Source organism: Ascidiella aspersa, chromosome 2, assembly GCF_963924565.1.
Source record: "Ascidiella aspersa chromosome 2, kaAscAspe10.2, whole genome shotgun sequence".
Lineage (NCBI taxonomy): Eukaryota > Metazoa > Chordata > Ascidiacea > Phlebobranchia > Ascidiidae > Ascidiella > Ascidiella aspersa.
In genome coordinates, this window is record NC_139448.1 from 36,419,151 (window position 1) to 36,563,329 (window position 144,179).

The following is a 144,179-nucleotide window of genomic DNA, read 5'->3' on the forward strand; positions in this document are numbered from 1 at the left end:
ATAAATTATCCACTCTTAGCTGAATATACAAGCATTTCAGTTCAAACCCATTTACATCGTAGAAAAAAAATGCAAATACTCAAATGGTTTTTGATAAAATACCAACTGATAAGCCACAGACAGGGTTTATGGGAATGATGCCACTATAAATATTTGCCAAAGCAATACACTTGACAAATATTATATCCTTTATTGCCCAATAGTTGAATTTGTCCAACACTGTCAGTATGATTTTAAACCAAAGTAACTCAGCTGTTTCTGATGTATCATTTTACCAACACTTTCTAAATTACACTTACATTGTAACTGCCCTTACCAATAAAACTTTGTTTGTTCAAAACTCCCGCCCTTTAAAACGGATTTTTCTGCGCCAATTTATTAATATCATATCATGTTCATTGAAGCGTATGAAAAATTTAGGCAACTTAAACAATAGAAAGGCGTTTTTTTCGCTTTGTGTGAATCAATAACAATTTTTGTAATAAAGCTTTTGTATTGAAATGTACATCATTTATACAACCTAAAATTTACCAAATGATCGACCTTTGTAGTGTTCTAAAGATTACTTTTTATGGCGTCAGCTTAAGATTAATTCGTGACGTCACGTTATGACGCAACTTTGTCACGTCATCTATGATTTATTTCCACGTCCCCACAAAAAAAATCCTGGATCCGCGCCTGATTAAGGACCATAACGTATTACAAGTAATAATGCATTTCGTACAAAGGCGGCGTCATATAAGCAGGTGAAAACCCAATCTAATCGTACCAAGCGTATTACGTTTATAAGGTTTGAATCGCAGCACATGAAGCATAGTATCGCAGTACATCAACCACATTTTCCCTATTTTGCTTTGTTTTAGGTCAGGGGTCGGCAACCTGCGGGACGGATCGGCCCGCCGATGTAATTCATCCTGCCCGCCACCTCTTTGACAAAATAGACAGAGTCCATTTCACATACGTTGACTATTTTTACCGTCATTCTACGTCCGGTTTGTTTACGTTTTAATGCTTTGTTTTCACTAAGATCAGCGCTTCTCTACCGTTGCGCCGTGAGGGCCGCTAACTGCGTTACGGCAACACGGAAAACGTATTAAAAAATGTTGACCTATAATTCAACATTTTTTATTTTCGCCATTGTAATAAAGACTTATGCCGGAATACCCCCAAAAAATCGCGCTTGCTTCACTCGCCAGGTGGGCCTTGACTTAAAAAGGTTAACACTGAGCTAGATTAGCTTTAAATGTTATCGCGTTTCCTCAAAGTAGTTTTATTATAATTTTCTTTATTTACAAATTTTACAGGTTTTTATTACAAATTTTACAGGTTTTTCCAGTTATGGTTTCAAGGCAGCATATCAAAATGTATGGCTTATTTGCGAAAATTAACTCTCCTTTGATAGCCTTTTTTAAAATGCCGAAAAAACATTTGTTCAAAAATATAGCCTAGTTCGGCCACGTTCAAATGGCGGATCGCGATCCGGTTCCGGATCATTTCCAAAGTTTTGTGCGGATCTTCTAATGTAGTCTTAAAAAAAACACTTTCTACAGTGTTTTCATGTGAATACCAATTGTCAGTGTTAATGAATTTTGTAAAAAGTCCAGCATAGAACGACGCTCCCAAATGCTAATCTTTGTGAGCGTTTGAGGATATTAGTCAGCGACAGAAAGCCCCAATTCCATGCTATTGTAAGACCTAAAGTCTAAAACAGGGGTTGGCAACCAACGACCCGCGGGCCGGATGCGCCCCGCCAATGTAATTCATTCGGCCCGCCGCCTCTTTGACAAACTAGATACGTGTCCATTTCAAATACTTTTGGACTATTTTAACCACATAAGAGCGAAAAATTTTTCCGCTTCGCGCGAATCATCTTTCTACGTCCGGCTTGTTTACGTTTTGATGCGTTATTTTGACCTAAATCAGCGCTTCGATTTTTTTTTTTTTTTTTTTCATTTTGTATTTTCGGCAATGTAATAAAAACTTGCAAGAAATTAAAAAAAAATGCCGATATACCTAGAAAAATCGCTCTCGCTTCGCTCGCCACGTGCGCCCTGACTTAGAAACTGACATAGAAAGGTTAACAAACACTAAACAAGATTATCGAAGCTGCTTTTTGACCAACGATTACGGCTTACGTATAATTAGTACACCGAAAGCCATCGCAGACTCACCGAATCTGTTGATCTATGATGCAAGCAGGGCAGACTAGAAAAACAACTAGGTCAAGCCGGGCCCGTCGCTCTACCAACTGAGCTATGCAGGCTCAGAAGGGAACGAGTCGAGAAACAACCATACGCCAATACTTGCTCAATTTGTTAGTACAAGCAACCTCATTGAAGGGGATCCATAGTACCATATCATTTATTCAATGAAACATTCACACATATGTGTGTTAATAGCTGAGGTCTAGCCCTTCGAAGCTGCTTTTTGACCAACGACTACGGCTTACGTATAATTAGTACACCGAAAGCCATGGCAGACTCACCAAATCTGTTGATCTGTGATGCAAGCAAAGCAGACTAGAAAATCAACTATGCCTGCAGTGAGGTTCGCACTCACGACCTCCGGTCAAGCCGGGACCGTCGCTCTACCAACTGACCTATGCAGGCTCAAAAGGGAACGAGTCAAAATGCTTTTTTCAAATCTTTTTTCAAAGCATTCCCTGTGTTTTGCAAACCAATCCGGCTAGTGTTTTAGGCAAAGACTTACGAAAGTGTAGCAGATAAGTCCATATAATGGTTGCTGGTATACCGGGATGAACCCATTGGTTCAGCAACTGTGTCTACAAAAAATCCATTTACAAATGGCATTTTGCAATAGACACCTAATAATGTGCTTTTAAAGTAAATCCGTTGGTTGTGATGTTTTACAATTAGGAAAAAAAACGCCGAACTTTACAGATTTGCGATTCTTTCTTTATATCTGACCCCGATGTACCAAAAGCTGCTTGTGTGTTAGAGTGTAATCATTTGTTTGCTTTTCGATGAGATTTATATTTATCTATACTAAATTTATGCGTTTTATAATCGCTCTATACCCCCGCAAAAAAATGGCCTTACAAATTAGGGTGAACAATTATCACGGTTCAGTTCTCACGCAAACGTTTACCAGTGAATGGAAATTTTGCCGTTTAATGTATGAATTAAAACATTTAATTACTGTTTAACAACCATTTTTTAGTTACGCTACAATACCTATAAACATGTTACAAAACTTTGCAGCCGCGATGAACGCAAAACCTTGATGACGGTGCTGTATGTTGCAACAGCGTATTTGCATAAACAGGAACTACTCAGCTGTTTCACCTGTCGACAATCGATTTGGGAGTCGTTAACCTTTATTGCAACTTTATTTATGCAAATGAATGTTGCGTCAATACAAGAACAAGCGAAGGGCGGTACACACACAAACATTACTGTATATGTGATTTATATGTATACGACTATACGTGCCTTGCTTTTATGTACGTTAACGGGAACTTAGTTTTGGCCGCAACTTTTTACCAACGTTTGACTAAAAAGGTGGTTTCCGAAACTTTGTCAGTTTTTGGCATACTAAGAAACTAAATGGCTTAATAGCCCATGTAAACGAACAAAGCAATATGTAAAACATGATTGTCAAATAGATGATGTGCAGTGTGCACTCATGTTTCGCTTTTCGGCCTTCGTGCCTTTTTGCAACACAAACAGGTTAGTTTGCAAAAATTATAAAAAAGTTTTGAAGTACATTTTTTAAGACACAATTAAAAACGATGTAACGCAGAACACCACAATTGTGAGGACCCGTCGTGTTAAATCAAATGTATTGATTTGAAAAGCCTAAAAATCTAGTAAAATACCAGGCTATAACAATAAGAGAAATTTAAAAATGCCTAAACCTTTTTTGTTATTCTACTCCGTGATCACCCAGAAAAACAACTGATTCTTGTGTCGCATAACTGGGCAAAAAGTGTTTACTGAAAAATTGGAGTCATTCAAATTTCAAACAAACTTCAGTCCCTGTTTTAAGCATAATGGTTGAATGTATATTAAGACGTATGACATATCAAAGCCCCTACATAAGTATACAGCATTTTTTACGTTTCTAATATCTTATAGTACGTTTTAAGTTGTATCTTTCTGTGGTCTTGAAAATCGTTCTGGTGTGGTTCGAACCTTTATGTGATCTTTTGTCATTTGTCGTAAAGGCTGCGGGTGTAGTTTCCAAGAACGTATTTTTTTTTTCTGGCAATAAAACTAACTAACGTTACATATCGCTTTTCGACGCAATTTCAGCATTAAAATTATAGATCTAATATAGATCCAACCGAACGAGTATTGGTGTACAAGAATATAACAATACCATTATAAGAAGTTTGTCAACTTTATTATTATTAGTGTGGGGTTTGTGTAAAAGGTAGATACGATATGTATGTTTTGTTACGTTGTAAAGTTGCATGTATACTGCAGAATTAACGTAATTAAACAGGTTGACTTGTATTAAAGCTAGTCTTTATATCGCAGTTTATTGAACTCCTTGACCTTCCCGTTATGTAAATTGCGTATACTGGAAACTTGCGACAATGCTAAAGTCTCAACAGCGAACTAACGATCTATATATACCTGGAGATCCTTCCTGCTAAAGGACATTGCGATCGTTGAACTGTGGAAGAGAAGATTTCAGGTGACACCGTCATTGTGTGGCGTATAAAAGCACCCGTCAAATCCAAGTACATTCACTAGCTAGCAACCTTGTCACCCAAACGCTTAATACTGTTAGTTTTAAAAGGAATCTAAAAGCGATAACCATATGCTGTGTAGCTCTGGTCAAATATAAATATGCAGCGAGTATATAGAGAACATAACTTTAATGAAATTTAAAATTAGTTAGATTTAAAAAAAGTGTAACCTAGCTAACTACGTCAAATAGCACTAAATTGTTGCAGTTGTTGTTTTGTATGTTTTGTTACGTAATCGTGTTAAAGCTAACGTCGTCACATGTACTAAACTATAAACAGTTAGTGTTGACAGATCGGCAACCGAAGTGTCATAAACATGTTTTTGAAGTTTATGTATTGCATGTTGGCTTTGCTTGCGTTCAGCGTTGAAAGCAGTGAAAGATGCAAACCAGAAGAGCGAATGTGCAACGATGGTACGCAGTGCGTCGTTGCTATTAATTGGTGCCAAGGAGTGCGAAGTTGCAACGATGGAAGCGACCAGAACAACTGTAGCAGTTGTGGAAGCGACGCAGTACATTGCAGCGACAGGCTACAGTGTGTTGGCGACCAGTATATATGTGACGGCAGTGCCCATTGCTTGGACGGTAGCGACGAGTGGTTTTGCAGAGCTTGCCAGCAACAAGTGGCTGACGGTAGGATCCAGTGCGTCGGACGAAAGGAGCCTTGTGATGATCGGAGTGTAGAGGTTAAAGATAAGTGGGTTGAGGTGACGCATTGTATAAATGAAAAAGACAAAAACGATTTCCAGGCCATCCACAACAACAAGACTTGCCGCCAACTTATGGGACCGTGTGAAGGGCGGATAGACAAGATTTGTAATGGACAGTGGGTTTGTGAGGAGGGAACTCACACCAGTTTGTTACGATGCAGTAACGGTAACTTAATTTCTTCTCATGAATATTGCAACAGTGACAAAAAAAAGCATTGCAATGATGGTAAAACAAAGTCCGGCATGGGTTTTAAATGCTCGGGACCAAGCAGAAAGGGAATTTGCGTTCTGCCGCAGATAAACATCTACGACGATGAACCTCAATGCGCGGATAAGTCAGATATTTGCTTTATCGATGGTGAATTCAAATGCTTTTTATGTTTGGACAAGAGACTAGTAATATCCCAACAGCAGGTTTGTGACGGGGTGGCAGACTGTTACGATCTTTCTGATGAATGTTTGTGTGAAAATCAAACTGTGTGTAGAGCCATCTTAGGTGACTCCAGAAACATTTGTCCCTCCGGTAAAATGCTTTGCTACAACGCAGGAAAATGCTTAGACATTGACAAAGTACTTTGCGAACAAGCAGTCAGCTGTGTTGGAGAATCGAACACGAAATATTGTGGAATAACTCAGGAAGTCGAGAAAAAAGATAGAATGTACTGCTTACACAATCTTAGATACGGTTCACTTCCTGCATTAGCCGCAAAATGCGATGGCCAACCGGAATGTGGAAAAATGGAGGATGAATGCAAAGGTTGTGAGACACTACAGTATTTCTGCAACGTGTCATGTTTCTTGAATGAAAGAGCCAGGGAGGGAAAGGCATGCAAGGGTACAAAAGACGAATCATGCGACGAAAGCGGTTTATGTCCCAAGCGTCACGATTGCGCCAACGGACAACTAACCAGCATCGATGTCAACAACCTCTGTGATGGAATAATAGACTGCGACGACGGATCCGACGAGGATACGACGCGTTGCAGCACAACGAGGTTCTACTGTCGCAATGGAAAGCCCTTGTCGGTCGACATCAACTTGGTTGAAGATGGATTTCCTCAATGTTCAGACGGAAGTGACGAATGCCCGCCCAAAAGTAAGCGAAGTTCCACTTTTTCAAATTTTAAAGAAATGATCGCCAACCCTGTATATAAAGTTATTTTCTGGGTAATGGGGTTGGTGGCTGCTATGGGTAACTTTGCTGTCTTTGTCATTACTATGAAAGATATTTTAAACAAAAGAAACACCGAAAAAATTACTAAAGGTAACTACATATTTTTACTAAGTTTATCATGTGCGGATTTTATGATGGGGGTTTATCTTATTGTAATAAGCATAAAGGGTTTACAGTTTTCAGGGGATTATTGCTCTTTTGACGCACTGTGGCGCACAAGTAGCACCTGCATCAGTCTTGGGGTGTTGTGTGTTGTAGCTACCATGGCATCTTCGGGTACTATGGCTGTCATGACAGCGTTTAGACTTATCATGGTATGCAAACCCCATATGGCAAGAATGTTTAAGTTAAAGTGGATTTACATTTCATGTGCATGTATTTGGTTGCTTTCATTTATTTTTGCACTCCTGCCTTTATTTGATTACAGTTCAGGATATTTTGTTTCTCATGTTTGGTTTCCAAACAGATTTTTCAAAACTAACCAAGTTAAGAAGCAAGGCATAGAGTTTTTGGCCAATAATATAAAGCCGTATAACATGACGTCACTTTCTTGGCATGACGTCACCCTACTTATCGCTAAAACCTTCCCGAATCAACCAATTAAAGGAATATTCGGTTATTATGGAGAAACTAGTGTTTGTATGCCCAGACTGTTCGCCTCTACAAATGACGCTTCTTGGCAATATTCAATATTTCTTATCACACTTAACTTTTTGCTTTTTATTTTTATGCTTGTGGCTTACATAATTATTTACATGAAAAGTAACAAAATGGCTCATGCAAGAAACAGAGGTTCTGACACCAATTTACAAAAACGTATTTCTCGCTTGCTTATTACTGACTTCTGTTGCTGGATCCCAATGTGTGTGCTTGCTTACTTGGCTGTTTCTGGAGTTCCACTTCCCAATGATGTTTATATTATCAGTGCTGGTATTTTGCTTCCCATTAACAGTGCTATGAACCCCTTGCTTTACTCCACCCTAATAGAGAAATGCTGTGTTCGTTTTAAAAAATGTAAAACTTTTGTCTCTCACAGAAATGATGATGGTGTAGATATTGCTATGAACCAAATTTAACATCCAAATAAGTTTATGCGTTAATGTATATTTTTCTGTGTTTTTTGTGTAACTCCAAATACGAAAAGTTTACTTCTCTTTGCTTTATTTGTTTTATAGCAAGTAAAAGTTTAAAAAGTGACAGTTTTGTAAAAATCTAAATTCATTTCAATAAACCGCTTCATGCGATTTATACTGGTGTGGTATTTTCTCTTAAACTTTCTCAGCCATTAAAATTGAGAACAATACAAAAAAAATTGCAGAAAGTTTAACACTTTATATGCTCGTACAAGGTCGGTATTCTATACTAGTGTTAGGAACAACCAAATATCATTTTCACCACCCTCCAAAATGCCAGAAAATTAAATTCTGTTGGAAAATCATAGGTCTTTGGACACTGGAATCAAAGTTAAACTTTAAATTAAAGTCAAAAACAATGAGTTTAATGTAAAAGTGGCCGATTTAAAGTTTTAAACACAGAATGAAATGAGAGCCATTTACTTATGGCTATTGTTTATAGTTCAGTGGAATTTGTGTCAATATAAACCTCTTAATGGCTATCTGTGCTATGTGTTATTGCTGAATTTGTCAAATAGGAGGTAAGAAAATTAGGTTCTCGTATATTCGAATAAGGACAGCAATACAAAAAGTAAATGTACGAAGAAATTAAAAAAAAGAAAAATTATACAGAGCTTTGCAGTTGTTTACGAAATATTGTGCAAGTCTAGGTCACTTGATTGAGCTGATTGTGACGTCATTTGGTTGGTGTGATATCATGTGATTTAGATTAATTTCATTTCATTCAGATAAATTTTTAAAAGAGTTACCGGTAAATTTAAAAATATATTTTGGAAAACTAAATTTGTAGGGGGGAATTAAACAGAACAAAAAGGCTGGGAACCACTGGTTTAATTATTTAACTGTCTGTTTAATAAACTCACAATGCCGCTTCAGTAACTAAATTATTGTTTTTATTGTTTCTAATTCTAAGCATTTGACGAAACCAACATATCTTTTATTGGGTAAGTTCTCTCAACCGTATTTCACCATTTTTTGCAAGCCTAGAAAAAGTCTCATTAATAATAACGCTGGCAGGCAGTGGCGTAGCCAGCCGAAAAATTTTGGGGAAGGGCCAAAATTGGACGTAAACTAGTAAGAATTAACTTAGCAAATAAATGTATACTTTATTGTTTAACTATTGCCATTGTATTAACTATCGTATCAATCACAAATAAAATGCTAGCAAACCGTTTCGAGCAGCAACTGGTTGAGTTTTAACGCAAATATATTAAAAAAACATTTAAAGAGCTGTAGAACTCAGAACGGCTGAGCTGCAGGCTAAGTCTCACAAAAGGGTTGTAATTGTAAGTAAATTAAACTTACCATACTGTGAGTAAATCAAAGTAAATTAAACTTACGTATTATTTTTGCGACGCAGGTCTATCCAACTTACATTCACTTTTACAGTATGCTTATTTGTCTAAGTTACGCTGAACGGAAACTCCAACAAATGGATACTTAGCAAAGTACAGCACAGCTTACTTATCAACCTTATTTAGTAAATGAACGGCAAACACAGCAATTGAGGAAACAAAGCCAATTCCAAACCACTGTTATATCGGGCTGTTGATGCGTAGGCTCACTAGGCAAGTAAACAACAACGTTGGTATAACGTGAACGTGAAAATAGAACAGAACAAAAACAAATGACAGAGAAAAAATGAGCAGTTGTAAACCTATAATAGTAACTATACCAAACGTAATAATAACCACATCGTTTGTGACGTAACAGTGCATGACAATTGAAGGTGTGGCATACCTGTGATCGAGGGTTGTGACACTGTCACTGCTCAGTGATCATAAATGCTACAAAACAAATTATTATGAGTACAACACTTGTGGGCATGGCGCCTGTGGTACCTGGCTACGCCTATGCTGTCAGAAACAAAAACAAATTTATTTTGGAAAAACACATATATTTATGGAACCATGGAAGAAAACGTATTTGTTTTATTTTTTAACGGAAGATGAACAGTGATGTGTTGCCCCAAAGATGTTAGGCTGATTTTTATTTTTGAAGCAAAGGGTATTTAAGAAAGTAATTTTCTTTAAAATATAGAATAAAATGGCAAAAAATAAACGGTAAAGGAAGACCAATGTAGCAATTAGCCACCCCCATTCCACAAACCCTTCTACTTCTACCGCTTAAGGTTTCCGAGAGACATTTGAGAATCTGTAAGAATCTGATTTGTGCTCAACTCTTACTTTTTGGGTAAGATAAAATAATAAATCCAAGTAGGCCTATAGCTTCTTACGTTGTGCAGAGTTGATGTTTGTTGTGACAGTTCCGTTTATTGTGACATTCTAGTGATTTACCTCCCAAAAAATCCTGTAGGGTTGCGGCAATCTATTTATTTTTCTGAGGGGTGCCGCTAGCCATAAAAGGCTCAGAAACACTGGGTTAGGGTGATTCTTTATGTTAAGGGGGACTATTATAATCTCCCTGAAACTCCTTATATTGGATTTCTATCAGAGATTGCTAAAATCGACCCAACATTATTTGAATTATCAGGCCGGCTTATTAGCACCTAAAGGCCGCACCTCTTAGCGCAGCTAACTTAATTTTAGTTGTTTATATTTTAATTAGTCTGCGATACACAAGAGAGAGAAGGAAGAAATACAATTAATATTATTACGTACCGTAGCTGAGAAAGGTAAAAAGGGCACAATGGCGGATTCACGATCGCGGGAATATGCAAATTTATTTAGAATACCTTGCTACACCATTAACCATTGTGTTTAACTTTTGTTCTCTCTGTACGATGTGGCGCGGTAACAGACCGCTTTTTGTTATTTTTTTGGAAATTTTTCCTCTTTTTGCGTTAGTTTGATATCTTCTTAACATAACACTCATAACACTTTTGAACAAAACGAAAAAAGCTCAAAAAAGCCAAATTTCATTTGGATTTTTTTTTGAAAAATAAAATCCAAACAGGTTCAAATAAAGCCTAAATTTTCAAATTTGTCTTTAAAAAATCTTAACTGGCAACCCTGCGCGGATGTCTGCAAGCCTTGCTGAAAAAGTAATACTCTTACTGCGCGTTTGAGTTTGTGTGTGTGAGCACGCTTCTGACCTCTACAATTACGTTGCGGGCAAGCGGGAAACTAATCAACACAATCCGAATTGTTCGCTGTTTAAAAACGTTGCCTGCTGTTGACAAACTTTTAGAATGTAAAACTGCAAAGTGGCTGTTGCTGGCAAAAACTGTGGAAACATAAAAAATGCGTAGTTTTGGAGGAAAATATACGTGGAAACCTAAACATAGCGCGATATAAATCTTGGTTCATAAGAAATATTTAAAAAAAAATTGGTAGAAGTGTTGGAAAACATTCTGAGACTGCAATTTTAGACTAAAGGTGGGCTTTAAATTATCATATTTCCTAATCATTTATTTATAGAAAATTCAACCATAAATATATTTATAAAAAAATTATGCTAGTGTTGTTTTTTAATTATATTAAGTAGTTTATTCTACAAAAATAACGAAAGTGGTCGCTAGTCGCTAACGAAAGTTTTAATTTCTCCATTTTGTATCCAGGTCCTTGCTGTTGCTGTTGTCAATTATTGGCGGCAAATATCATTATCGTTTTTTATGCAACGCTTTGCTTTGCCTTATTTCCATCTCGCCTTTCCTTTAGTAACGCCAAAACCGTTTCTGCCAGGTAATCGCGTTACGTCACTCCCCACGATTGTGACGAGTCACTGTTGCTGAGCAACGTTTTATGTTTTGCTGTGTCAAATGTTATTATTGTGCTGTAGTACATTTTTACTGATTTATTTTTACTTACTGATTATTAAACGGACTCCAGCCATAAGCTGAAATAATAATAACATCAACGTCGGAACAAAACACGGTTTGAAATAAGACAAAAATACTACTAACGCAGTATTATGTCCTAAAGCCTTTGAAATAAAACTTAAATTGTTAAAATACAACCTTTTACCTGACCCCAAACTACACCCCTAAGCACATGACTAACCCCCTAACAAATTTACCCCCAACCCAATTTCTAACCCCTAACATTAACATCCAATAACCCCAAACAAGGACAAAGAGTACACAACTGCGCCGGCCAAACGTTCAAACGTCGACACCAAAACGGCCTTTGCCCATAACCCCCGATCGTCCCATACCCTCTCCATGCAGTTTTATTGGTTATTATAGTAATTAAGCCTTATTGCGATAAATTGATGACTTCGTCTGGTCAGGTATTTTAAAAACATTTAGATATTATTATGTCGTGGATATTAGTATGTATTAGACTTTTTTTATTAATGTAATGAAAACAAGCAAGCAATGTTTTTAACAGGAAGTTTAGATACAAATTAGTGATAAAATTTAGAAACAAAAAGATATGTAAATGCAATGTGTCCTTTTTGTTTAAGGTCGAGTCTTCTCAAACCCACTTCAATCCTACACACAATAGTTAGTCTGAACTCTAGCGGTTAAACCTCTTTCTACCTCTTGTTAACCCCCATGTCCCCTAGTTCAAGAATCACTGATCGAGTCGCATGATTGATTACCAATGTATTTGCATGAGGCGCCTAAAGCCAGCGACCGACTGAGCTGAAAAGCCAAGAATCGCCCTTTAGTGCTCCACAGCGCCACCGCGTGCTTAAGGTCACTTGTCAAATTCATTTTTATAAATCGATAGTTAGTAGTTTGACATGAATTCCCCTAACCAGGAATGATGTTATAAGTTAATCGGAATTGATGATTACAAACAGTTGGAAGATATTAGGACAATTTATCCTTGGCAATAAACAAAGTAAGATAAATTGCAGCGCATCTCTACGAACAGGTTTGTAAATATTCCGAAATTCTATCAGAGGAAACCCATGACGTTAATTAAATATAATTGTAATTAAAAATGGGAAACCGTAAAATGTGATCGTTACAGAGAAGCCGGTGGATTTGGGCCGATTACTGCTGATAGCAATGGAAATGGATTGTTATGACAAAGTTGAACAAGCGCTATATTTGCAGAAAGCCGTAGTTACGTCATTGTAAATTGCCGTGGAGGCAATTTTGTGTGAGCTTACGACTTAAAATTACCAAACAGTCACGTAAATTTATCGATGTGTTTGGTGCTTTCGTGTTTGGTTTAGTCAGATTTTAAATAACGATGGATTGCTGGCAGCGTTTGTAGTTAACACATGGAAATATGCTTTGGGTTAAAAAAAATAAAATACCTCTTCTGCTTGATTGAGATTCAAACTCGCCCCGAAAAAACTTGGGTTAAGTTGATGTTTCGCCAAATCCAAATGTAGCCTATCAACGTTTCAAAGCACAAATAAGGGACAGTAGGCTAATTTGTCATCTACACCATAATACTGAAGCAGAACTACACTTTTTTCATCTTAAAAAATGCCTTCATAACGTGCATGACGTCATCCTATAGACAACATAGTTAAAAAGTTTTTATTCTTTTATTGTTTATTTGTATATAAAAACTCTTTGGTATAGTAAACCTTCTGTGCTTTTTCGTAAGAATGCGTAGTTCAAGTTGTGTCTGATGTATTTCGTTTGCAACTTGCCAGGCTCGAGTCCATCTTTGCCCGGTATCGCATTTTATTAAAAGTTTTAATTTTTGAGAGTTGTTTGGACTGTAAAAAATATAAAACTAAAACGTATTACACTTCAATTTATAAAAATACCATTCGTGACATTTTTATATTTATTTAACAAGCGCTTCATAAAAGTATAAACTAGAGTGATAAACTTTCGATGTAGCTTTGCGTGACATATTAAACATCCACAACTGTGTTAAAAGAGCATGTAGCGGAACAAAACTTATTATGGAATAAAAATCCCAATAAAAATAAAAACGGTTGCTCAATTTTAAGTCATTACTGTTCTTTATTTGGGGGACTTAAACTAGGGAAATTACCCTTAGGGAAATCCCAAAGTTGACAATTTCAATTTGTTTTGTTTTTATTAAACAAATTATCAAATGTAAATAAAGCTTGTAGGAATCGAACTATTTTAATTAAATAGCTCAACAAATAACCGAACGTTTATTGTCTACGTATCAGTTGTAAAGAGGAATGCATTAAAAAATATTTATTTAACAGTAATGCTTGATAAAAATGTTTCCAAAACTTTTACTTAAAATCAATTTTAATTTCCTTGGCTAACTAAAAAAATACTTATATGGTTTAATTTTAGGAAACAATTTACAACAAAAATGTTTATGCTCCCGTTTTGCAACCATTTTTCTGTCAATTTGCAATTACAAATGTTATGCTAGTTAGGTGACCTATTAGTGTAAAACAAGAGATGTGTGTTTTTTAAACTATTCAATATAAAACAGGGAAAACAAGTAAAGGAATTCAATATCTGTTTAACTTATAGCCTTTTTTAATGTCAAAAACAATTGCGGATTTTATTTCCCAAACTCCTGCTGGCTGTAATTGTGAACTGTGTGGCACCATGAGCCATTTTAATATAGTTTTTTCAATATTCATAAAATTTTGGTTAAATTTTGTAGCCACATTTATAGATTACACTGGAACTCTTTGTTTCTCTGTTCCGGTTATAAATTTCACAAAATCCTGAAATGTTGTTGATTATTTTTGTTTTTACAGGTGCTTGCATTACAACAACAAACCTTGTGAGACAAACAAGTGGAAATGGCCACACTTGGGCTACAAACTATGTGGGGCGTCTTTATAGTGGCTCCTTTCAAGATACAGCCACCAATAAAGTTGTGGGTTGGGTGATTTACTTCAATTCTGGTTATTTAATCGCACGAATCGCAATTCGTGCCAATGAATGTGGGGCGCCCTCAAGTGACAACCAGTCAAAGTTTAGTGCGAGTTGTTCGATAAGTGGAAATTGGGTTTCACTTTCCATCAGTGCAACTTCTCCACTGACAACTGAAATCGTTAAACTTGAAGTTATTGCGCCTGGAACATCGTGCGTCGATCTAACTACGTTGTCTCTGTGCAAGGTAGAGGTTTTGTTTTATGTTGCATGTTTCTACGTTGACAATTATTGTGACAAAGTTTAGTTGTAAATAAAACAATTAAAATATATAGTTAAACTGATTTTAAAATAAAAAGATTAATTTACACAACAAAAATATCAAAGGCCTTGGATTATTTATTTGCACCATTTTGATAATTTCTGTTTTTAAGAATATTCCAAACTTTGATAAACTTGATAATAAATGTCAAAATGGGTCAAGTAAATCAACATCATCCTAATCAAGACATTTTGATGTACACTTATGTTTCATTCAGTTAATTAGATCAATTTAAACTTCACTTATGCAAGGTGAAGCATTCCTTATTATCCGCTGTTTGTTTAGATTGTGGAATGTGGGAGTCCAGGTCTTACTGGTGTGGAACCACCGCCAGCAAATAGTGTTTTCGGCGACTCACACTCTTTTAGCTGCAAACCACAGCAGTGAAGCTGTGAATGCTACTTTCAAAGCTGATGCAACATGGAGTTTAACAAACGTCACTTTATGCTCGCTGAAAGGTTAGATTTACAAAAATAGATTTATTTTTTTTGTTCTGGTTTACTTTTGTTCAGATAAAGGCGTGTAAGAAATATTTTGACCAAAATTTCAGATATTGGCAAACTAATAACAAGTGGGTCTTCAATTTTAAGAACTCATTTATCATTTAATTTTGATCATTTAAACACATTGACCAGCTTGTCACATTTCAAAAACTTTTCGGTCTAATATTTACATAAAAAAGGGTAAGGGATCAACTTGGAGTTCATCAAACGTTACTTTGTGCTCAGTGAAAGGTTTGATTTGTAAAAACAATAATTTACAAGTCAAAGGCTAAATCCTACCCGCCAGTTTGTATATTATAAAGCTGTGGTGTGCCAAATCATCATTATAATGCAATTTTAATTTGTAAAAATGATAGATTGTAGGTCAATGTGTTTCCATGCGAATAATATTGTAATATTGCAAATTCTTAAACCCCACTTTGTTGCTCTTTTTATGTTGTATTTGTGATGTTGTTGTTTGTCACCATTATATATTGTTGATTTTTCCTGACACTTTTATATTTTAGAGGATTAATGGGATATACATGTAATAAAATGAATATTTTTTAGTTAAAGGATTCTGAATCTATCCAAATCCCACCCAAGTTGTTGGTGGACTAGTGCACTTTGACATTGATTTTTCAAAGACCAACTTCCAAATCTACTTTACAATCGATGGAGATGTAAGTTTTAACAACTTTATTAAATGATTCTCTTATTAAAAGGTTACAATTTCGGTTAAATGTATTCCACTTATTGAAGAAAGGTTGGTTTCTGATTTAAACAGCTATTTTTTTTATTTTGTCCTAATTTGTTTCAAAACATTCTGATACCCTTGTCAGGACATTGTTAGAGCTACAAAAATATATTTTGTTATGACTATTTTGGTATTGAAACATGTGCTTGCATTCTGATTCAGTAAATGTAAGACCCTGATATTTTCAGTTCAAATCTAACTTCTAATATTGAACATTTGCAAAATCAGAGTACAATGTTTATATAGTTGAGTCCGACGTTGCAGCGTAGTGTTTCATATTTTTATTACTTTTAATGCACGTGCAGTTCCATAATGTGCAATCTACCTAGCGTTGCTGGCGCTAAGCTACCTTCTAAAACTCTCCTTATTGACAATGAACTTAGGGTGATTCTAATCAGACTCAAGTTGTTTCTTAACACCAGGACTGCGAGTCAATTAAACAAAAACAGAGTCTGACTCTTCAGCCTGAGATTCACCTCTACAGCCTGATAAAACTACTTCTGTAACTAAAATAAGGTGGATGCTGTATATACAACAATCCTTTCATGGGGCTGTCATATAACTCACTCGCTAAAATATGTGATTTGAAAATATTCTTCACAGTTTGTGTCCTTATTAGTTCTGAATTTACATTGTATGTACACGTCCGACTCAGAACTCAGGTAGTCTTATTTGAATTCAAAGCCCGTCCCTAGCAAAATAAGCATACTAAAATAAATTGTAGCATATTTGTGTAAAAAATGGGTAATTGGCTTTTTCAAATAACCGTAAAATAAACAAAATGCAATCCTTGCTGAATCCCTTTTTGTAGTCAGCGTTGATTCTACACTTAAACTTTTAGATTGCTATCACATGTCTCTACAATGTTTCCTCCACATGTGAATGCACTCAACAGATTGGAAGCATTTACAACAACAGAACATATAGGTTGGTTTGGTTTGACGGTATCCATGAAATTGCAGCATAGTGTTTTAATTTCCCACATTTTTACTAAAATAAAATCTAGATGAATTAAAAAAAAATATGGATTTGTTATATTCACTCATAAGATAAACAATTAAACTTAATTGACAGAACTCAGTTGAACTTATGTAAATTAGTTTACCCAACCGACGGAGACAACCTGGTCCACAAAAGAATAAATGTTCTTTCATTTTTCAGCGCTTGTTTGATTGGTAGCTACTTCGTACGCAATTACATTAGATTGGAGCCGCTCATTTTAAAGGATAAAAATATTTCTGTCACAACGACTGATGGTTTAGGCCTTAAAATTTCAATTATGATGTACGATGTAAGTTTTTTTTTCTTTATTTAACATTTTATAGCCTTTGTGGATTAAAAAAATACAACTGAGTATTTATAACAACTTATAAACCACATTGATAAGATATTTATGTATTATACAGCTATACCAACATATGGATTATACAGCTATACCAACACAAATATATTCCTAAAAAAATAAATTCGTCCATAAATCTACTCTCAAGTTTTTTTATGTACTTCTTGATTTTTTGTTTTTTAGTTGTTCAGCTGATTAAAAAAGGATCAATAATAAAATAAAATTACGATTTTAGTTAAGTGCTATCATGTCATTTGAAAGATGGGTGACTGTTTTTGACTGTGGCAAAAAATCCAATCTTTTAATTCAGATATGTGACATTGGATGGAGTTATCCAGGATGTTCCAGCCAACAAGGGACATGGGAGCAGTCACAAATTTACATGCAAAAGTGGATATACTGGCATGAACCTACAGCCATACTGCGATTATGATGCTCAGTGGTGGCGAACACCTTTGTGTATATTTGGTAAGAAAATAATTCCTCCTTGTTTAAACAGCTTTTTTATAAACAAACACAGAATGTTGTTAGCATAAAATGTAACTAAGTGACTTTTTATTATTGGTTCTTGTGGAGCCATAAGCAGCTAGATTAGGGTGATGCATACACTAAGTGACTAAGAGTGTTTGAAGTAGATTTGACCTTATTCAGTCACACATTTTATTAATATTAAACTGGAAAGTCTTGGATTGTTGCTTTTGTTGCATTATATTTTATTTACAACAATTCTCCCTAAAGTGTAGTTGTAGGTGAATGACACTTTATTTATTTTCAGTTAAAATCCCCCTAACTCTTGAAACTTCACCAAATGGATTCTTACCAGAAAGCAACATAACTGCATCAATATCACTTGTGAGTTGTGACCAATTCTACAGCTTTCCGCTTCAAATGGTTTATTTCCAAACATGTAAGCATGATTCATGCGTCTTTGTATTTTAATTTTCTTCTTTAATATTATTATTTTAATTATGTTTACTTTTCGCCACTGTTTTAACATAATCTTACTTTTTTTATACTTTACTTTGTCTTTTAATTGTGCAATAATAATAGAAAATAAGTTTACTGTTTGAACTTTATTATTTTTAATTTCATGCTACAAATTTGAATATTTTAATTTGAAGCATTGTGAGAAACGTTAGCTCAGTTGATTTATCGATGAGATTCCAAACCAACGTACTTCTGCTTCGTACAACATTAGTCTTCAAGATTATTATGATTCATCTGCGTCTGGGCTATTTGGAATTTTCAACTGCAAGTGCGATATTTGTTCATATGTTTTTTTACAGAGTAATTATTTATCTTAGTTATCTGTTTAACACGAACTTACAGTTCTTGATTTGTCCTAAATTTATTTACAATTATTTCCATATTTAAGGTCCTAATGATGCTCTAAATCAAAAAAATAAGTACATCACTGCCCAAATTCTTGTTTGTTAAAATAGACTAAACATAAGTAATATTCTCAATGTTGTTTCCAATCTATTTAGTTTCAAATGATTTGCAGAACTCAAAACTAGGCCATTTACCGCATTTAGATAACCCTACAGAATAATTTTACATAAATGCTTTGCATTGTATGTACAATGTACACGCAAGCCACTTGAGTTTTGAAAGGTCCACATTGTGTACAAAGGAATCAAATCCCTTTTTCACAAAGTATCAATCTTGTTGTGTGTTATAAGGATGTGGAAATCTGAGCCAAGCTGGTGTGTCAGCAGCCCCAGCAAACAGTGGGTTTGGAGCGAGCCACACATTCACCTGCACCACTGGCTACACAGGGACAGCTACCGGGCTCTCAACCTGCCAAGCTGATGGTACTTGGAGCTTGGAGGGAATACCGAGCTGTGTTACAACATAAGGTGGGCTGAACATTACACGCTAAACAATATTGCTTTATTTCGGAACTACAAAATGTTTTTTTCACTTTACTTACACCAGCGGCACCAAAAAAGTCTAATGTCACCTATACTATGCATTAAGCTATTTTATGTGTGCGTCTTTGTGTTGCGATTTATTTGCTGGATTTTTTTAGAAATCTTTTATCTCTTTAATGCTACCTTTTCCGGTTTATTGCTTTGCTTCCTTTTGTTGGTTATGGCACAAATGTTCATAGTAACATGTATGAATACTATACGATACACATACCTAGTCTTTATTAAAAAAGTACATTTACAATATTCAACCGTAATACCGGAAAATATCTATCACACAGATCAAGAGTTTGTTGTTAATACGTTTTTTGTCATTCTATAAGTTTGCACAATCTCTACTAGGTCTTTATAATAGAGTTAGCATTTTCGAACTGGTAAAATCCCAGGATTCATCCATGACTTTTTGAATAACTTTCTAATTGTCCACTAAACTGAATTGGTAAAAGTTGAAATTTTTTCACATGCTTGTCTCTAAAATTCTTGACATTTTTGGAAAATCCGTACGTATGGCGGCTCTTGTTTAAAATAGTAACAATCAATTAAAACCAGGCCAACATCCCCTTTTAAGTAAGCACGTTCATCCAATTCAACGGCAGAAGTTAAGCGAAATAAAGCAAGGAAAGCGAATATATTGAAATTCATCTTTTTCAACGTGTTTTACTTTCAACTCTAAAATCAAATTTGTTTTTCTTCTTGTTTTATGACATTTGTTTAACCTTTATGGCCGCCTGAAGATATAAAAGTAAGTAAAAAAAGTAATAAAAGCAAAAAAAAATAGTTTTAAAATCAACTTTAAACTGTTTTAACGGCCTTTGTGAGCGGCACAATATTTTCTGCAGTATTTTGTTAATGCTTGTTTGTTCGATATTCTTGAGTTCAGATATTTTTATTTGTCTTAACGACCTTGTTTGTACTTTGTTGAGGCTTATTATTTGACTTTTGACTTTACCGCTTGAAATATCGTTCACATTATGTATTCGACGTTTTTATATTGCGATTGTGTTTGATTTCGATTACACCGTTATATGGTGGTACTATTTAAATGTTTGAAACTTCGTTGTATTAAAATTGAAGTAATAAATGTATTTACGTCATCAAAGCAACGTTGAGGCAATTTTGTCTGCTCAATAACAACACATTCCTGTAAATTTGTTCTTAACTGTTGCAGTCTCCGTAGTAAAGCAAATTGATACATAAAACCAAGCAACAGTGCTACGGTTGGGTTAGGGTTAGGGCATTGTTCACCGCTGCTTGGATTTATGACACTTTGCGAGTTGCAACGATAATAGCTCACTTACACAGTACACCATCGAAACAATAAGCTCTATGCATTCGACCACTAACGCAAGCATGTGTTTATACGGTTAACTAACATCTATCATTGACTAGCTTATCAACAACTGAAACATACAACCGCAGAGCCAAACGGATTGCTTTGACTTGTCGTAATCGTGAAGTTGACTCTTTACCCTTCGATCGACCTGACTTCATTTGTTAAGGTTTTGTCTTTTGATTATTAGCTACCGCAAACATATCTGTGTTTGTGGAATAACAACAGAACTGCAAACCATACGGGAATAGCGTAGGATCCAGGGTCCCGTACTAACAGCCAGCATTAATTCAGTGAGTCACATTTTGTTAGTTGTTGGTTCCCAATTCATTTCAACACACAACTTAGGGTCAAGCGTTTTTAGATGACATTTTTACATTTCTGTACAATTTAACCTTATGCTTATTGACTTTTTATTTTGTCAGCGTTTCTCAAAGCAAGCCGCCTTTGCTCGATAGAGGCGACAAAGATCTGGCGTAGTTTAAATTTTTGGTTTCTGAAAAAAAAAATCCGAAAAAACAAAAAAGGATTTGGCCACAAGGGTATGAAAGAAACGCCGTATAAAAATTGTTCATTTAACATGATCAAAAATTACCTGTGTTGTGGAAAACAATTTAAGGAATTAAAGTTTAAAAATTAGTAAAAGTGCTTAAGATTTTTTAAAATGAATTATTTTTGATATCACAGTTCCATAAGCTTAAAATGGTCTGGTTTTAGTTCCGAAAAATTCATCCTTTTGAGGTTCAACACCCTGAAAAAGGTCACATTTGAACGTAATAATTAAACCAAATGTGCCCGTTTGATTATACTTATGACGTTGGTTGAGGATTGCGTATTTATTATTCAACATACGGGTTATCGGAGTAAAATACAAAGTGTCGAGTGTTGTTATCCAAAATTCAAAAAAGAGACGCATGCGAACATTTTTTGCATAATGTGCGCAAAAACTGTGCGCACATTGTAAAATGCCTTCAAAATGTGCGAACATTTGTAAGTTAAAGTTTAAAGTTAGAGTTGCATTACCTATCTCAAAAAACTGCGCACATTCGGAAATCCCTAACACTAACTCTTTTAACTCTACTTTAACTCTCGAAACTCTAACTCTAAACTTTAACCTCTAACTCTAAAAATGTGAAAAAATGTGCGCACATTTTTAAAAAACAGTGCGCACATTTTTACGTACATTGTGCAAAACAACGTCCCGTTCCCTGTTGCGCACAAAGTACGTTCTCTTAAATACTAGCTTTGCCGCAGGAATTCTTAGTTTGTTGTATTGAATTCGATCTTAATCGTACAGACACGTTATATTAACGGTGTACAAGGATAAAATTTAACACGGAATGGAATGCAAGTCGTTCCAGTAATGCTTTGTTTTGTGGAAAATTCTGTTACGAGAAAAACAAAACATTTTGAAACTTATAACTATACCGCAACTGGTTAAACGCAAACCTGAGGTTAAGTTTTCAGGAAACCGGAGCTTATGGTTTGACGTCGTGCGTAGAGATCTTGGTATAAGAGCGTTCAAGGAGGTTGCGACACGTTTACAGCGAACTTATATTTTTCCAGTATGATTTTCAGGCTTACTATCACCACTGGTTTGAAGCAGTTAACATAAAACACGATAGACGATAACTATTAGAAAGTTTGGTGAAACAATAATGCAAAATCCTCTAAACACAAAAGAAAGCTGAATTGGTTCCTCGTAATTAAGCGGTAGTTATTTTGCGCTTTTTGTGTATTTGGCGATACGTATATAGTCTTCGATTAATATATTTCGTTGGAAAACAGTGAATGGGTCGATTCAAAGACCAATATCATTCAGATGAGAGGTGTTTAAACTTGCATTTCTGCCATTTTCAGCTCTTTTTGCAACACGTATAATATAATGGAAAAAAATGACTTTTGTGGTAAACAGATGTAAACAAATATGAAAAATACCAAGAAAGCGCAGTTTCACTGAATCATTTCGATATGCAATAAAATCTAGCGACCTGAGAATGCACTTTGAAATGCTGGTACATGTGTTTAGTTTTTATAAACCGTCGTTTTAAACTAGACAAATACCGACAACGGCTTAGCAAGCCATTTATTTCATAAATAGCTACGGCCATCCTGATAATTGCGATAATTGAACGATATTTTGTCTCTGATATCTCGCCGAAGGTGCACTTTTGCGCAGCCCTGCTTCAAACTTCGCAGTCTGTTAATAATTTTGAAAGACTGTATAAGTGACTTTAGCTGTAAATATTTTGCAACAAAAGGTAATTATTAAAAGTAAGTTGTTTTTGTGACTTAAAAGTTCTAAAATAATAAAAACCTAACGTTGGGAGCCTAACACTTTTTCAGATTTTAACATTATCAGCTAAGTCTTAATGTTCCGACAGCGCTAACGTCATGCTTATAAGCTCGCCAAGTTGTCAGCCTCTGTGAAACAAGCCGCCGTTGTTCGCTAGAGGCGACAGAGAGTTGAATGTGATTTGAAGTTCCTCGTAATTGTTGCGCTGCAGCTTTTCAGACAGCGCTAAAACTGCTCGCCAAGTTGTCAGCCTCTCGTTAAGCAAGCCGCCGTTGTTCGCTAGAGGCGACAGAGAGTTGAATGAGATTTGAAGTTCCTCGTAATTGTTGCGCTGCAGCTTTTCAGACAGCGCTAAAACTGCTCGCCAAGTTGTCAGCTTCTGTGAAGCAAGCCGCCGTTGTTCGCTAGAGGCGACAAAGAGTTGAATGAGATTTGAAGTTCCTCGTAATTGTTGCGCTGCAGCTTTTCAGACAGCGCTAAAACTGCTCGCCAAGTTGTCAGCCTCTGTGAAACAAGCCGCCGTTGTTCGCTAGAGGCGACAGAGAGTTGAATGTGATTTGAAGTTCCTCGTAATTGTTGCGCTGCAGCTTTTCACACAGCGCTAAAACTGCTCGCCAAGTTGTCAGCCTCTCGTTAAGCAAGCCGCCGTTGTTCGCTAGAGGCGACAGAGAGTTGAATGTGATTTGAAGTTCCTCGTAATGGTTGCGCTGCAGCTTTTCAGACAGCGCTAAAACTGCTCGCCTAGTTGTCAGCCTCTCGTTAAGCAAGCCGCCGTTGTTCGCTAGAGGCGACAGAGAGTTGAATGTGATTTAAAGTTCCTCGTAATTGTTGCGCTGCAGCTTTTCAGACAGCGCTAAAACGGCTCGCCAAGTTGTCAGCCTCTCGTAAAGCAAGCCGCCGTCAAAGTTTCCGAAGCTACATACTTGGCCACAAGAGGCGCAACTGAGCGTAATTGTGGTTCGCGAATTTAAAAACTGCCCGAAATATCAGCAGCTTTATGGTTTTGCTGTTTGTTGCTTTTTGTATTCTATGGTAAATGTGCCATGCGCAAATTCCCTTTGTTTTCATGCAAGCGTTGTTCTTTGCTGTAGTGGCCAAAAATTTCTGTTGTATTACTGAATTTTAATTTGTTTTCAAATTTTTGTCCAAGTCTTAACTGTGTGCCTTCAAATGTATTCTAATGATATTGCGATGAGGGAGCTGACTTTGATGACCTAACGGTCTTTCGCCGCTTCCTGGGAATCTATTACCGTAACAATAAACATATCTATTTACCTGGGTTAGAATCTCCCTGCTTTTTAAATTTCGTATTAAAGTGCCTTTTTTAATGTTTTGATAAATAGGGTTTCAAAGTGGGCGCAAAGGTTTCTCAATCACGTACAACTCTTGCAAAAAATACCCAATAACCACATATTTTGACAAAAACGTGGCAATGTAATATTCCCAACAACAAATTTAAGCGATTACTGTTTGTTTACCAAGTGCTATAATTTAACTTTTCAATGAACTTGTAAAAAAACAGGAATAGGGAGAAAATTAAAACGAATTCAAAACAAATACGGTCAGTAATGTTTTGCCACATAAGGTGTAGGCTTATCTTTTATTGCAGTAAAATAGTGCCATGGTTACGATCAAACCTATTTATAGGGATTTTTTGCAGGTTATTTCATATTGAAAGTTTATTTTGGGTTCAATTATAAGTTGGAACTCTCATTGCGATGACGAGCGTTCCGGTCTGCTGGTCGAAGCGCTGGTCTGCGCAGACCGCTAGTACGCAGATGACGATCCCGCTATGTTAAATAAAATTCCCCTGAAATTTATTTTCTTAAGATGTGTTCTATATCCGTAGGCCTACACTTAAAAAAAATTACCCATTAGAACAGACAAGCTTTAATCTATTATATCTACCTCGTTATTTATTTAAATTTGTTCAATATACCAAAAAAACTGCTTTTTTGAATACAAAACTATCTTTTGGAACTTTAAAAAGTCCCTCAAATGAAAAATAATTATCCCAGATTGAGAACCTATACCTCGTATAGTAGTAGGCCTTTCAGTGATGGGCAAATGTACAGTGAACAGTACTTTTGTTTGCTTCTTTCACAGAGCACAGAAAAATACGTTATATCTTTATCATTACCAAAATATTATTTATCGCAATTGTACACACCTTTGTATGAATATTTCAAAATATTGTCTAATTATAATAATTAGGTTTTGTGAAGTATGCTACGAGGTAACTCTCCGCATCACCAATAGGCCTACTGAATAATATAAACTCAATAGGGACGGCTGTTTTGTTGTTTGGCGACTCAGACTTGGTCTAAACGAACTTTCACCCTAACATTTTGGAACACACAAAAAGACCTATAAAGCAACAATACATAAAGCAGAAAATCTATAAAACCATGGAATTTACACCAACGACATAATAAAGAAAAATACGCAATAATATCACAGAATAAGATCGAAATCGTCTGAATAAGTATTAAACCTGTCGAAATACTTCCTAAATTAATCAGAATAAGGCCTAAATGGCCAAAGCAAAACAACGCATGAAACTGTACTTAGAGGGTATGGGATAATTGGGGGCCGTTGGTCTGGCATCGGCCGTTTTGGTTTCGATATTGGGACGCCCTAGTTGGACCGGCGCTTTTCGGGCGCTGCTGTTTTGGCACCGGTTTGGGGGCCTGTTTGTGGTTATAGGCAGGGCTGGGGAGCCGGAGCTGGAGCCCGGAGCTAAGCATTTTCTCTGGAGCCATAACCGGAGTCGTTGTTATTATTTTTGTGAAGCTGGAGCCGGAGCCGGAGCCACTTTTATTATTTTTGTGGAGCTGGAGCCATTTTTCAATTTGTGTTGCTAAAGCTAAGAATTTATATTTTGTTCCATCTCCAACGTTAGTTAGCCAAAAGCAATTTTTAAAACTTGCCATTAAATAAGTGACTGATGGCACCGGAGCTGGAGCCGGAGCCAAAGGATATGAGTTTTACTACTCTGGAGCCGCAGAGCTGGAGCCGGAGCTAATGCTGTTTTACGGTGGCTCCCCAGCCCTGGTTATTGGTGGGTAAAGGGTGGGGTTATAAAGTGGGTTTCGGTTGAGGACATTAGGGGAGTTAGTGATGTACTTAGGGGTGAGATTTGGGGTTAGTTAAAGTGTTGTTTAGGCCTGATTCTGGCCATTTTGGAATAATTCTTTAAAGCCCATACAAAAGTACGGTGTATTTTATAAACGTTCCAAATTAATCTTAATATATCTTCTGGAGGTCGTATTGGACGTACAATGAATATATCAAGCCTATACAGAAGTACGTAGCATCTCGTGATCCTGTTTGGAATAATTCATTTGATCGTTTTCCACATCATTAGTTGTTACCTTACTTGCGAAACTTTCCGATTAAAATGAAAAAACAAATTTGTTTTGATTTTCGCCGCAAGTCCCAAGAAAAGTTAATTTGAGACTTTTCATGATGCGTTAACTTTCACCAATGAAATTACCATGTAACTTTTCTGTTAATTCTAAACCAAACTAATTAAAAAAGAATTCAAAAACCTAAACCGAGATTGTCAAAGAAAGTCTCAACCAATTTCGATTTGTTTTCGATGTTATTGCGAGCTTAACAATCGACATAATCGGGAGTTTCGCGAAATATAAACAAAGGCGGTTCGTATGGTTTACCCGGAAAGTCACCAAGACCATGTCCAGCTAGTTTTGCCCAAGCTAGTTTTGTATTATAACTGGATTGTACGCTATGGCGTGTGGATGGATATGGATGGCTGCACTTGGCGGCTGACTTACTAGGAAACGCTGCGAAGGTTTTTTAGCCGGAGACTGCGCAAACCAACCGTCGTCGTTAACACACTGTTCGATAGCACTTACAACAGCAGGATCGAGTCACAAACTAGTCTGCGACAATAGATCAACAGCTCATGTTACCTTTTTGAAAAAAATGAGATATAAAAGGTTACTCAATCCACTCTAATTATGCACACTAGACCTGTACACAGTAACGAATTCTATTATGGTTCTCACAATGTTAATACACGATTGGTGTATTTTGATTTACCAACACATCACCCTGAATATTAATACTTTAACACTTAACACTTGGATAGAAAAAGTTACTATCTCCGCCTTTTTTCGTGCGACTTTCTAAACTTGGTGATTTTGTAAACCGGTATCACTTTAAAACATCGCCATTCTCTCACTCTTAACATTTGTAAAACCATGGCATTTTTTTATTCCGGTTCCTCTGAACAGTTTTTGTTGACGAAAAACTTTGATTGTGTGTGTGTGTGCCTGTGGCATAATTGTCCAGTTACTTAAACGCCCTGTCCACTTTGCTGCCTTTAATAAATACTGCACAGCAGTTTGCCTCTACATAATCAATAAAACAAGTTGTTTGACTTTTGTTACTGTGATGTGTTTTTATGTCTACTGTCTTGTCAAACAAGAATAGGCTTGCAATTGTAAAGTGAGTTTTAACCAATGAAAACGAATTTAAAACAAACTACGGTCAGTAATGATTGACATTAACTTGGTGTTTCGCCAAACTCACATGTTAAACTTTGGTTTATTTTAATGAAGTGAAAAGCAAAATATGTGAATAAAGATAGTTAAACGGTTACAGTATGGTAACAGTATACGTACAAATAAAGAAGGTGAATGTGGCGATCATTATAACAAGGAAGGTGAATACATATGCTGTTTCTACAAGGCATAGTATATTAAAAATAAGTTCTTCTGGTATATATTTGTTAAACCAACGTTTCGGCTTACTATTCGGTAAGCCTTCTTCAGGGAATGACAAACAAGGCCAACAGGACGGGTTTACCAATAGTGTAAGATGTTTTCCTTTCGCTATAGTTCCATGTTTCGTTTTTTCGCGCGCATAATGGCGCCACGCATCGCATAGGCACAATCACTTGAGCGCGGTAGTGCGCGCCTTTCACGTAAAGAATGTATTTCAGATCAGGCGTCACGCATCACATAGGCACAATCACTTAAGCGCGGTAGTGCGCGCCTTTCACGTAAAGAATGTATTTCAGATCCGGTTGTTCAGTCATCAGATGCGATGGAAAGAGAATTTTAGGATATTTGAGATAAGCTTGTGTCAGGTTGTGTAGTCTGTCTTTTATAAAGTAATAGAAAAAGTGAACAGCCAGCGTGTTATTTTGCAAAAGACGTCCAGTCTATTTTTAGTTTTTACAAGGGAAGTGTAAATGTTTCAGATAGTAACGAGTATGGCGTGAATGTTATATTTTTAAATAGGGTGGCTTTCACGGAATTTTGTTTAACTGGAATTACACGCATTACAAAATATCCATATGACGAATCTCAAATCTATTTTTTAAACTGTTATTTTGCTAACTTGGCATGACGCGATAACTTGGCATGACGCCAGACAAAAAAATTGTTTGCCAAATAAATAGGAAACTTGGTTAATTATCAGGAAAAACTACATACTATTTTCGTAAAAAATATACACCGAAATTTGGGTCAAAATTTACCGATACCGATATATCTTTTTTTTAATATCGAAGTTTTTTTTATTTATTTTGTCACACCAAGAGCCACCACTATCTAACCTCTGAAGTATTAGCGAATGTCAACCCTTGACATCAACAAATTTATAAACACACGTTTACAACCTTAAAAGTAAAAACTAATATTTTTAAGAAGGGTCTAAGTTCATAAAGCCTCATGATTGAATTTATGTCATACGTGACGCAGTTCGTTACTGGACCAAGCCTTGTTTATTTTATATAACCCTCTAGCGTCACAATTTGAAAACGTGCTCCAGTTCGCTCACTTACGCCGTCTAACGGCAAACATTTTGTGTGTTTTATTAAAATCGGTAAACAAACGCCAATTTAACAACTGGACATATAAGATTGTCCAAACGTACTAAACTGCTCTACACTACTATTTTTTTTTAAACACAAATCAAATGGAGTTTATAAATAGAATAAATGTTATCAAAACAAGATAGGAAAACCCCGAACTATCTTAATGCCCTTAAGACTACCGATTTTTCAAAACCCCGACAAAATGCACAAGTCAGGGGTGAATAATTTCTGTCAGAATTTGTGTGACGCCCTTAATAAGTTGAATCGACACATTCAGTTTAAATTACTCAATTAGTTTGAAGTGCCAGTTTGTTATGTAAATAAAAAAAAATAAAAAAAAAGCACAGAACACAATTAATTGCTTACTCCAATTGATCACAACGGCTCAATGTATCTTCTCGGAGATATTGCCGCTCTTATAACATCAACGCCCATAAGTCAGGGCGATTGCCGGCCCGAACAACGCCTAAAATGTCGCGACTGAAAAAAAGCGTCCCTTGATTGTCGCGGGACGTAACAGGTTTCAAGGATAAGTGACAAATGTGTAGTTATAATACGTTCTTGCTTACTCGATCCTGGGCAATTTGGCCGCCGCCGTCGCGAAGCAGCGCAGAGGATTGCGATGATTTTGTTTTTTGCTAAGATTTAATTTTATCTGAAATCGGTGTAATGGGGATTTCTCCACACCACGAGGTTTAAAGAACAGGTGATTAAAAGAGTGAATCAAGCGACTTGCGCGAGACAACAATGGAGACTGTTCACAACCTCGATTGGATTAACAAACGCCAGTGTTGTAAACCAGTCATTTTGATATGACTTAAGTCACAGTAAAGTCATTTACAAAAAAAATAAGTCCGAGTCAAGTCATTTAAAAAAAATGACAATTCAAGTCATTTTGAATAAATGACAAGTCAAGTCGTATTTAGAGCAAGTGAATTTTCAAGTCAATTTCAACTTAAATAACTAGATATTATAATGAGAAATGCTGAATGAAACACTTTATTTAAACTAAAGTCAGTTTCCAAAATACTTAAGTCAAGTCATTGGTAACGATGGCCCTAAGATTTAATTTTATCCGAAAACTTCTAAGTTTGTTTTCCACAGTAAAGTCGTAGTTAATTTGGTAAAGTTTGTCCCAAGGGATTCGGTTTGGTAAAACTTGCAAGATCTGTTCCCACTTGATTTGCTGTTTGACTGGTGGGGACAAGCCAGCATCTTTAATATGTGAATAAATTTCTTTAACTGTATCAAGTTTTAAGAGAAATTTGGTACAAGTCTGCAACTTGTTGTCAATCATGGATATGTTACTTGGTTTATTCAAGTCCTATTGTCCAGGGATAGCCGAAATTAGTTTTAGATGTTCTAAATAATCCTTATTGTTGGTGGAAAAGCTGTAATATTGGGCGAGGTTATCGTAAGACATGTAATGATCTGTATTGTTGATAAGATGCGCGTAATCCAAAATGCCAGCATTAATCATAGTCTTTATAAAAAAGGTTTGTTTACGGTATCGAACCTGGTCGTTAATCCACAACGGTCTACCGTTCACTCGTCGCGGGTTAATACAGTACAGCGGCGAAATAGGAAAAACAGCGACAGCTAGCGGCGCTCGGATGCTATACATTGTAGCAGCTAGAGGCAATAAAAGTTGCGCCACATTTCAAACAGTAAAATGGAAACACGACACAATATTAAAGTCTATTCTTTCTTAACTTGTAAATAAAAGCTAAGCGTTTTTTAAAGATTTATTGCGGTACGTCAAGAAGTTATGGAAGAATTACACGCAGAGCAGCGACCCGCGAATACTATTTTTTACAAATACTTACCATAGCTCACTTACGTCTTATACCGGCTAAACCTTTTTGTGTATGCCATATTAATTTGGTAAAGAAATGACAAGCTTTACCTTAAAAAAGCACGAAACAAACTCTGGTTTTAGAGTTTAATATCGAAGATCTTTTATATATTTTGTCACACCAAGATTCACCACTTTCCAACCTCAAATATTAGCAAATGTCAACATTTGACATCAACAAATCTATAAGCTGGCGTTTACAAGCTTAAATACAAAACTAAACTTTGCGATATTTTAAAAAATAATCTAAGTTAATCCAGAAAATAGTAGGAAAATATGAATGGGGTAACATAAAAATCTTTCACCACTGGACATATAACAAACTAAACATATACAATACTGATTTTCACTTTTTTTTCAAATCAAACCATGGATGAGTGGAGTTTACAACAAAAAGTAAATGTCATCAAAGCAGCACAGAAAAAACCCGTACTAGCTTAATACTCTTACGACTGCCGTTTAAAAAAAGAATTAAATTTTGATGACGTTTGTGTAGAAACAAAATCCCATACTAAAAAAATGCAAGTGGCTATTTTCCCGGATCTCTCGGGTTACGCATACACCCATTAGAGATTGTATGACGGGTTCAAAATTTTCCTCCAACGTTGGTAGGATTTTTCAGGATTTATAAGTTAAGGTTCGGGTGAGCGTTTGAGTTAGGGTGTGTCATTGTTATTTTAACAATTTTAATTTATACAGTTTTGCATCATTTCTATGGTTTTTTTTTAACTTTTGTGAGGACTCAGTACCTCAGGGTTGGTGAAGTTGGCAATTTGCAAACCCCCCTTTGGTTTGGGCTCATCATTGCCCCTTTTTGGTCTTTTATTTTGGAATGTTGTCGAAAAAATATAAGCGGTGAAAACGGCATGGACAGATAAATGGATTATGGGTCCGTATAATTTCGTTTTATTTGCTCATATGATTTGGTGGATTATTTAAAAAAAACTGGGAAATTTACAGTTGACCTGATTTTCACTCCCCCTACCAAGAGGAGTATGCATCAGCAGGTCTGTGTGTTACTGGACAAATTGCTCTATGTTTTTCATAGCTCCCATCGGCTAAGGATATACATATTTAATTTTTTTAAATTTTCTTCGGGCTGGTGCAGCTCTCGAAGAAGGCACGGCAAGATAAATGCATTAATATATATTGTACATATCAACCAAAATGTCAATGTAAAAACTAAAAAAAAAATGGCGGTTCGAAAAACAAAATGGTGTCTCGCTGAAACAAGGCGAGCAATGACAGTAGGGTAACTTTTCCTTAATTTGAATAAATATTTAAAAACGAATACAAGATAGATAAGACAATCAAGGGATAATAAAAAAATAAAAAATAAACAGAAACAAACATAGGATTTTACGAAGGGGTTAGGGCAGACCTATGGTTTTGGTTTCACATGGGGCAAGGACAATTTAGTTTGGTAGGAGAGGAGGGGTCAGTTGGTACCAAAGGAGGGAAGTAAGTTTAACGAACAGGTCAATGCGGGGAGAGTTGGGTTTGACCTGTTCACTTTGGCACCGGCATCGAATTGACATATTAAAACGCGATATTAGGTGTTGGGGTGGGGTAGGTTGTGAGTCTAGGTTTATGACTTTTTTTGATTCGGGCTTTCCATATTGTGTGGTGAAGGACGGTGTTGAGAAGGGTAATGACGTCTTTTGGGGGAAGGGTCATTTTCAATGTTAGTTCCCTAATCATCCGTGTAAATGTCTTTTAGTTGGGGACAATTACCCTGTGAGTGATTGTGCTAAAGCGGTCGACGCTTTATTCACAATGATGCGAAAAAACACGCGTGATACAACTACAGCGGCGAAAATAGGAAAAAGGCGATCTGCACGCTTCGGTGCACGCGGATGCACATTAGTTTTTTTTTTTTTTTTTTTTTTTTTTTACTTGACAAGTTTTATTATTCTATAGCGACACAATAAAGCGAGTGCGAAAGAAAAAAAAGAGGCGAGATAAAACACATGTCAGAAAGCGACGAATTAGCAGGAAGGCATTAAAATACAGTTGGGGATTCGGAGTAACATGAAGTGAGCGTTAAAATAGCCCTTGCCACTTGCAAAGAAAGTCGTTAATTTTATAATTCCGAATGGCGATAAGATGTTCTGATTTCTGAACAGATTTAACCATATTTAGGAACATATTGAAATTCGGCACGGATTCGGCGTACTTACAGCGGTAAATTACGAAACGCGCACACAACAACAAACAATTCAAAAGGGTTTCAGATTGATCCGCCACAATACCAAACAACATATGAACAGGGTCAGGGCGTAAATCAATCAGAAGTTTCGCCGAGATCCAGGCAGTTACTTCTTCCCAGAAAGTTACTACTTTGGTACAAAAATGAAACACGTGCGCTACAGTTTCTAATGCATCGCAGCAGAAAACACATTTATCTGAGTCTTTAATTCCAAATGAGCACAGGGCGTCATTGGTGACGATGGCCCTAAGGTTTAATTTTGTCTGAAAACTTCTAAGTTTGCTTTCCACGGTACAGTCGTAGTTAATTTGGTAAAGTTTGTCCCAAGGGATTCGGTTTGGTAAAACTTGCAAGATCTGTTCCCACTTGATTTGCTGTTTGACTGGGGGGGACAAGCCAGCATCTTTAATATGTGAATAAGATGCACATGAGTTTGATAATGGACGTTTATGTTATAAAAACAGCGACAGCTAGCGGCGCTCGAATGCTATACATTGCAGCAGCTAAAGGCAATAAATGTTGCGCCATATATCAAACAGTAAAAATAAAACACACCACAAAATTAAAGTCTACTTTTCTTGAACTTCCTGCAAATAAAGTATTTTTTGTTAGCAAAAGCTTGAATTGATTTGCACGTTCCTTGCAAATCAAGTTGTTTTCAGTTTTAGGTGAACTTAACACACCAATAATCGAATTTGCGCATTGCCATCATTATTTGCCACTTCCAGACATTGATGCAAAGTACCAGTTTGCTTAAAGGTTTATTGGCAAAGGGTCTACCCCTATATTTATTATGGTGGATGCTCGACAGTTCTTCAATTACTTAATTATATTTATTTGCGATATTTGGTTTTCCCAGAGTGTCAATAATTGTAGGCTTAGGGTAATACGCAGCCCTTCTGTGAAATAGTATTTTACCAACGGTATGGTTTAAATCTTTTTAGTTTTTGTCAATACTTGTTAGTTCATGTATATGGTTGAATGGCCGTACCTTTATGAGTCAGTTTTTTGTGAGTCAGTTTATGCCCTTTAAAGGCGGCCTTGGGGATATTTAATGATTTTTAGTCTGATAAAACGCAGCGAAACTCTGAACAGAATTACCTCCATAAAGGCTCCTTCATTAACATTGATCACAGTTCAACGTTTTTGTATAATACGTTTAAATTTTAAGTTATCACTATTGCCCACAATATGTTTCTGTCAACGCCTATTTACATGAAATTAACACTTATTTATTTGTTTGTTTTATTGGCCTAATTTCTTATTTTTTCTTCTAATTGTTGTGGCGTATGGTTTCCACGAAAAAAAAGCGACCTGTTTTTTACTAATCATACAAGCTGAAATGTTTCTTGTTTTTCTTCTCAGTTTTGCATCAGGTATTATCATCTATTTACTGGAATGTTATAAATAATTGCCTGCTTTTTTATTTTTTTAGGAATAACTAGTCAGTTTAAACAAATAGAAACAATAAAAATTTATTAAACATCCGCAACATAATACCATTATTTGACCAAAAACAATTTTACTAAAATTTGTGCTAAAAGCTTTTACGAAGTAGTATGATATAATAGGACGATTATTGTTTGATTATATATAATAGGACGATTATTGTTTGATTTGCAAATCACGGGCGAAAAAATACTGCAAATACTGTTCAATACATCAGTCCAAATCGGAGATAAATAATAAAGCAACAGCGAAGTTCAACCCATAATGCGATAAACTAGGCCAGGGTGGCTAATTCTGCAAGCTCGTGAATACCGTTTATTGCTCCAACGAAGACAAAATACAATTAAAATGTCATGGAATACAAATCTAAACTATATTTTTTTGATAAAATTTCAACTGAATGACAATTTCAAAAAGCTGACTATAGTTGTTTTTTTGCATTTTGTAAACGATTTGTGTGCATTTTTAATCGACTTTGACTTAAATAATGTTGCACACAATGACGTCATAACTTGCGGTTTAAATTTGTCGTCACGTGGACAAGGTTATACGGTTGAGAAGGTCATTTAGACTTAGAGCATATGAGGCGGAACACAGTTGACTCCATAACTACTTGCTTCTTACCCAATATTGTATTGCCATAGCTACAAAAACATTTAATGTATTTATTATAGTTGCAGCCAACATCTTCATTCTGGAGCCAAAGCACGTCACTGTTGTTGACTTGGAGGTGGCTGTGGTCGATGACGTCACATTGAGCTGTAAGGCAAACTTGACCAATGTTAAATACCACTGGAAGAAAGATGGAGAAGTTATATCAGCTGGAGGTAATAAGTTGATCTAATTTCTGTCTACAATCTTAGTTGTTAGTTTGTGTTAAAAGGTCCTTTAAAGCATCCTCGTTCATATTGCACATGTGTATTTAAATTTAACCGAAGATTTTTGTATAAATTGTTTCCGTATATAGAACATAGCAGGTTTATGGTGGACAAACATGGCAGTTTGATAATTTCAAGAGTCAGCGCTTCTGACGAAGGAAAATATCAATGTTTTGCCTCCAATAATGAAGGAACTGCGCTCAGCAATCTGGCATTTCTTGAGACAAAATGTAAGTGATTTAATTTGCATATAACAAAATCAAACCAATTGTACCGTTTCACAAGTCATATACAATTTTTTTTGTGCTTCTTCTTTTAAAGCTAGCGTTTTCACCAGCTGTTATTATATTATACGTACGGATAGGTGAAAATATGCCGATAAGTGATAGTTTACAAAGGCACATTTTTAGATTACTGGTAAAAATGTGTTTAACGCGTCGCCTAGTTGAAAATCAAGCAATCATGCATCTTTGCCCAGCTTTATGTTGTTTTCTTTTGTGTCCATTTTCTCTGTTTAGACTTTAGACCTTTCAAAGACAAAACTCGCTCACTAGTTACGACTAAGCAAGGTGTTGGTGTAAAACTAAGTTGCGATGGAGCTAACTTTTCACCAGGTAAGAGCAAATCTATTATTTTTATAGCATACAATAAATATCCTTTAAACCATTAAATCGTATTTGATTTAGAAAACTCGGTCGCTTACTTTTGGGAGAAGGAAGAAAACTACAACCAACTTGGTTCACCGGGCAAACCCGAGTACTACGTGTCGCAAACTGATGGAACTCTTTATCTCTCCAACCCAACAAATGCTGACTCGAACGTATATACTTGCTACATTAGTGGAAAGGAGCCATACTTTGATATTTACAGGGAACACAATTCATCGGAAATCGATCTTAGTGTAACTGGAGAAAGTAAATATAATATGTTGTGTTGTAATTCTTATTGAAGAAATATGTATCTTATACAGCCTTTCTGTTAATTCAGTGCAACAACATGCGCCAGTAATGATGTTGAAACCAAAACCAACCACTTATGTTCATGTTGGTGAAAATACAACATTGGAATGTTTTGCAAGTGGAAAGTAATTATAGATTATACGAGTGATGAAAATATTAAATAATGTTGTAAAGCATAAAATGTCAAAAATACTGCCCAAATAAGGTCATAATTTTGAAATGTCATAGTGTTTATATTCACGTTTTCAGCCCAACGCCAAACATCGTTTGGATAAAAGTTAATGGTCAACTTCCTTCAAGTCACGTGATCACGAGCGCGGGTCAACTTGAGGTTTATGACGTCACAGTAGATATGGCTGGAGTTTACGAGTGTGAGGCTACAAACAAGCTTGGGAGTGTGAAATTAAGTGGTAGACTGGAGATAACAGGTGAACTTAACAGTTAGCATATGATTTTGTAACAAACCTGGTCAGGTCAACATGATATACTTGTTTTTCAGGCAATCAATTTTATTTAAATATTTAAATTCACCCCGAAGGGGGATTTTAGAATTTGTCTTCGAAACTCACAATTCAGTTGGGTGTGATATTTCATTATGCATTTTGATGCAAGTTATGGGTAGAGCCAACTTTAAAGTATAAACAGTTTATGTATTTTTCGCAAGCGAGTCAACGTTTTGATTGGAGTAAACAGTTTCTAATTATTACGTCACAATGCGTGGTGTTTACTTTGGTATTTACTACGACTGCCAATATTGTTTTCATCAAAATTTGAGTCCAACCATAAGACGGAGATAAGAACAACACCAACGTCAGAATGAAACACAATTTCGGAATAAGGCCAAAATAGGACTAATACCCAATGGTACCGTCAAATCGGAATAATCATAAAATAAGACATAAAAGGTCAGAATCTGGCCTAAACAACACCCCAAACCCCACCACTAACTCCCCAATAATTTCAACACTAACCGATTTTCTAACACCACCCATTACCACCAAACGGCGCAGGTCAGACTAGAGCGTCCAAATGTAGTTACCATAACGGCCGACGCCAAACCGATAGCCCCCGATTATCCCATAACCCTCCACCTACAGGTTCGGGCGTTATTTTGCCCATTTAGGCCTTCTTCCGATGCAGGTCGGCAACCTTTCGTACGCAGTGTGCCAGTTTATGAATAATGTAAAAATATAACAACTCGCGTGTCAAACATTTTTCTATGTTTGGTTTTGCACTAGCAATCAGGGTTGCGGACATGATTAAAAACAAACCCGAATCCAACTTCGGCCGAATATAAGAGTTCATCTCGTCCCGAGTCCGACTTCGACTCTACAGTCTGTATTTCGTCAATTTACGTCACTAAATTAAGGTGGATATTCCGCAATCCACTCATAGGGTCATGGAAAATACGCCACGAGCATATGCTATTCCTCCTTAACAATTTACAGTTTGCTGCCTTATCAGTTATGAAGTTTAGTACTGCGCATGCCGCACTCGTCGGACTCGGGTAGTTTTACCTGGTCTTACTCGAGTCCCGAGTCGACTCAGCAGCCCTGCTGTGATCTGGCATCTAATTTACGTATCTTTTTTTAAATATACTTCGATGCTTTTAGGCCGATACCTATAGAAGTGTTAACTATCAGTTTCGCTTTTTGTTGGTTTCTCAGTCGTACAGAAACACACGTGCTTATTTTTAATGTAGAACAGTGGTTCTCAACCTTTTCAGCTTACGGACCGGTAAAATTTTAAAACAATTTTTGCGGACCGGTGGACCTTTAAAAATTAAAATCAACCCAAAATGGAATTATGACAAAAGTATGCAACTTAAAAGCAAATAACGAAAACTTCAATGTAATGAGAAATTTGCTGCTGTCTTTTTGATATCATACGTGTTTCCCTTGAAGTTTTTCACGTACAACTTGTCTTAAAGTTTAAGACTTGAACAAGTTGTAGCCTACTTTTAAATAGTTGGGCACAACACTTGGACCATTGTGACGTACGATAAAGTCCGAAATAGACCATTAACTCTATGTTACGTCACAATGTTGCAAATTACGGAACTGGCTGCTAAGTTCTAAATTTGATGGACAAGCCGCCTCCAACATCTTGCTTTTTACAATTGAGATATACATTTTGGCGGACCGGCAGAAAAGTTGCACAGACCGGCGGTTGAGAACCACTGATGTAGAATGCCCTGCTTTAACGTAGTAAACGTTACGCCAAATTTGGGGCATTGTGACGTAATAGGAACGGTTAATAGTAAACAACAAGTATAACGCCCACAAAAAATAACATTAAATACAACACAGTTAAGACACTTATTTGTGACACGAACTGCCAATGTGTGCAACCATTTAGTTAGCCCTAGTATTAGTAATGTAGTGGTTGCACTTTCTTAAGGTGATATAACGTGCGCGTTAAATCAATTGGCGTGCCATGCAAAATCAGCTTGCGTGCCACAAGTGGCACGCGTGTCAGGGGCAGTGGCGTAGCCACCCGAAAATTTTTGGGGGGGCCAAAAAGTTGGAATTTTTTGTTTAGCTTTTGTCTTTGTATTAACTGCCGTAACGAACACAAATAACAATGCTAGCAAACCGTTTCGAGCAGCAACTGACTTAGTGTTAACGAAATACTCAAAAAACAGTCAAAGAGGAAAAACCGTCTAAAAGTAGTAAAAGTACATTAATATATAGTAAATGTTATATTAACTACATCGTTTGTGACGTACCAATGCATGACAATTAAATGTGTGGCATGCCTGTGATCAAATGTTTTGGTACTGCTCATAAATGCTACAAAACAAATTATTAAGAGCAAAAATATTTATAAATTTTGAAAATAGTTATAAATTCTGGCTACGCCTATGGCCAGGGGTTGCCGACCCCTGATTTAGACATATTCCCAATAATTTAGGACTTATTTGATCTACCAACTAAGCTATGCAGGTCAAATCTTGTTTGCAAGCATTTCTTGTCGACTACCTGATTTTGTTTAGACTTTAAATGCCACCCGGTTATTTGTAGATAATTACAATTTATAATTAAAAAGTGCCGTTTACACTAGATGTTTGTTTTTAGATAAACCAACTTGGGTCACGAACATCTCCTCGCAAATTGTCCAGTACGGTGAAACAGCAACGCTTTATTGTAAGGCTACAAGTTTATCTGCATTAAAATACACAATGTTAAAAAATGGTGCTCCTATTGAAACGACGTCACGTGTGAATATTGGCGTGGGAACGGAAGGCGGAAGTGTGATGACGATTGCGGAAGTTGGTGAAGATGACGTGGCAATATATCAATGTGTGGCTGAAAATCCACTTGGAAGTTTGATTTCAAATGCTGTGCTTAGAATTAAAGGTAAATAAGCTTTGCATTTTTTACCCATTATTGTCAAATGTGTGATGAAGTCATATATTGTTTTTTCTTTTCATTCATAGAACTTTCACCTCGTTTTGCGACCGGCTTCGATAAAAGAGTTGTGGAATCCCTGAAAACCAAGTGAGTTAAGGCTTGGGTATTCATATATGATTTTCAAGTAAAAAATGACATAACCACTCGCTTTATCCCAGGTGCTTTATTTTAAAAAGCAAGCAAAGCAACAAAAAACAAATAGCTCTAAATATACTCTTCGGAGCGCAGTAATGTTGGTAAATAGGCCAATACATTAACTTACAGTAACTTATCTGGACAAAACAATTAACCTCCGGTGCCGTATTTATGCTTAACCTTTTAAAGTGATGTTGTTTCGGAATTTTTTAGGACTTCCATTTTGAAATGTACAGTTGAAGGATACCCAAGACCTCAAATTTATTGTATGAAAGATGGCGTTAATATTACAAACAACGTTAAGTAAGTAGGAGTTTTTGTATAGTCACTATTTTGATTACTAATATTTTTCTATAATTGTACCAAATATTGGTTGTTTCTGCTTGCATCGCGGTACCGGCCTTGGTGAAGATGCAGTTTTGTTTGTATTCCATTTTTTGTTTATTTATGCTAATACTTATGCTTGGCAAAAAAAACTTACTTATTTAAGAATTAAATATATTCGGCCTACTCTTATGGTATTTAGCAGATGTTTTTTTGTTTTTTTTAATATATATTTTTTTATTTTTACAGAATATCAAACAAAGGATCACTAACCGAGGGATCATTGCTGATTGAAAATACTTCTAAATCCGATGAGGGGACGTATAGTTGTACGGCAACTAACAATAAAGGATCAATGACTAGATCTACACAACTTGTGGTTTATGGTAAAATAACGTTTTCTATATAAAACGCGACGATTACATTTCTTGTCAACAGTAGTGATATAATTTTTAGTAGATTTTAAATTTTATAACGGAGTCATTTTCAGTTTAAATGTTCTAGCACTCGTCTGTCGTGATTAAAATTACATTATTTATGATTTCACTTTTATTTAGAACCCACTGTTGCTGTAGCAGTTAAAGACACAGTTGAAGTATTACGAGGACAAAATCAAATTTTACAATGCAACGAAACACATGATGAACGACTTGAGACAAAATGGAGTTGGACTCATGTTTTTTGAGGAATTGAAACTGATCTGGTAGATTATATGAATGATACTCTGCGGGTAAAGCATCCATTTGTCATAATGATAAATCAATGCTGATTGGCTACTGAAGTCTTTATCAGTTAGTAGTAAATAACCACAATTGATGCGCACTATGCAAAACCGTTATAAAACAGGGAGGATTCGTGATATTTGTTTTGAGTTGGCGGCATTGACTAAATACAAAGCTAAAATCCAGTTGCCGAAACGTTTACCTGTTCCCAAACTTTTCTAAAAAATTGCCTTATGGACCCGTTGCAATTATTTTGATATTTCGCGGCCCTATAGGGTCAGGTTCACCCATGTTTCTTGTAAAACACAAGTGCAGTCACGATTCTTTCTAATGTAACAACTTTCTAACTAATGCGAACGATTTGCTGATAACAGGTAGTACAGCATAATAGATGCTTTATGATGTCACAAGAGACATCATAAAACACGCTATATGGTCGAATAATAAAGCATAACTAAAGACAACAATGATGACAGATAATAGTTAAAACATAGATGATTGTTTATAAACATTCGCTATAGCCTTATGCTGAAAAACTTAAAGACTAATTCTCTTTGCGGGCCCTTTGAAACTGCTGTACGTACCCCAGTTTGTCCGCGGACCCCAGTTTGGGAACCGCTGCCTTAGACGTATATTTAATGCATAACTGATAAGCACTATATTATCTCCACAGCTTATGGCGGCACCAGCAATCACGTAAAAAGTTCGCACGGAACGCAAAAAGCATAGCCTACATTTGGTTAATCTTGTAGTAAAAATTTTATCAATGTTTTTCACGATACAATAGCAAAATTACAATGTTGAATCAAAAACTAGATGCATTTTGCAGGTAGTTTAATTTCACAAAACGTTAGAATGTGGACACCAAAACAAGGTAAAATATTAAACAGCGCCTTGAACCCGAAATCAGTGCCAAGCCATATTGTAAAACATACCATAAAACGAATAATATACGCGCGAAGTGCGAAAACTTTTCCGTTTACATTGTTAAAGTTGGTAGAAAATATAGTTTTACAGACTCACAGAGCCACATTCGGCACGCGGGCGTAAATCACGCTGTGACAATATAAAAAATTCTTAACCAGACCAAGTCTTAAAATACAATACAAAATATGCACAGCATTCACGCGGCCCACAACTACATGATAAAACTTAACTATTAAAAATAGCTCACGGCCCACACTTCGCCGACCACTACCGTATATGAGACTCGTTTTTTGCTCAAGGCATAAATGGCCACTAGGAGCAGTAGTTAAGCAAATTAAATAAAATACCAAAGGGGAGAAAATTAATATTAGTTTTGCCAATGCGCAATCAAGATCACAAAAATGTATTCCTTTATTTCACAGTTGAAAGAAGTTGGAGATGGTCAAGCGGGTTCTTACAAATGTTGTACTTCCTCAAAATTTGATCAAAACTGCGCTACAACACACCTAACAATAGCTGGTAAACACACACGTTGTTTAAATATATGTCGCTCCATATGTCATTTTTCTTAAGGCGTTAACGTGTATGTGCATTGGCTTCTTTCAATAATTAACAGTGTTGATAATGCACTTAAAAAATCTTATTTATGCGATAGACGAAAAAATATTTTAATAAGTTATTTTTAACTAAAAACAATTTTTTCTTACATGTTTTTAAACATCAAGGTGTTTTTGGTTTATTGCTTTAATATTCAAACTGGGTTAATTAGGCAGACAATCAAGAATTTGATTGTTTTGTGATTTGTTACCACGAGAAAAACCTACAGTTGGGTCTCGTTAAACTCGTATAAATTATAATTTAGACCTCCCTACAACCCCGATCCATGTTGACGTCATCAAATCAAGCACTACGTCACAACACCTGACGTGGGATGACCAATCATCAGACGTCATTAAATATAGGGCGGAGGGACGTTTAAAACAAGAGGATGATTGGTTTACTTTCGATTGTGACGTCAACCAACCTTGTTTTGCTTCAAACTTGCTCCCATACAACGAATACGTTTACCGAGTATATTCCATCAATAAATATGGAATGAGCAATGCAAGTGAAATAAGCAAACCACGAAAGACATTGGGAAGAGGTATTCAGAGTAAAATTTACTTATGATATTTATATCCGCTGCTTCATATGGCTAACCTAAACAGGAATAAGGCAAATTATTCCGTTGCCTGTTTTGTTTCCATTGATGTTAGGGTTTTTTCAGTTATTCTGCATTTATACTTACCAACATTTTAGTTACCACATTTGCAGGAGCCTCGTAAGAACAGCAAAATAAGTAAGAAAGGTGCTAATCACAAATTTCTCGAGAGTATTTGGATAAAAGTTTTGTTTCGAATTCGCAAAAAGTTTAACTGAATACAATCACGATTCTACGTACTTTTCATACTTAAGTGATAGTATATTCCCAATAGTTACGTCATAATGTTTGTGACCATCTGAAACAAAAAATACTGGATCCACCCCCGAATTAGTGCACCTCATCGAAACAAATACAAAGCACAACATGTTAAAACTAACATTAATTTGTTCAGCTAATTTATGTTACATAATATATAGGTATGAATTGCCTACGCATTTATAACGATCTGGATTCTAAGTTTTGTACAATCATTAAAAGTTTTTTTTTTGTTGTAGCTCCTTCTTTGGCGCCATCTGGTGTCAATACAACGTTGAAAGATGGAAATACATTGGTGACTTGGAATGTAAGTATTTTAAAGGTTTTATACAAATTTTAGTAGATGTCAATGCTTAACCTAACAAATCAATTGTTTTTTTCATCTTGTGCGTTGTTTTATATCAAATAATTTCTTTGGACAATTTCAGACCTACCCGACCAAATACTATGGATCATCCAAAGTGATTTATATTGCCAAGTATCGGTTTTGCTACAATGCAACGGCGGATGACGGAAACGTTTGTTCCGAGTGGAACGAAACCCATTCGTCTGCTACATCAACCTTAATTACGGTAAAAACTTGATTATTATATAAAAATAATTATAGTGTCCAAAATGTACTGAACCTAAATAAAATTCCTAAATAAAATAAATATATAATTGTATGCGACATTCCAAAGTGCCCTTAAAAGAATAAGTGTTTTAGAGCTCTGGTACATCCAACGATAATTGTTGAGTTATTTACAAACACCGACGCATTGTTTCACGTTTTTCTTTTTTGGCGCCATTTTTATTCCCGTTTTTTTGTGGCTTTTGGATAAACAACTTTCAATTTTTGTTAAAACTAATGTTTACTTTTTACGCTCGAATTTTCCAACCAAACATATTTTACAGATCTCAAAAAGCAAAAAGGATGCTTTGTACGAATTTAAAGTTGCAGTTGGCAATGAGTTTGGTCAAAGCTCCTTCAGCGAATTATTTGAAATCACAATTGCAGCAGCACAAGGTTTGTAAATAGAACTCATGTAAATGGTGTCACTAAAAAGCGTGTTTTCAGTTGCAGGCTACCGTCTGATTGTCGTTCAAATTAAAAAAGAAAAATACCTAAAATTTAAGTTCTATGTAATACCATACAAAAACAAACCTATACACAATATGAATTACAAATGCATTTGCTTGTAAATTGATTTTGTAACTTTTACCTTTTGTTGTTTACTAATTGCCCCAGCTCCGACGTATACGTTTAATTCCCGGAGAACTTTTTTCGCAAGTATAGGATTACCTCCGGGGTTGCAATTATATAATGGAAAACCACCGAGAAAGAACTCCTTTTTCAAGTTCAATTTAAAACAAATTTAAAACAGAAAGTAAATTAAAAACTACTATATGGTTGGAACTATAAAGAATATGGGTTTCACCAGCACCAACACTCGTAACTTACCTGTTCCCATTATAGACAAATGATTCTCAACCCTTTTCAAAGCGACTTAGATTTTGGGAAAATACTATAAGGGTCAAATCTTGCGGCCCAAACCTTTTCTGGTATATTAAACGCCATGAAGTGAAATACCTTATGAAACCCCTTAAATGAAATGGTTTAATTTGTGACGTAACAATAGCGAACAGAGTAGAATTAAAATGCGGAAAATAAAAATGGTTGAAAAAATATTTTTTAATGCACGTTTGGCCCACAAGATTCGACCTAATTTATTGCAACGCTAAACTTGGGTTTTAACAGTATATTAAAAGGTAATTTGTTAGGAAAGCTAATAATATGTAGGGTATGGTAAACCAGTGGTTCTTAAGCTTTTTAAACTCTCCTGTGCCTTGAAAAAAAAAATCTTATAACATACAAAGAGAAAATCAGTATTAGCCGATTACACATCATCGGGACCACTTGAAAATACTCAAGTTGATAGTTTGAATTGCATTTGTTATGTTGGATTGAGCACATAAAAATTATATATTGTGCGGTATATTGGAATTTCTCACACTGATTTTGACAAATATGTTGTTAGGGCCATTGACTTCAAGCTGAAAATGTGGCTTTGTGATTAAAAGTTTTAAAACGTGCATTGAGCATTAAAAATATATAAAACTGCACTCTATTAAAATGTTTTTGTTTTATTAACAGATGAAAAAATAATTCCTTGGTTTATATTGCCCATCGTCATCGTTTCAGCACTTGTCGTTTTATTGGCGGTGTTGCTGTTTGTCCGAAAACGAAAACTAAAAGGTGGAAAAGGTAAGATCAGTGTCATTTAATGCTGTACATGACAATGAATACCAAAAGTCCTAACAAACCTGTATGCCACCTTTTTTTGATGAATTTTGCTGTTTGGTTGCACGATGTTTTATAGATCCTTTACTTTTTGTATATTGAGCTGGTCAAAATATACTGTGTGACAACTTGATTAAACTGTACTCCGTGAACATCTATGTTTTACTTGATACAAGATTATCTAAATCCTGTCTTACAATTACTGTGTGTACTTTTTTTTGTTAATGATTGAATTTTGGGTTTTAAATAAATTCATCCAATTCGAAAATAAGCCCGAAATTCAGATAAGTGTCTCCTATTCTTCAGAATAGGTTATATTCGGCTTTTTGTGTAGCCTGCTGTTTTGTTTAATCGATGTTGTCATGTATTTCGTGTTTACTTAAAACTTTTTTCATAGAACGAGGATCGCCCCCTGAAAATGGATCCCCAGGATCAGAACATGAACTTAATCACATGTCGACTAAAGATCCCTCCAGTAATAAATCCTCGCAACAGGACACAAAAGTAACAGGTACATCATGTGTACAGATAAATTAGGTCATAATATTTGACGGCTAATATTACTCATATCATGTTCATTATATTTTTAGAACAATATTAGTTGGATGACTAATATAAGTTTTAAACCAATCAATGCTTAATATTCTTACAGTTAAGTTTAGTTTATAATTAAGCTGTTTCACTGAAATATTGTATTAGTTAATTTCATTAAATCAAACTTTATTTAGTAAAAGTGTCTCTTTTTTATAATCTTCCTCAGATCACCTAAAGTAAAATAATAGCGTATTTTAAAAAATACCACTTATTTTGGTTGAGCACAGAAGAGAAACAATTTAATGAAGACGAGAAAGACAAACTCCTTGACGAGAAGGATAAACTCCTTGACGAGAAGGATAAACTCTTTGACGAGAAGGATAAACTCCTCGACGAGAAGGATAAACAAGCAAATTTGCGACCTACCGTAGCAATCCCCTTTTAAGTTGAGAGAAACTTCTCAACTAAAGAACAACCTGATTTACATAAATCAGTTAAAATGGGTGGAAGTCCTTCATTCGATATCAATTCAAGAGCGTTGTCGCCATCGGGTGATTGTCGTACATCATAGGCTAAATCCCTACCAGTTTGACAAAACCGCTTTAAAGCAGTCTGATCGCGACTAATGAAGTGGAACGCTATTTCTTTTGTTGTCGCGTCTCCACCGACCAGACTTGACGCAAATCTTACGCACAGCAGACAGACACGACTAAACACGTTTTTAGCGAGATAGCCCGTGTACTACTTTTTTACCGTGTCTAAAGATGCTTTTTGATAGAAACCATTCGTTATTTTACGTTTTTTTTAGGTTTTATATTAGGAATGTAATTTTAAAAGGTTAAATAGGTTATTTTTTTTTAATTGCAGTAAAAATATATTCCTGTTGACGTATAAACTGCTGGTTACGTTTCCAAATACATATTTTTTCCAAAATTAACATTTCATTTGCACCCGCCATGATCACAACTAAATTATGCAGCCAAGCTTTGACCAGTTCAAGTTTCGTGTGCTTTGTCGGTGGGGATTGGACAGAGTCGCTTTCATACACGACGCGACAAGTCAACAGTCAGACATGTTTCGTCGCATCGTGTCTGCGGTCCTGTGGCACCAAATAGTGTTACTGATGATGTATAAAATGTTACTAATAAGTTCCTGTATTTTCTAGCGAAACTAATTCCTTTTAACATAAATCGAATCAACCTTGATATAATATAACCTGTCTAAACTGTTGCTACCAGACATAATAATAATAAAAAACGGCTCCTCTGGTAATTGTAATTGTTAACCACATTTTCGGCAATCTATTTAAAACGATTTCTTTAGAGTGCATGACACTGAATTTTCCATAATATTGTAGAACGAGCGCTTGGTGTCATTCGCCCTGACGAAGGTGTTTTGAATAGGTTGCCGAAACGTTGGTTAATAATTGCAATTACCAAAGGAGCTGTCTTTGAATATTATAACATAACCTGCCTGCCATTCTGCTTATAAATCTGTTTTTTTCTCCATCGTCCACTAATTTGTCGTAAAAAATCCAACACAATGTGTAATATGCGTATTTACCTTTCTATCTCTTGTATATAACGACTTTTTGTGCTACACAGCTGCCGCTTAGGCAAATTTGTATTAACATATTTATGAACAGTGTTTGGGACAGAGTTTACTGACAACGACTGGTGCCGATAAACCAACAAAGTTCATTTAATTGCAATTTATCACGCTTGATTGACTCTGGTGTTTTTTTGGAGTTTACCTCACCCAGTGGCGATACCAAACATACAGAGTAAGGGCGGCCCTAATATCGCTGTGTTGCAAGCTGTTGTGGCATTTCAGAACGAAACAGTGTTTTTAAACCAACGTGTTATGCAATATATTTTTTAAGCGTATTTATGTGTCAATCTTCTTGCTTTCATCTCCTGCAATGATTACTGTAGTCACGACCGGATTAACCAATAGGCTAATAAGGCTATAGCCTTGGGCCCTGGAGCAATTCGGCCCTCAATTTTTTTAAGGTCCATTTTTTGTAGGGCTAGCTGTACGGCTAGGAAAATGTAATTTTAAATATACATTGTAATACACTGTGTTCCCTTTAAAGTGCGCAACAGCCACATTAGGCAAATTGCGCAGTAAACTTTGCATTCTGCGCATCTTACATCATTTTTAAATGAAAACGAAAATATCTTCACTTTTTTGCCACAACAATTTGAGCATTTCGCATTGACCATTTTTTCGTTGATGTTTGTAGATAGCAGCACAACACATTTCCCCCTTCCTGGTTTGTGCCAAATCGAATCTGACTGATTTTTGCCACAAACGTTTTTTCAGACAACTGTCTGTAGAGTTTAGAAAACAGATACTGGCGCTTTTTTGTGAACGAGAAACGTGAGGGGTCCATTTTTGCCCGCTTTTCTCTAGTTAACATTTAAAACATGTTTTTATATGTATGTATTTTTGTTGCTTTTTGTACTTTTTTTTCGTACAATTGTTCTTCCGGCAAACGTTTATTAAAGTTCCCAACGTTTCGACCACCTATTCGAGCAATCTTCTTCAGGGCAACATTGTACTGCAGGGCTAAAGCTGATAAGTAGAAGACTGATACTGGTTTCTGCTATGATTGAAACCGGCATCATTTGTTGAGTTGACTTGAAGGTTGCGTGAAAGGTTGCGTGTTCTAACAGCTTAACCACAGAAAATTATTAAACGTATCTCAGTTTATTGAGAACATCAGAACGGCAAACAACTTACAGGAATAACTTAAAGTCCATGTAACAGTAGTAACACAGTCCAGCATAATAAAGTCTGTCCGTTACATTATTTTAGTTGGTTAAATTGAGTTCCAGTCAGTTTCAGTTACGTTCAGTCGATTCCGTTAAGATGCCGTCTAGTTAGGCTTTTGTACACATGCCTGGCCATCGATTAGCAGAGGCGTGTTTACGGAATGCAAATAACATCTTATAACACCGTGACAGGTCTGCAATTGGGCCACGTAATTAAATAACTACAAATAATAAGCCGACGCGCTACAGTCCCTACCTTGGTTAGCAAAGTTAGGCCCTTCTCTAGTAATTAGCCTTAGGTCCACGGTAACCTTAATTTTGTAATGTTTGCTTTATCACCTAATTTCGTTCTACAAACACCCAATTACCAAAGAAGTGTTCTAAAGAACAATAAACGTCTTCCTTTTTTAATTTGTTTCGTGATGTTTATTGAAAAGAAATCCTCAGATAGTTTTAATTACTTGCCTATGCCACAGACACTGAGTGCGAAATGTGCATATTCATAATTGCTACAGCGTTGAGCGAAATATTAATGTATAAATTCATCAAGCGACACATTGAATTTGTACACGAGTAACACCACAGTAGCTGATTGTGTTGCTGATAATGCGTAATGCCTTGTTGTAAATATGTTAGAAATCAAAATCAGTCCATAGCTTAACAGGAAAATCCATAACCATTCTTTAAGCACTAGCTTAAGTACCTAAGAGGTTGTGGTTCAACAATCAACATTTTCCTTTTTTCCATTCGTTTCGTGTTGTGTAGGGGAAAACCGGGACCTGTGAGCCACTTTTTGAACTTTCGCCCGTAACTTTTGCGTTTCGAACGCGGGCCGTTATGGCTAATAATTCGACAAATGGTGCTTTAGAGCTTTAGGTTGATTGTGTTGAAATTTTAAATGGTTTACATTCAAACCTTTTAATTGAGAAACTGAAACGTCGGGATCTTTAAAATGGCTCAAGGGACCCTCATAGTCGGGTCCGTTGAACCACGAAGGGAACCTTGAGACACGCTATTTAAAGGTTAATTCTTCTTCAAAAACCAAGTCAAACAGCACATTGCTTTAAAATGGTATATTTAATAGACGAAAAACAACATTTCAAATAACAATACAAGTTTTCATTTGGAAGCAGCATTGGTACTCAGAAAGTTGCACAGAATATCATTGAGGACTTAACAAATCGCTTTTATTGTCCTTACCTAAAAATATACTTTAAAATCACCATCTTTATCATAACAAATCACCTGCATAATAATGCTTATTATCTTTATACTTATACACAACAACATAACTATTAATTTCTACAGTTGAAGAAACTGTTATTATCCTTTGCTTTACGTTTTTGCTGCAATCTTTTTTGAATCAGACTTGAGGTTCTAACAGGCATAGTAGTGGATAAAAAAGCCTTTAAACACATCCTTTTCATCTAAAGAGGGGGCATTTTTAGGCTTGAAACAGCAAACTAAATATCAGGCTCTTGAAATCCAACAAATCCAAGCAATTATACATTTAGAAACATCTTATGGTGCAAATAGTTGTTATTTGCAAGAGATTCCATCAATGTTTGTAAATGCCTGTAAAATGGATTAAAAAGTTATTTGACAAAACTCAACAGCTCAAAAAGAAAGTAATGGGTAAAAACTCAATGATTAGACCAATAAACAAACTAAACAGCTAAATTTATTCCACAATAGCCATTTTAAACATAAATTCCATTTCAATAATAAACTTTATAAGTCCTTTCAATAAAAAAAAATTAAAAGTCCTTATTGTTGTATTTACATTTTCTTACCTGTATTGTGACATTTTAAAAGCAACTTGGTGTTATCCCTTGAGGCTTGTGTCTTTAACATATATTGACAGGGTTCTTTGGTCAACAGAGTGAGCTTCTGCTTACAATCTTATTGATTATAATTTATTATTAGCATCTTTGACAGCAAGCTTCATAAAACCTGCTACAAAGGTGCCACATAGTATTTCTGCAATATTTTTTTACCAGACATCTTGTATTATGTTATTTCAACTGTAAATATTAATAATATGTGTTACATTGGCCGCAGTTACCAAAAGACCAGTGGCTCAAAGGTCCCTGTTTTTATTGTCTCATCGGTCCCTCACCAGTCCCTCACCACTAATGTTGACTGGTTTAACAAAAAAAAACGTTTAAAAACTTTCAAGTTTGTAAAATACTGGCTAATCTGACAGAGTACTGTCCCTAATTTGTATGCTAAGTAAGGATAATTGTAATAATAACTCTTCGAAACACATAAAACAAAAATAGTAAACCCCAAAAATGTAGTTTCAACCTGACAAAATGTATTTTTCTACCTAAATTTTACGACATACGATCAATCCTGCTGATTTCGTTGTTAGGAAGCCATTATAACATGCTTGAAAGAGCTAACTAGGTTGGAGGCGCTAAAGTGTTAAAATATTAAATTTATTGGGGTGGCTCATCGGTCCGGCCTGATCATAGGTCCCGGTTTTCCCCTACTTAAATCAGCCCTTTGTGCTTTAATTTACTTACCAATTCCACAAATACTGAGTGCGAAATGAGTCCATATTCGTGATTGCTACCATGTTGCGCGAAATAAATTATTGTGCATTAAGCTGTTCCTGTACTTAAATAACATTTTGTTGTACAAACGAACAGTAAAAAAGCTTTACATAGATAGACCGATAGGAACACACAAAACTTGTTTAAGATGGGTAAAGCCTAAATGATCTTATATCAAGCAACACTGTTGACGCACTATTGGGCTTAAGCAAGATTGGAAATAACAGTTTATAAAAATAGAGAAAAGTTATCAAAAAGAAAAAATCATCAACCTAACCAGGTATAGAGATACCTCACTATCAAAATACTAGCTTATACATCAAATAGTGTACATCGGGACCTCGAATATATATAGAAGATCCGTACATGTCAAACTTATTGAATTAGGCTTAAAAATGGTGAGTTGTAGGAGGGATTTTGCATAGATCCTTTTTTTTGCAAAAAATAACAAGACGCCAACTAGTCTACGCAAAATACACTGTTTAGTTCGAAGAAAAACTCTGAAACTGCAATGGCAAATCTATGCTTTCTTTACAATTGTCTAAACGTTTGTATCTCAATAAATATCTTCTAAAAAGCTATATTTAAACTGGTCAAATCAAATTCTTATTCAGATTAGTAACATAGATGTTATATTTTTGTTTAAATTTTAAAGTTTAGCAGTGTTTCTTAACCTATTTAACCGCATGGACCTAATTTATTTAAAAACATGATGACGCCACGTTTGTAAGCAAGTGACTGTCAAACTATACTAGCAAAGTGAGGCATTAAGCAATGAAACGTTTCGACAAACCCGAATGTGAATCACACGGAAGAGGACAAAACGAGGCAAAGATCTGAAACTAATCGTAAAACGCTTTTTTTCTTCCATATTTTACCTTCAGCAGAACTCTAACTTAAAAGTTTATTTCTGCTTTATGGAATATTTCGTTAAAACTAGAAATATTTTAGTTGAATAATTATTATCAGAAAAATATATGTAGTCCATAAACTTTGTTTTGCTACATTTTGCTGGAAATGTGAAAATAGCCGGAACATGGTATTGTACTTAATTCTAAAAGTAAGTTCACCCAAACACGCAAACAAATATCGTACAATTTGTTCCGCATTAAGTTCCGCCCTTTTTTCTGTTTGATATGCTCCATTTATTTCTGTAAAGGATCTTACCGTGTAGATGACTGGAAGGTCCATTTGACCAATCGCTGTTCCAACCGTATGGCGCATCAATTTGTTTCTTGTTATACTTTGCATATTTTATTTTCAGGGCGAGCGGAACTTAAGGAGTAATAGTTCAACATATTTGTAATGTACCCACCACAAAACATGCTATAATTTCATTCATTGTTGACAACACAAAAAAGGACCAAGTCTAATTGTCATTATACATTAAACAAACTTAAGGCCTATGGTGTTATTATTTAAATTTTAAACATTCCTGTACCCTGTATAGATTGAGAAGCTATGTTGCAACACCTATCCAATTGCCACACCACTGTACTGAAACTACAATACAGCACAAGGGCAAATCCAATTTGCAATTTCCTTTATGCAAATCTTGGTCGGAAAATAGCAACAGCACCAAGCCGAACATCGAATACGAAGTTCTTCTGTAGGGCAGTGAGGTTGCGTATTTTATTTAACTGGAGGCCAAACGCCAGTAAGAGTTCTTAGAAAAATATTTTTGCACTTTTGTCGATCACAAACAGATTGCATAACTCAAAAGAGTAGCAGTTTATATGGCATGTAAAGCACCGTCAAAATATCTTCATCAAAGCCAAATAAATAACTTAAGGCAGGGATGTGATTTTAGTTTTTTTAAACCGTAAAATTATTAGTCCTTTCAGCATAGAAAAAATAGGTGTTTTGAGATGTTATTCAAAGTCATTTTTGCTTTGGCATTTCTTGCGCTGTGCATTGGCACAGACGCAAATTACACAAAAGTGTCGTCAAAGTGCCTTGGTGGGAGTTTGGAGTGCAGCGGTGGGAACAAAAGCAGTATCTCTAAATGTCAAAGTGGAGCAGTGTGGTGCAATGACGGGCTTCAGTGCGTTCGAGAAGTGACCATATGCAATAAAGCAGCAGGTTGCTTGGACGGTAGCGACGAATGGTATTGTAGTGCTTGCCAGCAACAAGTGGCTGACGGTAGAATCCAGTGCGTCGGACGAAAGGAGCCTTGCGATGATCGGCGTGTGCAGGTTAAAAAAAAGTGGGTTAAGGTGACGCATTGTACGAATGAAAAAGACAAAGACGATGTCCAGGCCACCCACAAAAACACGACTTGCCGCCAACTTATGGGGCCGTGTGAAGGGCGGAGAGACAGGGTTTGTGGGAATGGACAGTGGGTTTGTGAGGAGGGAACCCACACAAGTTTGTCACGATGCAGTAACGGTAACTTCATTTCTTCCCACAAATATTGTGACAGTGGCATACGTAAGCAGTGCAACGATGACGAAATTTGTACCGGACTGGGGTTTAAATGTTCAGGAATAGGAAGTAGAAAGGGAGTCTGCGCTTTACCGCAAATAAACATCTACGACGATGAACCTCAATGCGCAGATAAGTCGGATCTTTGCTTCGTTAATGGCGAATTCGTTTGCTTCTTGTGCTTGGACAAACGACTGGTTATTTCTTGGCAGCAAGTTTGCAACGGGGTTCCAGACTGTTACGACCTTTCCGATGAATGTCTTTGTGAAAATCAAACAGTTTGTCAAGCAGTCGTGGGCCACGAAAGAGGTGAATGCCCTCCCACGCAAATGCATTGCTACAACGAAACTGATTGTGTGGATATGGACAGTGTGCTCTGCAATCCAGGATACACTTGCCTGGAAGAAATCAATACTAGATATTGCGGACAAGGTCAAAATACAAATCACACGTCATGCCGGCCCCACCACAGCAAGGCTATATCACCCATAAACGCCTCAAAATGCGATGGCAGACCTGAATGCTGGGACATGTCAGATGAATGTCAGAGTTGTGAGCCAAAACCAAAGTTCTGCGATAATGCTTGCATCATCAAAAGAGCCAAAGTAACAAGGGTGTGCAAGGGTATAAAAGACGAAATATGTAACGAACGCGGTTTATGTCCCAAGCGTCACGATTGCGCCAACGGAGAACTAACCAGCATCGATGTCAACAACCTCTGTGATGGAATAATAGACTGCGACGACGGATCCGACGAGGATACGACGCGATGCAGCGAAACGAGGTTTTACTGTCGCAATGGAAAACCCCTGTCGGTCGACATTAAATTGGTTGAAGATGGATTTCCTCAATGTTCGGACGGAAGTGACGAATGCCCGCCCAAAAGTAAGCGAAGTCCCACTTTCTCAGATCAAAAAGAAATGATAGGTAACCCCGTTTACAGAGCCTTCTTCTGGTTAATGGGTTTCCTAGCTGCTTTTGGTAATTTTGGTGTTTTTGTCATAACCCTAAAATACGTTTTAACTCAAAATAACGACGATAAATTTGCAAAAAGCAACTACGTATTTTTACTAAGTTTATCATGTGCTGACTTTTTAATCGGGATTTATCTACTTGCAATAAGTATAAAAGGTTTACAGTTTTCAGGCGATTATTGCTCGTTTGATGCACTTTGGCGTAGTAGTAGTTCTTGTTCCATTCTTGGGGTGATGTGTGTTGTAGCTACCATGGCCTCTTCGGGTACTATGGCTGTCATGACTGCTTTTAGATTAGTTGTGGTTTGTAAACCATACATAGCCAGAATATTGAAGTTAAAATGGATTTACTTTTCATGTGCATGTATATGGTTGCTTTCATTTATGTTTGCAGTTCTGCCTTCATTTGATTACAGTTCAGGATATTTTGTTTCTCATGTTTGGTTTCCAAACAGATTTTTTAAAACTAACCAAGTTAAGAAGCAAGGCATAGAGCTGTTGGCCAATAATATAAAGCCTTATAACATGACGTCACTTTCTTGGCATGACGTCACCCTACTTATTGCTAAAACCTTCCCGAATCAACCAATTAAAGGAATATTCGGTTATTATGGTGAAACTAGTGTTTGTATGCCCAGACTGTTCGCCTCTACAAATACGGCTTCTTGGCAATATTCTGTGTTTCTTATAACACTTAATTTTTTGCTCTTTATTTTCATGCTGGTGGCTTACATAATTATTTACATGAAAAGTAACAAAATGGCTCATGCAAGAAACAGAGGTTCTGACACCAATTGCAAAAACGTATTTCCCGCTTGCTTATCACTGACTTCTGTTGTTGGATTCCAATGTGTGTGCTTGCTTACTTGGCTCTTTCTGGTGTTGAGTTATCTACTGATGCGTACATTGTTAGTGCTGGTATTTTGCTTCCCATTAACAGTGCAATGAACCCTTGCTTTACTCCACATTAATAGAAAGATGTTGTGTTCGTTTTAAAAAATGTAAAACTTTTGTCTCTCACAGAAATGATGATGGTGTAGATATTGCTATGAACCAAATTTAACATCCAAATAAGTTCATGCGTTAATGTATATTTTTCTTTTTTAACCCCAAATACGAAAAGTTCACTTCTCTTTGCTTTAAATGTATTATAGCAAATCAAAAAGTGCCAGTTTTGTAGAAATCTATCTTTATTTCAATAAACTGCTATTTAAACTGGTGTGGTATTTTCTCTTAACACTTTCTCAGCCATTAAAAACGAGAAAAACATCAAAATAAATTGCAGAAAGTTTTCGTATAGGCAAACGCTTTAAATGCCCGTTCAAGGGCCGTCTTCAATACTCGTGTAAGGAACAATTAAACATGATTTTCATCACACTCCAAAATGCCAGGAAATTAAACTCTGTTGAAAAATCATAGGTCTTGGGACACTGGAATCAAAGTTAAACTTTAAATTAAAGTAAAAAACAATGAGTTTAATGTAAAAGTGGCCGATTTAAAGTTTTAAACACAAAATGAAATGAGAGCCATTTACTTATGGCTATTGTTTATAGTCCAGTGGAATTTGCGTCAATATAAACCTCTTAATGGCTGTCTGTGCTATGTGTTATTGCTGAATTTGCCAAATAGGACGTAAGAAAATTAGGTTCTCGTATATTCGAATAAGGACAGCAATACAAAAAGTAGATGTACGAAGAAATTAAAAAAAAAGAAAATTATACAGAGCTTTGCAGTTGTTTACGAAATATTGTGCAAGTCTAGGTCACTTAATTGAGCTGATTGTGACGTCGTTTGGTTTGTGTGATATCATGTGATTTAGATTAATTTAATTTCATTTAGATAAATTTTTAAAAGAGTTACCGGTAAATTTAAAAATATATTTTGGAAAACTAAATTTGTAGGGGGGAATTAGACAGGACAAAAAGGTTGGGAACCACTGGTTTAATTATTTAACTGTCTGTTTAATAAATAAACTCACAATGCCGCTTCAGTAATTAAATTAGTGTTTTTATTGTTTTTAATTCTAAGCATTTGACGAAACCAACATATCTTTTATTGGGTAAGTTCTCTCAACCGTATTTTACCATTTTTTTGCAAGCCCAGAAATAGTCTTTATTAAAAATAACACTGGCAGGCAGTGGCGTAGCCAGCCGAAAAATTTGGGGGAGGGGCCAAAAATGGACGTGAACTAGTAAGAATTAACTTAGCAAATAAATGTATACTTTATTGTTTAACCATTGCCATTGTATTAACTATCGTATCAATCACAAATAAAATGCTAGCAAACCGTTTCGAGCAGCAACTAACTGAGTTTTAACGCAAATATATTAAAAAAACATTTAAAGAGCTGTAGAACTCAGAACGGCTGAGCTGCAGGCTAAGTCTCACAAAAAGGGTTGTAATTGTAAGTAAATTAAACTTACCATACTGCGAGTAAATCAAAGTAAATTAAACTTACGTATTATTTTTGCGACGTAGGTCTACCCAATTTACATTCACTTTTACAGTATGCTTATTTGTCTAAGTTACGCTAAACGGAAATTCCAACAATTAGTGACTTAGCAAGGTACAGCACAGCTTACTTATCAACCTTATTTAGTAAATGAACGGCAAACATAGCAATTGAGGAAACAAAGTCAATTCTAAACCATTGTTATGTCGGGCTGTTGATGCGTAGGCTCACTAGGCAAGTAAACAACAACGTTGGTATAACGTGAACGTGAAAATAGAACAGAACAAAAACAAAATGACAGAGAAAAAATGAGTAGTAGTATACCTATATTAGCAACTATAGCAAACGTAATAATAACCACATCGTTTATGACGTAACAGTGCAAAAATTGAAGGTGTGGCATGCCTGTGACCGACTGTTGTGACACTGTCACTGCTCAGTGATCATAAATGCTACAAAACAAATTATTATGAGTACAATACTTGTAGGCAAGGCGCCTGTGGTAACTGGCTACGCCTATGCTGTCAGAAACAAAAACGAATCTATTTTGGAAAAAACATATCTTTATGGAACCATGGAAGAAAACGTATTTGTTTTATTTTTTAACGGAAGATGAACAGTGATGTGTTGCCCCACAGATGTTAGGCTGATTTTTATTTTTGAAGCAAAGGGTATTTAAGAAAGTAATTTTCTTTAAAATATACAATAAAATGGCAAAAAATAAACGGTAAAGGAAGACCAATGTAGCAATTAGCCACCCCCATTCCACAAACCCTTCTACTTCTACTGCTTAAGGTTTCCGAGAGATATTTGAGAATCTGTAAGAATCTGATTTGTGCTCAACTCTTACTTTTTGGGTAATATAAAATAATAAATCCAAGTAGGCCTATAGCTTCCTACGTTGTGCAGGGTTGATGTTTGTTGTGACATTCTAGTGATTTACCTTCGGAAAAATCCTGTGCGGCAATCTATTTATTTTTCTGAGGGGTGCCGCTAGCCATAAAAGGCTCAGAACACTGGGTTAAAAACAGTATAGACTTTCTTGTCTCAGTCAAAATTAGTCACTATAGGTTCTAGTTTATAAAAGAGAAATATATTTCGCCAATCACGGCATCATCAGTCTCTTAATTCGAATGGTTTCATTCTGGGTTAGGGTGATTCTTTATGTTAAGGGGGACTATTATAATCTCCCTGAAACTCCTTATATTGGATTTCTATCAGAGATTGCTAAAATCGACCCAACATTATTTGAATTATCAGACCGGCTTATTAGCACCTAAGGGCCGCACCTCTTAGCGCAGCTAACTTATTTTTATTTGTTCATATTTTAATTAGTCTGCGATACACAAGAGAGAGAAGGAAGAAATACACTTAATATTATTACGTACCGTAGCTGAGAAAGGTAAAAAGGGCACAATGGCGGATTCACGATCGCGGGAATATGCAAATTGATGTAGAATGCCTTGCTACACCATTAACCATTGTGTTCAACTTTTGTTCTCTCTGTACGATGTGGCGGTAACAGACCGCAAATTTTACCTCTTTTTACGTTAGTTTGATATCTTCTTAACATAACACTCGTAACACTTTTGAACAAAACAAAAAAAGCCTAAAAAAGCCAAATTTCATTTGGATTTTTTTTTGAAAAAATAAAATCCAAACAGGTTCAAATAAAGCCTAAATTTTCAAATTTGGCTTTAAAAAATCTTAACTGGCAACCCTGCGCGGTTGTCTGCAAGCCTTGCTGAAAAAGTAATACTCTTACTGCGCGTTTGAGTTTGTGTGTGTGAGCACGCCTCTGACCTCTACAATTACGTTGCGGGCAAGCGGGAAACTAATCAACACAATCCGAATTCTTCGCTGTTTAAAAACGTTGCCTGCTGTTGACAAACTTTTAGAATGTAAAACTGCAAAGTGGCTGTTGCTGGCAAAAACTGTGGAAACATAGAAAATGTGTAGTTTTGGAGGAAAATATACGTGGAAACCTAAACATAACGCGATATAAATCTTGGTTCATAAGAAATATTTAAAAAAAATTGGTAGAAGTGTTGGAAAACATTCTGAGACTGCAATTTTAGGCTAAAGATGGGCTTTAAATTTTCATATTTCCTAATCATTTATTTATAGAAAATTCAACCATAAATATATTGATTAAAAAATCATGCTAGTGTTGTTTTTTAATTATATTAAGTAGTTTATTCTACAAAAATAACGAAAGTGGTCGCTAGTCGCTAACGAAAGTTTTAATTTCTCCATTTTGTATCCAGGTCCTTGCTGTTGCTGTTGTCAATTATTGGCGGCAAATATCATTATCGTTTTTTATGCAACGCTTTGCTTTGCCTTATTGCCATCTCGCCTTTCCTTTAATAACGCCAAAACTGCGCTGGTCGCTTCTTTCGTTTCTGCCAGGTAATCGCGTGACGTCACTCCCCACGATTGTGACGAGTCACTGTTGCTGAGCAACGTTTTATGTTTTGCTGTGTCAAATGTTATTATTGTGCTGTAGTACATTTTTACTGATTTATTTTTACTTAGTGATTATTAAACCGCATCCAGCCATAAGCTGAAATAATAATAACATCAACGTCGGAACAAAACACGGTTAGAAATAAGACAAACATACTACTAACGCAGTATTAAGTCCTAAAGCCTTTGAAATAAAACTTAAATGGTTAAAATACAACCTTTTACCTGACCCCAAACTACACCCCTAAGCACATGACTAACCCCCTAACAAATTTACCCCCAACCCAATTTCTAACCCCTAACATTAACATCCAATAACCCCAAACAAGGACAAATAGTACACAACTGCGCCGGCCAAACGTTCAAACGTCGACACCAAAACGGCCTTTGCCCATAACCCCCGATCGTCCCATACCCTCTCCATGCAGTTTTATTGGTTATTATAGTAATTAAGCCTTATTGCGATAAATTGAGGACTTCGTCTGGTGGGGTTAGGTATATTAAAAACATTTAGATATTATTATGTCGTGGATATTAGTATGTATTAGCCTTTTTTTATTAATGTAATGAAAATAAGCAAGCGATGTTTTTAACAGGAAGTTTAGATACAAATTAGTGATCAAATTTAGAAACAAAAAGATATGTAAATGCAATGTGTCCTTTTTGATTTAAGGTCGAGTCTTCTCAAACCCACTTCAATCCTACACACAATAGTTAGTCTGAACTCTAGCGGTTAAACCTCTTTCTACCTCTACCCCCATGTCCTAGTTCAAGAAGCACTGATCGAGTCGCATGATTGATTACGAATGTATTTACATGAGGCGCCTAAAGCCAGCGACCGACTGAGCTGAAAAGCCAAGACTCGCCCTTTAGTGCTCCACAGCGCCCCCGCGTGCTCGAGGTCACTTGCCAAATTCATTTTTATAAATGGACAGTGAGTAGTTTGACATGGAATTCCCCTAACCAGGAATGATGTTGCAGGTTAATCGGAACTGAGGATTACAAACAGTTGGAAGATATTAGGACAATTTATCCTTGGCAATAAACAAAGTAAGATAAATTGCAGCGCATCTCTACGATCAGGTTTGTAAATATTCCGAAATTCTATCAGAGGAAACCCATGACGTTAATAATTAAATATAATTGTAATTAAAAATGGGAAAACGTGAAATGTGATCGTTACAGAGAAGCCGGTGGATTTGGGCCGATTACTGCTGATAGCAATGGAAATGGATTGTTATGACAAAGAACAAGCGCTATATTTGCAGAAAACCGTAGTTACGTCATTGTAAATTGCCGTGGAGGCAATTTTGTGTGAGCTTATGACTTACAATTACCAAACAGTCACGTAAATTTATCGATGTGTTTGGTGCTTTCGTGTTTGGTTTAGTCAGATTTTAAATAACGATGGATTGCTGGCAGCGTTGGTAGTTAACACATGGAAATATGCTTTGGGTTAAAAAAAATAAAATACCTCTTCTGCTTGATTGAGTTTCGAACTCGCCCCGAAAAAACTTGTGTTAAGTTGATGTTTCGCCAAATCCAAATGTAGCCTATCAACGTTTCAAAGCACAAATAAGGGACAGTAGGCTAATTTGTCATCTACGCCATAATACTGAAGCAGAACTACACTTTTTTCATCTTAAAAAATGCCTTCATAACGTGACGTCATCCTATAGACAACATAGTTAAAAAGTTTTTATTCTTTTATTATTTTATTGTATATAAAAACTCTTTGGTATAGTAAACCTTATGTGCTTTTTCGTAAGAATGCGTAGTTCAAGTTGTGTCTGATGTATTTCGTTTGCAACTTGCAAGGCTCGAGTCCATCTTTGCCCGGGATCGCTTGTATCGCATTTTATTAAAAGTTTTAATTTTTGAGAGTTGTTTGGGCTGTAAAAAATATGAAACTACAGCGTATTACACTTCAATTTATAAAATTACCATTCGTGACATTTTTATATTTATTTAACAAGCGCTTCATAAAAGTATAGAGTGATAAATTTTTAATGTAGCTTTGCGTGACATATTAAACATCCACAACTGTGTGAAAAGAGCATGTAGCGGTCAGTAAAAGGTTTATTTCCGTTATGTTTGCGACTGCGATCTTTCAAAATATTCAATAAAACCTACTGCGACCGTTCTTGGATAAATAATCGTGTCCTTTGGAAGGCTGTCGTAAAAAGGTTAGTATGGGTCCGGTGGGACAACACCATAACTTATTGTGCGAACGTAAATTGTCGTAATAAACTAATGGAAGGTTCTTTACAGTTGGGCTTTTTTATTTTTGTTTGAAGTGTTAACGGTATGTTTGGTTCTTGGATACAACTTTAGACCAGTGAACAGTAAGTTTTTACTGCTACCTACCGGCTTGTAAGCGTTATCTAATAGGTTTAATTTAAGTGTACACGTTTATCAAGCTTTCTTGAATATACCGTACACTTACAGGACAAAACATATCTTAAGAAAAGACAAAACTTATTATGGAATAAAAATCCCAATAAAAATAAAAGCGGTTGCTCAATTTTAAGTCATTACTGTTCTTTAATTGGGGGACTTAAACTAGGGAAATTACCCTTAGGGGAAACCCAAAGGTGACAATTTCAATTTGTTTTGTTTTTATTAAACGAATTATCAAATGTAAATAAAGCTTGTAGGAATCGAACTATTTTAATTAAATAGCTCAACAAATAACCGAACGTTTATTGTCTACGTATCAGTTGTAAAGAGGAATGCATTAAAAAATACTTATTTAATAGTAATGCTTGATAAAAATGTTTGAAAAACTTTTACTTATTTCCTTGGCTAACTAAAAAAACTCTTATATGGTTTAATTTTAGAAACAATTTACAACAAAAATTTTTATGCCCCCGCTTTGCAACCATTTTTCTGTCAATTTGCAATTACAAATGTTATGCTAGTTTGGTGACCTATTAGTGTAAAACAAGAGAAATGTGTTTTTTTAACTATTCAATATAAAACAGGGAAAACAAGTAAAGAAATTCAATATCTGTTTAACTTATAGCCTTTTTTATGTCAAAAACAATTGCGGATTTTATTTCCCAAACTCCTGCTGGCTGTAATTGTGAGCTGTGTAGCACCATGAGCCATTTTAATATAGTTCTTCCAATATTCATAAAATTTTAGTTAAATTTTGTAGCCACATTTATAGACTACACTGGAACTCTTTGTTTCTCTGTTCTGGTTATAAATTTAACAAAATCCTGAAATGTTGTTGATTATTTTTGTTTTTACAGGTGCTTGCATTACAACAACAAACCTTGTGAGACAAACAAGTGGAAATGGCCACACTTGGGCTACAAACTATGTGGGGCGTCTTTATAGTGGCTCCTTTCAAGATACAGCCACCAATAAAGTTGTGGGTTGGGTGATTTACTTCAATTCTGGTTATTTAATCATCGCAATTCGTGCCGATGAATGTGGGGCACCCTCAAGTGACAACCAGTCAAAGTTTAGTGCGAGTTGTTGGATAAGTGGAAATTGGGTTTCACTTTCCATCAGTGCAACTTCTCCACTGACAACTGAAATCGTTAAACTTGAAGATATTGCGTCTGGAACATCGTGCGTCGATCTAACTACGTTGTCTCTGTGCAAGGTAGAGGTTTTGTTTTATGTTGCATGTTTCTGCGTTGACAATTATTGTGACAAAGTTTAGTTGTGAATAAAACAATTAAAATATATAGTAACTGATTTTAAAATAAAAAGATTAATTTACGCAACAAAAATATCAAAGGCCTTGGATTATTTATTTGCACCATTTTGATAATTTCTGTTTTTAAGAATATTCCAAACTTTGATAAACTTGTTAATAAATGTCAAAATGGGTCAAGTAAATCAACATCATCCTCATCAAGACAATTTGATGTACACTTATGTTTCATTCAGTTAATTAGATCAATTTAAACTTCACTTATGCAAGGTGAAGCATTCCTTATTATCCGCTGTTTGTGTAGATTGTGGGAGTCCAGGTCTTACTGGTGTGGAACCACCGCCAGCAAATAGTGTTTTCAGAGACTCACACTCTTTTAGCTGCAAACCACAGCAGTGAAGCTGTGAATGCAACTTGCAAAGCTGATGCAACCTGGAGTTTAACAAACGTCACTTTATGCTCGGTGAAAGGTTTGATTTACAAAAATAGATTTTTTTTTTGTTCTGGTTTACTTTTGTTCAGATAAAGCCGTGTAAGAAATATTTTGACCAAAATTTCAGATATTGGCAAACTAAAAACAAGTGGGTCTTTAATTTTAAGAACTCATTTATCATTTAATTTTGATCATTTAAACATATTGACCAGCCTGTCACATTTCAAAAACTTTTCGGTCTAATATTCACATAAAAAAGGGTAAGGGATCAACCTGGAGTTCATCAAACGTTACTTTCTGCTCAGTGAAAGATTTGATTTCTAAAAACAATAATTTACAGATCAAAGGCTAAATCCTACCCGCCAGTTTGTATATTATTAAGTTGTGGTGTGCCAAATCATCATTATAATGCAATTTTAATTTGTAAAAATGATAGATTGTAGGTCAATGTGTTTCCGCAAATAATATTGTAGTATTGCAAATTCTTAAACCCCACTTTGTGTCTCTTTTTATGCTGTGTTTGTGATGTTGTTGTTTGTCACCATTATATATTGTTGATTCTTCCTGACACTTTTATATTTTAGAGGATTAATGGGATATATATGTAATAAAGTGAATATTTTTTAGTTAAAAGATTCTGGATCTATCCAAGCCCCACCCAAGTTGTTGGTGGACTAGTGCACTTTGACATTGATTTTTCAAAGACCAACTTCCAAATCTACTTTGCAATCGATGGAGATGATGTAAGTTTTAACAACTTTAATAAATGATTCTCATTTAAAATGTTACAATTTTGGTTAAATGTATTCCACTCATTGAAGAAAGGTTGGTTTCTGATTTAAACAACTATTTTTTTAATTTTGTCCTAATTTGTTTCAAAATATTCTTATACCCTTGTCATTAAGTTGTTAGAGCTACAAAAATATATTTTGTTATGACTATTTTGGTATTGAAACATGTGCTCGCATTCTGATTCAGTAAATGTTAGACCCTTATATTTTCAGATCAAATCTAACTTCTAATATTGAACATTTGCAAAATCAGGGTACAATGTTTATATAGTTGAGTCCGACGTTGCAGCGTAGTGTTTCATATTTTTATTACTTTTAATGCACATTCAGTTCCATAATATGCGGTCTACCTAGCGTTGCTGGCGCTAAGCTATCTTCTAAAACTCTCCTTATTGACAATGAACTTAGGGTGATTCTAATCAGACACAAGTTGTTTCTAAACACCAGGACTGCGAGTCAATTAAACAAAAACAGAGTCTGACTCTTCAGCCTGAGATTCAACTCTACAGCCTGATAAAACTGTTTCTGTAACTAAAATAAGGTGGATGCTGTATATACAACAATCCTCTCATGGGGCTGTCATATAACTCACTCGCTAAAATATGTGATTTGAAAATATTCTTCACAGTTTGTGTCCTTATTAGTTCTGAATTTGCATTGTATTTGCACGTCCGACTCTGGGCTCAGTAGTCTTATTTGAATCCAAAGCCCGACCCTAGCAAAATAAATATACTAAAATAATAAACATACTAAAATAAATTGTAGCATATTTGTGTAAAAAATGGGTAATTGGCTTCCTCAAATAACCGTAAAATAACCAAAATGCAATCCTTGCTGAATCCTTTGTAGACAGCGTTGATTCTACACTTAAACTTTAGATTGCTATCACATGTTCCTACAATGTTTCCTCCACATGTGAATGCACTCAAAGGATTGGAAGTATTTACAACAACAGAACACATAGGTTGGTTTGATTTGACGGTATCCATGAAATTACAGCATAGTGTTTCAATTTCCCACATTTTTACTAAAATAAAATCTAAATGAATTAAAAAAAAATATGGATTTGTTATATTCACTCATAAGATAAACAATTAAACTTAATTGACAGAACTCAGTTGAACTTATGTAAATTAGTTTACCCAACCGACCGAGACAACCTGGTCCACAAAAGAATAAATGTTCTTTCATTTTCCAGCGCTTGTTCGATTGGTAGCTACTTCGTACGCAATTACATTAGATTGGAGCCGCTCATTTTAAAGGATGAAAATATTTCTGTCACAACGACTGATGGTTTAGGCCTCAAAATTTCAATCTTGACGTACGATGTAAGTTTTTTTTTTCTTTATTTAACATTTTATAGCCTTTGTGAAAAAAAAGATACAACTGAGTATTTATAACAACTTATAAACCACGGTGATAAGATATTTATGTATTATACAGCTATACCAACACAAATATATTCCTAAAAAAATAAATTCGTCCATAAATCTACTCTCAAGTTTTTTATGTATTTCTCGTTTTTTGTTTTTCAGTTGTTGCAAGTGTCAGCTGATTGAAAAAAGGATCAATAAAAAAATAAAATTAAGATTTTAGTTAAGTGCTATCATGTTATTTGAAAGATGGGTGACTGTTTTTGACTGTGGCAAAAAATCCAATCTTTTAATTCAGATTGTGGAAATGTGACATTGGATGGAGTTATCCAGGATGTTCCAGCCAACAAGGGATGTGGGAGAAGGAACAATTTCACATGCACAAACGGATTTAATGGCATGAACCCAGTCATACTGCGATTATGATGCTCTGTGGTGGCGAACACCTTTGTGTATATTTGGTAAGAAAATAATTCCTCCTTGTTTAAACAGCTTTTTTTATAAACACACACAGAATGTTGTTAGCATGAAATGTAAATGCTTGACTTTTCTATTATTGTTTCTTGTGGAGGCATAAGCAGCTATATTAGGGTGATGCATACACTAAGTGACTAAGAGTGTTTGAAGTAGATTTGACCTTATTCAGACACACATTTTAATTTTATTATACTGGAGTCTTGGATTGTTGCTTTTGTTGCATTCTATTTTATTTACAACAATTCTCCCTAAAGTGTAGTTGCAGGTGGATGACACTTTATTTATTTTCAGTTAAAATCCCCCTAACCCTTGAAACTTCACCAAATGGATTCTTACCAGAAAGCAACATAACTGCATCAATATCACTTGTGAGTTGTGATCAATTCTACAGCTTTCCGCTTCAAATGGTTTATTTCCAAACATGTAAGCATGATTCATGCGTCTTTATATTTTAATTTTCTTCTTTAATATTATTATTTTAATTATGTTTACTTTCCGCCACTGTTTTAACATATTCTTACTTTTTTTATACTTTACTTTGTCTTGTATTTCTTTAACCCAGTTGAGCATATTTGAATTACTGTTTTTTATCTTGTTTTAGGAGGTTGGAGATTGCCATGCGTATGATTGTTATAAATATTCAAGGAGTTTTTATCAAAGTCAAGTGTTATTGAAGTTAGTAAGTAAGCATTTACCATTTGCTTTACTGATGAGTATGTTGCACGTCACTTTCAACACCAACTGATTGTTTTATTTTGTTTGTTTAACCTGTTGTTACTTCTTTAAATTCCTTAAGCACATCAAACACAAACAATGAATGCACTTTTAACTGTGCAATAATAATAGAAAATATGTTTACTGTTTGAACTTTATTACTATATAATTTCATGCTACAAATTTGAATATTTTAATTTGAAGCATTGTGACAAGCGTTAGCTCAGTTGATTTATCGATGAGATTCCAAACCAACGCACTTCTGCTTCGTACAACATAAGTCTTCAAGGTCAATACGATTCATCTGCGTCTTTCGTCTATTTGGAATTTTCAACTGCAAGTGCGATATTTGTTCATATGTTTTTTTACAGAGTAATTATTTATCTTAGTTATCTGTTTAACACGAACTTACAGTTCTTGATTTGTCCTAAATTTATTTACAATTATTTCCATATTTAAGGTCCTAATGATGCTCTAAATCAAAAAAATAAGTACATCACTGCCCAATTTCTTGTTTGGTAAATTAGACTAAACATAAGTAATATTCTCAATGTTGTTTCCAATCTTTTTAGTTTCAAATGATTTGCAGAACTCAAAACTAGGCCATTTACCGCATTTAGATAACCCTACAGAATAATTTTACATGAATGGTTGCATTGTATGTACAATGTACACGCAAGCCACTTGAGTTTTGAAAGGTCCACATTGTGCACAAAGGAATCAAATCCCTTTTTCACAAAATATAAATCATGTTGTGTTTTAAGGATGTGGAAATCCGAGCCAAGCTGGTGTGTCAGCAGCCCCAGCAAACAGTGGGTTTGGAGCGAGTCACACATTCACCTGCACCACTGGCTACACAGGGACAGCTACCGGGCTCTCAACCTGCCAAGCTGATGGTACTTGGAGCTTGGAGGGTCTACCGACCTGCGTTACAACATAAGATGGGCTGAACATTACACGCTAAACAATATTGCTTTATTTCGGAACTACAAAATGTATTTTTCACTTTACTTACACCAGTGGCACCAAAAAAGTCTAATGTCACCTGAACTATGCATTAAGCTATTTTATGTGTGCGTCTTTGTGTTGCGATTTATTTGCTGGATTTTTTTAGAAATCTTTTATCTCGTTAATGCTACCTTTTCCGCTTTATTTCTTTGCTTCCTTTTGTTGGTTATGGCACAAATATTCATAGTAACATTATGAATACTATACGATACACATACCTAGTCTTTATTAAAAAACTACATTTACAATATTCAACCGTAATACCGGAAAATATCTATCATACAGATCAAGGGTTTGTTGTTAATACGTTTTTTGTCATTCTACAAGTTTGCACAACCTCTACTAGGTCTTTATAATAGAGTTAGAATTTTCGAACGGGTGAAATCCCAGGATTCATCCATGACTTTTTGAATAACTTTCTAATTGTCCACTAAACTGAATTGGTAAAAGTTGAAATTTTTTCACATGCTTGTCTCTAAAATTCTTGACATTTTTGGAAAATCCGTACGTATGGCGACTCTTGTTTAAAATAGTAACAGTCAATTAAAACCAGGCCAACATGCCCTTTTAAGTAAGCACGTTCATCCAATTCAACGGCAGAAGTTAAGCGAAATAAAGCAAGGAAAGCGAATATATTGAAATTCATCATTTTCAACGTGTTTTACTTTCAACTCTAAACTCAAATTTGTTTTTCTTTTTGTTTTATGACATTTGTTTAACCTTAATGGCCGCCTAAAGATATAAAAGTAAGTAAAAAAAGTAATAAAAGCAACAAAAAAAATAGTTTTAAAATCAACTTTAAACTGTTTTAACGGCCTTTGTGAGCGGCACAATATTTTCTGCAGTATTTTGTTAATGCTTCACATTATGTATTCGACGTTTTTATATTGCGATTGTGTTTGATTTCGATTACACCGTTATATGGTTGTACTATTTAAATGTTTGAAACTTCGTTGTATTAAAATTGAAGTAATAAATGTATTTACGTCATCAAAGCAACGTTGAGGCAATTTTGTCTGTGCTCAATAACAACACAATCCTGTAAATTTGTTCCTAACTGTTGCAGTCTCCGTAGTAAAGCAAGTTGATACTCACATAAAACCAAGCAGCAGGCATCAGTGCTACGGTTGGGTTAGGGTTAGGGTTAGGGCATTGTTCACCGCTGCTTGGATTTATGACACTTTGCGAGTTGCAACGATTACAGCTCACTTACACAGTACACCATCGAAACAATAACCTCTATGCATTCGACCACTAACGCAAGCATGAGTATATACGGTTAACTAACATCTATCATTGACTAGCTTGTCAACAACAGAAACATACAACCGCAGAGCTAAACTGGTTTGCAGAGCCAAACGGATTGCTTTGACTTGTCGTAATCGTGAAGTTGACTCTTTACCCTTCGATCGACCTGACTTCATTTGTTGAGGTTTTGTTTTTTGATTATTAGCTACCGCAAACATATCTGTGTTTGTGGAATAACAACAGAACTGCAAACCATACGGGAATAGCGTAGGTTCCAAGGTCCCGTGCTAACAGCCAGCATTAATTCAGTGAGTCACATTTTGTTAGTTGTTGGTTCCCAATTCATTTCAACACACAACTTAGGGTCAAGCGTTTTTAGATGACATTTTTAAACTTCTCTACAATTTAACCTCATGCTTATTGACTTTTTATTTTGTCAGCGTTTGTCAAAGCAAGCTGTCTTTGCTCGGTAGAGGCGACAAAGATCTGGCGTAGTTTAAATTTTTGGTTTCCGAAAAAAAAAAAAAAAGGATTTGGCCACAAGGGTATGAAAGAAACGCCGTATAAAAATTGTTCATTTAACATGATCAAAAATTACCTGTGTTGTTGAAAAACAATTTAAGGAATTATTTAAAAATTAGTAAAAGTGCTTAAGATTTTTTTAAATTAATTATTTTTAATCTCACAATTCCATAAGCTTAAAATGGTCTGGTTTTAGTTCCGAATAATTCATCCTTTTGAGGTTCAACAACCTGAAAAAGGTCACATTTGAACGTAATAATTAAACCAAATGTGCCCGTTTGATCATAGTTATGACGTAGTTCAGTGGATTGCGTATTTATTACTCAACATACGGGTTATCGAAGTAAAATACAAAGTGTCGAGTGTTGTTATCCAAAATTTAAAAAAGAGACGGATGCGAACATTTTTTGCATAATGTGCGCAAAAACTGTGCGCACATTGCAAAATGCCTTCAAAATGTGCGAACATTTGTAAGTTAAAGTTTAAAGTTAGAGTTGGAGTTTAGATTTGGGTTTGCTTACATTACCTATCTCAAAAAAGTGCGCACATTTGGAAATCCCTAACTCTAACTATTTTAACTCAACTCTAAACTTTAAACTCTAACTCTAAAAATGTGAAAAAATGTGCGCACATTTTTACGCACATTGTGCCAAACAACGTCCCGTTCCCTGTTGAGCACAAAGTACGCTCTCTTAAATACTAGCTTTGCCGCAGGAATTCTTAGTTTGTTGTATGAAATTCGATCGTAATGGTACAGACACGTTATATTAACGGTGTACAAGGATAAACTTTAACACGGAATGGAATGCAAGTCTTTCCAGTAATGCTTTATATTTTGTAAAATTCTATTACGAGAAAAACCAAACATTTTGAAACTTATAATTATACCGCAACTGGTTAAACGCAAACCTGAGGTTACAGTTTTCAGGAAACCAGAGCTTATAGTTTGATGTCGTGCGCAGAGATCTTGGTATAAGAGCGTTAAAGGAGATTGCAACACGTTTACAGCGAATATATATTTTTCCAGTATGATTTTCGGGCTTACTATCACCACTGGTTTGAAGCAGTTTACATAAAACACGATAGACGATAACTATTAGAAAGTTTGGTGAAACAATAAAGCAAAATCCTCTAAACACAAAAGAAAGCTGAATTGGTTCCTCGTAATTAAGCGGTAGTTATTTTGCGCATTTTGTGTATTTGGCGATACGTATATAGTCTTCGATTAATATATTTCGTTGGAAAACAGTGAATGGGTCGATTCTAAGACCAATGTTATTCAGATGAGAGGTGTTTAAACTTGCATTTCTGCCATTTTCAGCTCTTTTTGCAACACGTATAATATAATGGAAAAAAATGACTTGTGGTAAACAGATGTAAACAAATATGAAAAATACCAAGAAAGCGCAGTTTCACTGAATCATTTCGACATGCAATAAAATCTAGCGACCTGAGAAAATATACTTTGAAATGCTGGTACATGTGTTTTAGTTTTTATAAACCGTCGTTTTAAACTAGACAAATACCGACAACGGCTTAGCAAGCCATTTATTTCATAAATAGTCACGGCCATCCTGATAATTGCGATAATTGAAAGATATTTTGTCTCTGATATCCCGCCGAAGGCTCACTTTTGCGCAGCCCTGCTTTAACTTGGCGGTCTGTTAATAATTTTGAAATACTGTATAAGTGACTTTAGCTGTAAATAGTTTGCAACAAAAGGTAATTATTAAAAGTAAGTTGTTTCTAACGTTGGGAGCCTAACACTTTTTCAGATTTTAACATTATCAGCTAAGTCCTAATGTTCCGACAGCGCTAACGTTATGCTTATAAGCTCGCCAAGTTGTCAGCCTCTCGTTAAGCAAGCCGCCGTTGTTCGCTAGAGGCGACAGAGAGTTGAATGTGATTTGAAGTTCCTCGTAATGGTTGCGCTGCAGCTTTTCACACAGCGCTAAAACTGCTCGCCAAGTTGTCAGCCTCTCGTTAAGCAAGCCGCCGTTAGTCGCTAGAGGCGACAGAGAGTTAAATGTGATTTGAAGTTCCTCGTAATTGTTGCGCTGCAGCTTTTCAGACAGCGCTAAAACGGCTCGCCAAGTTGTCAGCCTCTCGTAAAGCAAGCCGCCGTTGTTTGCTAGAGGCGACAGAGAGTTGAATCAAAGTTTCCGAAGCTACATATTCGGCCACAAGAGGCGCAACTGAGCGTAATTGTGGTTCGCGAATTTAAAAACTGCCCGAAATATCAGCAGCTTTATGGTTTTGTTGTTTGTTGCTTTTTGTATTCTATGGTAAATGTGCCATGCGCAAATTCCCTTTGTTTTCATGCAAGCGTTGTTCTTTGCTGTAGTGGCCAAAAATTTCTGTTGTATTACTGAATTTCAATTTGTTCTTTAATTTTTTATCCAACTCTTAACTGTGTGCCTTCAAATGTATTCTCATGATATTGCGATGAGGGAGCTGACTTTGATGACCTAACGGTCTTTCGCCGCTTCCTGGGAATCTATTACCGTAACAATAAATATATCTATTTACCTGGGTTAGAATCTCCCTGCTTTTTAAATTTTGTATTAAAGTGCCTTTTTTAATGTTTTAATAAATAGGGTTTCAAAGTGGGCGCAAATGTTTCTCAATCACGTACAACTCTTGCAAAAAATACCCAATAACCACATATTTTGACAAAAACGTGGCAATGTAATATTCCCAACAACAAATTTAAGCGATTACTGTTTGTTTACCAAGTGCTATAATTTAACTTTTCAATGAACTTGTAAAAAAACAGGAATAGGGAGAAAATTAAAACGAATTCAAAACAAATACGGTCAGTAATGTTTTGCCACATAAAGTGTAGGCTTATCTTTTATTGCAGTAAAATAGTGCCATGGTTACGATCAAACCTATTTATAGGGATTTTTTGCAGGTTATTTCACATTGAAAGTTTATTTTGGGTTCAATAATAAGTTGGAACTCTCATTGCGATGACGAGCGTTCCGGTCTGCTGGTCGAAGCGCTGGTCTGCGCAGATCGCTAGTACGCAGGTGACAATCCCGCTATGTTAAATAAAATTCCCCTGAAATTTATTTTCTTAAGATGTGTTCTATATCAGTAGGCCTACACTTAAAATAAATTACCCATTAGAACAGACAAGCTTTAATCTATTATATCTACATCCTTTTTATTCATTTAAATATGTTTAATATACCAAAAAACTGCTTTTTTGAATACAAAACTATCTTTTGGAACTTTAAAAAGTCCCTCAAATGAAAAAAAAATATCCCAGATTGAGAACCTATACCTCGTATAGTAGTAGACCTTCCAGTGATGGGCAAATGTACAGTGAACAGTACTTTTGTTTGCATCTTTCACAGAGCACAGAAAAAAGACGTTATATCTTTATCATTACCAAAATATTATTTATCGCAATTGTACACACCTGTGTATGAATATTTCAAAATATTGTCTAATTATAATAATTAGGTTTTGTGAAGTATTCTACGAGGTAACTTTCCGCATCACCAAGACTGAATAATATAAACTCAATAGGGACGGCTGTTCTGTTGTTTGGCGACTCAGAATTGGTCTAAACGAACTTTCACCGTTACATTTTGGAACACACAATAAGACCTATAAAGCAGAAAAATCTATAAAACCGTAGTATCAAGATCAATGGCATAATACAGCCAAATACACAATAATATCACAGAGTAAGATCAAAATCGTCTGAATAAGTCTTAAACCTGTCGAAATACTTCCTAAATTAATTAGAATAAGGCCTAAATGACCAAAGCAAAATAACGCATGAAACTGTACTTAGTGTTATGGGATAATTGGGGGCCGTTGGTCTGGCATCGGCCGGTTTGGTTTCGATATTGGGACGCCCTAGTTGGACCGGCGCTTTTCGGGCGCTGCTGTTTTTGCACCGGTTTGGGGGCCTGTTTGTGGTTATAGGCAGGGCTGGGGAGCCGGAGCTAAGCATTTTCTCTGGAGCCATAGCCGGAGCCGTTGTTATTATTTTTGTGAAGCTGGAGCCGGAGCCACTTTTATTATTTTTGTGGAGCTGGAGCCATTTTTCAATTTGTGGTGCTAAAGCTAAGAATTTATATTTTGTTCCATCTCCAACGTTAGTTAGCCAAAAGCAATTTTTAAAACTTGCCATTAAATAAGTGACTGATGGCACCGGAGCTGGAGCCGGAGCCAATGGATATGAGTTTTACTACTCTGGAGCCGGAGACATTTAATCCAGAGCTGGAGCCGGAGCCGGAGCTAATGCTATTTTACGGTGGCTCCCCAGCCCTGGTTATTGGTGGGTAAAGGGTGGGGTTAGAAAGTGGGTTTCGGTTGAGGACATTAGGCGAGTTGGTGACGTAATTAGGGGTGAGATTTGGGGTTAGTTAAAGTGTTGTTTAGGCCTGATTCTGGCCATTTTAGAATAATTCTTCAAAGCCCATACAAAAGTACGTAGTATTTTATAAACGTTCCAAATTAATTTTAACATATCTTCTGGAGGTCGTAGTTGGACGTACAATGAATATATCAAGCCTATACAGAAGTAGGTAACATCTCGTGATCCTGTTTGGAATAATTCATTTTATCGTTTTCCACATCATTAGTTGTTACCTTACTTGCGAAACTTTCCGATTAAAATGAAAAAACAAATTTGTTTTGATTTTCGCCGCAAGTCCCAAGAAAAGTTAATTTTAGACTTTTCATGATGCGTTAACTTTCACCAATGAAATTACCATGTAACTTTTTTGTTAATTCTAAACCAAACTAATTAAAAAAGAATTCAAAAACCTAAACCGAGATTGTCAGAAAGTCTCAACCAATTCCGTTTTGGTTTCGATATTGGGACGCCCTAGTTGGACCGGCGCTTTTCGGGCGCTGCTGTTTTGGCACCGGTTTGGGGGCCTGTTTGTGGTTATAGGCAGGGCTGGGGAGCCGGAGCTGGAGCCCGGAGCTAAGCATTTTCTCTGGAGCCATAGCCGGAGCCGTTGTTATTATTTTTGTGAAGCTGGAGCCGGAGCCACTTTTATTATTTTTGTGGAGCTGGAGCCATTTTTCAATTTGTGGTGCTAAAGCTAAGAATTTATATTTTGTTCCATCTCCAACGTTAGTTAGCCAAAAGCAATTTTTAAAACTTGCCATTAAATAAGTGACTGATGGCACCGGAGCTGGAGCCGGAGCCAATGGATATGAGTTTTACTACTCTGGAGCCGCAGAGCTGGAGCCGGAGCTAATGGATATGAGTTTTACTATTCTGGAGCCGGAGCCGTTTAATCCAGAGCTGGAGCCGGAGCTAATGCTATTTTACGGTGGCTCCCCAGCCCTGGTTATTGGTGGGTAAAGGGTGGGGTTAGAAAGTGGGTTTCGGTTGAGGACATTAGGGGAGTTAGTGATGTACTTAGGGGTGAGATTTGGGGTTAGTTAAAGTGTTGTTTAGGCCTGATTGTGGCTATTTTGGAATAATTCTTTAAAGTCCATACAAAAGTACGTAGTATTTTATAAACGTTCCAAATTAATCTTAATATATCTTCTGGAGGTAGTATTGGACGTACAATGAATATATCAAGCCTATACAGAAGTAGGTAACATCTCGTGATCTTGTTTGGAATAATTCATTTTATCGTTTTCCACATCATTAGTTGTTACCTTACTTGCGAAACTTTCCGATTAAAATGAAAAAACAAATTTGTTTTGATTTTCGCCGCAAGTCCCAAGAAAAGTTAATTTTAGACTTTTCATGATGCGTTAACTTTCACCAATGAAATTACCATGTAACTTTTCTGTAAATTCTAAACCAGCTAATTCAAAAAGAATTCAAAAACCTAAACCGAGATTGTCAGAAAGTCTCAACCAATTTCGTTTTGTTTTCGATGTTATTGCGAGCTTAAAGTATAAACAAAGGCGGTTCGTATGGTTTACCTGGAAAGTCACCAAGACCATGTCCAGCTAGTTTTGCCCAAGCTAGTTTTGTATTATAACTGGATTGTACGCTATGGCGTGTGGATGGATATGGATGGCTGCACTTGCGGCTGACTTACTAGGAAACGCTGCGACGGTTTTTTAGCCGGAGACTGCGCAAACCCACCGTCGTCGTTAACACACTGTTCGATCGCACTTACAACAGCAGGATCGAGTCACAAACTAGTCTGCGACAATAGATCAACAGCTCATGTTACCTTTTTGAAAAAAATGAGATATAAAAGGTTACTCAATCCACTCTAATTATGCACACTAGACCTGTACACGGTAACGAATTCTATTATGGTTCTCACAATGTTAATACACGATTGGTGTATTTTGATTTACCAACACATCACCCTGAATATTAATACTTTAACACTTAACACTTGGATAGAAAGAGTTACTATCTCCGCCTTTTTACGTGCGACTTTCTAAACTTGGTGATTTTGTAAACCGGTATCACTTCAAAACATCGCCATTCTCTCACTCTTAACATTTGTAAAACCATGGCATTTTTTTATTCCGGTTCCTCTGAACAGTTTTTGTTGACGAAAACTTTGATTGTGTGTCTTTGCCTGTGGCATAATTGTCCAGTTACTTAAACGCCCTGTCCACTTTGCTGCCTTTAATAAATACTGCACAGCAGTTTGCCTCTACATAATCAATAAAACAAATTGTTTGACTTTTGTTACTGTGATGTGTTTTTATGTCTACTGTCTTGTCAAACAAGAATAGGCTTGCAATTGTAAAGTGAGTTTTAACCAATGAAAACGAATTTAAAACAAACTACGGTCAGTAATGATTGACATTAACTTGGTGTTTCGCCAAACTCACATGTTAAACTTTGGTTTATTTTAATGAAGTGAAAAAGCAAAATATGTGAATAAAGATAGTTAAACGGTTACAGTATGGTAACAGTATACGTACAAATAAAGAAGGTGAATGTGGCGACCATTATAACAAGTAGGGTGAATAATATGCTGTTTCTACAAGGCATAGTATATTAAAAATAAGTTCTCTGGTATATATTTGTTAAACCAACGTTTCAGCTTACTATTCGGTAAGCCTTCTTCAGGGAATGACAAACAAGGCCAACAGGACGGGTTTACCAATAGTGTAAGATGTTTTCCTTTCGCTATAGTTCCATTTTTCGTTTCTGCGCGCGCATAATGGCGCGACGCATCACATAGGCACAATCACTTATTAGGCGCGGTAGTGCGCGCCTTTCACGTAAAGAATGTATTTCAGATCCGGTTGATCAGTCATCAGATGCGATGGAAAGAGAATTTTAGGATATTTGAGATAAGATTGTGTCAGGTTGTGTAGTCTGTCTTTTATAAAGTAATAGAAAAAGAGAACAGCCAGCATGTTATTTTGCAAAAGACGTCCAGTCTATTTTTAGTTTTTACAAGGAAGTGTAAATGTGTCAGATAGTAACGAGTATGGCGTGAATGTTATATTTTTAAATAGGGTGGCTTTCACGGCTTTTTGTTTAACTGGAATTACACGCATTACAAAATATCCATATGACGAATCTCAAATCTATTTTTAAACTGTTATTTTGCTAACTTGGCATGACGCGATAACTTGGCATGACGCCAGACAAAAAAATTGTTTGCCAAAAAAATAGGAAACTTGTTCAATTAATTATCAGGAAAAACTACATACTATTTTCGTAAAAAATATACACCAAAATTTGGGTCAAAATTTACCGATACCGATATATCTTTTTTTTAATATCGAAGTTTTTTTTATTTATTTTGTCACACCAAGAGCCACCACTATCTAACCTCTAAAGTATAAGCGAATGTCAACCATTAACATCAACAAATTTATAAACACACGTTTACAGCCTTAAAAGTAAAAACTAATATTTTTAAGAAGGGTCTAAGTTCATAAAACCTCATGATTGAATTTATGTCATACGTGACGCAGTTCGTTACTGGACCAAGCCTTGTTTATTTTATATAACCCTCTAGCGCCACAATTTGAAAACGTGCTCCAATCAGCTCACTTACGCCATCTAACGGCAAACATTTTGTGTGTTTTATTAAAATCGGTAAACAAACGCCAATTTAACAACTGGACATATAAGATTGTCCAAACGTACTAAACTGCTCTACACTACTATTTTTTTTAAACACAAATCAAATGGAGTTTATAAATAGAATAAATGTTATCAAAACAAGATAGGAAAACCCCGTTCTATCTTAATACCCTTAAGACTACCGATTTTTCAAAACCCCGACAAAATGCACAAGTCAGGGGTGAATAATTTCTGTCAGAATTTGTGTGACGTCCTTAATAAGTTGAATCGACACATTCAGTTTAAATTACTCAATTAGTTTGAAGTGCCAGTTTGTTATGTAAATAAAAAAAAAAAAAAAAAAAGCACAGAACACAATTAATTGCTATGCTCCAATTGATAACAACGGCTCAGTGTATCTTCTCGGAGATATTGCCGCTCTGATAACATCGACGCCCATAAGTCAGGGCGATTGCCGGCCCGAACAACGCCCAAAATGTCGCGACTGAATAAAAGCGTCCCTTGATTGTCGCGGGACGTAACAGGTTTCAAGGATAAGTGACAAATGTGTAGTTATAATACGTTCTTGCTTACTCGATCCTGGGCAATTTGGCCGCCGCCGTCGCGAAGCAGCGCAGTGGATTGCGATGAGTTTTTGCTAAGGTTTAATTTTATCTGAAATCGGTGTAATGGGGATTTCTCCACACCACGAGGTTTAAAGAACAGGTGATTAAAAGAGTGAATCAAGCGACTTGCGCGAGACAACAATGGAGACTGTTCACAACCTCGATTGGATTAACAAACGCCAGTGTTGTAAACCAGTCATTTTGATATGACTTAAGTCACAGTAAAGTCATTTACAAAAAAAATAAGTCCGAGTCAAGTCATTTAAAAAAAATGACAAGTCAAGTCATTTTGAATAAATGATAAGTCAAGTCGTACTTAGAGCAAGTGAATTTTCAAGTCAATTCCAACTTAAATAACTAGATATTATAATGAGAAATGTTGAATGAAACACTTTATTTAAACTAAAGTCAGTTTCCAAAATACTCAAGTCAAGTCATTGGTGACGATGGCCCTAAGATTTAATTTTATCCGAAAACTTCTAAGTTTGTTTTCCACGGTACAGTCGTAGTTAATTTGGTAAAGTTTGTCCCAAGGGATTCGGTTTGGTAAAACTTGTAAGATCTGTTCCCACTTGATTTGCTGTTCGACTGGGGGGGCAAGCCAGCATCTTTAATATGTGAATAAATTTCTTTAACTTTATCAACTTTTAAGAGAAATTTGTTACAAGTCTGCAACTTGTTGTCAATCATGGATATGTTACTAGGTTTATTCAAGTCCTATTGTCCAGGGATAGCCGAAATTAGTTTTAGATGTTCTAAATAATCCTTATTGTTGGTGGAAAAGCTGTAATGTTGGGCGAGGTTATCGTAAGACATGTAATGATCTGTATTGTCGATAAGATGCGCGTAAACCAATATGCCAGCATTAATCATAGTCTTTACAAAAAAGGTTTGTTTACGGTATCAAACCTGGTCGTTAATCCACAACGGTCTACCGTTCCTTAGATTTGTAAACATTATGCTAATCAACTGTTTGCAGTCCGCAATTGTTTTTCTGATAGTTTGCAAAGGAATCAGTTTTCGGGCTTTTTGAGAGAGGGCAGACTGGCTTCCACGAAGCCAACATTCTATTTCATTGTTGCTTATACTACTTCTTTCCATTTTTTTCCAAGGCGCCTTATAACTGTCATCGAATAGTTTTGTTACCCATTTCATACTCAACGCGAGGATGTAGGCATCGCGTCACGGGTTAATAATTACAGCGGCGAAATAGGAGAAACAGCGACAGCTAGCGGCGCTAGAATGCTATAGATTGTAGCAGCTAGAGGCAATAAAAGTTGCGCCACATTTCAAATGTTAAAATGGAAACACGACACAATATTAAAGTCTATTCTTTCTTAACTTGTAAATAAAAGCTAAGCGTTTTTTAAAGATTTATTGCGGTACGTCAAGAAGTTATGGAAGTGTAATGGTTGTTTTACAAATTCTTGGAATCGAATATGTCGAATATGTAATGTAGTCGGTTGGACCATTTTAGAACAAAGATCAATTTTCTTAGCTAGATCTTCAATTAACTTGCACGTTCAGTGCAAATTAAGCTGATTTTAGTTTTAGGTAAAGGTAACCCACCTAAATCGAATTTGCGAATGGTGAAAATTATTATGTGCTATTGCCAGTTGACTCCCAACAAAGCAAACCTAAATATTTATTTGGCCTCGTTATTATTCTTTCATTTTCTTTTCGCATACGGTGCAAACTACAGACATTTAAAACAATGTCGGATTTACTGCTTTTTAAGACTATTGTCCTAATTCAGTTGTGTTGGTGTGGCCCGCTAACATGGTCAAATTATGTCATCCGACGCTCAGTTAGGCAAAAATTTAAAAAATGATCGTTCTTCTTACGCGAATGATCGTTCTTCTTACGTTTTTTTTCCGTTATCATGCTGTCTTTAACTATATTAGCGCTTATTTACCATTGCGCCGCGAAGTGGGTCGCGGACAAACGGAAAACGTATTCAAAAATATTGGACATATTTTTTTTAACCTTTTCAAGTCTTTTTATCGGCAATGTAATAAAAACTCAAAAATAATAAAAGAAATGCCCGGTATTCAAAAAAAAAAAAATCGCGCTCCCTTCGCTCGCCAGGTGTTCTTCCGACCTACAAAGGTTAACAAACACACAATGGATTAACTATTCAAAGTTATCGGGGTTCCTCAAGATTGTTTCTTTATACTATTCATTGGTAATATGGATGACCACGTATGGATTCGAATTTTGAGCCAAACAAACTCATTTTATTTGCGCTTTGTGCCTTTGCTGGCGCCTTAAATGTAATTAAACACGCTTTAGCTGCAAAAATCTGACGCCCGCCTGATTCACAGTCGTTGTAACATTTTGGGTTGCGGACCCCTGGTCTAGCATTTTCGAAATCACAATCACGCGTTTTTTTTTGTTTTTTTTTATTGATTTAACGACAATCAGGTGGCAGTCTTACGACTGAAGAAAATCTTTTGTCGCGACACCAATTACAGCGAGTAACAAACAATTTTAAGGAACAACACGTAATAAATTAATACTGGACACTGGAAAGAAATTGCATCAAAATCTACGAGAAGCTAACAAAAAGTCATGTACAGCGTTAAATAAAATGAGAGATTCAGAGCAAATTAAATCAGGATGTTCAAACAGAATGTAATTCAACAAAGTAGCATTAGACAAGGAAAACAACGCAGTCGGTGACATTACAGAATTATCGACTAACAGAGAACAAATTGCGCTCATTAAAACGGACCTTTCGGCGGTTAATAGTGAACACTCAAAAAACAAATGTATTGGAGTTTCAGAAGCTCCGCAAATACAATCACGCGTTTTAAGACTTACTTCGGAGATCACCAGAAAAATGTAAAGGGTCCGCGACTATTTGAAAGCATCAAAAAGGGGCTACGGGTACAATAAGGTTGAGAACCACTAGACTAAACAAATGTTCGTCTAACAATGCATTTTCCCTGGCAGTCTAGCTAATGAAGTGGGAGAGTGCGTCGACCAGCCAGTTGGTGTTTGCGCGTGTTAATTTTCAGTGAATGGAGTGTAACTTACTTCAGTTTACGTTGTTGGTTGAGGTAATTTTATTTTCAGTGAAAAAGTATTATTTCTTTTTTTGTGGCGATTTATTTTTATTTGTTCAATTGTTTTTCACGCATGGTTAATTGGTAAACTGCAAAATTAATAAAAAATGGAAATCGCATAAAGTTATATACCATTGTCATTTCGGCGAAATAATTTTTCATGCTTTTTTTAACATTTTTTACGCCGTTTAACACAATTTCACTTTCTTTTGCCTACGACGTATAAAACTGAACTACAATTAAATATTTTCGCATTTTTTGTCATCAATATAATCAGATTGTCAATTCATTCAGATATTTACAGCAAAATAGGTTTTCCGTAGCCCATTTGTGCTTAAAAACAAAGAAAAGTTGGAGTTGGGGGTACATTTGGTCGAATTTTTAAAAACTATGCACACATTAAAATTTCCTAAAAATTTCCATACAACTACTAGAAAGTATTCTTAACAAGATAAGCATAGTCTCCCACTCTGGTCATTCAGATATTTTCAGCGAAATAGGTTTTCCGTAGCCCATTTGGTCTAAAAAACAAAAAAAAATTAAAGTTTGGGGGGTACATTTGGTCGAATTTTTAAAAACTATCCGCACATTAAAATTTCCTACAAATTTCCATACAACTACTAGAAAGTATTCTTAACAAGATAAGCATAGTCTCCCACTCTGGTCATTCAGATATTTTCAGCGAAATAGGTTTTTGTGCTTAAAAACAAAAAAAATTAAAGTTTGGGGGGTACATTTGGTTGCATACCTCTCTAGTAGCCTCATTAAGCTTATATGTGGCAAGTAATTTTAGGGTTTCACGTTTATTTTGTGTTAACCAAATAATTTTTTTTGTAATATTTTGCAAATGGCGTCAAACGCAAAAATGGTAGAACATACCTTGATCCTTTAAAGCAGTGGTCGGCAAACTGTGAACCGCGACCCAAATGTTGGCCGCAGAGCCATTTTAGTGGCCCGCGAGTTACTTTTAAATGGTTTATTGTTATCATGTAGTTGTGGGCCGCGTGATAGCCGTGCATTCATTGCACTTCATTTTAAAAGTTTATGTGGCTGAGAATTACACTGTCTCAGCCTGGTTCAGGCCAGCGCGCCAAATGTGGCCATGTTCCTCCAACTGAAACCTGTAGGCGCAATTTTTTGCGTTTCGCGTGATAAATGTGGTTTATTTGCATAATACGTGTTGTTTCTGTTAGGGAAGAACACGATTCTTAAATTACTTGATCTATGACGTTACTTGTGACGTTAATGGTGCGGATTTTTATGTTCTTCTATCAGTTTTACTTTAATCCAGTGTTTCTTAACCTTTTTTACTTAAGGGCGCACGTTAGAGACGTATGAAAACGTTGCGGCGCACCTTCCGAGCGAAGCGAGCGCAAAATTTTTTAGGTGTACCGGTATTTCTCTTAAATTGTCTTCATTGTGCCAATTTTGATGGTAATTGGCTTTTATGAATTTGTTGCTGATGAAACTACTTTTATTTGAACATTCTAACGTAGTTGGTTTCGGCAAACTTGTGTGTTTGTGTAGTATCAGCTTCTGTGCTTGCTACTGTATCTTGCTCTCAGTATGTTTTATCAAGGACACATAATAAAAGCACAACGTTTTCAACATCGTCACCATTGCGTGAAGGAATTTATCCGGGGGAACCAGACCGTGGCCCAAAACAACACCCTAGACCTTCTCTGAGCAAGCAACCTAGAGAGTGTTGCGTACTCAGGTGCATTAGACGCTTTTCTAGTCGTCGTGTGTTCTAGCTTACTTGTTTGCGTATTTTATCAAAGGGAGCGTTGAACAACTTGCTATCTGACACCAACCGAATCTGTAATTACAGTAAATGAAGTTTAATAAGCATATTGCGCAATTTCATCTATACTTTACACAAATTTGCGTAGTTCAATAAATATAGCCTAAAGCGTTCCACAAGCATGTGGCGAAAGTGTATTTGTTTATAGTGTCTATAAATCAAAACTGTTTTTATTGTCATGACGAATCGCTGTGTTTGGGATAAGCTGTTTTTTTTCGAAGCTTAACCGAGATACGCGACGCCTTTAGTTTAAAACAATTTTAGCAAAATAGGATTGGACATACTAAAAACATAACTCAGATTTTTTCAGTTAAGCGGAAATACAGCTGGGGGTGGTGGGGGGCATGACCACGCTCCCTTGGATACGCCCATGTTTGTCGGTTAGGCCGAAGCGGTTCCGCTTCAATTTAAAGACGAGCGTTGGTTCCGTTAAACTTGAACAAAGCAAGAAAAAAGGTTTGTGAGCGAACAAAGGACGCGAGAGTCTGCATCGCAAGGTTGTCTCGTACTTCGCTCGACATTTAGCACTTGTTGTTCAACCATTAGCGACTGAAAGTTTTGGAGATTTTGGTGAACACCTTCTAAATGTAGCTCAGAAAACAAAAGCATAATTAAGTTCGGTTTAAAATATTTAAAATTAATGCCTTTTTATTAGTTTTAATCGTTTTTTTTAATTAAAAGCAGTCGTTATGTTTGCCTTACTGAAGGTTTTGTCAACAAAATTTGTTTACTATGATTTTGCAAAGTAACATGTCAAAAATTCACGGTAAATCTTGTATTATTTGACAACTTTTTTAGCCGGTTTTGGCGCAAATTTTTATGGTGGACTTACTTTATGACGTCATTAATAACCGTTACTATCTGATTAACAGTAAAGACTGGCGAATAATTAAACAATAATTTAATGCCGTTTTGTCTTGGCTTTGTTTATTGTATTTTTGCTATGTTCTTTTCTAATAAACATACTTAGCCTTGTTTGAGCAGCTTTGTGTAACTTAAATTTATGAATTCATTTGTCACATTCCATAACGCATTACGTCATATATTGTGACGTAGTGATATGTTAAGCTGTACATGAACATACCAAGTCTTGTTTGAGCAGCTTTGTGTAAAGTTAAACTTGTAACTTCATTTGTCATATACCAAAGTGCGTTACGTCATATATTGTGACGTAGTGATATGTTAAGCTGTACATGAACATACCAAGTCTTGTTTGAGCAGCTTTGTGTAAAGTTAAACTTGTAACTTCATTTGTCATATACCAAAGTGCGTTACGTCATATATTGTGACGTAGTGATATGTTAAGCTGTACATGAACATACCAAGTCTTGTTTGAGCAGCTTTGTGTAAAGTTAAACTTGTAACTTCATTTGTCATATACCAAAATGCGTTACGTCATATATTGTGACGTAGCGAAATGTTAAGCTTTACTTGAACATACCAAGTCTTGTTTGAGCAGCTTTGTGTAAAGTTAAACTTGTAACTTCATTTGTCATATACCAAAATGCGTTACGTCATATATTGTGACGTAGTGATATGTTAAGCTTTACTTGAACATACCAAGTCTTGTTTGAGCAGCTTTGTGTAAAGTTAAACTTGTGCGAGTAAAATATCTGAATGACCAGAGTGGGAGACTATGCTTATCTTGTTAAGAATACTTTCTAGTAGTTGTATGTAAATTTTTAGGAAATTTTAATGTGCGGATAGTTTTTAAAAATTCGACCAAATGTACCCCCCAAACTTTAAATTTTTTTTTGTTTTTAAGCACAAATGGGCTACGGAAAACCTATTTCGCTGAAAATATCTGAATGACCAGAGTGGGAGACTATGCTTATCTTGTTAAGAATACTTTCTAGTAGTTGTATGGAAATTTGTAGGAAATTTTAATGTGCGGATAGTTTTTAAAAATTCGACCAAATGTACCCCCCAAACTTTAATTTTTTTTGGTTTTTAGCACAAATGGGTTACGGAAAACCTATTTCGCTGAAAATATCTGAATGACCAGAGTGGGAGACTATGATTATCTTGTTAAGAATACTTTCTAGTAGTTGTATGGAAATTTGTAGGAAATTTTAATGTGCGGATAGTTTTTAAAAATTCGACCAAATGTACCCCCCAAACTTTAATTTTTTTTTGTTTTTAAGCACAAATGGGCTACGGAAAACCTATTTCGCTGAAAATATCTGAATGACCAGAGTGGGAGACTATGCTTATCTTGTTAAGAATACTTTCTAGTAGTTGTATGGAAATTTGTAGGAAATTTTAATGTGCGGATAGTTTTTAAAAATTCGACCAAATGTACCCCCCAAACTTTAATTTTTTTTTGTTTTTAAGCACAAATGGGCTACGGAAAACCTATTTCGCTGAAAATATCTGAATGACCAGAGTGGGAGACTATGCTTATCTTGTTAAGAATACTTTCTAGTAGTTGTATGGAAATTTTTAGGAAATTTTTATGTGCGGATAGTTTTTAAAAATTCGACCAAATGTACCCCCCAACTTCAACTTTTTTTGGTTTTTAGCACAAATGGGTTACGGAAAACCTATTTCGCTGAAAATATCTGAATGACCAGAGTGGGAGACTATGCTTATCTTGTTAAGAATACTTTCTAGAAGTTGTATGGAAATTTGTAGGAAATTTTAATGTGCGGATAGTTTTTAAAAATTCGACCAAATGTACCCCCCAAACTTTAATTTTTTTTTTGTTTTTAAGCACAAATGGGCTACGGAAAACCTATTTCGCTGAAAATATCTGAATGACCAGAGTGGGAGACTATGCTTATCTTGTTAAGAATATTTTCTAGTAGTTGTATGGAAATGTTATGAAATTTTAAGGTGCGGATAGTTTTTAAAAATTCGACCAAATGTATCCCCCAAACTTTACTTTGTTTTTAGCACAAATGGGCTACGGAAAACCTATTTCGCTGAAAATATCTCAATGACCAGAGTGGGAGACTATGCTTATCTTGTTAAGAATACTTTCTAGTAGTTGTATGGAAATTTTTATGAAATTTTAATGAGCGGATAGTTTTTAAAAATTCGACCAAATGTACCACCCAAACTTTACTTTGTTTTTAGCACAAATGGGCTACGGAAAACCTATTTCGCTGAAAATATCTGAATGACCAGAGTGGGAGACTATGCTTATCTTGTTAAGAATACTTTCTAGCAGTTGTATGTAAATTTTTAGGAAATTATAATGTGCGGATAGTTTTTAAAAATCGACCAAATATACCCCCCAAACTTTACTTTTTTTGTTTTTAAGCACAAATGGGCTACGGAAAACCTATTTCGCTGAAAATATCTGAATGACCAGAGTGGGAGACTACGCTTATCTTGTTAAGAATACTTTCTAGTAGTTGTATGGATTTTTTTAGAAAAGTTTAATGCGCGGATAGTTTTCAAAAATCCAGCTCTATGTACCCCCCAAAATCTGTGTTTTTTCCCAAAAACTCTTTTCGAGTTTTCTTTATATTAACAAAATTAATGGATTACGGCAATGCTGCTTCGGTGGAAATATCTGATGGCCAGAGTAGGAGACTATGCTTATCTTGTTCGGCAAACTTTATTGTTGTTGCATTGTATTTTTTAGAACTTTTGGATGTGTGCAAATTCTTTAAATATTATTCTAAAACAAAGATTTTAGCAGATATATTTTAAAAATGTGTTGTTATTGTGACAACCTAAATGTATTGATGATAATTAAGGCAAATCATCATTTATAAATCAGTTTTGTATGAGTTCAGCAAAAGATAATGAGTTTATGGTAATCGGTTCGTAAAAGTGTGAAGAAAAGCGTAAAAAATTATTTCGCCGAAATGACAATGGTAGTTATATGCTGTTTTTGCAGAGAGAACTTTTTTGTGATGTACCATTTCGATTCACTTGCTTGTATATTATTTGTGAAATAATAGTATAAGCTTAAGCCAAACTAGATTTTCGGCGTGTGTAGAATTTTCCCTTCAAACCCTTGTTCACATAAATCATCAGCACTCCAGGGGATAAACTGAAATTCAAAAAATAGTTACTGTAGTTGTGACCAGTGATGTCGCAAAGGAATGTAAAAATATTTGGTTACGAAACAGACAATAATGATTGCCAAGGGCGAAAACATAGTAATTTATAAAAGCATTCCGGTAAGAGTGAATTGTTGATCTCAAGCAGGCATTTTGGTATTTCGTAAAATCGTTTTCTCGCATAAACTTGAGCAACGATTTATTTTTAAATCAACAGAAAATCGTCGCAGCGCCTGTAAAAATAACTTGGCCGCGTAACCCCCAAGCTTCTCTCGCGTATGCCTTAGTACGCGTACCGCAATTTGAGAAACCCTTAAACCAAGACCGTTTGCAAATCCATGGGGGTACCGGGCCACGCCCCTACCCCTACCCCAAACCGGATATTTCATCCCTTTATTATCATGTGTTATTGATATGTCTAAGCCTCTTTTTTGAGTTTTTGCTACTTAAACCAAATCTCTGCGTTTTTTTCGTTTTACGCGAATCAATAACATTTTTATTATTTAGCTTTTGTATTGAAAGTAACAAATCTCCAAGCTAAAACTTGAATTATCAAACTGATGTGTGGTGTTACCAAGGTTACTTCTTTATTACGTCACGTTTTGACAAATCTTATGTCCTAACATTTTTTCGAGCCCCCTCTATTTCTAAGCTGATTTACATTAAAATGCATTTGGATTTACGCTTTAACTCCAAGATTTTAAAAGTATCGAGTTAAAAGTTAGACTTAGTAGGCTAGGAACTTATTTTTAAGATTAATAACATTTAAAGGTTTAATCAAGTTTAAAATACCCTATACGAGTTATCATTATTTGCCCTCAAACAATCTGTGACCAAAGTTCAACAAAGGTAGTTTACTTAACTCTATTTGAAATGCAAGCAGAAACAGGTTTTGCAGATGAAACCATTGTGCAAGCTCATGTGCTTACTTTTCTGTGTTGACGTCCTCACAAATGTATTTAAAGTCCCGTTTACACAGCTGCACTGGGCGTGAAATTTTTTTCACTACAGCTGCACTGAGCTGCGGTGGGCGTAAAAATCGCTCCAAACATAACGTTTTTCTATAGCTGCACGGGGCTTGAGTTTAGCAAAGCGTGAAACGCTCGCCACAATAGAATTTAAATGCAAATTACGCCCAGCGCAGCTCAGTGCAGCTGTAGTGTAAACGGGCCTTAAAGCCTATTTTCTGCGCCTTTGCATTATAGTTTGACTTACTTCTTTGTTTTATTTTAATAGTTTTATCTTAAAAACCTGCATTTTAACAAAGTTTACTCTTTTTTTGTGGTATTTGCCTGCCAAGAAAATCGTTAAAATGCAATTAGCTGGGCTTTCGAAGATTAAGCAAATTGTAGTGTTTTATGCACTTCTAAAATTTGTCAAAGGTATTACCATTTATTTATTGGAATATTCTAAATAAGTAACTGTTTTGTAAAATAAACAATATTGTTTTTTTAAGTGAACAGCAAACCAAATCCGTATTATAATTTATACTATGTTTTTACAAAAGACGATTTTTGCTAATTTTGTCGCTAAAGGCTCTTGTAAACTAAATGGTTTAACAAGCCGTACGTCTCAAGCATTTTGTCAAAAAGAGTGTATTTCAACTTATCGATGAAAAATAGATGCTATATCAAACAACTAATCTTATATAACAAACTTTTTATTACCTATACCGGTATCTTTTGAATCTTTAATGCAATGACGTCATATTTATGCGGTCCGAGTTTTCCGTCACGTGGACAAGGTCAGTGACAAGATCGACAAGGTCATTGAGAGTGTGCGACGGATCTTAGCTTTTTGTAGTACTTTTTCTTCTGTCAAGCCATGCCATTGCTAGATACAAAGTCTCCATCTATTTTGTTTACTTTTTCAGCCAACATCTTTATTCTGGAGCCAAAGGACGTCAATGTTGTTGATTTGGAGGGTGCTGTGGTTGATGACGTCACATTAAACTGTAAGGCAAACTTAACCAATGCTATATATCACTGGAAGAAGGATGGAGAAGTTATATCAGCTGGAGGTAACAAGTTTGCTTAATTGGTGTGTCTTAATCGATACTATCCGTATTCCTCAAAGCATCTTGGTAACAACTAGCTCATAAGAGAAGATTTTTGTTCAAATTGTTTTTGTATATGGACCATAAAAATATATGATGGACAAATATGGCAGTTTGATAATTTAAAAAGTTAATGCTACTGACGAATGAAAATATTAAAATTTGGCCTTGAACAAAGAAGGTACTGAAAACGTCCAAAACTGTTAAGGTTTTGGAGCATAATGGTAGGAGGGGTTGTAGTAAGACGTAATAAGAATATCAAAGCCCATACAGAAGTGATAATAAAAATGAACAAAGAGTTATTCGAAACGTTCGAAATCCTACTTCTGTATTGGATTTGATATTCTTATTACGTGTTAAGTTTTTTTCCATGATTTTCGATGTATGACGGATAAGACTTTGATAAAGGTTCCTTTTTTTCTGAAATAATATACATAATCTGTGATCAAACCATTCTGGAGTCTTACCGGCTAACGATTTCGGCACCCATATATAGTGCACAAAACGCCTTCGGGGAAATCGTTAGTTCGAACTTAACCGTAGGCTAGTTTTTTTAGCGCTCTAGCCTGTCTTGCTTGACGTACAATCCTGATAAAACTGACTGATTTCGGTAAGCCCCTCTAAAGGCATAAAAGGTTTTTATATTATGTGATGTTGATAACGCACTGTTTTCAAAATACAGACCGGTACAAGATCAGCGAAAATGGGACTTTGACGATAAATCCACTGCGAGTATCAGATGCGGGGAATTACCAGTGCTTGGCAACTACTGATGAAGGAACAGCTTTAAGCAATTCTGCAAAACTTGAAATCACTTGTAAGTATAGCACAAAGCTTCTACCAATAGATACGGTTGTAAAATACCTGATTTTACATTTCTCGCACGTTTTGTATCAAACAACTGTTACCCGAAATAAACAAAATCGATGTAAATAAAACAAAAACATTAAAAATATCTCAATATATTTTCAGTTATAAATGATTTTGGACCTCGAAATAAAACTTCATACAGAACAGAAGCTGGCAAAGGAATCGCCATTCCATGTGAAAATGCAAATTTTGGTCCGGGTAAGTTACATCTGCGTTACAATATGTCTCCTGTAAAACTAAAATATAAACTGTAGCAACAATTGGTTGTTGATGTGATATTGCTTCAATCAAATCCCCTACAAAGCAATCTGAAACACGTTTGCGAAGTGTTAACTTTTTCACTTTCTCAAAAACTTAACCATGTGTGAATCGATATGTTTAATACCTTGTACGAATACCAAAGCCCATACAAAGATATAGGCAGCATTTTGAACGTTTTGAATAACTATTTATTTATATTCAACAAAAAAAGAAACTGATCAGTGGCACTTAATTTTTACTACGTCTTACGAAAATCTCTAACCATTATGCCCCAAAGATATGTTTAATGTTCTTGTCGCAATATTTGTGTAAGAAGTCTTCCACTGGTACCATAAGAAAACAGAAACAAATTCTGCGATTTGTACCCATCATTAGGCGAATATACAGGAATACAACTTACCGCGCGACGTCTTTATAATAGTTTTTAAACAACACTTATCTTTCCATCACGCAAAACTGAATAAATGCGAAACTTTTATGTATTTATTTTACAGACAACTCGGTCGACTTTTTCTGGGAAACTATTAATGCTTTCAATATCTATGGAAAACCTGGAAGAGCTGATTATTACGTGTCACAAGATGGAACCCTCTACTTTGCAAACCCCACAACAGATCTAACTGATTCGTATTTCTGTTACATTCGTGATGAGCGGAATTTGCCGAGCGGTCGTCGAATCGAAAAATCATCGCAAAATATCGCCCTAGAAGTATCGAATTCCAGTAAGTGCAAATGTTGTAGTTAACCTAATTGACCTTATTGTTGATCGTATTTTTATTAAAGCAGACAAACCTAATCCTCCAACAATTCTCCTTAACCCGAAGAATGTGACGTATGCTAAAGTGAATTCAACTGTCATGCTTGAGTGCTTCGCTGGTGGAAAGTAAGTTGAATTTCTTGTTAAACTTGAATGTTTTTGGAATTCACAAAATTCAAAAAATAAATAAATTAGGAAATGAGTCCTATTTTTTAACCAAGCAATGCCCAATATTACAAAAATATTAAAAGTATGAATAAACTAGCGGCAAAACTTAATTTATGGGTTTCGCTTTTAAACAATTCCTGGAGAACAAAAAACCCAACGATTGAATTTAAATGAAAAAAATACACATATGTGTGTTAACAACTGTGATCTAACCCTTCTGAAGCTGCTTTTTGACAAACGATTACGGCTTACATATCATAGTACACCTAAATCCATCGCAGACTCACCGAATTTGTCGATCAATGATACAAGCAGGGCAGGCTAGAAAAACAACTATCCTGCAGTGAGCTTCGAACTCACGACCTCGGTTATATCGGGACCGTCGCTCTACCCACTGAGCTATGCAGGCTCAGAAGGAACAACTCTACAGACAGCCTTTAATCACTTCCTTTAAGTGATTAAAATTTAAACTTTGTTTTTCAGTCCGATCCATTCATAAGATTAGAATTAAGTCTTATTTATCACGACTTTTGCGACAATCACTTTTCAGTCCTACTCCAACCCTCGAGTGGACAAAGATCAACGGATCCCTTCCCTCTAATCACGTGATCACTGAAGCGGGACAACTTGAACTTCGTCACGTCACACATGACGTCACTGGTGCTTACCGATGCACAGCCAGCAATAAACAGGGTTCTATGACAACACAAGGGGAAGTAATCGTTTCAGGTATTGCTATCATCGGTTTGAACATGAATTTGACTTTATAACAACAATAAATACCACACAACGCGCAGAATAGCTTTATTTAAGTTTAGGAAATTGTTTCATTTTTACAACATATAAACGAAATCAATATTTATCACCGCGTGACATGGCAACCTAACAAAGGTGTAAAAACTTTCACTTTAGGCCTAATATGTAATAAATACAAAAAACCCTATAGGTTTTTAGTGTATTGAACATCTGTATAATTATTTTGCCAAAATATTTAAGTCAAAATTTAAGGCTATTTCAAAATATTTTCAGAACCCCTGTTTCTTAAACGAAGAATATTTTCTCAAAACGTCGATTTTCACGAAACTGCAACATTCCGATGCGAAGCCTCCGGTATTCCTCCGCCAAAATACAAGTGGCTAAAAAATGGAGCTCCTATTGAGATGACGTCACGTGGGAATGTAAGCGTGGGAACAGAAGGTGGAAGTGTGATGACGATTGCGGAAGTTGGTGAAGATGACGTGGCAATATATCAATGTGTGGCTGAAAATCCACTTGGAAGTTTGACTTCAAATGCCGTGCTTAGAATTAAAGGTTAATGAGCTTTTAATTTTGTTTTTTTAATTTTTTTTAGCAATTCTTTTAAAATGTGTGTTGAAGTTATATATTGTTTTCCCTTTCGTTTATAGAAATTCCAACTTGGTCTGCGACCGGCGTCGATGAAAAAGTTGTAGGATCCCTGAAAAACAAGTAAGTTAAGACTTGGGCACTCGACAATCACGATTAAATATATGATTGGCAAATTCAAGTTAAAATTGACGCTTTATCACAAGTATCGGCAACCTACGGCCCACGGGCGCCGATGTAATTCATCCGGCCCGCCACCTCTTTGACAAATCAAACACGAGTCGATTACACATACTTTTTGACTATTTTAACTACGTAAGTGCGAAAAAATTTCGCGCTTCGCGCGGATGATCTTTCTACGTCCTGTTTGTTTACGTTTTGATGCTGTCTTTTCAAGTAGATCAGGGCTTCTTTACCGTTTCGCCGTGGAAGACTGTATATAGTGCGTCGCGAAAAACGTATGTAAAAATGTTGGACACATATTTTTAACATTTTTTTTTTTAATTTTCGGCAATGTGGTAAAAAGTTTAAAAGAATTTAAAAGAAATGGCAATACACCAAAAATAATCGCGCTCGCTTTGCCCCCCAGGTGCGCCTTGACTTGAAAAGGTTAACAAATACTGAGCTAGATTAACTTTAAACGTGATCGCGTTCCCTTAAAGTAATTTTATTACACTTTTCATTGGTAGTATGGATGACGACATGTCAAGTCGAATTTTAAACTAAACAAACGTATTTTTTTGCGCTTTGCTTCAACACTTCACTGCCTCCTTAAATGTAATTAATTAAACACGTTTTTAAGTGCTAAACGATCCGAGGCCCGCTTGATTCACAGTTGTTCTAATATTTAAATAGCATAATTCTACATTTTGTGCGGCTCGCAGAGACCTTTTTAAGTTTGGTTTTGGCCCGCAGCTAGAAAAAGGTTGCCGACCCCTGCTTAATCAGGTGCTTTATTTTAACGAGCAAGCAAAGCAACAGAGGACAAATAGTTGCAAAAAAATATATGACTTTTCGGAGCGCAGTTTGGGAACCTTCGGGCCAGTTTTATGCGATAAAACAGAGCGGTGATTCAAGCCGCTAATCAGTAAGACGTATAAAATAGAATAAATGAGAAACGATCAAAGCGCACGATTCGGCGTTGGTCACGCGTCAGTGGACAACGGTCACGTGTATAGTGACGTGAAAGTTGGCTAACTGCTACATGCTTAACGTTTTAAACTGGTTTTGTTTTGTAATTCTAGGACATCGATATTGAAATGTACAGTTGGAGGATACCCAAGACCACGTATCTATTGGATGAAGAATGGCGTTAATATTACAAAGAACGTTAAGTAAGTAGGAGTTTTGTGCATTCAATTTTTTGATAAATATATATAATTATTTTAATTGCTGGTATTTTTCCTACGTTATACTCAAAATTAGTTATTTCTGCATTCATCGTTGTACCGGCATTGGTGAATATGCAGTTTTATGTTCGACATGCTGTTTATGTATGCTTCCTTATGCAAATAAACCTAATTACTTAAAAATTAAATAAATGAAACTTTATTCGGCCTACTCGTATGGTATTTAGGTCACGTTTGTTTTCCTTTTATATTTAACTTTTTTATTTTTAAATTACAGAATCTTAAATAAAGGATCACTGACAGAGGGATTATTGCTTATTCAAAATGCTTCTAAATCCAATGAGGGGACGTATAGTTGTACGGCAACTAACAATAAAGGAACAATAACTAAATCTACACAACTTATAGTTTATGGTAAAATAACATTTTCTATATGAAATGCAATGGTTACATTTCTTGTCAAGCAGTAGTGATATAATTTTTAGTAGATTTTAAATTTTATAACGGAGTCATTTTCAGTTTAAATGTACCAAAACTCTTTCGTGTGTAAAATTACATTTTGTTTATGATTTCGCTTTTATTTAGAACCCACTGTGGCTGTAGCAGTTAAAGACACAGTTGAAGTATTAAGAGGACAAAATCAAACTTTACAATGCAACGAAACACACGATGAACGACTTAAGACAAAATGGAGTTGGACTTATGTTATTGGCGGAATTGAAACTGATGTTGTAGATAATGCAGAAGGGACTTTACAGGTAAAAAACAGGGAGTCGAACCGGAACAGAACAGGAACTTTATGGACCGGTTTTGGGTCAATTCTTTCCGAACCGTAACCGAACCTTAACCGTTTTTTAAAAGATTTTAAGGAGCCGAACCGGAACTGAACCGAATAATTTGAAAGTACCTGAACCTTAACCGAACCCGAACCTGTAAACTAAAGCGGTTCGCTCCAGCATGACGTCACAACTTCTATTTTACAGAGTCAAGTTACGCCATGTTCGAAATTTTATGAAAAAAATATGAATCTTGAATAAAAAAATCGTTCGTTTTTTATTTTTTAGATATTTCAATATTGAGTTGCTGTTTTTTTAATAAGTCACGGAACTTAGATTAAATGACTTACAATTCAAACATTATTCTCTACATTTATCGACCCACATTTTTAGATTTAACGCAAATTATATTGTATCTGAACCGGAACTTTATTAACCGGTTTTAAAATAACGATGGTTGAACCGGAGCTGAACCGGAACTTTTAAATTCCTCCGAACCGAAACCGGAACTGAACCGGATTCCGAAAAAATCCTCCTTGAAACCCGAACCGAACCTGAACCGGAAAAGTCAAACGGTTCGACTCCCTGATAAAAAATCCTTTTTTCATAATGATAACTCAAAGTTGAACGGTTACTGAAGTCTTTATCAGTTAGAAGCTAACGAACACAAGTGTCAATAACTTCGTTTTTATTTAAGTACCGGTGCATCTCAATTTGATAATCAAAAACACAAATAAAACTAAAACTTGCACACCAACAGTAGTAGTTACCAACACCAACAAAATCACGTCTGAAATTAAGACCGTATGAGAAACGTTTTTGCTCAAGGCTAAGGGGCCACTACGAGCATTCTTTAATTGAATAAAATAAAAACAAAACAAAGGGAAGAAACTTAATATTAGTTTTTGCAATGCGCAATCAAGATCACAAAAATGCGGTATTTTTTATTTCACAGTTGAAAGAAGTAGGAGATGGCCAAGCTGGTTTTTACAAATGTTGTATTTCCACAAATATTGATCAAGACTGTGCTACAACACACCTATCTATAGCTGGTAAACACACACGTTGTTTAAATATATGTCGCTCCATATGTTATTTTTCTTAAGGCGTTGACGTGTATGTGCGTTAGCTTCTTTCAATATTTAACATGAGCTGATAAGGCATCTAAAAAAATCGTATTAATGTTATAGACGAAGAAATATATTATTAAGTTCTGTTTAATTTAAAACAATTTTTTCTTACATGTTTTTAAACATTAAGGTGTTTTTGGTGTATTGCTTTATGATTCAAACTGCGTTAATTAAGCAGACAATCAAGAATTTGATTGTTTTGTGATTTGTTACCACGAGAAAATCCTACATTTGGGTTTCGTTAAACTCGCATGTAATATATTGTAGACCTCCCTACATTCCCGGTCCATGTTGACGTCATCAATTCGAGCACTACGTCACAACATCTGACGTGGGACGACCAATCATCAGACGTCATTCAATATAAAGTAGAAGGTCGCTTAGAACAAGAGGATAATTGGTTTACTTTCGATTGTGACGTCAACAAACCTTGTTTTTCTTCAAACTTGCTTCCATACAACGAATACGTTTACCGAGTATATTCCATCAATAAATATGGAATCAGCAATGCGAGTGAAATAAGCAAACCACAAAGAACAACGGGTGGAGGTAAGTTGTAAGTTCGGTTATATCCGCTTTAATAGCGTGACATCTGGCTAACCTAAGCAAGATTAGGACAAATTATCCGATTGAAGTTATAACTTGGTTTCTTGGACTGGGACTTGACCTGATTTATTCCAAACGACTTGACTTAGACTTAAGTTATTTTACGAATGACTTGACTGGGACTTAAGACATTGTAAAATGACTTGTTTACAACACTGCACAATTGTATCTGATAAGAAGGTACTTTTGTCTCGCGATTTCTGAAGGTCAAATAAACTCAATTACAACAGTGTAAAAAGCGGTTGTTTTTCTACTAAAACCAATTAAATTCTGCTACCTTTTATAAAACATGCAGTTATCATATAGAAGGTAAACCACTTCAATTTATAATATATTTTGCGCTACTAAAGGCTGCTCAAGAAATTACTCAAATATTAACAGGAAAAAATACCGAGGAGCGAAATATTGTGCGAAAGAAATACAAAAAAATCGTTAATACAAGGTAAAACTTTTATCCCATTAGACGGCAAATTAGTTCCGGACAAAGAACAATTGGGGGAGGTAGGTTGTAAGCTAACTTATCAGTTATATCCTCAGCAATAAGATGACATTTTGCTAACCTAAACAGGATTGGGGCAAATTATTCCATTGTTCTCTTTGTTTCCTTCGACTTTATGACTTCGTTCTCTCTGCTATTCTGCAGTTTTACTTACCAACATTTTAATTTCAACATTTACAGGAGCCATAACAAAATAAATAAGTAAAAAAGAGCAACAAAATACGTAAGAAAAGTGCAAAACTACATATTTTTTTAGTTTATTTTAATAAAAGTTTTGTTTCGATTTCGCAAAAAAACATACTAAACATAGTCACATTTCCACGCACTTTTCGTATAATTGGTGCAATATTCCCAATAGTTACGTCATATGCTTGTGACTATATCTGAAACAAAAGTTACTTGTCCACCCCTTAGTTAACTTATTTAAAACAAATACGTAGCACTACATACTAATACTAGAATTATTTGTTCGGTTAATTTATGTTGCATAAAAAAATAAGTATGAATTGCCTACATATTTATAACGATCTGGATTCTAAGTGTTGTACAACCATTTTAAATTGTTGTTGTAGCTCCTTCTTTGGCGCCATCTGGTGTCAATGCAACATTGAAAGATGGAAATATATTGGTGACTTGGAATGTAAGTATTTTAAAGGTTACATAACTGTCAATACTTAACATTAAAAATCATTTTTTTACCTTGGGCTGTGTTTTTCTATCTTAAATATATAAAAGTTACAAAAAGTAAACAAGCATTCGATATTCATAAAAGTCACCAAAGATTATCACTGAATTATATTGCGATTTATCCATTTCTGAAAAGTTTGTAGTGAAATGATTCATCGGTTTAGCTCATACAAGCAACTTCCAAGGCTGTAATAAAATAAAAAACACGGGGAAAAGAAAAGATTATCACTGAATTCATTGTGACTTTAATTGTTTTTTTTTTATAATTTTCAGACCTACCCGGCCAAATACTTCGGATCAGCCAAAGTGTTTTATATTGTCAAGTATCGGTTTTGGTACAACGAAAAGTCGGATGGCGGAAAAGTTATTTCTAAGTGGTTTGAAAACAACGAGACCAATTCGTCTGCAACATCAACCTTAATTAATGTAAAAACTTGATTATTATATCGAAACAAATATAAATGAAGGAAATTTCTGATTAGACACATATGCGACATTCTAAAGTGCCCTAAAAAGAATAAAAATTTAAAACACCGACATACCCAACAATGCTTAGTTATTGGGTTGTTTACACATATCAACGCGTTGTTTCACGTTGCCCATTCTTGGCGCCATTTTTTATCTCTTGTTTTTCATGCCTTTTGGATTGGATAAATATATTTTGTAGTGTTAGATAGATTTATATTGTAATAATAATTTTTCAGTAACAAATCAAGAATTTTGACATCTAACTAGATTGGTTTTAAGGATATCTGCTTTTCAAAAGAATCGCGTAATTTTTATTAAAAATTAAAAAAGGCATAATTATTATAGATCCACCAAACTTTGGTCAATTTTTTGGTAATATTATTGTTTGGTTTTAACTTCACGAGTTTTCCAACTAAACGTATTTTACAGATCTCGAAAAGCAAAAAGGCGACTTTGTACATAGTAAAAGTTGCAGTTGGCAACGAGTTTGGGCAAAGTTCCTTCAGCGAATTATTTGGAGCAGCACAAGGTTTGTAGGTAGAGGTGCTGTGATGTAATAACGACAAAGGGAGATTTTCTCAGTCGCAGAATTTCGTCTGATAGTAGTTCAATAAATTAAAAACGGAAAAGCAAAAATTCAAGTATTGTGTAATATCTATGCAAAAAACTTACGCAAACATCCGTTACAATGGCATTTGCATGAAAATTTAGTTTGTAGCTCACAACTTATGTTTATACTACTTGCGATACGTTTAGCTCCACGTTTAATATAAAGTTAACTACCAACGAAGCACTGCATTATTTAATTTAAAACAAGGAAATCGATTAAAAACTACAAACCTGCTCGCGATTTACAAACAGAATGACGAACTCAATAAAGCCATTTTAAAAACTGATAAAGATAAACTCTGATAATTTTTAACTAATGGTTGAAACTATTAAGGACATGGGTTTTACCAAGACCAACACTCGTAACTTGCCTGTCCCCATAGACCAGTGGTTTGCAACCTTATTCAAAGCCACCTAAATATAGAAAAAATGTTATAAAGGTCAAATCTTTGCGACCTGAGCCTCTTCTGATATATTAAAAGCCACGAAGTGAAATATTTTATAAAACCACGAAAACGCAATGGTTTACTTTATGACGCAACAAATGTGATTAGGGTGGAACTAAACTGCGGATTAATAGAAATGATGTTGGAAAAAACTTGTTTTTTTTTTACTTTGGGTACACGAAATCTGTCAAAGCTAATTATACTGATGTATGGTAAACCATTGGTTCTTAACCTTCTCGCTTTTTGAAATTGTCTTGTGCTTTGTTCGCCCTAAAAATCTTAAAAACATACAAAAAGCACATCGGTATTATTCGATTTCACATTTTAATTTAAAAAATATGCCATAAAACTTGTGTATTGTTCGGTATATTGGCATTTATTAAACTGATTTTGACAAACATGTTGTGAGGGCCATTGACTCCAAAAGTGGCCTTCTTTTACCCTAATTTTGAAACGTAGAATTTTTTCTTTTACATGTACTTCATACTAATTAAAAGTTTTAAAATGCGTATTGGGCATTGGAAAATATATATCTGCACTCTATTACAACGATTTTGTTTTTAACAGATGAAAACAGAACTAAACAGTTTATATTGCTCGCCGCCGGCATTTCAGCATTAATTGTTTCATTGGTGCTGCTGGTGCTGCTGTTTGTCCGAAAACATAAATTGGAACGTTTAAAAAGTAAGTTTAATGTCACTCATTGGTATACGTGGACTATACGAATATGAGAAGTCTTAATGAATCTGGGTGTAGCTTTTATTCAATACCCATTCACTTATATTTAGTCAAAACAACAACGTTAACTTTTTAGTATAGGTACAATGATTTTATTGATAATTAAGTTTAACTAGGTTAAAATATATTGTTTACAAACGTGATTAACTATATTCTGCAATACTGTAGCCTACAATGAATACGAGAAGTCTTATTTAACCTGGATGTGACTTTTTATTAATAATGTCCATTTACTTATATTTAGTTAAAACAGCGGCGGTGATTTTTTAGTATAGATACATGCATTTATTTATAGGTTTATTTAACCTGATTAAATGAATTAACCTGATTAAATTTAACTGTGTGATAACTTAAGTAAACCACACTATTTTACAAGATTATCTAAACCCTTTGTTACATTTACTGTAAAAACATTTTATAGTGTTAGATGTGCTGCCGAGTGAATTTTGAATGTAAAATGAAGTCATCCAATTGGAAAATAAGGCCTAAAATTAGACATGTGTCCCCCAATTCTTAAGAAACGCGACATATTTGGCGTTTCTTGCTGCTTTCTTTAATATACCTGATTATCTGGTCATGACGTTGAAGGTTACTAAAAATGTTTACAAAAAGAGGATTGTCCCCTGAAGATGGACCAGAATTTGAACTGGATGATATAATTGTGTCGACCAAAGATCCCTCCAGTAATAAAACCTCGCAACAGGACACAAACGTGACAGGTGCATCATGTGTACAGATAAATTAGGTCATAATACCCGACAGCTAATATCACTTGAATAACATATTCATTGCAATTCTGAGAACATTATTCGTTAGGTGACTAATACAATTTTTTACCCAACAAATGCTCAATATGCTTACAGTTAAGTTTAATTGTTAATTCACCTGCTTTACTGAAATATTGTATACAATTTAGTTTTATTAAAATCAAACTTATTTCGTCAAATATTCTATTTTTTCATTATGTTAAATAAAATTAATAGCTTATTTTTAAAAACACCACTAATTTTATTGAGCACAGAGGAGAAAAATTTTGAAGAAGACGAGTAGATAAACTACTGGACGAGAAGGATACACAAGCAAATTTGCAACCAACCGGAGCCACCTCCTTTCCAGATGGGACAAACTCCTTAACTAAACATCAACATGATGATTTGTTAAGTGAAAAATGGGTGAAAGTTCTCCATTGGATCTAAATTCAAGTTCGCCAACGGGCGATCGGAGCAAATGCGACCCTAATATCGCTGTAACCGAGTTTTGCTCTTCCAGCAGAATATATAATAGATCGACGTTTCGACGTGCTATACAGTACGTCTTCATCAGGATACTCACGTATCGTGCAAAACAAGATTCCTTATAAAGCGACAAATAACAATTCGTGCCATTAAAAACTCGCACCAACGCTCATTGGTGTAAGAGCGCGCGATAGCTTCTTATCGGCATTAGAACGTCAGTTTTTACGTTCATGGTGCTGGCGCGTGAATGGATGTTCCACGACTCAAGTAAACCTCGCTTGTAATTTTGAATATCGCTGTGTTACAAGCTGTTGTGTCCATTTAATAACGAAAGATAGTTTTAAAACCAACGTGTTATCCAATTTACTGCTTAAGCAATGCCTAATAAGCATGTATGTCAATTTGCTGCGTGGACAGTATATGCCAGGGTGGTCCAAACTCGGCACGCGGCCCGCAAAATAATTTTAGTTTAGTAAACTTTTTACAGTTTCATTCATTCAGTTGCCGAACGAGCACCATGTATTCTAGAGATACGATTCGTTACAAAGTGTTGCATAATGATACGGAGTAAGGGTGACCCTAATATCGCTGTGTTACAAGCTGTTGGGTCAATTTCATCAAAAAAACATTGTTTTTAAAAACACTGTGTTATCAATTATGTTGCTTAAGCATGTTTATTTATATTTGGTGCGAGGAAAATAGATGGTACAAATTTATTATTAGTGCCCCTCCTTGATTTACTTGCTTTTATTGCGCTCAATGTTAACCGCTGTAAAGTTTGCAAATGTTTGTGTTTTCAAAAAACCCTGTTTCTTGCAAAGTGTGGCCTATAGGTTTGCTTATATCTACCCCACCTAACTCCTTACCTTATATCGCTATACCAACGATAGCTCGTTATTTCCAATCTACTTATTCCTTTTTCATTTTCTTCGCCTTCGTGTTGTTAAACCCTTTTTCTGTTGCTTTTATATACTTACTTATTCCAAAGATACTGAGTGCGGAATGAGTTGTGCACATTCCTTGTTGGCATGTCGCGCGAAGCGTATGGTTGTGTTCCAAGCTGTCTATGTTAATAACATTCAGTTGTACAGACAAAAAATTAATTGCTGTACAAAAATAAAAAACAAATTACAAACAAGAAAATTTGTTGTGGCTTTATACAAATAGACCAATAGAAACAAACCAAACTTGTCTACGGTGGGTAAAGGTTTATAATCTTGTATCAAGCGACACTGTTGTAGCACTATTGGGCAAGTAAGTTTGGAAATAGAAGTTTGTCAATTAACAAGCTTCAAATTAGATAATCGGCATCAACCAAATAAATTATTACCCTAAACAGGATTATTGTTTAAAGAAGGTCCGTAAATGTGTTAAACTTATTAATTAGTTAAGAATGGTGGATCTTTAGCGGCGGTAATACTCTCTGTTTGTACCTTGTTTCTGTAAGTATAGCCACATGCGGCTCTCCGGCATTTTTTTGTGGCTCTTCTAGTTGAATCGTAAAATTCCAAAAAAATTGTAGAGGCTACCAAGGGTACCATTTATGAACGTTTCTCTCTTTTTTTTTCTTTATTTAGGCCAGCATTTTGTTTATGACGTTACACTAGACATGGAATCCGAAGGGTTAGTTAACAAAAAACTGATATTGATCAATGTTGTGCGTGTTATTTTGTTATTACCGTTAATATTATTGTGTTAATTATTACCGTATTGTTATTATACAGTTCTTTTAGTATTGCTGAACTTTCAATATTTACCGTTTTTGTTTTGGAACAATGAGACTCTCTGGTACTTTTCATTGAATACATTTGCCCACCCCTGGTATAGATCATTTCACGTAAGTAAAAGGGATTTTGCAATCAGCTCTTTAGTTCGAAGTAGAAGTCTAAAACTGAAATGGCAAATCTATGCTTTCTGTAAAATTGTTTGCGAGCCATATTTAACGACGAAACGGAACTGTTTTTGCACCGGGGCTGTAGTTTTCCAATGCTGGTACATAAATAACATATATTCGCAAACTGCATATTCAAAATTATATGCACTTGAGTTCTAGTATCCCTAACATTTTAAAGCTACGAACTTTTGTATACCAATAAATATTTTATAAAACCTCGATTCAAACTTAATGGTTAAATGGTTATTCAGATAAGTAATATAGATTAGATAGACATCGATCTACTTGACCATTTTGGCTATTTCATCGTCAAGCTACATTGCAAATCCGTGCATAGCATACCTAATATAGATTTATTATTTTGGTTTGCAATTTCGGAGTTTTGCAGTGTTTCTTTAACCTATTTAACATCATAGAACACCTGTAGACCTCTAAAAACGTGGTGACGCACCTGGATAGCAACTGAGCGCGAAAATGTTTTGACTGTACCCACATTTATCTTGAATTAAGTTTTTATTACATAAGCCTCATGGTTAGGCTTACGATACTTGCCGATTTAGGCAGGACAGTCCCGATTTTGGAATGGCTTCCTGATTTATTACCAAACTGTCCCGCATTTTCAATTAGCCAACATTTTCCATAATTCAACATAGCTAAAGGAAAAGATTGTTTCTTTAAAAGTTACATTTTTACGACACTTTTTAACAATATAGCAGTTACAGAATAAGCCATTTAAAATAAAAAAAACACGAAACAAAAGGCTGCTTTACCTTAAAAGCCGCCGGAATGTCAGAAAAACGATCACTTGGAATAATTGAACGATCCGAAAACGGGAAGATATTGGGTAATTGTGTATATCCGTATACAAGAGTACGCGAGTTAAAAAAAACACAAAGTCCTAAAAGTTATTAGAATTGCAAACAAATAATTAAATTAGTTTATTTTCATTTTAGGAATGAAGATCCGTTTTCTTATTTCAGTATCAGCATGAATGATGACGTCATCATGAATGTCATACATTTCTCAATCAATGGTCAGTGTGTGCTTATTGCCTTTGAGTAAAACAAACTCCTATGTTTTATTTGTTTTAGTATTCACTGCTGAACTAGTGTTTCAATGTTAATTGCTTTCATTATTGTTTTTCCACCAAAAAATCCCATATTGCTAGGAATTTCTTTGGATCAGTTGGCCAGAGCATCGTATCTACAAAGCCAAGTCTTACCCCGGCTTATGTTTGCTAAACACGCTGTTGTCGCTGTGTTGACTTTTCACGAACGCTGTCGCTCGCCGTTTTCGCTTGTTTGGACAGCATCACGGCGCATCATGTGAGCGTTTTCGAGGCCTGTGACGATAATGAGATTTCATGGGTGGTGTTGATTGACTATAAAACTAAAATGATGAAAAACAATGACTGATTTGTAAACGTTTTTTTGTGTGATATTCTTTAAAATTAGTGGGTGTGACAATCGATTGCAAATATGGTATTTTAACCCGTTTTTACACTTGTTTGTCGGTTCAACGCATCATGCAAAAATTCTCACGACTTGCAAAAATAGCTTGCGTATGTGATGTTGGCAGAGCGGATGGAATCTGACGAAAAAAGCTAGCGATAGCAAGCTAGTTGTTAACTTAGGAACTCATGTATAAAACAATTACTCACAAATAAATATACTTGTCCCTGGAATCTTGTGTTTTATGTTTAACTTCTACAACAAACTTATACCAGCCAAGCATGACTTAGGCTTGCTGTATTTTTCACCAGATAATTCCATTGCTGTGTTCGTACTTTATATGAAGTAGGACTTTCCTAAATATACGTTAGGTGGCGCTGTAGAGTGATTACTGCAGCAAAATACTTGAATGACTGATGTCGAACAATGGCTGATGTCAATTTTGACGTCGCCATACCTAATTAGCATTTACAGCAGCGAAACGCCCAAAAGAATGAATACACTTCTAACATGAATTTTAGATAGACAATTAAAAATATTTCATTTTAAATCTACCACAATTAAACACACATATTTTAAGGTCTTGGTTTGATTTTTTGCCTAAAGTTAACGATTGTACACCGTGATTTCACAGCTGGCGCCTGACAGGATTGTCGACCACGCACGTGCTCGCTTTTGCTGGACGTATTTGGTGTTTCTGGGTTTTTTCTATCACGTCTTGCAATCACCATTTTATGACGTCATACTTTCACTGTTTTAATAACGTCATTATTCATTAACATCAGGCGAAAAATGGGGGAATTCCCTAAGTTGAAAATTCAGGACCCCTTTTTTGATTTTCTGGTTTCACCCCTGATTGCCCCCCACCTGGAAAATTTTCTGCGGGCGCCCCTGACTGGCATGTATACGATAGGTAGACGTGAGTTTTTTGACACAGATGTTTATTTTGATTTTCCCCTTCTCAACTTTAAGGCATGCTTGCAAGTCGAATGGTTTTACCTAAATATTTCTTGTCATGATAGATTCAAGAACATTGTGTAGGTCGCTTGACATGTGTAAAATGTCTACCTTAATTTCTGATTTTTTGTGACTTTTGTTACTCGTTAAATTTGTGCACTCTGAATGTGTCCATTCTTTTAATTACCTTTTATATTATTTAATATTTTCTTGTTTATTTTGTGTGCGCGCTCAAATTAGTTCAAAAAAATGGATATCGTGGATCAAGGAGATAATTTAAAATTGGTCAGCTAATATCTTTAATATTTAGAAATTACTGTGCCATTTACTATTTTGCGATTAACTGTCGTCTAAGCTGTTTGTAAATCCTGATTACCAGTTAAATTATTATTTCCCAAGAGTTTAATTCGGTTAAAGTTAAACAAAATTGTTTTGTCACATGTTATGTAAAAGGGTTGCTTTTTCGTCCAAACTACTAATTACTTAATTTTTCCGGCCTTTATTTGCTATAGTATTATAGGGGCAATTGCACACTTAACGTTTTGCTACTTTGTTTTTATGTTTTGTTTTCGTTCCTGTAAATCCATATCACTACCCATTCAAGAAAGTCTATACTGTTTTGCTACCATTCTAAGTCATTGTCGTCGCTAACGTGCATTAGGGCGAGGAGATATCTTATTTTTCAAATATTCGGTTTGCATTCACTACCCAGTGCAAGGTTTTACCACAGTTCATGCTATAATACTAATTCATAAAGACCCCCGTCACCAAACCGATGAAGATAAGTTTTATACTTCAATCTATTCAGCCCAAAAGAGATATTCTGTGATTTCTTGCGTCGTGCGACTTCTAACTGTACAGTCCATCTGTTCAATTGTAGTATAAATAATTTCAAGCAATGTTTGAGTCCTTTCATGTTCCATATGCGTCACATATCCACTGTTTTCGTAGTGGTTTTACGTAGTGGGCCTCTGAAAAGCGTACTTTGGGCCGCGACACACAAAAATTCCGACCACTAGCGTAGTCTAATGCCAGGTGCAAAAATTCGCAGTTTTGTTAAAGGGCGTTAACTGTCACAAGAACTCGTAAACCGCAAGTATGATCCAGGGTTACTCAAGGTAAGTTTTAGGCCAATATTCAGCGTATTTTCTTAAATAGTAACGCATTAACAAAACGAAATCCAGAAATCATCTCGTGACACTCGCTTGGCTAAGTACAAAACAGAGCCGAATATAAAAATACCTTGCCAAAATCAAGCTTTGTGATGACTAAATGTGTTAATTCAGATTAAAATAACTGATTTGTTAATTTTTAGAAATCCTTGAAAACCAAGTGCATTTATTCGTTGATTAATAGCTATATTTGTTATTAACATGAAGACGTAAAACATTTAAACACAATGCCAGGTATTTTTATAAGCAGGGGGGCCACGAGGGTGGATAGCCTTTCAAAGGGGGCCACGAAGCATAAAAGGTTAAGAATCACTGATCTAGTGTCTCATCTGTCCCTTTATGAAAACCCCAAACAAAATGATGCGTTGTAGAGGGTCAATTTTCTTCTGAACATGTTCTGGCTAATCTTCAAGCCAAACAAACAACAAGCCCTGTTTTTCACGATCTACTGTACCTCGTTGATCCGTAGCTTTGCTTTTGACACCTTTGACATTTCAAAAACTGATTTTGCTTCATTGTTTAGTGCACTTCTGTACCCAGGCAACGGCAAACTGGACCCACTAAGTGTGAACAGCGCCGCAAGCGGATGCTTTAGTTGTTTTAACATTACCGCGGTGTGGCTTAAAAGAGCAAAAAACAAAAACATCCCACAACTAGACGGGGGTGCGGTTGTTGTATATTTTGTCAGGGGATATATTTTCAGGGCTTAGTGTTTATTTTCAATTTTTACTTCATTTTAATTTTTTTTTTTTTAATTTTTTTTTTAATATTTTGTATTGTGTACTTTATATTATATATTTTGTTTTTCATTTTCCTTAACTTGTTTCTGCAAGCAAAAACAGATATGGGCCGAAAACTTCCCCACTTAAAATATGCCTATGATGCGAAAGGGGTTCAAATATGGCGTAGAATTTGGGGAATGATCGAAACATATATTTGATAAATAGAATTTACTTAGATAATGCATATGGCTATTTTATTAAATTTTGACCAGCTTACGTGTTTGAAAATCAAATATTATCATTCTCTTAAAGACTAAAAATGGTTTAACGCCTATGGTTTGCCATACTTTTGCAAACTTTCACTAGGTAATTTTTTACCATAGCTTGGTCCGAGCAATCACTGTTAAAACAGGCTTTAAATCTGTCGTTTCAAACAATATGAAAGACACTATTACGTGCCTAATACGCAAACTATTAAATCGAAAGTTTTGCTAGATAAGTTTAGGCCTGATGTTGGTATGCTGGTTGGAGCAAGATGCACAACAGGTGCTAACAGAGAGGCGTAGACTGCCTTAAGATTTCGCATTTAAACTTGCGGCGGTAAATACACCCTATTGACACTTAATTATTACGCGAAGCTTATCGCGAAGTAATTGGTCGCCCCAAAAAATGCTGACGCCGCATTTAAAGCAAGCATTATAAATGTGTCGCCGATATTCTGCCTTGAACATCCCTACTCGAAATGCTTCCCTCCGTTAATTGTACGGTGGGTGAAACTTTATTCACGGCCTTACCTCTTTGTGTATTACCGCGACAATACGATGAAATACGATTTGGAGAATATTGGAAACATCGTATTTGGAGAATATTTGCTATTTGCACCTGTTCTGTATGTTACTCCAATCCAACATATCTACACACAATTATAAGTTGTGTATAATAATATAATAACTTATGGCTTTGAAGCGAAGGGGGTTCAAATATGGCGTAGATTTTGGCAAATGATCGAAACATACATTTGATCAATAAAAATTTACGTAGATAATGCTTACGGCCATGTTATTACATTTTGGTCAGCTAGCATGTTTAAAAAGTCAATATTTTCATTCTCTCTAAATGATTTAACGTCTATGGTTTGCTATACTTTTTCCAACTTTTACTGTGTAAATTTTTACCATGCCTTGGTCTGAGCAATCACTGTTGAAACAGAGTTTAAATCTGTAGTTTTGAGCAATATGCAAACACGTTTATGTGCCTAATAAGCCACGTTTTATATTGAAAGTTTTGCCAATTTAAATCCAATAAACGCAAGATTTATTTATTTATGACGCCATGTTATGACGTAGCTTTGTAACGTCGTCGTTAAGAATGCGTTAAACTTAAGCTTTTTGTTGTTGCGGCCCTTGTATAATTATATTTGCTTAGACCTGGTGTTGATATGTTTGAATGGTGCAACAATTACAACATGTGCTAACAGAGATGTGTACACTGCCTGTAGGATTCGCATTTAAACTTGCGGCGGTAAATACACCCTATTGACACTTAATTATTAGGCGAAGCTTATCGCGAAGTAATTGGTCGCCCCAAAAAATGCTGACGCCGCATTTAAAGCAAGCATTATAAATGTGTCGCCGATATTCTGCCTTGAACATCCCTACTCGAAATGCTTCCCTCCGTTAATTGTACGGTGGGTGAAACTTTATTCACGGCCTTACCTCTTTGTGTATTACCGCGACAATACGATGAAATACGATTTGGAGAATATTGGAAACATCGTATTTGGAGAATATTTGCTATTTGCACCTGTTCTGTATGTTACTCCAATCCAACATATCTACACACAATTATAAGTTGTGTATAATAATATAATAACTTATGGCTTTGAAGCGAAGGGGGTTCAAATATGGCGTAGATTTTGGCAAATGATCGAAACATACATTTGATCAATAAAAATTTACGTAGATAATGCTTACGGCCATGTTATTACATTTTGGTCAGCTAGCATGTTTAAAAAGTCAATATTTTCATTCTCTCTAAATGATTTAACGTATATGGTTTGCTATACTTTTTCCAACTTTTACTGTGTAAATTTTTACCATGCCTTGGTCTGAGCAATCACTGTTGAAACAGAGTTTAAATCTGTAGTTTTGAGCAATATGCAAACACGTTTATGTGCCTAATAAGCCACGTTTTATATTGAAAGTTTTGCCAATTTAAATCCAATAAACGCAAGATTTATTTATTTATGACGCCATGTTATGACGTAGCTTTGAAACGTCGTCGTTAAGAATGCGTTAAACTTAAGCTTTTTGTTGTTGCGGCCCTTGTATAATTATATTTGCTTAGACCTGGTGTTGATATGTTTGAATGGTGCAACAATTACAACATGTGCTAACAGAGATGTGTACACTGCCTGTAGGATTCGCATTTAAATTTGCGGTGGTAAAATATTTTGTGTTGTAAGAGCAATAGGTATTTTTACTTAGAGAGGCCTCTTTATGAAAGGCAAGTCGCGTGTGCATAGTTTTACTAGGCAAGCCACTTCCAACACAAATGTTGCACGCGTGGGACAATAGGGCGCAGTAGGGATGCCAGCAGCCGCCTCGTCGCGACGCGAGCTGGACAAAGCGAGCGAATATGAACGAATTCTGTATGAAAGTTTTTCTGCTGCTAGATGGCTGTCGTTAGCTACAAAGTGCTAAAACGCAATATTTCAGGTTTTTACCCCCCAAGCAAAGGCCCCTGGGAGTGCAGCCTCATAAACTTTTACAAAGCACCTACATACCACTCTACGCCATGTCTGAAAATTTGAAGGTTCTACGATGTCTACTTTTTCTATAAAGCTTCGGACAAAACTCGGTCTGAAACAAACCATAGGAAACCAAAAAAGACTAGACGGGTGTGCGGTTGTTGTATATTTTGTCAGGGGATATATTTTCAGGGCTTGGTGTTTATTTTCAATTTTTACTTTATTTTAATTTTTTTTTTTTTAATTTTTTTTTTAATATTTTGTATTGTGTACTTTATATTATATATTTTGTTTTTCATTTTCCTTAAATTGTTTCTGCAAGCAAAAACAGATATGGGCCGAAAACTTCCCCACTTAAAATATGACTTTGATGCGAAAGTGGTTCAAATATGGCGTAGAGTTTGGGGAATGATCGAAACATATATTTGATAAATAGAATTTACTTAGATAATGCATATGGCTATTTTATTAAATTTTGACCAGCTTACGTGTTTGAAAATCAAATATTATCATTCTCCTAAAGACTAAAAATGGTTAACGCCTATGGTTTGCTATACTTTTGCAAACTTTCACTAGGTAATTTTTTACCATAGCTTGGTCCGAGCAATCACTGTTAAAACAGGCTTTAAATCTGTCGTTTCAAACAATATGAAAAACACTATTACGTGCCTAATACGCAAACTATTAAATCGAAAGTTTTGCTAGATAAGTTTAGGCCTGATGTTGGTATGCTGGTTGGAGCAAGATGCACAACAGGTGCTAACAGAGAGGCGTAGACTGCCTTAAGATTTCGCATTTAAACTTGCGGCGGTAAATACACCCTATTGACACTTAATTATTAGGCGAAGCTTATCGCGAAGTAATTGGTCGCCCCAAAAAATGCTGACGCCGCATTTAAAGCAAGCATTATAAATGTGTCGCCGATATTCTGCCTTGAACATCCCTACTCGAAATGCTTCCCTCCGTTAATTGTACGGTGGGTGAAACTTTATTCACGGCCTTACCTCTTTGTGTATTACCGCGACAATACGATGAAATACGATTTGGAGAATATTGGAAACATCGTATTTGGAGAATATTTGCTATTTGCACCTGTTCTGTATGTTACTCCAATCCAACATATCTACACACAATTATAAGTTGTGTATAATAATATAATAACTTATGGCTTTAAAGCGAAGGGGGTTCAAATATGGCGTAGATTTTGGCAAATGATCGAAACATACATTTGATCAATAAAAATTTACGTAGATAATGCTTACGGCCATGTTATTACATTTTGGTCAGCTAGCATGTTTGAAAAGTCAATATTTTCATTCTCTCTAAATGATTTAACGTCTATGGTTTGCTATACTTTTTCCATCTTTTACTGTGTAAATTTTTACCATGCATTGGTCTGAGCAATCACTGTTGAAACAGAGTTTAAATCTGTAGTTTTGAGCAATATGCAAACACGTTTATGTGCCTAATAAGCCACGTTTTATATTGAAAGTTTTGCCAATTTAAATCCAATAAACGCAAGATTTATTTATTTATGACGCCATGTTATGACGTAGCTTTGTAACTTCGTCGTTAAGAATGCGTTAAACTTAAGCTTTTTGTTGTTGCGGCCCTTGTATAATTATATTTGCTTAGACCTGGTGTTGATATGTTTGAATGGTGCAACAATTACAACATGTGCTAACAGAGATGTGTACACTGCCTGTAGGATTCGCATTTAAATTTGCGGTGGTAAAATATTTTGTGTTGTAAGAGCAATAGGTTTTTTTACTTAGAGAGGCCTCTTTATGAAAGGCAAGTCGCATGTGCATAGTTTTACTAGGCAAGCCACTTCCAACACAAATGTTGCACGCGCGGGACAATAGGGCGCAGCAGGGATGCCTGCAGCCGCCTCGTCGCGACGCGAGCTGGACAAAGCAAGCGAATATGAACGAATTCTGTATGAAAGTTTTTCTGCTGCTAGATGGCTGTCGTTAGCTACAAAGTGCTAAAACGCAATATTTCAGGTTTTTACCCCCCAAGCAAAGGCCCCTGGGAGTGCAGCCTCATAAACTTTTACAAAGCACCTACATACCACTCTACGCCATGTCTGAAAATTTGAAGGTTCTACGATGTCTACTTTTTCTATAAAGCTTCGGACAAAACTCGGTCTGAAACATACCATAGGAAACCAAAAAAGAATAGCGGCAAAAACAAGATATGTCCCGAAAATAAATTTTCGGCCCATATAATTAAAGAATAACGTTCACAATCAGTTTGTAAAAAAGTGCTAAAATATACGAAGTAATTTTGTCGTTGACGTGCATTTGCTTTATAAATCGGTAAGTTCAGCCATAGCAGTAAAGTCAACGCGGTGTAATCTTAAATTAAACAGGGCTGTGGAGCCGGTTTTAAACATATTAAGTACGACGACGGGCCGAGAAATTAGGCTAAGTGCCGCGTTCAACTTTAACCAAATAATTACAAATACCAGCTTTTAGAATTTTTACCTTCGCAGTGCCTTGTAAAATGAGCGACCACACATTTGCCGTAAAGTATTAAATAGTAGTAAATATTATTTGCTATGGAACAGCCATAAATAATAGTAACAAACAAGTATTGCAGTGAAAGCCTTTTATTGGAAGTTAATATCGAATGGCGACTTTCGTAGTTCCTGCGCTTTTGTTGTTGGCAGCTTGTTCTGAAAGATAAAACTGAACTGTAAGCGATTATCGATGTTGCACTACATACGTGATATTGAACATCACCTTGACCCTTACAAAATAAATCGACCTTAAATCCTGATTAGTAACAGCAAAATAGCAAAGCTAGCGATTCCGGCAGAACATTCAACGTACTTTCTTGGCTCGCGTAGGGAATATATAATTTGTGATAAAAGTCCACCTATTTCCCTTGGAAGGCTGCGGGCTGGGTATGGCAAATTTTTTTGGGAATGTCAAAAGAGTTAAAAGCAAAGCTACCGGTCAACGAGGTACAGTGAATCGCGACAAACCGAGCTTGCATTATGCTTGCCTTAAAGTTTAACCAGAATATGTTCGGGAGAAAATTGATTCTCTACAACACATCATTTAGTTTGGGGTCCCCGAATTGTTTTCATAAAGAGCCGGATAACACACTTGAGTTCACGGGCTGGGTATTAAATGTTGTGTTTAACCTAATTAACTTGATTTGTTAAACCAATTACATATAATTAAATAATAACAGTGAGCCCCATGAAATTATCGTTAAGGTTGAAATTTCATTACAATTTAGGTTTCAATCGCATCCGACACCAATTCATTTTTGTTTCATGGCCTCGTCGCCGTGAACTAGTAAGGCAACCACCAGTCCCGCAAGATGGGCTCTATTTCTCGAGTATCGAACGACATCCGACCACAGTAATGCTGACGCTCTCAAGTGTGTTATCCGGCCATTTATGAAAACAACAAACTAAGTGATGCGTTGTGAAGAAACAATTTTCTCCCGAAAATGTTCTGGTTAAACTTTAAGGCAAGCATAATGCAAGCTCGGTTTGTCGCGATTCACTGTACCTCGTTGAATCGTAGCTTTGCTTTTGACTCCTTTGACATTCCCAAAAAAATGTTGGCTTCTTTGCTCCGCGGAGTTTTGCACCCAGTCCAAGGCAAGTGGGACCAATCAAGCGAATAGCGCCACAAGTGAATGGTTGGAAATTTAGTGCATACAATAAAATACAAAAACACGAACAAAGGTAATTTTGAACGTATTTTTCTGTTTGGTTTGTTTTGGAGATGGACAAAAGGAGAACAAATCTAGCAATTTTGTTCCAATGCCAACAATATACGTTGTTTAGTTTAAAAACGCAATGGCCACCTCGCGATGAACTTTATAAGTTCGCTCCTTTCCTTCCATTTTCTTTATGCAAATTTTAAGCGTGGGCGTATGATAAGCTTCTAAATCTAAGCAGCAACTGTAAAAGTGGATTATACACGGAGGTCCGTTAAACACCACATGCTGTTCTGCGGCCAGATACAATAATAAAGAGCCCAAAAGTAAAAAGAAAGATATTATAAATAATGAAATCTGAAGCTCTAAAAGCATAATTACAAAAATATATATAATAAAAAAATATATCGCCATTTCGAGGTAATAAAGAGGCAAGCAAATGTACCGTTTGATTGCGACAGAGACCGTCGGATAATTATAAAAAGTTAATAGACAATTTTCGCAACTTATATTTCATTTCCATGTCTTTTGCCGAATAAGATTCCAAGCAGGTGCAGCACCCAGCAGCACGCCAAAAGCGCAGGAAAAGCAAAAACCGATTTCCTTCCCAAATTATAACATTCAACATGTTTCGAAGTGTTGTCGGCACAAAGCACAGCATTGTGGTAGTAAAATGTTAAAGTTTTTCCCAACTAAATACAATTATTTATTAAATACAACTTGACTATGTGGCGAATTGAAATCCGACTTCAATTGTTAAGTAAACTATCACCCACAAAACAAATTATTCTGGTACGAATGTTCAGAGTTACAAGCCTTGGGCAATACAGAGCGAAAAGCAGTCCGCAGTTCATCATTTTTGTTTTCGTAAGTAGAAGTACCAGGTGCGGATCCAAGGAGGATTTTTGTTTTCCTATTTCAACAACTTAATGCAAATATTTCTAAAATACGATTTCAGTATGTAGCTTATTTTAATAAAATCTTTTTTCATTCCAAGGCGTCGTACGTCTCATTTCGCCCTCGGAAATGAAAAGTGTGGGCAACTTAAAAAATATAAACCTGTTTTTTGCTTTGCGCAATTCCATAACATATTTATAATGTGAATTTTGTATTGAAAGTTGAAGCGTATCAAACTAAAATACTAATAAATTAAAATGAAAAAAATTGGCCACTTAAGCAATATAAAGGCGTTTTTTCGCTTTGTGTGAATCGATAACATGTTGTTCAAAATGCACACATTACCTTAATAAATCAAAAAGCAGATAACATGAAATGTTTGCTTGTCTCATTTAATCATGAAGGGCCGAGCAGGCCTACACTTTTAGTAAATTTAAACGTGATCGCAGACTAAAATGTTTGGAAGCTCTGGATGAAGAATAACAAAATCATAGTGAATCAAAAACATATTATGTAACCAAAGATGGCATGGTAAAGTGACATAATTGAATACGTAACATTATACACATTGCCCATTTCTAACTTTGCATACCTTGCATTGACATTGCAACATCAATACTAAACGTTTATACATAGCGAAATGAAAAAGCTGTTTTAACAAAAGCAAAACTAAACAAATAACAGAAAATCTAGATTGGCCATAGTTTAGTTACCTTTTATATCAGCATAAATTATCCACCCTTAGCTGAATATACAAGCATTTCAGTTCAAACCCATTTACATCGTAGAAAAAAAAATGCAAGTACTCAAATGGTTTTGAATAAAATACCAACTGATAAGCCACAGACAGGGTTTATGGGAATGATGCCACTATAAATATCTACCAAAGCAATACACTTGACAAAAATTATATCCTATATTGCCCAATAGTTGAATTTGTCCAACACTGTCAGTATGATTTTAAACTAAAATAACTCAGCTGTTTCTGATGTATCATTTTACCAACACTTTCTAAATTACATTTACATTGTAACTGCCCTTACCAATAAAACTTTGTTTGTTCAAAACTCCCGCCCTTTAAAACGGATTTTTCTGCGCCAGTTTATTAATATCATATCATGTTCATTGAAGCGTATGAAAAATTTAGGCAACTTAAACAATATAAAGGCGTTTTTTTCGCTTTGTGTGAATCAATAACAATTTTTGTAATAAAGCTTTTGTATTGAAATGTACATCATTTATACAACCTAAAATTTACCAAATGATCGACCTTTGTAGTGTTGTAAAGATTACTTTTTATGGCGTCAGCTTAAGATTAATTCGTGACGTCACGTTCTGACGCAACTTTGTCACGTCATCTATGATTTATTTCCACGTCCCCACAAACAAAATCCTGGATCCGCGCCTGATTAAGGACCATAACGTATTACAAGTAATAATGCATTTCGTACAAAGGCGGCGTCATATAAGCAGGTGAAAACCCAATCTAATCGTACCAAGCGTATTACGTTTATAAGGTTTAAATCGCAACATATGAAACATAGTATCGCAGTACATCAACAACATTTTCCCTATTTTGCTTTGTTTTAGGTCAGGGGTCGGCAACCTGCGGGACGGATCGGCCCGCCGATGTAATTCATCCTGCCCGCCACCTCTTTGACAAAATAGACAGAGTCCATTTCACATACGTTGACTATTTTTACTACTTTGTTTACGTTTTAATGCTTTGTTTTCACTAAGATCAGCGCTTTTCTACCGTTGCGCCGTGGAAGGCCGCTAAGTGCGTTACGGCAACACGGAAAACGTATTCAAAAATGTTGACGTATAATTCAACATTTTTTATTTTCGCCATTGTAATAAAGACTTATGCCGGAATACACCCAAAAAATCGCGCGTGCTTCGCTCGGCAGGTGGGCCTTGACTTAAAAAGGTTAACACTGAGCTAGATTAGCTTTAAATCAGGGGCGTGCAACTGTTTATCGCAACGGGCTATAATGTATAGTTATGATGGTGCTGCGGGCCAGACAATCGAACAACATTTACAGTTTTTATCAAAAAAAAACGTGAAATGTTAATATATATTTAAAACACTGCACCCATAAAGTAAGATCATGATACTGAATCATTACCAGCAGAACAAGGCAGTTTTACTACAATGCACACTATGACGCAATAATGGAGGTTCCGTCAGTGTGACGTAATACAAATTGAAAAATACCAACGATTCCGTTACAAAAATAACTTAGAAAAGTATTAAGAAATGAATGGGCTACTTGACGGAGTCGGTGCGGGCCACGTGAAAAGGTAGCGCGGGCCGTGCTGTGGCCCGCGGGCCGTATGTTGCACGCCTCTGCTTTAAATGCTATAGCGTTCCCTCAAAGTAGTTTTATTATAATTTTCTTTATTTACAAATTTTCCAGGTTTTTCCAGTTATGGTTTCAAGGCAGCATATCAAAATGTATGGCTTGTTTGCGAAAATTAACTCTCCTTTGATAGCCTTTTTTAAAATGCCAAAAAAACATTTGTTCAAAAATATAGCCCAGTTCATTTTGCAATTTTTTAAAAAATATAATTACATAGAATGTAATGTGGATTTTACAATCTATTGAATTTTTTCAGTTTTGTAGTAAAGCTGAAAAGGAAATTGGCTTTTTGAACAAAATTGCAAAATGGCAAAAAAACGATTTGTTCCAACGTTATATATTGTCTGACGCGTCTGGGCTAGCCGGGTGCTATGTGAGATTGAACACCTACAAAACCCTTACTTTTACAATGGTGAGTCACCTATTCAGTTTTTAGGCATACAGTTAAAATTGTGCTTGTAAGGTTTTAAGTATTTTTAGTTATAAACACACTACACTTCGTATTTCAGTTCAAAGCATTCCCTATGTTTTGCAAACCAATCCGGTTAGTGCTTTAGGCAAAGACTTACGAAAGTGTAGCAGACAAGTCCATATAATGGTTGCTGGTATACCGGGGTGAACCCATTGGTTCAGCAACTGTGTCTACAAAAAATCCATTTACAAATGGCATTTTGCAATAGACACCTAATAATGTGCTTTAAAGTAAATCCGTTGGTTGTGATGTATTACAATTAGGAGAAACTTTACAGATTTGCGATTCTTTCTTTATATCTGACCCCGATGTACCAAAGCTGCTTGTGTGCTAGAGCGTAATCATTTGTTTGCTTTTCGATGAGATTTACATTTATCTATACTAAATTTATGCGTTTTATAATCGCTCTTTAACCCGCCAAAAAATGGCCTTACAAATTAGGGTGAACAATTATCACGGTTCAGCTTCACGCAAACGTTTACCAGTAAATGGAAATTTTGCCGTTTAAAGTATGAATTAAAACATTTAATTAATGTTTAACAACCATTTTTTAGTTACGCTACAATGCCTATAAACATGTTACAAAACTTTGCAGCCACGATGAACGCAAAACCATGATGACGGTGCTGTATGTTGCAACAGCGTATTTGCATAAACAGGAACTGCTCAGCTGTTTCACCTGCCGGCAATCGATTTGGGAGTCCGTTAACCTTTATTGCAACTTTATTTATGCAAATGAATGTTGCGTCAACACAAGAACAAGCGAAGGGCGTTACACACACAAACATTACTGTATATGTGATTTATATGTATACGACTATACGTGCCTTGCTTTTATGTACGTTAACGGGAACTTAGTTTTGAACGCAACTTTTACCAACGTTTGACTAAACAGGTGGTTTCCGAAACTTTGTCAGTTTTTGGCATACTAAGAAACTAAATGGCTTAATAGCCCATGTAAACGAACAAAGCAATATGTAAAACCATGATTGTCAAATGGATGATGTGCAGTGTGCACTTATGTTTCGCTTTTCGGCCTTCGTGCCTTTTTGCAACACAAACAGTTTAGTTTACAAAAATTATAAAAAAGTTTCGAAGTACATTTTTTAAGACACAATTAAAAACGATGTAACGCAGAACACCACAATTGTGAGGACCCGTCGTGTTAAATCAAATGTATTGATTTGAAAAGCCTAAAAATCTAGTAAAACACCAGGCTATAACAATAAGAGAAATTTTAAAATGCCTAAACCTTTTTTGTTATTCTACTCCGTGATCACCCAGAAAAACAATTGATTCTTGTGTCGCATAACTGGGCAAAAAGTGTTTACTGAAAAATTGGAGTCATTCAAATTTCAAACAAACTCATTTTTTGAAACAGTCCCTGTTTAAAGCATAATGGTTGAATGTATATTAATACGTATGACATATCAAAGCCCCTACATAAGTATATAGCATTTTTTACGTTTCTAATATCTTATAGTCTATGTTTTAAGTTGTATCTTCCTGCGGTCTTGAAAATCGTTCTGGTGTGGTTCGAACCTTTATGTGATCTTTTGTCATTTGTCGTAAAGGCTGCGGGTGTAGTTTCCAAGAACGTATTTTTTTTTCTGGCAATAAAACTAACTAACGTTACATATCGCTTTTCGACGCAATTTCAGCATTAAAATTATAGATCTAATATAGATCCAACCGAACGAGTATTGGTGTACAAGAATATAACAATACCATTATAAGAAGTTTGTAAACTTTATTATTATTAGTGTGGGGTTTGTGTAAAAGGTAGATACGATATGTATGTTTTGTTACGTTGTAAAGTTGCATGTATACTGCAGAATTAACGTAATTAAACAGGTTGACTTGTATTAAAGCTAGTCTTTATATCGCAGTTTATTGAACTCCTTGGCCTTCCCGTTATGTAAATTGCGTATACTGGAAACTTGCGACAATGCTAAAGTGTCAACAGCGAACTAACGATCTATATATACCTGGAGATCCTTCCTGCTAAAGGACATTGCGATCGTTGAACTGTGGAAGAGAAGATTTCAGGTGACACCGTCATTGTTTGGCGTATAAAAGCACCCGTCAAATCCAAGTACATTCACTAGCTAGCAACCTTGTCACCCAAACGCTTAACACTGTTAGTTTTAAAAGGAATCTAAAAGCGATAACCATATGCCGTGTAGCTCTGGTCAAATATAAATATGCAGCGAGTATATAGAGAACATAACTTTAATGAAATTTAAAATTAGTTAGATTTAAAAAAAGTGTAACCTAGCTAACTACGTCAAATAGCACTAAATTGTTGCAGTTTTTTTTTTGTATGTTTTGTTACGTAATCGTGTTAAAGCTAACGTCGTCACATGTACTAACCTATAAACAGTTAGTGTTGACAGATCGGCAACCAAAGTGTCATAAACATGTTTTTGAAGTTTATGTATTGCATGTTGGCTTTGCTTGCGTTCAGCGTTGAAAGCAGTGAAAGATGCAAACCAGAAGAGCGAATGTGCAACGATGGTACGCAGTGCGTCGTTGCTATTAATTGGTGCCAAGGAGTGCGAAGTTGCAACGATGGAAGCGACCAGAACAACTGTAGCAGTTGTGGAAGCGACGCAGTACATTGCAGCGACAGGCTACAGTGTGTTGGCGACCAGTATATATGTGACGGCAGTGCCCATTGCTTGGACGGTAGCGACGAGTGGTTTTGCAGAGCTTGCCAGCAACAAGTGGCTGACGGTAGGATCCAGTGCGTCGGACGAAAGGAGCCTTGTGATGATCGGAGTGTAGAGGTTAAAGATAAGTGGGTTGAGGTGACGCATTGTATAAATGAAAAAGACAAAAACGATTTCCAGGCCATCCACAACAACAAGACTTGCCGCCAACTTATGGGACCGTGTGAAGGGCGGATAGACAAGATTTGTAATGGACAGTGGGTTTGTGAGGAGGGAACTCACACCAGTTTGTTACGATGCAGTAACGGTAACTTAATTTCTTCTCATGAATATTGCAACAGTGACAAAAAAAAGCATTGCAATGATGGTAAAACAAAGTCCGGCATGGGTTTTAAATGCTCGGGACCAAGCAGAAAGGGAATTTGCGTTCTGCCGCAGATAAACATCTACGACGATGAACCTCAATGCGCGGATAAGTCAGATATTTGCTTTATCGATGGTGAATTCAAATGCTTTTTATGTTTGGACAAGAGACTAGTGATATCACCACAGCAGGTTTGTGACGGGGTGGCAGACTGTTACGATCTTTCTGATGAATGTTTATGCGAGGATCAAACTGTGTGTAAAGCTATCTTAGGTAACTCCAGAGACATTTGTCCCTCCGGTAAAATGCTTTGCTACAACGCAGGAGAATGCTTAGACATTGACAAAGTACTTTGCGCACAAACAGTCAGCTGTGTTGGAGAATCGAACACGAAATATTGTGGAATAACTCAGGAAGTCGAGAAAAAAGATAGAATGTACTGCTTACACAATCTTAGATACGGTTCACTTCCTGCATTAGCCGCAAAATGCGATGGCCAACCGGAATGTGGAAAAATGGAGGATGAATGCAAAGGTTGTGAGACACTACAGGATTTCTGCAACGTGTCATGTTTCTTGAATGAAAGAGCCAGGGAGGGAAAGGCATGCAAGGGTATAAAAGACGAATCATGCGACGAAAGCGGTTTATGTCCCAAGCGTCACGATTGCGCCAACGGACAACTAACCAGCATCGATGTCAACAACCTCTGTGATGGAATAATAGACTGCGACGACGGATCCGACGAGGATACGACGCGATGCAGCACAACGAGGTTCTACTGTCGCAATGGAAAGCCCTTGTCGGTCGACATCAACTTGGTTGAAGATGGATTTCCTCAATGTTCAGACGGAAGTGACGAATGCCCGCCCAAAAGTAAGCGAAGTTCCACTTTTTCAAATTTTAAAGAAATGATCGCCAACCCTGTATATAAAGTTATTTTCTGGGTAATGGGGTTGGTGGCTGCTATGGGTAACTTTGCTGTCTTTGTCATTACTATGAAAGATATTTTAAACAAAAGAAACACCGAAAAAATTACTAAAGGTAACTACATATTTTTACTAAGTTTATCATGTGCGGATTTTATGATGGGGGTTTATCTTATTGTAATAAGCATAAAGGGTTTACAGTTTTCAGGGGATTATTCCTCTTTTGACGCACTGTGGCGCACAAGTAGCACCTGCATCAGTCTTGGGGTGTTGTGTGTTGTAGCTACCATGGCATCTTCGGGTACTATGGCTGCCATGACAGCGTTTAGACTTATCATGGTATGCAAACCCCATATGGCAAGAATGTTTAAGTTAAAGTGGATTTACATTTCATGTGCATGTATTTGGTTGCTTTCATTTATTTTTGCACTCCTGCCTTTATTTGATTACAGTTCAGGATATTTTGTTTCTCATGTTTGGTTTCCAAACAGATTTTTCAAAACTAACCAAGTTAAGAAGCAAGGCATAGAGTTTTTGGCCAATAATATAAAGCCGTATAACATGACGTCACTTTCTTGGCATGACGTCACCCTACTTATCGCTAAAACCTTCCCGAATCAACCAATTAAAGGAATATTCGGTTATTATGGTGAAACTAGTGTTTGTATGCCCAGACTGTTTGCTTCTACAAATGACGCCTCTTGGCAATATTCAATATTTCTTATCACACTTAACTTTTTGCTTTTTATTTTTATGCTTGTGGCTTACATAATTATTAACATGAAAAGTAACAAAATGGCTCATGCAAGAAACAGAGGTTCTGACACCAATTTACAAAAACGTATTTCTTGCTTGCTTATTACTGACTTCTGTTGCTGGATCCCAATGTGTGTGCTTGCTTACTTGGCTGTTTCTGGAGTTCCACTTCCCAATGATGTTTATATTATCAGTGCTGGTATTTTGCTTCCCATTAACAGTGCTATGAACCCCTTGCTTTACTCCACCCTAATAGAGAAATGCTGTGTTCGTTTTAAAAAATGTAAAACTTTTGTCTCTCACAGAAATGATGATGGTGTAGATATTGCTATGAACCAAATTTAACATCCAAATAAGTTTATGCGTTAATGTATGTTTTTCTGTGTTTTTTGTGTAACTCCAAATACGAAAAGTTTACTTCTCTTTGCTTTAATTGTTTTATAGCAAGTAAAAGTTTAAAAAGTGACAGTTTTGTAAAAATCTAAATTCATTTCAATAAACCGCTTCATGCGATTTATACTGGTGTGGTATTTTCTCTTAACACTTTCTCAGCCATTAAAATTGAGAACAATAGAAAAAAAATTGCAGAAAGTTTAACACTTTAAATGCTCGTACAAGGTCGGTATTCTATACTAGTGTTAGGAACAACCAAATATCATTTTCACCACCCTCCAAAATGCCAGAAAATTAAACTCTGTTGGAAAATCATAGGTCTTTGGACACTGGAATCAAAGTTAAACTTTAAATTAAAGTCAAAAACAATGAGTTTAATGTAAAAGTGGCCGATTTAAAGTTTTAAACACAGAATGAAATGAGAGCCATTTACTTATGGCTATTGTTTATAGTTCAGTGGAATTTGTGTCAATATAAACCTCTTAATGGCTATCTGTGCTATGTGTTATTGCTGAATTTGTCAAATAGGAGGTAAGAAAATTAGGTTCTCGTATATTCCAATAAGGACAGCAATACAAAAAGTAAATGTACGAAGAAATTAAAAAAAAGAAAAATTATACAGAGCTTTGCAGTTGTTTACGAAATATTGTGCAAGTCTAGGTCACTTGATTGAGCTGATTGTGACGTCATTTGGTTTGTGTGATATCATGTGATTTAGATTAATTTCATTTCATTTAGATAAATTTTTAAAAGAGTTACCGGTAAATTTAAAAATATATTTTGGAAAACTAAATTTGTAGGGGGGAATTAAACAGAACAAAAAGGTTGGGAACCACTGGTTTAATTATTTAACTGTCTGTTTAATAAACTCACAATGCCGCTTCAGTAACTAAATTATTGTTTTTATTGTTTCTAATTCTAAGCATTTGACGAAACCAACATATCTTTTATTGGGTAAGTTCTCTCAACCGTATTTTACCATTTTTTGCAAGCCTAGAAAAAGTCTTATTAATAATAACGCTGGCAGGCAGTGGCGTAGCCAGCCGAAAAATTTTGGGGAAGGGCCAAAATTGGACGTAAACTAGTAAGAATTAACTTAGCAAATAAATGTATACTTTATTGTTTAACTATTGCCATTGTATTAACTATCGTATCAATCACAAATAAAATGCTAGCAAACCGTTTCGAGCAGCAACTGGTTGAGTTTTAACGCAAATATATTAAAAAAACATTTAAAGAGCTGTAGAACTCAGAACGGCTGAGCTGCAGGCTAAGTCTCACAAAAGGGTTGTAATTGTAAGTAAATTAAACTTACCATACTGTGAGTAAATCAAAGTAAATTAAACTTACGTATTATTTTTGCGACGCAGGTCTATCCAACTTACATTCACTTTTACAGTATGCTTATTTGTCTAAGTTACGCTGAACGGAAACTCCAACAAATGGATACTTAGCAAAGTACAGCACAGCTTACTTATCAACCTTATTTAGTAAATGAACGGCAAACACAGCAATTGAGGAAACAAAGCCAATTCCAAACCACTGTTATATCGGGCTGTTGATGCGTAGGCTCACTAGGCAAGTAAACAACAACGTTGGTATAACGTGAACGTGAAAATAGAACAGAACAAAAACAAATGACAGAGAAAAAATGAGCAGTTGTAAACCTATAATAGTAACTATACCAAACGTAATAATAACCACATCGTTTGTGACGTAACAGTGCATGACAATTGAAGGTGTGGCATACCTGTGATCGAGGGTTGTGACACTGTCACTGCTCAGTGATCATAAATGCTACAAAACAAATTATTATGAGTACAACACTTGTGGGCATGGCGCCTGTGGTACCTGGCTACGCCTATGCTGTCAGAAACAAAAACGAATTTATTTTGGAAAAACACATATATTTATGGAACCATGGAAGAAAACGTATTTGTTTTATTTTTTAACGGAAGATGAACAGTGATGTGTTGCCCCAAAGATGTTAGGCTGATTTTTATTTTTGAAGCAAAGGGAATTTAAGAAAGTAATTTTCTTTAAAATATACAATAAAATGGCAAAAAATAAACGGTAAAGGGAGACCAATGTAGCAATTAGCCACCCCCATTCCACAAACCCTTCTACTTCTACTGCTTAAGGTTTCCGAGAGATATTTGAGAATCTGTAAGAATCTGATTTGTGCTCAACTCTTACTTTTTGGGTAAGATAAAATAATAAATCCAAGTAGGCCTATAGCTTCTTACGTTGTGCAGAGTTGATGTTTGTTGTGACAGTTCCGTTTATTGTGACATTCTAGTGATTTACCTCCCAAAAAATCCTGTAGGGTTGCGGCAATCTATTTATTTTTCTGAGGGGTGCCGCTAGCCATAAAAGGCTCAGAAACACTGGGTTAGGGTGATTCTTTATGTTAAGGGGGACTATTACAATCTCCCTGAAACTCCTTATATTGGATTTCTATCATAGATTGCTAAAATCGACCCAACATTATTTGAATTATCAGGCCGGCTTATTAGCACCTAAAGGCCGCACCTCTTAGCGCAGCTAACTTAATTTTAGTTGTTTATATTTTAATTAGTCTGCGATACACAAGAGAGAGAAGGAAGAAATACAATTAATATTATTACGTACCGTAGCTGAGAAAGGTAAAAAGGGCACAATGGCGGATTCACGATCGCGGGAATATGCAAATTTATTTAGAATACCTTGCTACACCATTAACCATTGTGTTTAACTTCTCTTTTTGCGTTAGTTTGATATCTTCTTAACATAACACTCATAACACTTTTGAACAAAACGAAAAAAGCTCAAAAAAGCCAAATTTCATTTGGATTTTTTTTTGAAAAAATAAAATCCAAACAGGTTCAAATAAAGCCTAAATTTTCAAATTTGTCTTTAAAAAATCTTAACTGGCAACCCTGCGCGGATGTCTGCAAGCCTTACTGAAAAAGTAATACTCTAACTGCGCGTTTGAGTTTGTGTGTGTGAGCACGCTTCTGACCTCTACAATTACGTTGCGGGCAAGCGGGAAACTAATCAACACAATCCGAATTCTTCGCTGTTTAAAAACGTTGCCTGCTGTTGACAAACTTTTAGAATGTAAAACTGCAAAGTGGCTGTTGCTGTCAAAAACTGTGGCAACATAAAAAATGCGTAGTTTTAGAGGAAAATATACGTGGAAACCTAAACATAGCGCGATATGAATCTTGGTTCATACGAAATATTTTGTCAAAAGCATAACAAAAAAAATTGGTAGAAGTGTTGGAAAACATTCTGAGACTGCAATTTTAGACTAAAGGTGGGCTTTAAATTATGATATTTCCTAATCATTTATTTATAGAAAATTCAACCATAAATATATTGATTAAAAAATTATGCTAGTGTTGTTTTTTAATTATATTAAGTAGTTTATTCTCCAAAAATAACGAAAGTGGTCGCTAGTCGCTAACGAAAGTTTTAATTTCTCCATTTTGTATCCAGGTCCTTGCTGTTGCTGTTGTCAATTATTGGCGGCAAATATCATTATCGTTTTTTATGCAACCCTTTGCTTTGCCTTATTGCCATCTCGCCTTTCCTTTAATAACGCCAAAACTGCGCTGGTCGCTTCTTTCGTTTCTGCCAGGTAATCGCGTGACGTCACTCCCCACGATTGTGACGAGTCACTGTTGCTGAGCAACGTTTTATGTTTTGCTGTGTCAAATGTTATTATTGTGCTGTAGTACATTTTTACTGATTTATTTTTACTTAGTGAATATCAAACGGACTCCAGCCATAAGCTGAAATAATAATAACATCAACGTCGGAACAAAACACGGTTAGAAATAAGACAAAAAACACTACTAACACTAGGCCTAATACTCGTAATACCATTTACTTTGTATAAAGACCTAAAGCCTTTGAAATAAAACCTAAATGGTTAAAATACAACCTTTTACCTGACCCCAAACTATACCCCTAAGTACATCACTAACCCCCTAACAAATTTACCCCAACCCAATTTCTAACCCCTAACATTAACATCGAATAACCCCAAACAAGGACAATTAGTACACAACGGCGCCGGCCAAACGTTCAAACGTCGACACCAAAACGGCCTTTGCCCATAACCCCCGATCGTCCCATACCCTCTCCATGCAGTTTTATTGGTTATTTTAGTAATTAAGCCTTATTGCGATAAATTGATGACTTCGTCTGGTGGGGTTAGGTATATTAAAAACATTTAGATATTATTATGTCGTGGATATTAGTATGTATTAGACTTTTTTTATTAATGTAATGAAAACAAGCAAGCGATGTTTTTAACAGGAAGTTTAGATACAAATTAGTGATAAAATTTAGAAACAAAAAGATATGTAAATGCAATGTTTCCGTTTTGTTTAAGGTCGAGTCTTCTCAAACCCACTTCAATCCTACACACAATAGTTAGTCTGAACTCTAGCGGTTAAACCTCTTTCTACCTCTTGTTAACCCCCATGTCCCCAAGTTCAAGAATCACTGATCGAGTCGCATGATTGATTACGAATGTATTTGCATGAGGCGCCTAAAGCCAGCGACCGACTGAGCTGAAAAGCCAAGACTCGCCCTTTAGTGCTCCACAGCGCCCCCGCGTGCTCGAGGTCACTTGCCAAATTCATTTTTATAAATCAACAGTGAGTAGTTTGACATGGAATTCCCCTCACCAGGAATGATCTTGTAGGTTAATCGGAACTGAGGATTACAAACAGTTGGAAGATATTAGGACAATTTATCCTTGGCAATAAACAAAGTAAGATAAATTGCAGCGCATCTCTACAAACAGGTTTGTAAATATTCCGAAATTCTATCAGAGGAAACCCATGACGTTAATTAAACATAATTGTAATTAAAAATGGGAAAACGTAAAATGTGATCTTTACAGAGAAGCCGGTGGACTTGGGCCGATTACTGCTGATAGCAATGGAAATGGATTGTTATGACAAAGTTGAACAAGCGCTATATTTGCAGAAAACCGTAGTTACGTCATTATATGGGCCGAAAATTTATTTTCGGGACATATCTTGTTTTTGCCGCTATTTATATGGGCCGAAAATTTATTTTCGGGACATATCTTGTTTTTGCCGCTATTCTTTTTATATGGGCCGAAAATTTATTTTCGGGACATATCTTGTTTTTGCCGTTATTATATGGGCCGAAAATTTATTTTCGGGACATATCTTGTTTTTGCCGTTATTCTTTTTTGGTTTCCTATGGTTTCCTATGGTTTCCTATGGTTTCCTATGGTTTCCTATGGTTTGTTTCAGACCGAGTTTTGTCCGAAGCTTTATAGAAAAAGTAGACATCGTAGAACCTTCAAATTTTCAGACATGGCGTAGAGTGGTATGTAGGTGCTTTGTAAAAGTTTATGAGGCTGCACTCCCAGGGGCCTTTGCTTGGGGGGTAAAAACCTGAAATATTGCGTTTTAGCACTTTGTAGCTAACGACAGCCATCTAGCAGCAGAAAAACTTTCATACAGAATTCGTTCATATTCGCTTGCTTTGTCCAGCTCGCGTCGCGACGAGGCGGCTGCTGGCATCCCTGCTGCGCCCTATTGTCCCGCGCGTGCAACATTTGTGTTGGAAGTGGCTTGCCTAGTAAAACTATGCACATGCGACTTGCCTTTCATAAAGAGGCCTCTCTAAGTAAAAAAACCTATTGCTCTTACAACACAAAATATTTTACCACCGCAAATTTAAATGCGAATCCTACAGGCAGTGTACACATCTCTGTTAGCACATGTTGTAATTGTTGCACCATTCAAACATATCAACACCAGGTCTAAGCAAATATAATTATACAAGGGCCGCAACAACAAAAAGCTTAAGTTTAACGCATTCTTAACGACGACGTTACAAAGCTACGTCATAACATGGCGTCATAAATAAATAAATCTTGCGTTTATTGGATTTAAATTGGCAAAACTTTCAATATAAAACGTGGCTTATTAGGCACATAAACGTGTTTGCATATTGCTAAAAACTACAGATTTAAACTCTGTTTCAACAGTGATTGCTCAGACCAAGGCATGGTAAAAATTTACACAGTAAAAGTTGGAAAAAGTATAGCAAACCATAGACGTTAAATCATTTAGAGAGAATGAAAATATTGACTTTTTAAACATGCTAGCTGACCAAAATGTAATAACATGGCCGTAAGCATTATCTACGTAAATTTTTATTGATCAAATGTATGTTTCGATCATTTGCCAAAATCTACGCCATATTTGAACCCCCTTCGCTTCAAAGCCATAATTTATTATATTATTATACACAACTTATAATTGTGTGTAGATATGTTGGATTGGAGTAACATACAGAACAGGTGCAAATAGCAAATATTCTCCAAATACGATGTTTCCAATATTCTCCAAATCGTATTTCATCGTATTGTCGCGGTAATACACAAAGAGGTAAGGCCGTGAATAAAGTTTCACCCAGCGTACAATTAACGGAGGGAAGCATTGCGAGTAGAGATGTTCAAAGCAGAATATCGGCGACACATTTATAATGCTTGCTTTAAATGCAGCGTCAGCATTTTTTCGGGCGACCAATTACTTTGCGATAAGCTTCGCCTAATAATCAAGTGTCCGCTGCAAATTTAAATGCGAAATCTTAAGGCAGTGTACGCCTCTCTGTTAGCACCTGTTGTGCATGTTGCTCCAACCAACCTACCAACATCAGGCCTAAACAACTAGCAAAACTTTCGATTTAATAGTTTGCGTATTGAGAACATAATAGTGTGTTTCATATTGTTTAAAACTACAGATTTAAAGTCTGTTTTAACAGTGATTGCTCGGACCAAGCCATGGTAAAAATTTACCGAGTAAAAGTTTGCAAAAGTATAGCAAACCATAGGCGTTAAACCATTTTAAGTCTTTGGGAGAATGATAATATTTGTTTTTCAAACACGTAAGCTGGCCAAAATGTAATAAAATGGCCATACACACTATCTACGTAAATTCTATTTATCAAATATGTGTTTCGATCATTTCCCAAAACCTACGCCATATTTGAATCCCTTTCGCATCAAAGGCTTAAGTGGGGAATTTTTCGGCCCATATCTGTTTTTGCTTGCAGAAACAATTAAGGAAAATGAAAAACAAAATATATAATATAAAATACACAATACAAAATATTAAAAAAAAAAAAGTATTAAATAAAAAAAAAAATGAAAATAGAAATAAAACATAAAAAATGAAAAATTAAAACAAAAATCAAAAAAAACTAAATCAAAAAAATAAATAATAAAAATAAAAACATTAAAAAATAAAAATATTGAAAAATAAAAATAAATAATTAAGTCAATCAAAAATATTAAAAAAAAAATTGAAAAAAAAAAAAAATTAAAAATAAAAAAAAAATAACACTAAACCTTGAAAGTATACCCCCTGACAAAATAAACAACAACCGCACCCCCGTCTAGTTCTTTTTTGGTTTCCTATGGTTTCCTATGGTTTGTTTCAGACCGAGTTTTGTCCGAAGCTTTATAGAAAAAGTAGACATCGTAGAACCTTCAAATTTTCAGACATGGCGTAGAGTGGTATGTAGGTGCTTTGTAAAAGTTTATGAGGCTGCACTCCCAGGGGCCTTTGCTTGGGGGGTAAAAACCTGAAATATTGCGTTTTAGCACTTTGTAGCTAACGACAGCCATCTAGCAGCAGAAAAACTTTCATACAGAATTCGTTCATATTCGCTTGCTTTGTCCAGCTCGCGTCGCGACGAGGCGGCTGCTGGCATCCCTGCTGCGCCCTATTGTCCCGCGCGTGCAACATTTGTGTTGGAAGTGGCTTGCCTAGTAAAACTATGCACATGCGACTTGCCTTTCATAAAGAGGCCTCTCTAAGTAAAAAAACCTATTGCTCTTACAACACAAAATATTTTACCACCGCAAATTTAAATGCGAATCCTACAGGCAGTGTACACATCTCTGTTAGCACATGTTGTAATTGTTGCACCATTCAAACATATCAACACCAGGTCTAAGCAAATATAATTATACAAGGGCCGCAACAACAAAAAGCTTAAGTTTAACGCATTCTTAACGACGACGTTACAAAGCTACGTCATAACATGGCGTCATAAATAAATAAATCTTGCGTTTATTGGATTTAAATTGGCAAAACTTTCAATATAAAACGTGGCTTATTAGGCACATAAACGTGTTTGCATATTGCTCAAAACTACAGATTTAAACTCTGTTTCAACAGTGATTGCTCAGACCAAGGCATGGTAAAAATTTACACAGTAAAAGTTGGAAAAAGTATAGCAAACCATAGACGTTAAATCATTTAGAGAGAATGAAAATATTGACTTTTTAAACATGCTAGCTGACCACAATGTAATAACATGGCCGTAAGCATTATCTACGTAAATTTTTATTGATCAAATGTATGTTTCGATCATTTGCCAAAATCTACGCCATATTTGAACCCCCTTCGCTTCAAAGCCATAAGTTATTATATTATTATACACAACTTATAATTGTGTGTAGATATGTTGAATTGGAGTAACATACAGAACAGGTGCAAATAGCAAATATTCTCCAAATACGATGTTTCCAATATTCTCCAAATCGTATTTCATCGTATTGTCGCGGTAATACACAAAGAGGTAAGGCCGTGAATAAAGTTTCACCCACCGTACAATTAACGGAGGGAAGCATTTCGAGTAGGGATGTTCAAGGCAGAATATCGGCGACACATTTATAATGCTTGCTTTAAATGCGGCGTCAGCATTTTTTGGGGCGACCAATTACTTCGCGATAAGCTTCGCCTAATAATTAAGTGTCAATAGGGTGTATTTACCGCCGCAAGTTTAAATGCGAAATCTTAAGGCAGTCTACGCCTCTCTGTTAGCACCTGTTGTGCATCATGCTCCAACCAGCATACCAACATCAGGCCTAAACTTATCTAGCAAAACTTTCGATTTAATAGTTTGCGTATTAGGCACGTAATAGTGTTTTTCATATTGTTTGAAACGACAGATTTAAAGCCTGTTTTAACAGTGATTGCTCGGACCAAACTATGGTAAAAAATTACCTAGTGAAAGTTTGCAAAAGTATAGCAAACCATAGGCGTTAAACCATTTTTAGTCTTTAAGAGAATGATAATATTTGATTTTCAAACACGTAAGCTGGTCAAAATTTAATAAAATAGCCATATGCATTATCTAAGTAAATTCTATTTATCAAATATATGTTTCGATCATTCCCCAAATTCTACGCCATATTTGAACCCCTTTCGCATCAAAGGCATATTTTAAGTGGGGAAGTTTTCGGCCCATATCTGTTTTTGCTTGCAGAAACAAGTTAAGGAAAATGAAAAACAAAATATATAATATAAAGTACACAATACAAAATATTAAAAAAAAAATTAAAAAAAAAAAAATTAAAATAAAGTAAAAATTGAAAATAAACACTAAGCCCTGAAAATATATCCCCTGATAAAATATACAACAACCGCACCCCCGTCTAGTCTTTTTTGGTTTCCTATGGTATGTTTCAGACCGAGTTTTGTCCGAAGCTTTATAGAAAAAGTAGACATCGTAGAACCTTCAAATTTTCAGACATGGCGTAGAGTGGTATGTAGGTGCTTTGTAAAAGTTTATGAGGCTGCACTCCCAGGGGCCTTTGCTTGGGGGGTAAAAACCTGAAATATTGCGTTTTAGCACTTTGTAGCTAACGACAGCCATCTAGCAGCAGAAAAACTTTCATACAGAATTCGCTCATATTCGCTTGCTTTGTCCAGCTCGCGTCGCGACGAGGCGGCTGCTGGCATCCCTGCTGCGCCCTATTGTCCCGCGCCTGCAACATTTGTGTTGGAAGTGGCTTGCCTAGTAAAACTATGCACATGCGACTTGTCTTTCATAAAGAGGCCTCTCTAAGTAAAAAAACCTATTGCTCTTACAACACAAAATATTTTACCACCGCAAATTTAAATGCGAATCCTACAGGCAGTGTACACATCTCTGTTAGCACATGTTGTAATTGTTGCACCATTCAAACATATCAACACCAGGTCTAAGCAAATATAATTATACAAGGGCCGCAACAACAAAAAGCTTAAGTTTAACGCATTCTTAACGACGACGTTACAAAGCTACGTCATAACATGGCGTCATAAATAAATAAATCTTGCGTTTATTGGATTTAAATTGGCAAAACTTTCAATATAAAACGTGGCTTATTAGGCACATAAACGTGTTTGCATATTGCTCAAAACTACAGATTTAAACTCTGTTTCAACAGTGATTGCTCAGACCAAGGCATGGTAAAAATTTACACAGTAAAAGTTGGAAAAAGTATAGCAAATCATAGACGTTAAATCATTTAGAGAGAATGAAAATATTGACTTTTTAAACATGCTAGCTGACCAACATGACCGTAAGCATTATCTACGTAAATTTTTATTGATCAAATGTATGTTTCGATCATTTGCCAAAATCTACGCCATATTTGAACCCCCTTCGCTTCAAAGCCATAAGTTATTATATTATTATACACAACTTATAATTGTGTGTAGATATGTTGGATTGGTGCAACATACAGAACAGGTGCAAATAGCAAATATTCTCCAAATACGATGTTTCCAATATTCTCCAAATCGTATTTCATCGTATTGTCGCGGTAATACACCAAGAGGTAAGGCCGTGAATAAAGTTTCACCCACCGTACAATTAATGGAGGGAAGCATTTCGAGTAGGGATGTTCAAGGCAGAATATCGGCGACACATTTATAATGCTTGCTTTAAATGCGGCGTCAGCATTTTTTGGGGCGACCAATTACTTCGCGATAAGCTTCGCCTAATAATTAAGTGTCAATAGGGTGTATTTACCGCCGCAAGTTTAAATGCGAAATCTTAAGGCAGTCTACGCCTCTCTGTTAGCACCTGTTGTGCAATTTGCTCCAACCAGCATACCAACATCAGGCCTAAACTTATCTAGCAAAACTTTCGATTTAATAGTTTGCGTATTAGGCACGTAATAGTGTTTTTCATATTGTTTGAAACGACAGATTTAAAGCCTGTTTTAACAGTGATTGCTCGGACCAAGCTATGGTAAAAAATTACCTAGTGAAAGTTTGCAAAGGTATAGCAAACCATAGGCGTTAAACCATTTTTAGTCTTTAAGAGAATGATAATATTTGATTTTCAAACACGTAAGCTGGTCAAAATTTAATAAAATAGCCATATGCATTATCTAAGTAAATTCTATTTATCAAATATATGTTTCGATCATTCCCCAAATTCTACGCCATATTTGAACCACTTTCGCATCAAAGGCATATTTTAAGTGGGGAAGTTTTCGGCCCATATCTGTTTTTGCTTGCAGAAACAAGTTAAGGAAAATGAAAAACAAAATATATAATATAAAGTACACAATACAAAATATTAAAAAAAAAATTAAAAAAAAAAAAAATTAAAATAAAGTAAAAATTGAAAATAAACACTAAGCCCTGAAAATATATCCCCTGACAAAATATACAACAACCGCACCCCCGTCTAGTTCTTTTTTGGTTTCCTATGGTATGTTTCAGACCGAGTTTTGTCCGAAGCTTTATAGAAAAAGTAGACATCGTAGAACCTTCAAATTTTGAGACATGGCGTAGAGTGGTATGTAGGTGCTTTGTAAAAGTTTATGAGGCTGCACTCCCAGGGGCCTTTGCTTGGGGGGTAAAAACCTGAAATATTGCGTTTTAGCACTTTGTAGCTAACGACAGCCATCTAGCAGCAGAAAAACTTTCATACAGAATTCGTTCATATTCGCTTGCTTTGTCCAGCTCGCGTCGCGACGAGGTGGCTGCTGGCATCCCTGCTGCGCCCTATTGTCCCGCGCGTGCAACATTTGTGTTGGAAGTGGCTTGCCTAGTAAAACTATGCACATGCGACTTGCCTTTCATAAAGAGGCCTCTCTAAGTAAAAAAACCTATTGCTCTTACAACACAAAATATTTTACCACCGCAAATTTAAATGCGAATCCTACAGGCAGTGTACACATCTCTGTTAGCACATGTTGTAATTGTTGCACCATTCAAACATATCAACACCAGGTCTAAGCAAATATAATTATACAAGGGCCGCAACAACAAAAAGCTTAAGTTTAACGCATTCTTAACGACGACGTTACAAAGCTACGTCATAACATGGCGTCATAAATAAATAAATCTTGCGTTTATTGAATTTAAATTGGCAAAACTTTCAATATAAAACGTGGCTTATTAGGCACATAAACGTGTTTGCATATTGCTCAAAACTACAGATTTAAACTCTGTTTCAACAGTGATTGCTCAGACCAAGGCATGGTAAAAATTTACACAGTAAAAGTTGGAAAAAGTATAGCAAACCATAGACGTTAAATCATTTAGAGAGAATGAAAATATGGACTTTTTAAACATGCTAGCTGACCAAAATGTAATAACATGGCCGTAAGCATTATCTACGTAAATTTTTATTGATCAAATGTATGTTTCGATCATTTGCCAAAATCTACGCCATATTTGAACCCCCTTCGCTTCAAAGCCAAAAGTTATTATATTATTATACACAACTTATAATTGTGTGTAGATATGTTGGATTGGAGTAACATACAGAACAGGTGCAAATAGCAAATACGATGTTTCCAATATTCTCCAAATCGTATTTCATCGTATTGTCGCGGTAATACACAAAGAGGTAAGACCGTGAATAAAGTTTCACCCACCGTACAATTAACGGAGGGAAGCATTTCGAGTAGGGATGTTCAAGGCATAATATCGGCGACACATTTATAATGCTTGCTTTAAATGCGGCGTCAGCATTTTTTGGGGCGACCAATTACTTCGCGATAAGCTTCGCCTAATAATTAAGTGTCAATAGGGTGTATTTACCGCCGCAAGTTTAAATGCGAAATCTTAAGGCAGTCTACGCCTCTCTGTTAGCACCTGTTGTGCATCTTGCTCCGACCAGCATACCAACATCAGGCCTAAACTTATCTAGCAAAACTTTCGATTTAATAGTTTGCGTATTAGGCACGTAATAGTGTTTTTCATATTGTTTGAAACGACAGATTTAAAGCCTGTTTTAACAGTGATTGCTCGGACCAAGCTATGGTAAAAAATTACCTAGTGAAAGTTTGCAAAAGTATAGCAAACCATAGGCGTTAAACCATTTTTAGTCTTTAAGAGAATGATAATATTTGATTTTCAAACACGTAAGCTGGTCAAAATTTAATAAAATAGCCATATGCATTATCTAAGTAAATTCTATTTATCAAATATATGTTTCGATTATTCCCCAAATTCTACGCCATATTTGAACCCCTTTCGCATCAAAGGCATATTTTAATTATATGGGCCGAAAATTTATTTTCGGGACATATCTTGTTTTTGCCGTTATTCTTTTTTGGTTTCCTATGGTTTCCTATGGTTTCCTATGGTTTCCTATGGTATGTTTCAGACCGAGTTTTGTCCGAAGCTTTATAGAAAAAGTAGACATCGTAGAACCTTCAAATTTTCAGACATGGCGTAGAGTGGTATGTAGGTGCTTTGTAAAAGTTTATGAGGCTGCACTCCCAGGGGCCTTTGCTTGGGGGGTAAAAACCTGAAATATTGCGTTTTAGCACTTTGTAGCTAACGACAGCCATCTAGCAGCAGAAAAACTTTCATACAGAATTCGTTCATATTCGCTTGCTTTGTCCAGCTCGCGTCGCGACGAGGCGGCTGCTGGCATCCCTGCTGCGCCCTATTGTCCCGCGTGTGCAACATTTGTGTTGGAAGTGGCTTGCCTAGTAAAACTATGCACATGCGACTTGCCTTTCATAAAGAGGCCTCTCTAAGTAAAAAAACCTATTGCTCTTACAACACAAAACATTTTACCACCGCAAATTTAAATGCGAATCCTACAGGCAGTGTACACATCTCTGTTAGCACATGTTGTAATTGTTGCACCATTCAAACATATCAACACCAGGTCTAAGCAAATATAATTATACAAGGGCCGCAACAACAAAAAGCTTAAGTTTAACGCATTCTTAACGACGACGTTACAAAGCTACGTCATAACATGGCGTCATAAATAAATAAATCTTGCGTTTATTGGATTTAAATTGGCAAAACTTTCAATATAAAACGTGGCTTATTAGGCACATAAACGTGTTTGCATATTGCTCAAAACTACAGATTTAAACTCTGTTTCAACAGTGATTGCTCAGACCAAGGCATGGTAAAAATTTACACAGTAAAAGTTGGAAAAAGTATAGCAAACCATAGACGTTAAATCATTTAGAGAGAATGAAAATATTGACTTTTTAAACATGCTAGCTGACCAAAATGTGATAACATGGCCGTAAGCATTATCTACGTAAATTTTTATAGAACAAATGTATGTTTTGATCATTTGCCAAAATCTACGCCATATTTAAACCCCCTTCGCTTCAAAGCCATAAGTTATTATATTATTATACACAACTTATAATTGTGTGTAGATATGTTGGATTGGAGTAACATACAGAACAGGTGGAAATAGCAAATATTCTTCAAATACGATGTTTCCAATATTCTCCAAATCGTATTTCATCGTATTGTCGCGGTAATACACAAAGAGGTAAGGCCGTGAATAAAGTTTCACCCACCGTACAATTAACGGAGGGAAGCATTTCGAGTAGGGATGTTCAAGGCAGAATATCGGCGACACATTTATAATGCTTGCTTTAAATGCGGCGTCAGCATTTTTTGGGGCGACCAATTACTTCGCGATAAGCTTCGCCTAATAATTAAGTGTCAATAGGGTGTATTTACCGCCGCAAGTTTAAATGCGAAATCTTAAGGCAGTCTACGCCTCTCTGTTAGCACCTGTTGTGCATCTTGCTCCAACCAGCATACCAACATCAGGCCTAAACTTATCTAGCAAAACTTTCGATTTAATAGTTTGCGTATTAGGCACGTAATAGTGTTTTTCATATTGTTTGAAACGACAGATTTAAAGCCTGTTTTAACAGTGATTGCTCGGACCAAGCTATGGTAAAAAATTACCTAGTGAAAGTTTGCAAAAGTATAGCAAACCATAGGCGTTAAACCATTTTTAGTCTTTAAGAGAATGATAATATTTGATTTTCAAACACGTAAGCTGGTCAAAATTTAATAAAATAGCCATATGCATTATCTAAGTAAATTCTATTTATCAAATATATGTTTCGATCATTCCCCAAATTCTACGCCATATTTGAACCCCTTTCGCATCAAAGGCATATTTTAAGTGGGGAAGTTTTCGGCCCATATCTGTTTTTGCTTGCAGAAACAAGTTAAGGAAAATGAAAAACAAAATATATAATATAAAGTACACAATACAAAATATTAAAAAAAAAATTAAAAAAAAAAAAATTAAAATAAAGTAAAAATTGAAAATAAACACTAAGCCCTGAAAATATATCCCCTGACAAAATATACAACAACCGCACCCCCGTCTAGTTCTTTTTTGGTTTCCTATGGTTTCCTATGGTTTCCTATGGTTTGTTTCAGACCGACTTTTGTCCGAAGCTTTATAGAAAAAGTAGACATCGTAGAACCTTCAAATTTTGAGACATGGCGTAGAGTGGTATGTAGGTGCTTTGTAAAAGTTTATGAGGCTGCACTCCCAGGGGCCTTTGCTTGGGGGGTAAAAACCTGAAATATTGCGTTTTAGCACTTTGTAGCTAACGACAGCCATCTAGCAGCAGAAAAACTTTCATACAGAATTCGTTCATATTCGCTTGCTTTGTCCAGCTCGCGTCGCGACGAGGCGGCTGCTGGCATCCCTGCTGCGCCCTATTGTCCCGCGCGTGCAACATTTGTGTTGGAAGTGGCTTGCCTAGTAAAACTATGCACATGCGACTTGCCTTTCATAAAGAGGCCTCTCTAAGTAAAAAAACCTATTGCTCTTACAACACAAAATATTTTACCACCGCAAATTTAAATGCGAATCCTACAGGCAGTGTACACATCTCTGTTAGCACATGTTGTAATTGTTGCACCATTCAAACATATCAACACCAGGTCTAAGCAAATATAATTATACAAGGGCCGCAACAACAAAAAGCTTAAGTTTAACGCATTCTTAACGACGACGTTACAAAGCTACGTCATAACATGGCGTCATAAATAAATAAATCTTGCGTTTATTGGATTTAAATTGGCAAAACTTTCAATATAAAACGTGGCTTATTAGGCACATAAACGTGTTTGCATATTGCTCAAAACTACAGATTTAAACTCTGTTTCAACAGTGATTGCTCAGACCAAGGCATGGTAAAAATTTACACAGTAAAAGTTGGAAAAAGTATAGCAAACCATAGACGTTAAATCATTTAGAGAGAATGAAAATATTGACTTTTTAAACATGCTAGCTGACCAAAATGTGATAACATGGCCGTAAGCATTATCTACGTAAATTTTTATAGAACAAATGTATGTTTTGATCATTTGCCAAAATCTACGCCATATTTAAACCCCCTTCGCTTCAAAGCCATAAGTTATTATATTATTATACACAACTTATAATTGTGTGTAGATATGTTGGATTGGAGTAACATACAGAACAGGTGGAAATAGCAAATATTCTTCAAATACGATGTTTCCAATATTCTCCAAATCGTATTTCATCGTATTGTCGCGGTAATACACAAAGAGGTAAGGCCGTGAATAAAGTTTCACCCACCGTACAATTAACGGAGGGAAGCATTTCGAGTAGGGATGTTCAAGGCAGAATATCGGCGACACATTTATAATGCTTGCTTTAAATGCGGCGTCAGCATTTTTTGGGGCGACCAATTACTTCGCGATAAGCTTCGCCTAATAATTAAGTGTCAATAGGGTGTATTTACCGCCGCAAGTTTAAATGCGAAATCTTAAGGCAGTCTACGCCTCTCTGTTAGCACCTGTTGTGCATCTTGCTCCAACCAGCATACCAACATCAGGCCTAAACTTATCTAGCAAAACTTTCGATTTAATAGTTTGCGTATTAGGCACGTAATAGTGTTTTTCATATTGTTTGAAACGACAGATTTAAAGCCTGTTTTAACAGTGATTGCTCGGACCAAGCTATGGTAAAAAATTACCTAGTGAAAGTTTGCAAAAGTATAGCAAACCATAGGCGTTAAACCATTTTTAGTCTTTAAGAGAATGATAATATTTGATTTTCAAACACGTAAGCTGGTCAAAATTTAATAAAATAGCCATATGCATTATCTAAGTAAATTCTATTTATCAAATATATGTTTCGATCATTCCCCAAATTCTACGCCATATTTGAACCCCTTTCGCATCAAAGGCATATTTTAAGTGGGGAAGTTTTCGGCCCATATCTGTTTTTGCTTGCAGAAACAAGTTAAGGAAAATGAAAAACAAAATATATAATATAAAGTACACAATACAAAATATTAAAAAAAAAATTAAAAAAAAAAAAATTAAAATAAAGTAAAAATTGAAAATAAACACTAAGCCCTGAAAATATATCCCCTGACAAAATATACAACAACCGCACCCCCGTCTAGTTCTTTTTTGGTTTCCTATGGTTTCCTATGGTTTCCTATGGTTTGTTTCAGACCGACTTTTGTCCGAAGCTTTATAGAAAAAGTAGACATCGTAGAACCTTCAAATTTTGAGACATGGCGTAGAGTGGTATGTAGGTGCTTTGTAAAAGTTTATGAGGCTGCACTCCCAGGGGCCTTTGCTTGGGGGGTAAAAACCTGAAATATTGCGTTTTAGCACTTTGTAGCTAACGACAGCCATCTAGCAGCAGAAAAACTTTCATACAGAATTCGTTCATATTCGCTTGCTTTGTCCAGCTCGCGTCGCGACGAGGCGGCTGCTGGCATCCCTGCTGCGCCCTATTGTCCCGCGCGTGCAACATTTGTGTTGGAAGTGGCTTGCCTAGTAAAACTATGCACATGCGACTTGCCTTTCATAAAGAGGCCTCTCTAAGTAAAAAAACCTATTGCTCTTACAACACAAAATATTTTACCACCGCAAATTTAAATGCGAATCCTACAGGCAGTGTACACATCTCTGTTAGCACATGTTGTAATTGTTGCACCATTCAAACATATCAACACCAGGTCTAAGCAAATATAATTATACAAGGGCCGCAACAACAAAAAGCTTAAGTTTAACGCATTCTTAACGACGACGTTACAAAGCTACGTCATAACATGGCGTCATAAATAAATAAATCTTGCGTTTATTGGATTTAAATTGGCAAAACTTTCAATATAAAACGTGGCTTATTAGGCACATAAACGTGTTTGCATATTGCTCAAAACTACAGATTTAAACTCTGTTTCAACAGTGATTGCTCAGACCAAGGCATGGTAAAAATTTACACAGTAAAAGTTGGAAAAAGTATAGCAAACCACAGACGTTAAATCATTTAGAGAGAATGAGAATATTGACTTTTTAAACATGCTAGCTGACCAAAATGTGATAACATGGCCGTAAGCATTATCTACGTAAATTTTTATTGATCAAATGTATGTTTCGATCATTTGCCAAAATCTACGCCATATTTGAACCCCCTTCGCTTCAAAGCCATAAGTTATTATATTATTATACACAACTTATAATTGTGTGTAGATATGTTGGATTGGAGTAACATACAGAAAAGGTGCAAATAGCAAATATTCTCCAAATACGATGTTTCCAATATTCTCCAAATCGTATTTCATCGTATTGTCGCGGTAATACACAAAGAGGTAAGGCCGTGAATAAAGTTTCACCCACCGTACAATTAACGGAGGGAAGCATTTCGAGTAGGGATGTTCAAGGCAGAATATCGGCGACACATTTATAATGCTTGCTTTAAATGCGGCGCCAGCATTTTTTGGGGCGACCAATTACTTCGCGATAAGCTTCGCCTAATAATTAAGTGTCAATAGGGTGTATTTACCGCCGCAAGTTTAAATGCGAAATCTTAAGGCAGTCTACGCCTCTCTGTTAACACCTGTTGTGCATCTTGCTCCAACCAGCATACCAACATCAGGCCTAAACTTATCTAGCAAAACTTTCGATTTAATAGTTTGCGTATTAGGCACGTAATAGTGTTTTTCATATTGTTTGAAACGACAGATTTAAAGCCTGTTTTAACAGTGATTGCTCGGACCAAGCTATGGTAAAAAATTACCTAGTGAAAGTTTGCAAAAGTATAGCAAACCATAGGCGTTAAACCATTTTTGGTCTTTAAGAGAATGATAATATTTGATTTTCAAACACGTAAGCTGGTCAAAATTTAATAAAATAGCCATATGCATTATCTAAGTAAATTCTATTTATCAAATATATGTTTCGATCATTCCCCAAATTCTACGCCATATTTGAACCCCTTTCGCATCAAAGGCGCCGCAAATTTCAATGCGAAATCTGGTGGCAACTCTAATCCAACATATCAACACCAGGCCTACACAACTTAAAATTGAGTGTTGATATGTTGGATTGGAGTAACATACTATACAGGTGCAAATAGCAAATATTCTCCAAATACGATTTTTCCAATATTCTCCAAATCGTATTTCATCGTATTGTTGCGGTAATACACAAAGAGGTAAGGCCGTGAATAAAGTTTCACCCACCGTACAATTAACGGAGGGAAGCATTGCGAGTAGAGATGTTCAAAGCAGAATATCGGCGACTCATTTATAATGCTTGCTTTAAATGCGGCGTCAGCATTTTTTGGGGCGACCAATTACTTTGCGATAAGCTTCGCCTAATAATCAAGTGTCAATAGGGTGTATTTACCGCCGCAAATTTAAATGCGAAATCTTAAGGCAGTGTACGCCTCTCTGTTAGCACCTGTTGTGCATGTTGCTCCAACCAACATACCAATATCAGGCCTAAACAACTAGCAAAACTTTCGATTTAATAGTTTGCGTATTAGACACATAATAGTGTGTTTCATATTGTTTAAAACTACAGATTTAAAGTCTGTTTTAACAGTGATTGCTCGGACCAAGCCATGGTAAAAATTTACCGAGTAAAAGTTTGCAAAAGTATTGCAAACCATAGGCGTTAAACCATTTTAAGTCTTGAGGAGAATGATAATATTTGGTTTTCAAACACGTAAGCTCTGGCCAAAATGTAATAAAATGGCCATGTACATTATCTACGCAAATTCTATTTATCAAATATATGTTTCGATCATTCCCCAAATACTAGGCCATATTTGAACCCCTTTCGCATCAAAGTGGGGAAGTTTTCGGCCCATATCTGTTTTTGCTTGCAGAAACAAGTTAAGGAAAATGAAAAACAAAATATGAAATATATAATATAAAATACACAATACAAAATACAAAATATTAAAAAATAAAAAGTGTAAAATAAAAAAAATATTAAATAAAAAAAAAAATAAAAAAATAAAAATAAAAAACACACAAAAAAAATAAAAAATAAAAATTAAAAAATGAATATGAAAAATAAAATTGAAAAAAAATAAATAAAATCAATTTCAAAAAAAAATTAAAACTAAATAAAAATAAACACTAAGCCCTGACAATATACCCCCTGACAAAATATACAACAACCGCACCCCCGTCTAGTCTTTTTTGGTTTCCTATGGTTTGTTTCAGACCGAGTTTTGTCCGAAGCTTTATAGAAAAAGTAGACATCGTAGAACCTTCAAATTTTCAGACATGGCGTAGAGTGGTATGAAGGTGCTTTGTAAAAGTTTATGAGGCTGCACTCCCAGGGGCCTTTGCTTGGGGGGTAAAAACCTGAAATATTGCGTTTTAGCACTTTGTAGCTAACGACAGCCATCTAGCAGCAGAAAAACTTTCATACAGAATTCGTTCATATTCGCTTGCTTTGTCCAGCTCGCGTCGCGACGAGGCGGCTACTGGCATCCCTGCTGCGCCCTATTGTCCCGCGCGTGCAACATTTGTGTTGGAAGTGGCTTGCCTAGTAAAACTATGCACATGCGACTTGCCTTTCATAAAGAGGCCTCTCTAAGTAAAAAAAACTCTTACAACACAAAATATTTTACCACCGCAAATTTAAATGCGAATCCTACAGGCAGTGTACACATCTCTGTTAGCACATGTTGTAATTGTTGCACCATTCAAACATATCAACACCAGGTCTAAGCAAATATAATTATACAAGGGCCGCAACAACAAAAAGCTTAAGTTTAACGCATTCTTAACGACGACGTTACAAAGCTACGTCATAACATGGCGTGGCTTATTAGGCACATAAACGTGTTTGCATATTGCTCAAAACTACAGATTTAAACTCTGTTTCAACAGTGATTGCTCAGACCAAGGCATGGTAAAAATTTACACAGTAAAAGTTGGAAAAAGTATAGCAAACCATAGACGTTAAATCATTTAGAGAGAATGAAAATATTGACTTTTTAAACATGCTAGCTGACCAAAATGTAATAACATGGCCGTAAGCATTATCTACGTAAATTTTTATTGATCAAATGTATGTTCCGATCAT

The 144,179-nt window shown here is 35.8% G+C and overlaps 3 protein-coding genes and 2 long non-coding RNA genes across 5 annotated transcripts; all 5 read left to right on the forward strand.

Moving 5' to 3' along the window:
* The first annotated feature begins 16,787 nt into the window (after positions 1 to 16,787).
* Positions 16,788 to 20,339, forward strand: LOC146165546 (uncharacterized). Its single transcript, XR_014494542.1, has 6 exons — positions 16,788 to 16,909; positions 17,144 to 17,273; positions 17,635 to 17,792; positions 18,100 to 18,231; positions 18,446 to 18,579; positions 19,007 to 20,339. It is a non-coding gene; the product is annotated as an uncharacterized LOC146165546 (long non-coding RNA).
* Positions 20,340 to 33,780: 13,441 nt separating this feature from the next.
* LOC146165547 (contactin-2-like) lies at positions 33,781 to 36,524 on the forward strand. Its single transcript, XM_083380956.1, has 7 exons — positions 33,781 to 34,169; positions 34,917 to 35,069; positions 35,210 to 35,350; positions 35,639 to 35,734; positions 35,807 to 36,034; positions 36,108 to 36,204; positions 36,329 to 36,524. The coding sequence occupies exons 1-7, from the start codon at positions 34,136 to 34,138 to the stop codon at positions 36,522 to 36,524; spliced, it is 945 nt and encodes a 314-aa protein (XP_083237082.1). The 5' UTR covers positions 33,781 to 34,135.
* A 2,736-nt stretch (positions 36,525 to 39,260) lies between these two features.
* On the forward strand, positions 39,261 to 100,087 carry LOC146165548 (contactin-1-like). The gene is made up of 10 exons (XM_083380957.1): positions 39,261 to 39,438; positions 39,519 to 39,579; positions 39,841 to 39,930; positions 94,342 to 94,478; positions 94,650 to 94,822; positions 95,796 to 95,892; positions 96,238 to 96,519; positions 97,648 to 97,715; positions 98,660 to 98,759; positions 99,853 to 100,087. The coding sequence occupies exons 1-10, from the start codon at positions 39,261 to 39,263 to the stop codon at positions 100,014 to 100,016; spliced, it is 1,350 nt and encodes a 449-aa protein (XP_083237083.1). The 3' UTR covers positions 100,017 to 100,087.
* On the forward strand, positions 65,200 to 68,252 carry LOC146165549 (uncharacterized). Its single transcript, XR_014494543.1, has 7 exons — positions 65,200 to 65,383; positions 65,618 to 65,747; positions 65,955 to 66,253; positions 66,561 to 66,692; positions 66,871 to 66,948; positions 67,188 to 67,323; positions 67,748 to 68,252. It is a non-coding gene; the product is annotated as an uncharacterized LOC146165549 (long non-coding RNA).
* Positions 90,546 to 92,687, forward strand: LOC146165550 (contactin-5-like). Its single transcript, XM_083382744.1, has 5 exons — positions 90,546 to 90,549; positions 90,941 to 91,168; positions 91,230 to 91,329; positions 91,922 to 92,100; positions 92,401 to 92,687. The coding sequence occupies exons 1-5, from the start codon at positions 90,546 to 90,548 to the stop codon at positions 92,685 to 92,687; spliced, it is 798 nt and encodes a 265-aa protein (XP_083238870.1).
* Positions 100,088 to 144,179: the final 44,092 nt, after the last annotated feature.

What these genes read in the sequence shown, in the direction of transcription:
- LOC146165548 (XM_083380957.1), top strand. Translation starts at nt 39,261, where the DNA reads ATGTTAAAAAATGGTGCTCCTATTGAAACGACGTCACGTGTGAATATT. An exon ending in GTGGAATCCCTGAAAACCAA is followed by an intron (nt 39,580 to 39,840) that starts GTGAGTTAAGGC and finishes GGAATTTTTTAG; the next exon opens with GACTTCCATTTTGAAATGTA. An exon ending in AATATTACAAACAACGTTAA is followed by an intron (nt 39,931 to 94,341) that starts GTAAGTAGGAGT and finishes TTTAAATTACAG; the next exon opens with AATCTTAAATAAAGGATCAC.
- LOC146165547 (XM_083380956.1), top strand. Translation starts at nt 34,136, where the DNA reads ATGTTTCTTGTTTTTCTTCTCAGTTTTGCATCAG. An exon ending in TCTTCTCAGTTTTGCATCAG is followed by an intron (nt 34,170 to 34,916) that starts GTATTATCATCT and finishes TATTTATTATAG; the next exon opens with TTGCAGCCAACATCTTCATT. An exon ending in TGGAGCTAACTTTTCACCAG is followed by an intron (nt 35,735 to 35,806) that starts GTAAGAGCAAAT and finishes TATTTGATTTAG; the next exon opens with AAAACTCGGTCGCTTACTTT.
- LOC146165550 (XM_083382744.1), top strand. An exon ending in CCTAGAAGTATCGAATTCCA is followed by an intron (nt 91,169 to 91,229) that starts GTAAGTGCAAAT and finishes TTTTTATTAAAG; the next exon opens with CAGACAAACCTAATCCTCCA. An exon ending in GAGTGCTTCGCTGGTGGAAA is followed by an intron (nt 91,330 to 91,921) that starts GTAAGTTGAATT and finishes ATCACTTTTCAG; the next exon opens with TCCTACTCCAACCCTCGAGT.